This window comes from Macaca thibetana, chromosome X (genome assembly GCF_024542745.1).
Source record: "Macaca thibetana thibetana isolate TM-01 chromosome X, ASM2454274v1, whole genome shotgun sequence".
Classification (NCBI taxonomy): Eukaryota; Metazoa; Chordata; class Mammalia; order Primates; family Cercopithecidae; genus Macaca; species Macaca thibetana.
This window is the reverse complement of record NC_065598.1, coordinates 102,231,568-102,353,463: the sequence shown is the minus strand read 5'-3', so window position 1 is coordinate 102,353,463 and position 121,896 is coordinate 102,231,568. Positions and strand designations below refer to the sequence as shown.

The following is a 121,896-nucleotide window of genomic DNA, read 5'->3' as shown; positions in this document are numbered from 1 at the left end:
CATCCTCACCAGTATTAATTATTGCCTGTCTTTTGGGTAAAAGCCATTTTAACTGCGGTAAGATGATATCTCATTGTAGTTTTGATTTGCATTTCTCTGATGATCAGTGATGTTGATTACATTTATCGTGAATCTGTCATTCATATGTCTTCTTTTGAGAAATCTTTTATCAGATCTTTTGCCCATTTTGATTGGATTATTAGATTTTGTCCTATAAGTTGCTTGTGTTCCTTATATATTTTGGTTATTAATCCCTTGTCAGATGAATAGTTGCAAATATTTTCTCCCATTTTGTGAACTGTCTCTTCACTTTGTTGACTGTTTCCTTTGCTGTGTGGAAGATTTTTAACTTGATGTGAACTCATTTGTCCATTTTTTATTTGATTGCCTGTGCTTGTAGAGTATTACTCAAGAAATCTTTGCCCCGTCCAATGACCTGGAGAGTTTCCCCAATGCTTTCTTGTAGTAGTTTCGGAGTTTAGAAGTCTTAGATTTAAGTCTTCAATTGATTTTGATTTGATTTTTGTATATGGTGAGAGATAGGGTCTAGTTTTATTCCTCTGCATATGGATATACAGTTTTCCCATCACCATTTATTGAAGATGCTGTCCATTCCCCAATATATGTTCTTGGCATATTAGTTGAAAATGAGTTCACTTTAGATGTATGGACTTATTTCTGGTTTCTCTATTCTGTTCCATTGGTCTCTGTGTCTGTTTTCATCCAGTCCCGCATGCTCTTCTGGTTACTATAGATGTGTAGTACAATTTGAAGTCAGGTAATGTGATTCCGCCAGTTTTGTTCTTTTTGTTTAGGATCACTTTGGCTATTCTGAATCTTTTGGGGTTTTTACATAGATATTAGGAATTTTCATTTTCTCTTTGTGAAGAATGTCATTGGTATTTTAGTAGGGATTGTGTTGAATCCCATAGATCATTTTGGGTATTGTGGACATTTTAACAATATTGGTTCTTCCAATCCATAAACATGGACTATCTTTTCTTTTTGTTTTTGTTTTTTTTTTTGGCTTCTTCAATTTCTTAAGTCAATGTTTTATAGTTTTCATTTTAGAGGTATTTTATTTCTTTGATTAAGTTTACTCCTCTGTATTTTATTTTGTTTTTAGCTTTGGTAAGTGCAATTAAGTTTTTGGTCTCCTTTTCAGATTGTTTGCTATCAGCATATAGAAGTGCTACTAACTTTTTTTATGTTGATTTTGTATCCTGCAACTTTACTGAATTTATTTATCTGTTCTAATAGTTTTCGGTGGAATCTTTAGATTTTCCTACTACAAGATCATATCATCAGCAAAGAAGGATAATGTAACTTTTTCCTTGCCAATTTAAATGCCCTTTATTTCTTTCTCTTGTCTGATTGTTCTAGGTAGGATTCTCAGTACAATGTTGAATAATAGTGGTGGAAGTGGGCATCCTTGTCATGTTCCAGATCTTAGAGGAAATACTCTCAGTTTTTTCCCATTCAACATGATACTTGCAATGAGTCTGTTACATATAGCTTTTATTGTGTTGAGGTATGTTCTTTCTATACTCAGTTCTTTGAGGGTTTTTATCATGAAGGGATGTTGAACTCTATCATAATGCGTTTTCAGCATCAGTTGAAATGATCGTTTGGTTTTTGTCCTTTATTCTGTTGATATGATGTAGCACATTGATTGACTTTTGTATGCTGAGTCATCCTTGCATCCTTGGGATAAATCCCACTTACTTATGATGAGTGAACTTTTTAATGTGTTGTTGAATTTGGTTTGCTAGTATTTTGTTGAGGATTTTTGCATCAATGTATATCAGGGATATTGGCCTGTAGTTTTCTTTTTGTTGATTTATCTTTTTCTGGTTTTGGTATCAAGGTAATACTGGCCTCATAGGAGTTTGGAAGTCTTCCCTCCTTCTCTGTTTTATGGAATAGTTTGAGTAGAATTGGTATTAGTTCTTCTTAAATATTTGATAGAACTCAGCAGTGAAACCATTTGGTCTCCTGTTTTCCTTTACTGGGAAACTTTTTATTATGACGTAGATCTTGTTACTTGTTATTGGCCTGTTCAGGTTTTGGATTTCTTCATGGTTCAATCTTGGAAGGTTGTATGAGTCTAGGAATTTATCCATTTCTTCTAAGTTTTTCAATTTATTGACATATAGTTGCTCATAGCAGCCTTAAATGATCCTTCAGATTTCTGTAGTATCAGTTGAAACATCTCCTTTTTCACCTCTGATTTTATTTATTTGTATCTTCCCTCTTTTTTGTTCTTAGCTAGTTTAGCTAAAGGTTTGTCAATTTTATTTATCTTTTGAAAAAAACGAGTTTTTGTTTCATTGATGTTTTGTATTATTTAAAAATTTCAATTTCATTTATTTCTGCTCTGATCTTTATTACTTTTCTTGTACCAATTTCAGATTTTGTTGGCTCTTGCTTTTCTAGTTCTTTAAGATGTGTTGTTAGGTTGTTTATTTGAAGTTTTTCTACTTTTAAAATGTAGGTGCTTATTGCTATAAACTTTCATTTTAGCACTGCTTTTGCTGTATCTGACACATTTTGATATGTTGTATTTCCATTATCATTTGTTTCAATAAATTTTGTAGTTTTGTTCTTAGTTTCTTCATTGACCCACGGGTCATTCAGGGGCATATTATTTAATTTCTATATGATTGTATAGTTTCAAAAATTCCTCTTGTTATTGATATCTAGTTTTATTCCATTGTGGGCAGAAAAGATATTTGATATAATTTCATTATTTTTTGAATTTTAAAAACTTGTTTTGTGGACTAATATATGGTCTATCATTGAGAACGATTCATGTGGTGAGGAGAAGAATGTGTATTCTGCAGCCATTGGATGAAATGTCCTGTGAGTATCTATTAGGTCCATTTGGTCTATAGTACAGATTCAGTTCAATGGTTTTTTGTTGATTTTCTGTCTGGAAGATCTGTCTAATGCTGAATGTAGGGTGTTGAAGCCTCCAGCTCTTATTTTTTTAGGTCTCTCTGTCCATCTTTAGCTCTAATAATATTTACCTTATATATTTAGATACTCCAGTATTGGGTGCATATATGTTTACAATTGTTATATCCTCTTGCTGAATTGACCCCTTTGTCATTATGTAACGATCTCTGTCTCTTCTTTTAACTTTTGTCTTGAAATATATTTTGTCTAATGTGAGGATAGCTACTCCTGCTCTTTTTTGGTTTCCTTTGGCATGGAATATCTTTTTCTATCCCTTTATTTTCAGTCTATATGTGTCTTTATAGGTAAAGTGTGTTTTTCATAGACAGCAGGTAGTTGGGTCTCATTTTTTGTTTAATCCATTCAGCCATTGTCTATCTCTTAATTGGAAAGTTCAGTTCGTTTATATTCAGTCTTATTATTGATAAGTAAGGGCTTACTCTTGACACTTAGTTATTTGTTTTCTGATTGTTTTGTGATTTTCTCTTCCTTATTTCCTTCATTGCTGTCTTCTCTTTAGTAAAGGTTATTTTCTCTGGTGTTATGGTTTCTTGATTTTTATTTTTGTGTGTGTGTATTTGTTGTAGGTTTTTTGATTTGAGGTTCCCACGAGGCTTGCAAATAATATTTTATAACTGATTATTTTAAACTGATAACTACTTAACACTGATTGCATAAATAAACCAGCAAACAAGCAAAGAGAAAACTAATAAAACTCTGTACTTTAACTTCATCCTCCCATGTTTTAACTTTTTGTTTTTTCTATTTATATTTTATTATACTATCTATTTCTTGAAAAGTTGTAGTTTTTATTTTTGATAGGTTCATCTCTTAGTCTTTCTACTTAAGAGATATGTAGTTTAGATACCACAAATACAGTGTTATAATATTTTGTGTTTTTCTGTGTACTTACTATTACCAGTGAGTTTTGTCTCTTCAGATGATTTCTTATGACTCATTAACATCCTTTTCTTTTGGATTGAAGAACTCCCTGTAGCATTTTTCATAGGACAGGTCTGGTGTCGATGAAGTCCCTCAGCTTCTGTTTGTCTGGGAAAGTCTTTATTTCTCCTTCATGTTTTAAGAATATTTTATCTGGATAGTCTATTCTAGGATGAAAGCTTCTTTCCTTCAGTACTTTAAATATGTCATGCTACTCTCTCCTGGCCTGTAAGGTTTCCACTGAAAAGACTGCTGCCAGGCATATTGGAGCTCCTTGGTAAGTTAGTTGTTTATTTTCTCTTGCTGCTTGTAGGATCCTTTCTTTATCCTTGGCCTTTGGAAATTTATTACTTAATGCCTTGAAGTCTTCTTTGGGTTAAATCTGGTTGGTGTTCTATAACTTTCTTGTACTTGAATATTCATATCTTTCTCTAGGTATGGGAAGTTCTCTGTTACTATTCCTTTGAATAAACTTTCTACCCTGATCTCTCTACTTTCTTTTTAAGACCTATAACTCTTAGATTTGCCCTTCTGATGCTATTTTCTAGATCTTGTAGGTGTTTCTCACTCTTTTTTATTCTTTCTTTCTTTTATATTCTCTTTGTATTTTCAAATAGGCTGTCTTCAAGCTCACTAATTCTTTCTTTTGCTTGGTCTTTTTTTGTTGTTGTTGAGAGACTCTGATGCATCCTTCAGTATGTCAGTTGGATTTCTCAGCTCCAGAATTTCAGCTTCTTTTAAAATTATTTCAATCTCTTTGTTAAATTTATCTTATAGGATTCTGAAATCCTTCTCCATGTTACTTTGAATTTCGTTGAGCTTCCTCAAAACAGTTCATTTGAGTTATTTGCTTGAAATATTACATATCTCTGCCTCTTCAGGATTGATCACTGGTGCCTTGTTTAGTTCATTTGGTGAGGTCATGTTTGCTTGGATGGCCTTGATGCTTGTGGACTTTGGACATTGAAGGGATAGGTACTTATTGTAGTCTTCACTGTCTGGGCTTGTTTGTACCCATGCTGCTTAAGGAAGCTTTCCAAGTCTTCGAAGGGACTTAGGTATTGTGGTCTAAGTTTTTGGTCACTACAGCCATATCTCCATTAGGGGACACTCCAAACCCAGTAATTCTGTGTCTCTTGTAGACACACAGAGTAACTGCCTTGGTGGTCTTGGGTAAGATCTAAAAGAATTCCCTGGATTACCAGGCAGAGACTCTTGTTGTCTTCCCTTACTTTCCCCCAAACAAACAGGATCTCTCTCTCTGTGCTGAACTTCCTGGAGCTGAGTGAGGGTTGATGCAAGTACCCCTGTTCCCACCACCATTGCAAGTGTGCTGGTGTTGGGGTCCGCGTGTTTCCTAAACAAAGGAATGAACACACAAGACAACACAAGACAAGACAAACATGGCGGCCGCCCCGAATGGCGCGCTCCGCTTTATTTTATACAGTCGTTTGTGGAATGTTGCCAAGTCACAAGACACATCGTTGTTTTTCTGACCTTTCCCTGACTTTCTGGATTTTCAAGATGTTTACATATAAACAGGCCCCCAACGCCCTGCTTCGTTTGCAAGAGCAGGACTTATTGGGAACGCCCTGCTTCGTTTGCAAGAGCAGGACTTGTCGGAACGCCCTGCTTCGTTTGCGAGAGCAGGACTTATGGGGAACACCCTGTTTGTGAGCACGTAGTCCTCTACATTTTCCCTTTCCTTATTTACAAGTTTGAATTTCTTTTAAAACCATCATTACATGTTGGGCTCGCTGGGATTCGGTGTTTGCCCTTTGGCACCGTCTCCAGCAGACTGTGAAAAATGACAAAGGCAAGAACAACAATCAATACATTACTAGAAACAGAGGTCAGCAAAGTTTTTACAGGACTCATAGGGTTCAAAGACGTCAAACTTTGTGCAATACCAGTCATCAAATCTGCACCAGTCAGCAACGGTAACTAATTGCAAAATGTTTCAGAAATGTTCTGTGTTAATTCTTGTATTTCTAGGGAAAGATTATTATGACCAATTAAAAGTCTCTTTATCTCAGTCCAATTATGTACGGTGCTGTCAAAAGGAACAGGAGTAATACAAAATTGGGTAGTGTTCCAATCACATTTCAACAAAGCTCGGGTATTCAACACTGTTAGCTGATCTCCCAACCAAGAAACCACTTGTTCCAGAGTATCTACTCGTTCAGTCAAATGAGCATCTATGTCTCGTTGCTGCTGCCACAACAAATGTGATTGTTCATGCCATTGTTGCACAAATTCTGCATTTTGTATATTCTGGTGTAGAGCTAATCCAGCAACAGCAGTAGTGGAAGCAATTGCTACAAGTCCTATCACCGCGGTCACGACGATTCCAACCATTCTCCGACTGCGGTGGACAAGATCTTGCATAACCTTATAAATTTGAGTAACCCCAGCAGATTCACTCCAAGTACATGTTAAGTTTACAGGTAGCCAGGTTTTTTTCTGGCTCTTAGTATATATAAATCGGAATGAGACTCATTCCAATTATTATTCCACCAAGTAGTATTTATACAACTTAAGAATGTACAATTGTTTGTGCAGTTAACTACCCCTGTATTATTATCCCATTTAAAAATTCCTGTCAACAACAAGTAAGGCTTTCTTACACATGCAATAACATATCTAGAACTATTTCGATGCAAAGATATATGGAAAGGGTTAGCAATATTAGTAAGATTTAAGGACATGTTTCCCATGAAAGTGAACATTGGTTTACCAGCAGCTAGCAACTTTCAAATATGACCTTGTATTTGTGAGGTATTAGCCAAATGTGGCAAGGGGTGATAGACCACCATCATGCCAAATAATAGTTTCATTGCCATCTGCAGAAATGCTGTGATTACCTTATGCCAACGCAGGTTGACATGGCTGAATTCAGTCTGAAAATCTCCATGTACACTCCAATCTGTAACAAAGTATTTACGACTCTTCCCTTTTACTTCTAACAATAATCGTGGCCCACTACTTCTACATTTAGTTCACTCTAGCTGGGAAACACCTCCGGACACATCAGGGATAGGGCATAAAGATAATGTACTTGGCAGAGTTTCATTAAGTACTACAGTATGATTATACTTGAAACTTTGAGCCACAACAATCATAGTAAAGGCAGAGATATGACTATGGTTATAGCGAACAGCCCAAGCCTCATGAGAAAGATGCAGACAATGCGGACTACCCCCAAGACATATAGGTAACCCTTCAACCCCAAATTGATATGAACTATTTACTGTGCCAGTGTCTAATTCAGGATCCTGGTTTAAAAAAGGTGATGGCATCCAAGCAGTATCATTAGTAAATACTGGGACTTCTCTGTCTCCCCAGGCCACACCTTGATATAAGGGTGCAAAAGGAATATAAGCCCAGTATGTAAATTCTCCAGCTGTTACCTGACAATTTCTTACGGCCAGCATAGCCAGGAATAAAGTCAGTGGGGTTTTGGGCTGCCTAGCTTGTTGAACAACCCCTTTAGCTTCTTAACTGTTTCAGTTGTCCCCATGTCGGGGGCTTCGCACGAGTTCCAAAGGTGAATGTTCTCTGAGCGCTCAGATTTAGCTCCTGGAATTCCTTCAGGAACTGTTTGGATTGGCTCCTCTTCGCCATGGCACTGTTTCAACCGTCGAGATGGAAACCACTCGTTTCCGGCACCTGTACGGACAAGAGCATAGCCTCGGCCCCATTGTAAAACTTTTCCTTTTAAATATTTCCTTTGTAATGAAGGATAATACACCCACAGATTACTGTTTTGCAGCTTTTCTAAAGGCTGTTGAAAATGTTTCACCGCTGCAGACTGCTGTAATTGGCGCCAATGGTTGAGAAAATTTAAAGTAAAAAAGGCTTTCAGAATTTGATGTTTTGGGGAATCTCGCCCATTTTCCCCTTTTTGCTTTAAAAGTTGTAATTTTAAGGTAGCATTGGCTCTTTCAATAATTGCTTGACCTTGACTGTTAAATGGAATACTAGTGGAATGATGAATATGGTATAAAGAGAGGAAGGCAGCCAATTTGCGAGAGCAATAAGCAGGGGCATTATCAGTTTTTAATTCAGCAGGGACTCCCATAACTGCAAAGCAAGTAAGTAAATGAGTAAAAACAGAGTCAGCCTTTTCAGAGGGTAATGGCGTAGCCCATTGGAAATGTGACCACGTATCAATAGTATGATGAACATATTTTAAACGACCAAAGGAAGGAACATAAGTTACATCTATTTGCCAAATGTGATTTTGTTGAATGCCTCGAGGATTAATACTTGGACTTAAAAAAGGTGCAATAATAGGAGCACAAGGTGGGCAGGCTCTGACAATAGCTCGGGCTTGTCGGCGTGTTATAGAAAATCACCGTTGTAATCCTAAACTATTAGTATGATGTAGTTGGTGTTCATCTTGAGCCCGTTGGACACTGCCAATAAGTAAAGAATCAATCTGACTATTGCCAAAAGATAAAGGTCCTGGCAAAGCTGAATGAGAATGAATATGAGTGATAAAAAGGGGGGCAATGCGGGAAGTAAGAGTTACAAATAATAAAGACTGATTCAAATGGATAGTGAGGAATTTTTGAATTGTCTGAAGTCCAGTATCTAGCCTTTTCATTGTTTGAAGCATCAGTAAAAAAGGTGGGACCTTTAACTGGAGTGTAAGAGATAGGATTATATGGCAGTAAAGAATATTGTTGCAGAAAAGCAAACAATTTATTACTAGGATAATGCTGAGAAAAAGAACCAGTATACTCAGCGCAAGCCACTTGCCAATCCTCATGAGTTTTTAGCAGAGATTCAATGTATTGATTAGATAATCGAGTAATAATTTTTACAGGGTCAGCACCAAGCAACTGACGAGCTCGATGTCGTCCTTTAATAATTAATTCAGCCAATTTAACAATATATGGGTGAATTTTCTTAATGGCTTTATTAGCCAAAAACAGCCACTCCAGAATATTATTATCTTGGTGTAAAACGGCCCTTGGCGAATGGGGAGTATGAAAAAGACACAACAAAAGTGGAAGATTGGGTACAATATAATCAAGGTGAGCTTCATTAATTCTATTTTCTACAAATGACAATTCTTCTTCTGCTACAGGGGATAAAGTCCCCATAGGTTGAATACAAGTATTTACAGCTCTAAGATCAGTTAATAAGTGCCATTTTCCTTTTTTTTTTTTGACAAGACAAACACAGGGGAATTCCATGCAGAAGTACTTGGTTCAATATGCCCCTCGGCCAATTGTTCCTTAACTAAATTCTTTAAAGCCTTAAGTCTTTCTTTAGATAATGGCCACTGTTCCACCCAAACAGGAGTTGTAGTTTTCCACTTCAATTGTAAAGCTTGAGGCTTGTGGACAGTGGCTAAGAGTTTAAAGGATTGTAGCCCATTTTGAACATCATATTTTTGGCAGCTGAAGAAATATGAGGAATGCTTAAAAAGGCACCAAATTGTTGTAAAAGATCGCGGCCCCAAATACAATATAAAAGAACACTTTTCTTTGTTGTCCTTCAGGTCCTACACAGCTTAGGGGCTCGACAGTTTGGTAGACTATAGAAGCAGTACCTAGGCCGGATAGAGTAACCGATACTTGTTTCTTTTTCCAATGATCAGGCCATTGAGCCAAACATTATTATATACATCTGCTCCTGTGTCGACTAAGCCCTCAAAAAGTATCCCATTAATTTGCAATGAACATAAAGATTTTTGATCAGAAACTAAAGTTTCCCAGAAAACAGTTTTCCCAGTACTACCGAAACCTCCTTGACGAGACACATTTCCAGATAAGAAAGGAAAAAAAGGCAATAAAAGCAATTATGCAATACGTTCCTCTGCCTCTAGGCGCATAAGTTGTGAGACTTGTACCATAATAAGGATTTCATCAGTAAAATCAGCATCAATTATTCCTGGGACCACCATTAACCCCCGCATAGCGTTGCTACTTTAACCTAGTAAAAGTCCTACATGTCCCTTTGGCAAAGGACCACACACTCCGGTAGCCAACTTATATATTCCTCTATTAGGAGTTAAAGTATAAGGCTGGACAATAGCTAGGTCAGCAGCGGCACTCTGCTTAGTGGCAGCATAAAGCTGAGAAACTGGGGTAGGGTAAGATGTCTTTAAGGAGGACTCGAGGTCATTCCTTGATGTTGTAAGCCACTGCTCACTGGGTACTAGGGTAGGCCTGCATTGTAGTTGTTGGGGCCCCAAGCCTGCGGGCCCCGGCTTCCGTTTCCCGAGAGGGGTGACAGTACATTCCCACTTTTATCAGTTTTTGAACGGCATTCATTGGTCCAATGTTGACCCTTGCCACATCGTTTACACATATTAGATGGTAACCTTTTTTCTTTTAGAGCAGAAAAGCCTAATTTTTTCCGGCATTCCTTTTTAAAATGACCGGGTTTCCCACATTGATAGCATATACCTTGTTTAGAATTGCCTTTTAAAGCCTTAGAAAGTGCCCCAGCAAACAATTGAGCATTGTAAATAGCTCCTCCAACACCTGCACAAGCCCGAATGTATTCATCTAAATTAGCCCCACTAGCTTTCAGAGGACGCAGCAATTTTTGGCACTCAGGATTAGCACTCTCAAAAGCCAGAGTATCCAAAAGAATTTTAGCAGCAGGGCCTGAACCTACAGTCTTTAATACAGCATCTTGAAGATGGGCTACAAAATCTGGATATGGCCCTGTGGCTCCTTGTAGGATCTTTACAAAAGATAAAGAAGTTTTTCCCGGCTATTTCAACCTTAGTCCACGCTTTTAAAAACAAGGCTTTAATCTGAGTGAGAGCAATATCATCTAGGCCTGCCTGAGCATTAAGAGTGGCGTATTGTCCTGAACCCGTAAGCTGCTCTTCAGTAGGTCCTGGGGGATTTCGCATAGCATTTTTTCTAGCTTGTACTCTTGCTTTTTCCCACCACCAACTTTTTAATTGAAGCCATTGAGAACGATCAAGGACAGCCTGTCCCAACGTTTCCCAGTCAATAGGAATCATCATATGTTCTGAAGAGAAGGAATCGAGAAGGCCAAGGACAAACGGTGATTGAGGTCCATAATTAGAAATTGCAGCTTTCATTTCTTTCAAAAATTTAAATTGTAGGGCTGTAAAAGTCACATTCTGGCCACCGTTTGGGAACTGAGCATTGGGGCCGAAAGCAGCCCGTGTTATTGGGAATAAATCTAATTCCTCGAAATCACCCTTTTCCTTCTATTCCTTCTTTTCTCCTACAGGAGGAAGAGGCACAGAGAAAACCTGACCTGACATAGACAAAGAGGTTGGAGGTATAGGCAAAGGGAAATCCTTTTAGCATAAGGGAAGGTAACAGGGAAGGCTCATGGCGGAGAGATAGGAGAAACAGGAGCAGCGGTATCTTGCAATTTTAACAACTGTTGTAACATCTCTAAAATGTGCTGCAAATCAGAATTTCCTTCAGATGAAGGAGGCATTAGCTCTTTTTCCAATTCCTTGTCCTCAATAACCGGGACATAAACATGTTCCTCTCTAAGATCATTCCTCTCTAAACCTTCAGATGCCTCACCTCCTGTGGCAGTATCGCCATGCTCCGAGTCAGTTTCAAGTAACTCTAATGCCTGAGTAATGGAATTACACAAAGTCCACAAAGTCAGAGGCATCGTTTGCCCCCGCTGATGAGCTCGACGCAGGACTTTAACCACTTGTAACCATTCCTTTCGATTTAACTGCACTTTGGTTTGATATTGAAACCAATAACAATGTTGTTCAACATGGGCAAACAATCACTTCAAAGTCTTATGTTCCTTAACTAACTTCTACTCCTATAGACATCAACAGTCCCTGGAGTAACCGCAAATATTCAGAGGCCAGAGAGGTGGAATTCCCCATAATTTTCCCGTGGGTCCCCCTTTCTTTATTTACCTGCCTGGGGTGTTCCCCCTCCGGTTCCTTGCTCTCGTGGAGCCACGGACCCTGCTCGCTGCACCAGATGTTGGGGTCCGCGTGTTTCCTAAACAAAGGAATGAACACACAAGACAACACAAGACAAGACAAACATGGCGGCCGCCCCGAATGGCGCGCTCCGCTTTATTTTATACAGTCGTTTGTGGAATGTTGCCAAGTCACAAGACACATCGTTGTTTTTCTGACCTTTCCCTGACTTTCTGGATTTTCAAGATGTTTACATATAAACAGGCCCCCAACGCCCTGCTTCGTTTGCAAGAGCAGGACTTATTGGGAACGCCCTGCTTCGTTTGCAAGAGCAGGACTTGTCGGAACGCCCTGCTTCGTTTGCGAGAGCAGGACTTATGGGGAACACCCTGTTTGTGAGCACGTAGTCCTCTACATGCTGGGTCAGATCTGAAGCAAACACAGCACTGGGTTTTGCCCAAGACCCATGGTGACCATTCCTGGCAACCACCTATGTTTACTCAAGACCCTAGGGCTTTACAATTAACAAGTGGCAAATGCAGCCAGGCTTATGTCCTTCCCTTCCGGGTGGCAAGTTCTTCACCCAATCCTGGGAGGGTCCAGAGATGCTATCCAGGAACCAAGGGCTGGGGTTGGGACCTTAGGAGTCTACCTGGTGCTCTATTCTACTGAAGCTGATGTGGTACCCAAGTTGCAAGACCAAATATTTTTTACCCTTTCCTCCACTTTTCTCAAACCGAGGAGTCTTTTCCTGTGGCTATCACCACCCCAGGCTGTGGCAAGTACTGCCTGGCTACTGCTGATGTTTAACAGCCAAGGACTCTTCTGTCAGCCTGTGGTAAATACTTCCAGGTCTGGGTCTCTCCCTTAAGGGCACTGGCTCCCCTCTGGTCCAGGGAAGGTCCAGAAATACTGTCCAGGAGCAAAGGCCTGGTATCAGGAACTCTAGGAGCCTGCTTGGTGCTCTACCCCAATGTGACTGAGCTGGTGCCCAAGCTGCAAGACAAAGTCCCTTTACTCTTCCCTCTCCTTTCCTCAAGCAGAGTCTCTCCCTGTAGCCACCACAGCTGGGAATGTGCTGGGTCACACCTGAAGCCAGCATGTCTCTGAGTCTCACCCATGGCACACAGTGAGTACTGCCTGGCTACCACTGCTGATTATTCAGGACCCAAGGCCCCTTTAGTCAGCAGGTGATAAATCCTGCTAGTACAGTGCCTTTCCCTTCTAGGCAGCAGGTTACCTTCTGGCCCAGAGTGTGTCTAGAGATGTTATCTGGTAGCTGAGACCTGGAATGGAAGCCTCAACACTCTGCCCGGTGCCTTATCCTACTTTGACTGAACTAGTATCAAAGTTGCAAGACAAAGTCCTCTTTACTCTCCCCTCTCCTCTCCTTAAGCAGAAGGAAGGGGTCTCTCCTGCAGCTGTAAGCAGCACTGCCTAAGGTTGGGGAAGGGGTGATGCAAGCACTCCCTTGGCTGCCTTTGCCAGTGTCTCACTGCCTGTGAAACCTGCACAGCACTGTTGCTTGCCCAGGAATTGCAGTCCTTGTGGCATAGACTGCCTTTCGTTTATTTAGGACTCCAGAGAACTTCAGCCTGTGGTGGTGGAGCCTGCTGGAACTCAGGGTCTTACCACTGGGATGGAGGATTCACCCTGGCTAGGGCTGTTCTAAATGCTCCCTCTGTGAGCACTGGCTGAATTCTGCCCTGTGTTGCTTTCTTCTGTGACAGGGCAGCACTGAGTTCCGATGCAAAGTCCCACAATCACTGCACTCTCCCTCCCCCATTCACACAGATTCTCTGTCCACACCACGTGGTTGCTGCTGGTGGATGGGTGGTGTAGGCAATTCAAGACTGTCTTTTCTACCCTCTTCAGTGCCTCCTTCCTTAATACGTTAGAATCAGGTACTGTGATCACTTGCCTGATTTTTGGTTCCTATAAAGGTGTTTTTGTGTGGATAGTTGTTCAGTTTTGTGTACTGTTGTGCGTATAACTGGTGGAGTCTTCTTTTTGACCATCTTCCTATGCTTCCCCCTGAAGTACATGATGTTATGGTAACCATCATCATATATGGTGCACACAAGTGCTTTTACATTTTCCTTTTATGGTTTTCAGAGAGAGTCATAACTTGCAAATATAATTTTAAATTGTTTTTAAAAAATTGTGGTTGAGTAGAATTAGTCCTAAAATAATAAACACCCATCAATACAATTTTCTTTCTTTTTTTTAACTCTTAAGGTAATTTGCTGGAAGGAGAATGGTCTAAGTTCTTATTCAGTGTTTTTGGTTTGTCTGTGGAACACTTACATTAGGATCCCTTGGAAGCTCATTAAAATGAAAGTTCTTGGGTCCCACCCTCCATCATCTTGAATCAAAATCTGAGGGGAAACCTAGGAACTTGCTTTTTAAATAAGCTCTCCAGGTAATTTCTATGCACTTTAAGAACTATAGATCATACCACTTCTACATGATGTATAGTAACTGGATCTAGTTCTGGTTTTGACAAATGAGTTGCTGTCATTTCATTTTATTTATTTATTTATTTATTTATGTTTTATTATACTTTATGTTCTAGGGTACATGTGCACAATGTGCAGGTTTGTTACATATGTATACATGTGTCATGTTGGTGTGCTGCACCCGTTAACTCATCATTTACATTAGGTATATCTCCTAATGCTATCCCTCCCCGCTTCTCCCACCCTACAGCAGGCCCCAGTGTGTGATGTTCCCCTTCCTGTGTCCAAGTGTTCTCATTGTTCAATTCCCAGCTATGAGTGAGAACATGCAGTGTTTGGTTTTCTGTTCTTGCGATAGTTTACTGAGAATGATGGTTTCCAGCTGCATCCATGTCCCTACAAAGGACATGAACTCATCCTTGAGCCTCAACTCCCAATCTATAAATGTTTGATGTTTACTTTTACTTTAGGTGGTACTCTGAACATTTATGGAGCATCTCACAACCCAAAACTTTCCACAAGTGCCAACTGTGCAATAACTAGTATCATATCCTTGGGAAAATAAAAATCTCTCTGGGTTGTTTTCTTCATTTGCACAATAAGCAAGGTTAGACTAGGATTTATCTATAATTTTCCAAATGGAACACACTAGAACTCTGTGAAAAAGTTGTTTACAAATTGCCAATTTCTAATGTTTTCCTTCCCAGCAGCACAATTCATAATAAAGCTGCATTAAGAGTACATGAAATTACAGTGCCTAAATAGGAGGTCAGTTCAAAGCATTGTGTGATGCTTGAGCTCTAATAAAACTAACAAATGCTTGAAACGGTGCTATATACCAATGGTTTGCAAAGTTATTTGCACATTAAAATCCATTAAAATCACCTGGGGATCTTTTAACTACTCCAGTGCCCAGGCCACACCCCAATTAGAGGTGCATCTCAGGCACAGTAATTATGAAGTTTTCCAGGTGATACCAATATGAAACTAAGTTTTAGAACCACTACTATATATTGCTGTCAAAATTTAACATTACTAGACTTTTTCAACTACTTGTACTTAATATTATGTACCTTAATGAAAGTACTTATTACTTTTAAAATCTGTATTTTAACTATAACAATAAAATCTGCATTTAATGTTACCTTTAAAATTTATATTGAATATATCTACCTCTCTCAATATTATTTGTTACCTACCTGGTCTCCTTGCTTTCACCTTTGCCTCCTGCATTTGTAGAATACAGGCTTAACTTCTGTTTGGATATTCAAAATAATAGTGCCTTAAAGAAAATAGAAGTTTATTTTTTGTCTCATGTAACAGCCAAAACTGTGCTAAGCAGTGTACAAAGCTGGTATGGCAGCTCCACAATGACAGGGACCTCGGCTCCTAATAGCTGGTTGCTCTGCCATCCCTAGGGTATTGCTCTTCTCTGCATGATCCACAATGTCTCATGATTTTGCTCACTTTATAGCTAGCAGGAAGTAGGGGGCGGACGGAAATAAAGCATTCCCTCTTAACCTTTGAGGAAAAGGTTCCAAAACTGTACATATCACATATGCTCACTCCCATTGGTCAGGACTTGGTCATACGGCCTACTTAGCTACAAAGGAAGCAGAGAAAGGTATTCTTTATTCTAGGTAGCTTTGTTCCCAGATAAATGTTGGGAGATCTAGAAGAAGAGAACAGGTATTAGGGTACATCTATTATAGCAGTCTCTGCCAACCTCCTTATAATCCGTTCTCCTTCCAGCAGACAGTGATCATTCTGAAACAGGAATTGAATCACAGCATATACTAGCCACAAATCTTTCAATGGCTTCCCAGTGCTTTAAAGATACAAACTTAAACTCAAGTCTTTGCCATGGCCTATAAGACGGTATAGTCTGTAAGAGCCCTTGTCTATCTGCTTGTCTCATCTTGTATCTCACTTTCTGCACTCCAGCCACATCAGTCCTTATTCAATTCTCAAACATATCTTTTGCTGCATGTCCTTTATACCTCAAGTTCACTTCCTCAGGAAAAACTTTCCTAGTGCCCCCCACTTTGTTAAAAAGCTCTAATATATATCACATGTTTCTATTGACACATTTGTCTCACTTATTTGTGCAATTATTTGGATGTGTTTCTCCTCCATGAGACTTTCAAGTTCCATGAGAATAGGTGCCTTGTTTATTTTTGCTTGTATTGTATTGTGTTCAGTGCTAGGCATGGAGTGGACACTCAAAGATTTCAATATAAGCTGCAATACTTTAGCTCATTATTTCATGAGCCCCATGGCATAGAATTTATCGTGTAGTGATCTAATATAATAATAGAAATTGTATTATTATTTAAACATTTTACTTTTTCTATTTTCTAGATGCAGGGGTCTTACCATGTTGCCCAGGCTGGTCTCGAACTTCTAAGCTCAAGCAATCCACTCATCTTGGCCTCCCAAAGTGCTGGGATTACAGGCGTGAGCCACCATGCCCAGCCTCAAACATTTTACTTTTTGCTCGAATTAGAATTTAAAGAAATAGACTTTGGAATATAAGCTTGACCTTACCATTAAATTGTCTTTACTAATTTACATTAAGTCATTTAGTCTCTTTCTCTTTCAGTTTCCCATCTACAAAACAGATATTAAAACCTCGTTAGGGGCAACTTCTAGATCTGAAGCTACTAGAAGTCAGGTACAATAACCTTAGAATAACATCAGAGGTACTTGAGTTCTTTTAGGGATATTGCTTGATTTTCAAAAATATGCATATATTTTTTCGAAAAACTAATATAGTTCAGATTTGTTTGACAACAGTCTTTAAATCCATATGAAAGAATCATCTTGGCTCATTTACTAAGTATATATTTTGGCCAAAAATATGAAGGAAACACATCAAATTCATTCAAAATGAGACAGAAGACCAAAAAGTTATTGCATTTTAACTTCTTTAATAATTCACTCAAAACGGTAACACGAGAGGAATCCACTATTTTAATTAACATTTACACAGAATTATAAAGAATAAAAGACTGAACACATTTATGAACAAACTGCAGTATGTCTTTAGGTTCATAGGCTGCCCAACACATTTAAAGCGTATAGCAAATGAAGTCACAGAACTATAGGGCTACAAGGAAATTCCACAAGTTTATAGCTTAACTGGAATCAGATTTATCTTGATACAGAATAATCTATAAACTCATTTAGTGGTCATTTTGTCTCATCTAACAAATCACACAGATGTCAACCACAGGGCCTTGCAAATGCAGAGTGGCCATTTACCTTTAAAATGAAGTATTATAGACAACCAGAATAAAATCAATTCCCATATTTACTATTTTCCATTTTCAATATGAGCAGTTGGAATTTCACTATTTAAACTCACATTACATATACTGAAACTACAAATGAATACAGCAAGAATATAGACATACTGCAGCCTTTGACTTTGACATCAACACGCTGGTTAAAATACTGAGAAATTCGAACCACACAAAGTCACAAAATGAAGTGGAAAAACCTTAAGACCATTTAATTTAGCATGCTTATTTTGCAGCTGAGCAAGCTAAGGACCAGGGGGCAACTAGACCCTAATAATGTGTACTTTTGAAAATGATACAAACTACCTTGGCTGTGAGAAGTGCAGGTTGACCACTTTAGGAGAATAGTCTTCAAACTGACAATTCAAAATTTCCCATTACATGTGAATAAAATTGGAAAGAGGTTAAATCTCCATGGAAAGTTACTCTTGTAAATTAGGATGCCTTATACTGAGGCTTTAGAATGAAGTACACTTCACAGATGGAATAGTGAACATAAATTATTACAAGTCAAGATAATAGTCATATTAGTAAGGTAAGCAAGGTAAATTTCCTTATACACAAAAATTATTTTGATGACCTTTTTCAATAATGAATCTAAAATGAAGTGTTTTAGCCCCCTAAACACAAGACGAACATAAAACTGCTTAATAACTTTAGAGCTCATGTAATATTCTTGCTGAAAACAGTTACTGAAATTACCAGCAAAATGACAGAATATCTTTAAAGCAGTACACTCATATAATCTGTAATAATTCCATTCGCTAACTTTTAAGAAGTATTCTCTGGACTATAAATTTTGTGCAAATAGACTTCCACTTTATTATTACCCAAATTACAGATATCCAAGATACCGACAATATGCACTCTATCCAGTTCAGTTGCCGCTTTTATAATATCACCTAAAAGTAAAAAGCAGATGGTAAGTACTGTAAAGTAGTTAAATATTTACTTGACTTTAGTATCACATAAGCTGTTAATTTTTTCTTATAATATTAACACCGTGCCTCATCCTCTCCCTCTTCCCTCCAATTTATTACATGCATTTACCAAAATTATATGGCAACTTCTGCAGATAAAGGTGAACACATGAAACAGATATACCAACAATTTCAAGGCATGAACTGGTATTCAAAAGCCATATTTAGTTTTTGGGTTTTTGTTTTGTTCTTGGTGAAGCAAAATAAATCCACATATCTTCAAGGTCATTTATAAGGTTCCAAATAAATAGCTTATTGGTATACTTCAAATAAATGCAAAGATAAAGTTTTCTATTTTGAAATTCAATTATCAATATTTTTGTAAATCTATAAGCCATAAAGCAAAACTGTATTTACATTATATATTTTAATTGCATAAATATATGTATACATATGTGTATATGTGTAACTGATGCATCTTTTGAAGTGTATTTCCTTTAAAATGGCTTTATTAATTAAAACTTAGCTTTGGATACTCTTGAGAAACTCTATGTAAAATGGATCAGGTCTCCAGTAAGACAATTTGCTTCTCAGGAAAAAAAAAAAAAAAAAAGGATCAGGTGAGTGACATGGCAGAGTAACGAGTTCCAGGGTTCTGTCCTTCCGTAAAGCATCTTATAAGCTGACAAAAACTCTTAGAATCAATTTTTGCAGAACTCTAGAATCTACACAAAAATTTAGAGCAACTAGGGAAAAATTAATAAAGAAAGAAACTGCTACATGATGGGTAGAGGGTGCTGTGGTGTTTTAAATTGCCTGCCTGCCACTCCTCACTCCGCAGATAAGGGGAAGCCATGAAGATGGCTGCTTGCACTTCTGCTGCAGGTTGCTAGTACCAAAGGGGGCAATGAAGACCTTATTCTCCAAGATGTGGTCATGTGTTCTCATCTTTACAGTAGCTCCCTCAAGGACAGATGCAAGGGTTTACTTTTGTTTTACCCAGTTTGGAGCATTCCCACAGCTGGGATGGCTTTTCTGGTGGTGACATTGCTGAACACATTTAAAGACAAAAATACTAGCCAGTGCAGTTGGGCAGGTTATAAAGTTGGGACAAGCAATAAGCAAACCAAAAAATTCTGGGCAGGAAGAAGCTGAGAAATGATATATATGGTGGAATGTGGGCTTTAAAAGCTTCTGTGTACAACGGAAAATCAAGAAGGCCACATGCATACCCAGGGTAGACATATGGTCAAAAAAAGGCTGAGAATACTCATCATTCATCTGTGGCTGACCTTCATGCTCTGAGCGAGCAGGAAGTGAAGGCTAAGGCAGAATTGTAAAAGGCCTGGCTAAGTGTCGAAGGAGTGCCACCACTCTGGGTCAATCTGCAAAAACTGGGAGAACATATTTTTTCTTTTTCATTTCTTGGCTCCAGGTGTTTAAGGAAACTGTCAAAACACTAGCTGACTACTACTAAGATAATGCGTCACAGACTTTAGTGGCTACACATAAAAATACTTTATTTTCAATGTAAGAAAATGAAAACATTTGGAGGTTAAGTAACAAGCAAAGTCACATGGTGATTCTTATCCAGACAAGCTGGCATGAAGGTATATGCTTTTAACCTTTTATGCTAGAGCTACATCTCTAAAAAACTGTGCTAAAATATAGTAGTAGATCCAGGTTTTGTGAGAACCCAAGGGTATACTATTTGGGGGCGCTTTTTAATGAAAAAATACAAGATATGTAAGAATGCCAAATGGGTTATAGAAGGGATTTGTGCAAATTTAGGCTACATTAGCATCACAGTAAATTCATCTCTGCTAGACTTATCAAAAGATCTAATTAATGATTTAAAATTGTGTAAGTTCACTTAATCATAATGATTACAACTGATAGTACTATATAATTTTCTTTTGCCTTGAATGGGGTGGACTTTAATCCAGATGCTTTGGAAAGATTTCAAGATCTTGAGATCTGATGCTAACAGTAACAACCTAAACCTTGATCATTCTGTTACCATATTTTGACTTTTATGAACAATGACTTACTCCTATCCACAACATGAAATATAAATAAGTCTTCTGTTCAGGTAATTCTGCCTAGTTGTGTATGACAACTTCTAGCTGTGAATGACAACTTCTCTATGCCTCAATTTGCTTATCTAGTACCTACATCATAGGGTGTTTTGAGTATTAAACACACAAAAAGCATTTAGAATGGTAGTTGACACATAGCAAGCATTCAATTAAATATTAGCAGTGATTATTTTTACTTAAGGAAACCTATTATGAAATTAGGATAGTATTTATATCATAAAAATTCTTTAAAAAGGGCTATAGATTTTACCTATAAAACGAGCTTCTCTTCAGTTCATTTTAAATTGCTAGAATTACAAAAACTGTACATTTTAGGAACTTTACAAATGCATAAGGTAAGTGTGACAAAGGCAACACTATGTGTTCTCCACTCCATTTCCTCTCTTTGGTCACAGGAAAAAACAAAGTGTCCTGGCTTCCCTTGTAGCTAGGCTGGGATCATGTAACTTAGTTCTTGCAAATGAGAATGCAAGTAGAAGTAATGTGTCAATTCTGGTCCAGTGTAATTAAAAGCCTTCATCTTCTTCTTCTTCTGCCCTGACAACCCTAGAAACCATTTCTTCCTGCTTGGGCAGCAACAAGATGGAAGCAGACTGGATTCCTGAATTGCTGCTGGGAAGAGAGCTGATGACAGATTGCATCAGACTTGAGCAAGAAATAAACTTCTTGAGTTAAAGTCTCTGTGACTTTAGAGTTGTTTTGTAATTGAGCATAGTCCAATAGATATTGTAATACAGTGTGGTATTCCTGTCTCTGAAACTAATAAGGGAAACCTTGATTACCTAGAGAATAATAAAATTGTTTTCTTTGATGTGTTAAAACACTTCCATATTATGCTGTACTTCTAAAATGATATCCTTGGACTTCAAAGTTAAAGATGACACCAAGTAGGATATCATATCAGTAATCGGTATTCAATAAATGACTTGGGATAAATGGCTATTTGGAAAAAAAAAATATGAAGCTGGATCCCTATCTCACTTTATTTATTTATTTATTTATTTATTTATTTATTTGAGATGGAGTCACGTTCTGTTGCCAGGCTGGAGTGCAGTGGTGAGATCTCGGCTCACTGCAACCTCCACCTCCTGGGTTCAAGCGATTCTCCTGCCTTAGCCTCCCGAGTAGCTGGGACTACAGTCATGCACCCCCACGCCTGGCTAATTTTTGTATTTTTAGTAGAGATGGGGTTTCACCATGTTGGCCAGGATGGTCTCGATCTCTTGACCTTGTGATCCGCCCAACTCGGCCTCCCAAAGTGCTGGGACTACAGGCATGAGCCACCGCACCTGGCCAAGGATCCCTATCTCATTCTTTACACAAAAATAAATTCTAAATGGATTAAAAGTTTAAGTTGTAAAGATGAAGCCATTATCAACAACCCCCAAATTGAATTCAGAAATGGGCAAAGCATTTGAATAGATATTTCTCCAAAGAAGACAAACGAATGACCAATAAGCACATGAAAAGATGCTTAACACATAATTAGTAATTAGGGAAAAACAAATCAAAACCACAATGAGATACCATTTCACATCCATTAGGATCACTGTTGTCAAAACAACAACAACAACAAAACAAACCAAGTGCTGGTGAAGATGTGGAGAAATTGGAATCCTCATGCATTGCTGGTGGGAATGTAAAATAGTGCAGCTGCCATGGGAAAGCTTGGCAGTTCCTCAAAAAGTTAAACATAGAATAACCATTTAATCCAGCAATTCCTCTACTGGGTATGTATCCAAAGGAAATGAAATCAAGTTGAGGGATTGGAGGCAGAGAAGGAGGGTGGAATAGAAGACTCCACCAATTGTCCCCCACCCCTCCCCTGGCAAGGACATTAATTGAACAATTATCTACACACACAAAAAAGCACCTTCATGTGAATCAAAAATCAGGTGAGCACTCACAGTACCTGGTTTTAACTTCATATCACTGAAAGAGGCACTTAAGAGGTAGAAAAAACACTCCTGAATCACCAATACCCACAGCAGAAAGCAAAACTGGACCAAAATCAGCTGATGCCTGCCCATGGATGGAGCATTGAAACCAGCTCTAGCCAGACGGGAATCACTAATCCCAGTGGTCCACAAGCCTCAGCACCACGGGCTAAAGTATTCTGAGGTCCTAAATAAACCGGGAAGGCAGTTTAGGCTACAAGGACTGCAGGTCCTAGGAGAGTCCTAGTGCTGAACTGGGCTCAGAGACAGTGTACCAGGGGTGGGGTGTGTGTGTGTGTGTGTGCGCCGGGGGGTGGAGAGGGGAGACACAACCTACTGAGACATCAGTCAGGGTGGCTAAGGAAGTGCTGGCATCACTCCTCCCTTAGCCCCAGGCTGCACAGCTCATGGCTCCAAAAGAGGCCCCTTCCTTCTGCTTGAGGAGATGAGAGGGAAGAAATGGGCAAAGCATTTGACAGATATTTATCCAAAGAAGACACAGCAAGATAGGGCACAGCAGGATAGGGCACCAGTAAGAGTAGTAAGAGTCGTGAAGACCTCGTTTCAGGCCTTAGCTCCCAGATGTTATTTCTAGACACACTCTAGGCCAGGAGGGAACCCAGTGCCTTGAAAGAAAGGATCCAAACCTGGCAGTATTCATCACCTGCTAACTGAAGAGCCCTTGGGCCCTGAATAACCTGCAGTGATACCTCAGGTACTATGTCAAGGATATTGGGTGAGACTCTGAGACTGGCTGGCTTCAGGTGAGACTCAGCACATTCTCAGTTGTGGTGGCTTTCGGGTGAGACTCCATTTACTCACGAAAAGCAGAGGGAAAAGTAAAGGGGACTTTGTCTTGCATGTTAGATACCAGCGTGGACACAGGGAGGTAGAGTGACAAGTGGGCACTTGGGGTTCCTGATTCCAGGACTTGGCTCTTAGATGGTACTTCTGGACCTGCCCTGGGCCAGAGGGGAGCCCACTGTCCTGAAGGGTGAGTCCCAGGCCAGGCAGCATTCACCGCAAGCTGACTGAAGAGCCTATAGGTCTTAAGCAAACATTGGTGGAGGTCTGGCAGTGCTCCCCATAGGCCTGTGGTGGTGATAGCCATGGACGAGGTACCTCCTGCCTTTGGAAAGGGAAGCGAAGAGTGGGAATGACTGTGTCTTGTTTGAAAGTCAGCTCAGCTACAGTACAATACAATACCATGTAGACGTCTAAGATTTTTGACTCTAGTCACTGGCTCCTGGATGTCACCTCTGGACCTGCTTGTGAACTAGAGGAACTAGCTGCACTGAAGGGATTGTCACAGGCCTATCTGGCTTTGCCACCACCTGACTATAGAGCCCTAGGGCATAAGGCAAACATAGGTGATAGCCAGGGAGTAGTTACAGCGGGCCTTGGGCCAGACCCAGAGTGGTCCTGGCTTCAGGTCTGACCCAGCGCAGTCATAGTGGTGGTGGCTACAGGGCAGCTTGTGTCACTCCAGCCCCAGCTTCAAGTGGCTCAGAAAAGAGAGACTATCTTTGGGAGAAAGTCAGGAAGAAAACAAGAGTTTCTGCATGGCAGTTCAGATAATTCTCCTGGATCTTGTCCAAGACCATCACTCAGCCATAGCCATAAAAAGGAATGAAAAACAGGCAAATTTCTGGAGACAGAAAGTGGAATAGCTGTTACCCAGGGATCAGGAGAGGGGAGAATGAGGAGTTACTGTTTAATGGGTGCAGAGTTTCTGTTTGGGATGATTAAAAAGTTTTGGAAATGAATAGTGGTGATGGTTGCACAACATTGTAAATGTACTTAGTGTCATTGAATAGTAACTATAAAATGGTTCAAATAGTAAATTTTGATCTGTATGTTTTATCACAATAAAAATGTATCAGATAATGGGTGAAGCTCTAAAAGTGATGGAAAAAGACAGTGAATTTAAAAAATGTAGTCTTGACCAGAGTGATGCCTGAGTATGACATAAAACCAGCAGCCACAAGATAAAAAATCTAGTGTATTTGAGTGCATATGAGTAAAATTACTTCAACAACCAAAACATCCCATTGAAACAATGTCAAACTGGGTAAAAGTCTTTGTAACACATGATAAAAGGTTAATTTCTTTAATATGCAAAGAGAAGTTACAAATTATTAAGGAAAAATAGAGACAAATGAAAGGTAAAACTAGCACAGAAAGTATATAGAAAGAAAAAAATATAAATGGCCAACAAATGTATTAAGATTTTAAAGCTCAGAAATGATTGATAAATGCAAATCAAAATAATAATATATATTTTTGCCTATCTATCTGCCATAGATTAGTAAGACCAATATCTAGTTTTTACAAGGGCATTAGTAAAGTGGCACTCTTACTTTTGGTTCTAGTGTAAATTAGTATAACCGCTTTAGAGAATCATTTGACAGTATCTACTAAAATTACATATCTCTTGTATAAGTATGCCCTGTGGAATACTATTTAGCCATAAAAAGAATGAAATTATGTCTTTTTTAGGAACATGGGTGGAACATTATCTTAAGTGAAACAAGTGTAAAGATTTTATTGACACACACACACACACATAATGGATATTCATGCAGTACTGTTTGTTAATAGCAAAAACATTTGGAAACAATCTAAATGTCTACCAGCAGGAGACTGGTCAAATAAATTTTGGCACATCCACACAGTGGAATACTTTGTAGTTATTAAAAAGAACGAGGTAGCTTTCTATATACTAATATGAAATATGTCAAAGATATACTGTCAAAGGGAAAAAGCTGGCTATAGAACCATATGTTTACTAATTCCATTTTTGCGTATTTATTTGAGAAAGAGAGCAATAGAATACATACTTTCACATGCAAAAATCATTTCTTAAAGAGTTCAGATAATACTGGTTATCTCCTGAGAATAGGTGAGTGAGTTGGTGGAAAGGGCTGGACCTGGGAAGGCAAGGAGGGGAGCTTTCATTTTTACCTGGTACCTTTCTGTAGTATTTGAATTTTTAAATTATTAATGTGTATAGCTTTTGTAATAAAAAAGAAACTACTTTATAAAGAATGTTTGAAAGATGACACTAGTATTATACCATGAGACACTGCATTATATCATTTTGTAACTATTTTTATCTTTCAGTTTAGAATAATGAAAGGAAAGAAAAAGTTTGGAATCGGATCAGGTTTCAAAATCTAGCTTACTCATGCTAGTGAATCTCTCTGATTTTCAGTCCAGTTATCTATAAATAGGGGATAATAAGGTTCGCCTTGTGAGATTCTTATTAGGATTAGTTGTACCATATAAAATGCCCAGGCACAGTGCTTGGTACAGAATTTAATGGACACTATTACTATTATTATTATTATTATACATATTATTAATGCTATGTCATGAAAACCGTGGTATTCCTCTCAAAATGAACCACTTTGTTTGTGATTACGAACTAATTTTTCTTCCCTAGTGATTCTTGTCCTTCACATCTCAAATATTACCTGCGTTAGCAGAAGGGTACCAGGTATTTTTCATATGACCATGTTAGTGACTACTGGAAGAATACCGGCACTAGCACCAAGCAGTTAGCTGAGAATGCTGAACTGGCATTTTATATCAATAATAGTGTAGACATATAGCAGAATACATGTGACATAAGTGGATATTATATGAAACATGAGCATACATGAGTGCACAAATATTTAAGTTGCATGTTAGGGCACTAATTAAGAAATGTGAAGTTACTGAAAGTCTAAGGAGCTCCAATGTAGAAAGTAATACTGCAAGTGTACATCATCTCTAAAATGGACTGTGGGAAAAATAAAAAAAAAATCAGCTCTTATAAAATTAGGTACCCAAGTTCAATTTGTAGCAACTGTTACTGCCTCAAATTACTTTGTCATCAGGCACAGCTCATAACACTTGTTCAAAAACAACATACACTCAAGAGTTTCATCAGCTTAGAAAGACCCGCCAGAAAATCCCAAGATAATAAGGCCTTTCTTAAAAGCCATTTTAAATGTAATATCCCGATAAGCTCAATGAAAACTGCTAGAAACTTTACCACATGCTTAGGAATTAGAAATAACAGAAAAACATGAATGGGGTAATTATAACTGGACAGATAATTTTATAGGTACGTAGAAACAATTTAGAGTTCAGTATATTATGCAGCAACCTAAACAATTAGCTGGTTGAAGAGTTTCACTATTGGAAATACATATGCTCCTAGCAGTTCTCAAGAAATTTATTGCATAGCATTGGAATAACTACACATTTATAAGAGGGAACAATTTTACTGTATTATACTATAGAGGTATTGTGATTTCAGGCAATTACAAGGTGAAAGGACAAATCGTGTCACCTGAGAAAAAGGAAGAAAAGAGTAGAATTTGTGCTGTTCCATGTGCATACCACTTATGTCTGATGAAATAATTATACTTGGAATTGTATTATAAGATAATATTCTTAATGCTTGCCTAGAGTCGAAACAGCTATTCAATTTATTTAAAAGACATATTCTCATTTATAAGTCTTGGGGAACATTTACCAAATAACCCTTTAATTAAAACTACATTAAATTTTAAGGCTAGAACTGTTTACATAATAACATCTTAAGGTTAGGGCTGTTTATAATTTTTTTTTTTCTGAATGAAAAGAACACTGAGATTGTTTTACCTGCAACCGCTCTTGGACCTGGCAATCGGTCATTTCCAGTTGTGTCCTGTGGATATGCACAGCTGTAATTCATGGAGGTCAACAGTGTGTCTATTTGAGATGTTCGAATATCTTCTGGACAATACATGGGTAGGAATGCAACATCGATTGCTATCTCATGGTTCAGACCTGTTAAAGAAAATTCATATGTTATTAAAAGTTCAGTGGGTTAGCATGTGGTACTGATGCCAAGTTTGCTGGTTTGATCCCAACATGTTCCAGAGAGCTTTAGATCTGAAAAAAAATGTGTTTGAAAACTGGAGACTAAACTCTTAGTATTGCAATTTATGAATACATGGTATTTGTTGAAAGAGTAGACACTCCAGTGCAACCTTTCACCACTGCTGGAAATAACAGTTCAAAAGGTTTCCCCTACTGATGGAAGATTGGAATCTACTATCCAGAGGACAGCATGGTCACATAAATGACATGTAGAGTGTTTCCTTGGTCATTTAGGACAGGTGCTATTCCGGGGCAGGGGAATTTGGAGATGACTATTGGTTCCCTTATTGCCATTTGGACTCAAGGATATCTGACTAATGCAAGGTCGGGGATGACGTAGTAGCTACATCTCATCTGTCCTCAAATATACAAGACATGGTTCACACACTCACCATTAGGGCCATAAAAGGTTGTGCTAGAAAAAGGGCTAAGGGGGAACAACTAAAGTGAATTCCGACCTTTGACTGTCATCTTTTTATGTGGGTCAATGTCAGTTGGGGTAGATAAAAAAGACTTCCTAGAGGAAGAAAAGAATTCTAGCTACATACTAAAGGATGGATAGCATTTAAATAAACAGAGAAGAGGGCATTTTAAGCATGGCAGGGAATAGCACAAGCCAAAGGTGTAGACCAGAGTAAAAGACCATCTTGGCTAGAGTAAGGGTAAACAATCACACAGAGCACAGCTTTGAAACTGTGAATTCCATTTAGTGACACAAATCAGAAATCTGAGAGTTATCCTTAACTCCTCCTTTTCGGTCTTTCCCAGATATTTAGTCAGCTAGATTATATGACCTTAAAATTTCTCTGATTCATCCCTTATAGTGATTCTTAAGTACTGAGTACAGGCAATGATGGGTAACCAAATCCTTCTTGTTAAGCTGCAAACAAATCCAGAAATGCAAGTTCTTTGCTTTTGATGGGGAGATGACATTAAATCTCATATATTTAACTTAACATACAGCTAAAGGCCACTTAGAGCTTTCTAAGGATTACTAAAATTTGGTAGCCATAAACTGAAATAATCACGTCATCTAGAATTTTCCAAGAATTCTAATTCAGTATTATAAGGAGCATAGCCATGTTACAACTCCTAGCAATGCTGCAAGACTCATATGAATGTGCACATGCTGGTATCTTATATCCTTGATTCTAAGACTAAATTTAACTCATATATATATCATTAATTTTATTTTTTAATAAAAAGAAAACACTGCATTAAATGTACCGTTGACCATTTCAACTTGCAAACAAAAAAGGAAGGATGCCTTAAAACTGAGAAACTGAAGATGGCCGAATAGGAGCAGCTCCAGTCTCCAACTCCCAGCGCGAGCGACACAGAAGACCGGTGATTTCTGCATTTTCAACTGAGGTACTGGGTTCATCTCACTGGGGAGTGCCGGACGATCGGAGCTGGTCAGCTGTTGCAGCCCGACCAGCGAGAGCTGAAGCAGGGCAAGGCATTGCCTCACCTGGGAAGCGCAAGGGGGAAGGGAGTCCCTTTTCCTAGCCAGGGGAACTGAGACACACAACACCTGGAAAATCGGGAAACTCCCACCCCAATACTGCGCTTTAGGAAACAGGCACACCAGGAGATCATATCCCACACCTGGCCAGGAGGGTCCCACACCCACGGAGCCTCCCTCGTTGCTAGCGCAGCAGTCTGTGATCTACCGGCAAGGCAGCAGCGAGGCTGGGGGAGGGGCGCCCGCCATTGCTGAGGCTTAAGTAGGTAAACAAAGCTGCTGGGAAGCTCGAACTGGGTGGAGCTCACAGCAGCTCAAGGAAACCTGCCTGTCTCTGTAGACTCCACCTCTGGGGACAGGGCACAGTAAACTAAGACACACAGACACCTCTGCACAGACGCAGACGACTCTGTCTGACAGTTTTGAAGAGAGCAGTGGATCTCCCAACACGGAGGCTGAGATCTGAGAAGGGACAGACTCCCTGCTCAAGCGGGTCCCTGACCCCTGAGTAGCCTAACTGGGAGACATCCCCCACTAGGGGCAGTCTGACACCCCACACCTCACAGGGAGGAGTACACCCCTGAGAGGAAGCTTCCAAAGCAAGAATCAGACAGGTACACTCGCTGTTCAGAAATATTCTATCTTCTGCAGCCTCTGCTGCTGATACCCAGGCAAACAGGGTCTGGAGTGGACCTCAAGCAATCTCCAACAGACCTACAGCTGAGGGTCCTGACTGTTAGAAGGAAAACTATCAAACAGGAAGGACACCTACACCAAAACCCCATCAGTACATCACCATCATCAAAGACCAGAGGCAGATAAAACCACAAAGATGGGGAAAAAGCAGGGCAGAAAAGCTGGAAATTCAAAAAATAAGAGCGCATCTCCTCCGGCAAAGGAGCGCAGCTCATCGCCAGCAACGGATCAAAGCTGGACGGAGAATGACTTTGACGAGATGAGAGAAGAAGGCTTCAGTCCATCAAATTTCTCAGAGCTAAAGGAGGAATTACGTACCCAGCGCAAAGAAACTAAAAATCTTGAGAAAAAAGTGGAAGAATTGATGGCTAGAGTAATTAATGCAGAGAAGGTCCTAAACGAAATGAAAGAGATGAAAACCATGACACGAGAAATACGTGACAAATGCACAAGCTTCAGTAACCGACTCGATCAACTGGAAGAAAGAGTATCAGCGATTGAGGATCAAATGAATGAAATGAAGCGAGAAGAGAAACCAAAAGAAAAAAGAAGAAAAAGAAACGAACAAAGCCTGCAAGAAGTATGGGATTATGTAAAAAGACCAAATCTACGTCTGATTGGGGTGCCTGAAAGTGAGGGGGAAAATGGAACCAAGTTGGAAAACACTCTTCAGGATATCATCCAGGAGAACTTCCCCAACCTAGTAGGGCAGGCCAACATTCAAATCCAGGAAATGCAGAGAACGCCACAAAGATACTCCTCGAGAAGAGCAACTCCAAGACACATAATTGCCAGATTCACCAAAGTTGAAATGAAGGAAAAAAATCTTAAGGGCAGCCAGAGAGAAAGGTCGGGTTACCCACAAAGGGAAGCCCATCAGACTAACAGCAGATCTCTCAGCAGAAACTCTACAAGCCAGAAGAGAGTGGGGGCCAATATTCAACATTCTTAAAGAAAAGAATTTTAAGCCCAGAATTTCATATCCAGCCAAACTAAGTTTCATAAGTGAAGGAGAAATAAAATCCTTTACAGATAAGCAAATGCTTAGAGATTTTGTCACCACTAGGCCTGCCTTACAAGAGATCCTGAAGGAAGCACTAAACATGGAAAGGAACAACCGGTACCAGCCATTGCAAAAACATGCCAAAATGTAAAGACCATTGAGGCTAGGAAGAAACTGCATCAACTAATGAGCAAAATAACCAGTTAATATCATAATGGCAGGATCAAGTTCACACATAACAATATTAACCTTAAATGTAAATGGACTAAATGCTCCAATTAAAAGACACAGACTGGCAAATTGGATAAAGAGTCAAGACCCATCAGTCTGCTGTATTCAGGAGACCCATCTCACACGCAGAGACATACATAGGCTCAAAATAAAGGGATGGAGGAAGATTTACCAAGCAAATGGAGAACAAAAAAAAGCAGGGGTTGCAATACTAGTCTCTGATAAAACAGACTTTAAACCATCAAAGATCAAAAGAGACAAAGAAGGCCATTACATAATGGTAAAGGGATCAATTCAACAGGAAGAGCTAACTATCCTAAATATATATGCACCCAATACAGGAGCACCCAGATTCATCAAGCAAGTCCTTAGAGACTTACAAAGAGACTTAGACTCCCATACAATAATAATGGGAGACTTCAACACTCCACTGTCAACATTAGACAGATCAACGGGACAGAAAGTTAACAAGGATATCCAGGAATTGAACTCATCTCTGCAGCAAGCAGACCTAATAGACATCTATAGAACTCTCCACCCCAAATCAACAGAATATACATTCTTCTCAGCACCACATCATACTTACTCCAAAATTGACCACGTAATTGGAAGTAAAGCACTCCTCAGCAAATGTACAAGAACAGAAATTATAACAAACTGTCTCTCAGACCACAGTGCAATCAAACTAGAACTCAGGACTAAGAAACTCACTCAAAACCGCTCAACTACATGGAAACTGAACAACCTGCTCCTGAATGACTACTGGGTACATAACGAAATGAAGGCACAGAAATAAAGATGTTCTTTGAAACCAATGAGAACAAAGATACAACATACCAGAATCTCTGGGACACATTTAAAGCAGTGTGAAGAGGGAAATTTATAGCACTGAATGCCCACAAGAGAAAGCAGGAAAGATGTAAAATTGACACTCTAACATCGCAATTAAAAGAACTAGAGAAGCAAGAGCAAACACATTCGAAAGCTAGCAGAAGGCAAGAAATAACTAAGATCAGAGCAGAACTGAAGGAGATAGAGACACAAAAAACCCTCCAAAAAATCAATGAATCCAGGAGTTGGTTTTTTGAAAAGATCAACAAAATTGACAGACGACTAGCCAGACTAATAAAGAAGAAAAGAGAGAAGAATCAAATCGACGCAATAAAAAATGATAAAGGGGATATCACCACCGACCCCACAGAAATACAAACTACCATCAGAGAATACTATAAACACCTCTACGCAAATAAACTAGAAAATCTAGAAGAAATGGATAATTTCCTGGACACTTACACTCTTCCAAGACTAAACCAGGAAGAAGTTGAATCCCTGAATAGACCAATAGCAGGCTCTGAAATTGAGGCAACAATTAATAGCCTACCAACCAAAAAAAGTCCAGGACCAGATGGATTCACAGCTGAATTCTACCAGAGGTACAAAGAGGAGTTGGTACCATTCCTTCTGAAACTATTCCAATCAATAGAAAAAGAGGGAATCCTCCCTAACTCATTTTATGAGGCCAACATCATCCTGATACCAAAGCCTGGCAGAGACACAACAAAAAAAGAAAATTTTAGACCAATATCCCTGATGAACATCGATGCAAAAATCCTCAATAAAATACTGGCAAACCGGATTCAGCAACACATCAAAAAGCTTATCCACCATGATCAAGTGGGCTTCATCCCTGGGATGCAAGGCTGGTTCAACATTCGCAAATCAATAAACATAATCCAGCATATAAAACAGAACCAAAGACAAGAACCACATGATTATCTCAATTGATGCAGAAAAGGCTTTTGACAAAATTCAACAGCCCTTCATGCTAAAAACGCTCAATAAATTCGGTATTGATGGAACGTACCTCAAAATAATAAGAGCTATTTATGACAAACCCACAGCCAATATCATACTGAATGGGCAAAAACTGGAAAAATTCCCTTTGAAAACTGGCACAAGACAGGGATGCCCTCTCTCACCACTCCTATTCAACATAGTGTTGGAAGTTCTGGCTAGGGCAATCAGGCAAGAGAAAGAAATCAAGGGTATTCAGTTAGGAAAAGAAGAAGTCAAATTGTCCCTGTTTGCAGATGACATGATTGTATATTTAGAAAACCCCATCGTCTCAGCCCAAAATCTCCTTAAGCTGATAAGCAACTTCAGCAAAGTCTCAGGATACAAAATTAATGTGCAAAAATCACAAGCATTCTTATACACCAGTAACAGACAAACAGAGAGCCAAATCAGGAATGAACTTCCATTCACAATTGCTTCAAAGAGAATAAAATACCTAGGAATCCAACTTACAAGGGATGTAAAGGACCTCTTCAAGGAGAACTACAAACCACTGCTCAGTGAAATAAAAGAGGACACAAACAAATGGAAGAACATACCATGCTCATGGATAGGAAGAATCAATATTGTGAAAATGGCCATACTGCCCAAGGTAATTTATAGATTCAATGCCATCCCCATCAAGCTACCAATGAGTTTCTTCACAGAATTGGAAAAAAAAAAACGGCTTTAAAGTTCATATGGAACCAAAAAAGAGCCCGCATCTCCAAGACAATCCTAAGTCAAAAGAACAAAGCTGGAGGCATCACGCTACCTGACTTCAAACTATACTACAAGGCTACAGTAACCAAAACAGCATGGTACTGGTACCAAAACAGAGATATAGACCAATGGAACAGAACAGAGTCCTCAGAAATAATACCACACATCTACAGCCATCTGATCTTTGACAAACCTGAGAGAAACAAGAAATGGGGAAAGGATTCCCTATTTAATAAATGGTGCTGGGAAAATTGGCTAGCCATAAGTAGAAAGCTGAAACTGGATCCTTTCCTTACTCCTTATACGAAAATTAATTCAAGATGGATTAGAGACTTAAATGTTAGACCTAATACCATAAAAATCCTAGAGGAAAACCTAGGTAGTACCATTCAGGACATAGGCATGGGCAAAGATTTCATGTCTAAAACACCAAAAGCAACGGCAACAAAAGCCAAAATTGACAAATGGGATCTCATTAAACTAAAGAGCTTCTGCACAGCAAAAGACACTACCATCAGAGTGAACAGGCAACCTACAGAATGGGAGAAAATTTTTGCAATCTACTCATCTGACAAAGGGCTAATATCCAGAACCTACAAAGAACTCAAACAAATTTACAAGAAAAAAACAAACAACCCCATCAAAAAGTGGGCAAAGGACATGAACAGACATTTCTCAAAAGAAGACATTCATACAGCCAACAGACACATGAAAAAATGCTCATCATCACTGGCCATCAGAGAAATGCAAATCAAAACCACAATGAGATACCATCTCATACCAGTTAGAATGGCAATCATTAAAAAGTCAGGAAACAACAGGTGCTGGAGAGGATGTGGAGAAATAGGAACACTTTTACATTGTTGGTGGGATTGTAAACTAGTTCAACCATTATGGAAAACAGTATGGCGATTCCTCAAGGATCTAGAACTAGATGTACCATATGACCCAGCCATCCCATTACTGTGTATATACCCAAAGGATTATAAATTATGCTGCTATAAAGACACATGCACACGTATGTTTATTGCAGCACTATTCACAATAGCAAAGACTTGGAATCAACCCAAATGTCCATCAGTGACAGATTGGATTAAGAAAATGTGGCACATATACACCATGGAATACTATGCAGCCATAAAAAAGGATGAGTTTGAGTCCTTTGTAGGGACTTGGATGCAGCTGGAATCCATCATTCTTAGCAAACTATCACAAGAACAGAAAATCAAAACAGCGCATGTTCTCACTCATAGGTGGGAACTGAACAATGAGATCACTCGGACTCAGGAAGGGGAACATCACACACCGGGGCCTATCATGGGGAGGGGGGAGGGGGGAGGGATTGCACTGGGAGTTATACCTGATGTAAATGACGAGTTGATGGGTGCAACACAGCAACATGGCACAAGTATACATATGTAACAAACCTGCACGTTATGCACATGTACCCTACAACTTAAAGTATAATAATAATAAATAAATTTAAAAAAAAAAAAATAAACACAAAAAAAAAAAAAAAAAAAAATAAAAATAAGTTGAGAAACCCCAAAAAAAAAAAAAAAAAAAAAAAAAAAAAAAAAAAACTGAGAAACTATCAGAATTTGGAAATCTTGATATTTTCAAGAAAGCAGATATATTAGTGTGTTATTGATATTATTTTGAGTTGCTTTCTAAATTATAAAATATTGGGAGTTGAGCTTCAGCATTATCAGTGAATTTTTTACTGAGCTGTTTGATTAAAACTAGAGTTCTGGTCGGGCGTGGTGGCTCATGCCTGTAATTCCAGCACTTTGGGAGGCCGAGGTGAGCGGATTGCTTGAGTCCAGGAGTTCGAGACCAGCCTGGGCAACATGGTGATACCCCGTCTCTACCAAAAATACAATAATAATAATAATAATAATAATAATAAACTGGGTGTGGTGGTGTGCGCCTGTGGTCCCAGCTACTTGGGCAGAGGTTGCAGTGAGCCAAGATTGTACCACTGTACTCCAGCCTGGGCAACAGAGTGATACCCTGTTTCAAAAACAAACAAACTACTAGAGTTCAAAGTACAGACGTTTAAGTCAATAGGCCTCAGGGCTTTTGTGCTTGCTGCCTCTGTGCCTAGAATGTTTTTTCCCCAGATAACTACATCTCCACCAGGTTTCTGAAATGTTCCTTTCTCCAGGAGACCTCTGCTATTTAAAATTTAACCCTTTCCAGGCCGGGCGCGGTGGCTCAAGCCTGTAATCCCAGCACTTTGGGAGGCCGAGGCGGGTGGATCACGAGGTCAGGAGATCGAGACCATCCTGGCTAACATGGTGAAACCCCGTCTCTACTAAAAATACAAAAAACTAGCCGGGCGTGGTGGCGGGCGCCTGTAGTCCCAGCTACTCGGAGGCTGAGGCAGGAGAATGGCGTGAACCTGGGAGGCGGAGCTTGCAGTGAGCCGAGATCGCGCCACTGCACTCCAGCCTGGGTGACACAGCGCGAGACTCCATCTCAATAAAAAAAAAAAAAAAAAAAAAATTTAACCCTTTCCTACTACAACACTCTCCAGCAACTGTTTTTTCTTAGCACTTATCACCATCTCACTCTACTACAAGCTCTCATAGGGCAGGGTTTTTATCTGTTGTGTTCACTAATGTGACTTTAGCACTTAGAAGAGTGCTAGGCACACAGTAGATGCCCAATAAATATTTCTTAAATTGAGTAAATAAATATACATGTGTGCATTTTACCTACAATTTTTCAATAATAGAATTTAAGACATTTGTGCAAGAGTATTCAAATATAAATTCATCCATATTCCCATTACCAATAAATGAACACAAATATCCTGTACAAACCCCAAGAAAAATGGCTATGATGTAAGGAGAGCTGTTAAAATAATCTTTTCTAGATTTTTTTGTCAAAGTATTTTTTGGAAAAATTTGTCACGTGGTTTGTTCTTTTCCTTTACTGTAAAATGCATTTAAAAGATAATTTCAAATTTTAATAACATTAATTGTGACATCAAGGTAATTTAATATACTACAGTTACACTGAAATAATAAGGCTTTACTCATCTTTATATTTTCTTTTATTAAAGCAGCCAAACAGACCAATATAATTTTTTCCCTCCTTGGTATTAGCCTGTGGGCTCAGGATCAATTATTTGTGCCTCTGGGGTATGCCACCTTCCTTGCTGAAAGCCTATTTGAAAGATTAGCTGAGTAGCACTGGGTTCCCTCAATGTTGATTCCCTCACCAATTAATACTATTATTGGGGTTTGTATCTTTTGACTTTTAAAAGACAAATAGGCAGCCTTCAGCAACTTGGAAAGGCTGGCTGGATTATGTTCCTAATTATCTAAGTCAAATGAAAATTGAGGAGATGACTTTTAAACTTTGACTCATCAGATTTCATGGGTAAACAAATTAGTGTTAGTAGAGCCAATGATACACTATAACACCTGTAAGTTCAATTAAAACTTTTGAAAGCTGTGTTCTTATATTTAAGGTGAGAAATAATTCTTAAAATTGATAAAGACTGACCAACATATTTTACATTTTGTACTTGGGCTAAGGGCACTGAAAATCTAGTTCGTTACTTCATCTCAGTATATTCTATTTAAAGTGTGTGATCTTACATGGTAGGCAATGGGCTGAGGTTTTAATGGTTATAATCTATTGATTTGAGACAGGTGAGATGGCCCAGCAAGAATTTAAAGACAAGAACCAGTGCTTCTAGGATAGGTTTCTGACATTGCCATGGTACCAAGCTGGTGGTTGCTGAGAACCATCAGAACTGTGGGAAAGAAGGAAGACTAATAATTCTATTCAATGTTTTCAATAACAATTCACCCTTCCAGTCAGAGGTAATGACCAAGTAACAGGGTTGTGGTCCAAATAACATTTTTGGCTCCAAGAATAAGACACTTCAAAATTACGAGGTCTTCTATAGACTTGCAAGATATTGCAGAGGTATAATAAACCACTAGAATATAGTATCACTGAATGAGACAATCTTCGTGCTTAGAGAACCTTAAACATCATACAGATTTATCTGCCTGGATTGGTTTAGGCAGTCTTAACTGAGACTTAACTAAGGAGTCTAGAACAGGGTAAATTATGACTGGGGGGCGCAAATCCAGCCTGCCCCTGGTTTTGTACATTCCATGAGCTAAGAATAGCTTTCACATTTTTAAATAGTTTAAAAAAAATCAAAAGAACAATATTTTATGATACATGAAAATATGAAATTCAAATTTTAGTGTACATACAGTTTTTTTCAAACAACCATGTGCATTTATTTACATATTGTCAATGGTTGCTTTCACATTAATACAGCAGAGCTGAGTAGTTGCAAAAGAAATTGTATGGCCTGTAAAACCTCAAACATTTACTACTTGGCCCTTTACTGACCAAGCGTGCCGCCTTGTATAAGATACGTTTAAAGTCATCTTTCAGTTTTAGGATTCTACCTTTTAACAAATAGCATGGTAATAACAGATTTATTCCTCTCTTCTGAGTTTATTGCTCATGTCCATGCTAAAATATATACAAACCATTTGTCTGGTCTTATAATACAACTTGGGTTCATACTTTCCTAAAAGATATGACAAATTCAGCACTTTCACATCCGATATTCAGCTCTCATTCTAAGTAGTGCTTGAAGTATAGATGTAGATAGTACTTGAATGAATGAAGATATGAATATAGATAGTACTAGATAGTGCTAGAATATAGACATTGTCTATACTTCAAGTACTACTTAAAGCATAGTAGTTTTCAACCTTTAATTTACTCCTTTATACCTGATGGACAGGATGTGTTCTTGGCAGTGGCATTCTCTCTGTGGCAATAAGTCTCTCTTATGAATGGAGTAGACTGAATGGGCTGCTTCTCTAGTGTGTATCAGAATCCTAAGAAGTATGAATAGGCCTCTTGTAGATAACTTTGATAAGATACCCCCTCCCAACAAGACTGTATGAGAATCACTGGATCCAGTACCTTTTATCCCAGCTCTCTAAGTTTTATCCCTTTATTAAGTTAAACTATTAGAGCGTGAAGTACTTGGATTATATAATAATAAAGTGAAAATATATTCCTTTATAGAAATGCTTTATTAAGATATGACTAATGATTATACTGGTTAGGTATATTAAAATGTTGATGCACGAAGCAACTATCTGAAGATCATTTACATACCTTTTTTTTTTTTTTTTAAAAAGCTACAGTTGAAGATAACCCATTTGTTATCCTGTGCTACTTATACAATAATTTCATAGTTAATTCAGACTTGAATTTTGTTTGAGAAAAAAAAATAGCAGGGTTCCTATATAAATTGTTTTCTCTGCAACAGATGATACATTTAGAGACTCAGGAGATCTGATTTCTAATCATGGTCTGGCTTTTACCTAGCCAAGGGTAAGACTAGAAGATATCCAAGGTTTATTTTGGCTTTAAAATTAAATATATCATCAGAAAAAAGAAATAACTACTAAAAACAAACCCTTCTCCCTTCCTGCCAGAAAGCACAGAAAATTATTGCCAATGGTAGAAATTTGGTTATTTGCAAGTACCTAGTAATACCTACTTTTTGTGCTTCCTTTAAAATGTTCTGTTTTGTTTCATTCATAAATGGTTTATTTTCCACTGTCTTTTAACTATGTAAACCATCCTTGGAAAAATGTAGGATATAAAATTTATATAGAAACAGCATACTTCTAATATGGATTAAAGCTAGTGGGAGGAATGATGACATTTCCTTCTTCACATTTGATTCCTGCTTTTAGCTGACTCATAGCCAAAGCTACACAAGTTTATAATTACATGTAGTACAGCTGAGAAGTCTTAGTCAAACTGTTTTAATAGAGCAGTAACATTTTAAAAGTGAGAAAAAATTCAAGTTCTACTTTCTAGATGAACTCATCATTTCCATGGTTACCTTTTTTAATTTTTAATTTTTGTGGGTATATAGGTGTAGATATTTATGGGGTACATGAGATATTTTGATATAGGCATGCAATATGTGAAAATCACATCAGGGTAAATGGGGTATCCATCCCCTCAAACATTTATCCTTTGAGTTACAAATGATGCAATTATACTCTTTTAGTTATTTTTAAATGTACAATTAAATTATTATTGACCATAGTCACCTTACTGTGCTACCAAATTGTAGGTCTTATGCATTCTTTCTATTTTTTTGTGTCCATTAACCATGATTATTTTTGATGGATGGGAAATTTTGCTATAATTTTTGTTTCCTAGATACAAAACTAAAGTTGATGAACTACCTGAAGAGACCAAGTAATGCAGTCTAGTGAAAAAGCATTTGAAACTTAGGTCTGTGATTTTCTAATGGAGTCAGTGAGAATTCAGACTTTTCATAGATTACATACATACTCACATGTCTGTACATATTTATATGTGAGGAGGTAGGGAAGAGCGGTTGGGAGAGAATAAAAGGGAAAAGAGAATCTTGATAAAGGTCAAGGCAATTCATCCAAGGACTGCAAATGTTAGCACCACGCTCTCACCAACTGAACTAACCGGCCAAGATGTCCAGTACTACAAATGTAAAAATCCATGAACTACATTATTCGGTCATTAAGTTAATTTGCTTATAATTTTTTCCTCATTCCTTCATTTTAGGTAATAAGACCTGGTACTAAGATCTTCCTGTGAAACACAAATGCATTGTCTTCCTTGACTCTGAGTCATTTTAGCTAAGATTTTGTTTTAGAATTTTTTTGTGTGTAATTTTTCATCTTTCAGAAACAAACAAAAAAAATCTAAGTTTTAAAATGTTTTGACTTCTTTAAATTTCTGTAAGTTCCATAGCTACCTCTCAATTTTGAAAAACCTGGGTAAATCAGCTTATTTCCTCTTACCAGACAAGGGAAGTTTTTTCAATAACTTTTTTCCAGTCAACTTTAGTTACTTGATTATTTTATTATCTTGAGGGTCTAAACAGACCTTTTTTTTGTAGGGCTTCTTTTGATTAGTATTCTTTCTTCTCTTTAACTTACACTTTACCCTTCAGTGGTTCCAATGAATGAAGAAGCAGAGAACATAGGCAAGAAAGTGGTGGCTCAGGGAGAACAGAAGCTGCCTTAGAAGTAGTCAGATAGTTAGGAATGAGGAAAATTCCCTTAGTTCTCCCATTCTTCTCTCCCCAGATACTTTCCAAGGACTGCCAATGTTTAGAAGCACACAATTAGAGCTTCATTTATTCCATAATTAGTGCTCCATTCCTTTTGTTTGAGCCAAACAAGAACTTCCCTTGGGCTTAATGTTTTTGTGGGAAGGGCTTAAATTTTTAAAGCAAAATAGTAGGTATATTTAAAATATGTTAAATTAATGATATTCAAAAAGAACAGGGGACTTACCTAGTATGGTTACTTCAAAATGTCCAAGGCTTCGGGCACTCTTAAAATCATCAAGTTTTGGGGGCCTTCCTTCTGGTGGTACATATTTTGCAGGCTGAGAATTATACTGCTCACTAAGAAACTTTCTGTGTTCAAACATAAATTTCCGTGGAATACTTTCAGGATAAACATGGCTGTAGTGCAGGTGATCTATTAAGCCAAACTTTTTCTCCCTCCACAGCTGACTCTCCCACCTATCACTTATGGTTTTTCTGGCTTTCCCTTGCAGACTAGCATTTGTATTTGCTCGACCTGTTAAAGACACAATGAGATAGACACAATTGATCTATAAACTAATCAAATAAAGTCATTCACTGCAAAAAAAAAAAAAAAAAACCACACAGATAAATGAGGAAGAGTTTAAGTAACATTAAAAATCAAACAACCACCTACAAAATATAAAATGAATATACAAAAGAAAATTCTTATTAAAGTGAGGAACTAAATTCACTTTCAAAATAAATTTTTACAGTAAAATACTAAAGTGACATTGTTTTCTTTGTTGTTGGAATTATGTAGATTTGTAGTTACCTTCTTTCTACTTTTTCCAAATGTTCTAAATGCTCTTAAACATATGTTCTTTTTATATTCAGTGACAAATCCAAATTAAATCAAATTCATGATTAGAGATCACTCACTCTTGGTGGAAATTTGAGCCTAAAATAAAATTTTGTTAATCTCTGCTAAAAGTAACCTGAACAAATACAGTCTCCTTCTTCAATACTTCTGTCCTTCAGAGGGGCCATTTAGGGGTTGGGCATGGTGGCTCATGCCTGTAATCTCAGCATTTTTGGAAGCTGAGGCTGGAGGATCACTTGAAGCCAGGAGTTCAAGATCAGCCTAGTTAACATAGAGAGACCTGTCTCTAAAAAAAAATTAAAACAAAACAAAAACCAAAAAACAAAGGGGCCATTTATTTATTATATATGACACTCCTTTCAGATATAAATAAAATATGGAAAACAAAAAGGGAATGAAATTGAGATGAAAGACCCCCCTCAATTTTTGTTGTTCTCTATTATGAAATCAAATTATCATTTATGTATGATTAAAATCTAACAAATTAAGTTTCTAATGCAGAATATAATTTATCCCTTATTGATATAGTTAGGCTTTGTATTCCTACCCAAATCTCATCTTGAGTTGTAATCCGCACGTGTTGAGGGAGAGACCTAGTGAGAGGTGATTGGATCATGGGGGGTGGTTCTCCCATGCTGTTCTCATGATGAGATAGTTCTCACAAGATCTGATGGTTTTATAAGTGTTTGACATTTCTTCCTGCACACACTCTCTCTCTTGCCTGCTGCCATATAAGACGTGCCTGGCATGATTGTAGGTTTCCCAGCCATGTGGAACTGTGAGCCAATTAAACCTCTTTTCTTTATAAATTACCCAGTCTCAGGCAGTCATTTATAGCAGTGTGAGAACAGACAATACACATATAAATTATGACATTCGTTCAGCAAACAATTACAAAGCACCTATTATGTGCCAGACATTGTGTTAAGGAATTTGGTACAAGTAATATTTTGAATAAATAATGTACCACGGTAGAATCAGAAACACAGTAAAATCAGAAAAAAAATTAATTTTGGAACAACATTTCTGCTAGCTGAGACAGGCTGACAGCTTCAGAGTTTACCAAAGTTGCTGACTTGCTTTCTTGCTTATGTCCTGGTATTCTTATCCTAGCATAAAAAACTTTGCTGAGGCAGAAGGTGGCTGCAATAGCAAGGTTTCAGTATGGTTGATATACTACTTCTGATTATCAGACTTTATTACATATTCCCAGAGTACTTGCTTGGTTTCTTAAGCCTAGCTGGAGACTTATTGAAAACTTATTACAAGGTAAAGTATTAGCTTGAGTTGTAAGGGAAAATGAAGAAGTTGAACACATACTTCTTACTCATCAGGAATTTAAAATATTGCAATACTACAAAAGAGTTTTTTAAACTAAAAATTCAGTTGATGAACACACAAATTCCTATAATAATGATTGATAACAAAAGGGCTAAAAAACTTAGTCACACATAAAAAGATCAAAAGGAATAAATCAAAGCTGAGAAAAAGAGTTAGTAGGACTAAATTGATGATTGGGAAATGACTTCATCTTTTGTATCTTCTAGAAGTAAATCTCTTCTCAAACTAATAAAAGTACATAATCAGAACAATGATTAGTAGGTATTACAGTGATCTAACCCATATGAAACATTCCTGCTTGACTTATTTTAGAATACAGCATGCAAAAGAAAAAGTGATATGCTATTCTAATTTTTAAAAATTAAGTACTTACATCTACCTTATAGAAAACAATTATATGATTGACCTGTTCAGAAGAAGTCAGAATATTTTCTATGCATATTTTCTTATTTGAGTGTTAATATTAAGGACTGCCAAGATACAAATGTTTATATGAAAAATTCCTCTAAAGAAACATGTTTTTTTTTTTTATTTTAGTAACTGGGGACTACAATTACCTACCTCAATTATATCTTCATAATTAACTAATACAAATAGGTATGAAATCAATACAGGAGACACTGGCAGGTATTGGTTGTGAATAGTAACAAATCAAAGGCAATAAACAGGAAAGAGACAAAATATATCTAGAGGTCAGGTTTTTCTAAAAATAAGATGGAAAATCATGAACTAGTTTTTTTGAATATTAATAAAATTACTATATGAAACATGTTATATTTTAAACTTAATGCATAGCTAAAATATAGGTTAATTACTTAGCAAAATTATATTTTTATATTTTACAATTATAATTTTCATTCTATTATTTCAATTATCTATTTTACTCATTTCTGGTGAGATTGGTTCAATGTTTTAATGAGGAACATTTACATTTAAGTCATAAGGTTAAAAAAAGAATGCAATTCAAATGTATGTACGTAGGCATGGTGAATTTTTAAAAAAAATCTACTCCAAGCATTTCATTATGTGGATAAGAGTGGTAGGTTGATAGAGGCAGGCTCACACCTGTAATTCCAGCACTTTAGGAGCCTGAGGCAGGAGGACTGCTTGAGGCCCAGAGTTCAAGACCTGCTTAGGCAACATAGGGAGACCCTGTCTGTACAAAATAATAATAATAATAATAATAATAATAATAAGCAGACATTGTGGCACACACCTATGGCCCCATCTACTGGAGTAGCTGAGGTGGGAGGAACACTTGAGCCTGGTAGGTCAAGGCTGCAGTGAGCCATGATCGTGCCATTGCACTCCTGCCTGGGTGACAGAGCAAGACTCTGTCCCCCCCACCAAAAAAAAAGTGATGGGGTGTATGGAGACATGGGGGAGGAAAAGGAGCTATTTTCTCTGCCTCTCCTTCTTGCCTCCACTGATCCCACCCTGATGCAAGATCTACAAGGCTGAAAAATAACAGGGGATTCCAGTCAGTATGTTTAGTAGCAAGCATATAACAGATTTTTAAAGACTAGTGAAAGCCAGAGGCTACCTGTAATGCCTTGTGTTACTGTTAACTTTTCAAATGTATTTCTGAGTTACTAGATATAAGCACAAACCACACAAACATATTAATTGTATATTCACAAAATGAATGACTTTTGAATTTACAAGCACAGAAAAAGCCAAAGCTATCATGAAACTACCTGGGAATACATTAGTGACCATGTTGACACATATAGATCTAATTCATTCATTAAAACTGCAATATAGTATTACAGTATACTAATATGTTATATTTATAATCCTCTGTTAATTAAAATTTAGCTTTCAATATTCCCTATTATAAATAATGTTCCAAAAAACATCTTGGAATATGTCTCCCTATATGGCCAAAGGCATAAATGGAATTTCTAGGTCACAGAGTATAACACATTCCTAACAAATTAGGTATTGTTAAATTATTCTCAAATGGTAGTTTCCTCAAGTCTCCCTACTCCCTAAGACAAAATAATATTGAAATTAGGCCAATTAATAACCTTATAATGTTTTCTAAGTGTTCAAATGAAAGGAGAGTCACACATCTCTCATTTTAAATCAAAAACTAGAAACAATTTAGTTTAGTGAGGAAGGCATGCCAAAAACCAAGATAGGCTGAAAACTAAGGCCTTCTGAGCCAAACAATTAGCCAAGTTGAGAATGCAAAGGAAAAGTTACTGAAGGAAAGTAATGCTATTCTAGTGAACACATGCATGATAACAAGGTGAAACAGCCTTATTGCTGATCTGGAGAAAGTGTTGGTGGTCTGAATAGAAGATCATGCTAGCCACAATATTCCCTAAGGCCAAAGCCTAATTACTAGCAAGGCCCTAACTCTCTTCAATTCTATGAAGGCTAAGAGAAGTGACAAAGCTGGAGAAGAAAAGTTGGAAGCTAGCAGAGATTGGTTCATGAGGTTTAAGAAAGAAGCTATCTCCATAACATAAAAGTGCAAGGTGAAGCAACAAGTTCTGATGTAGAAGCTGCAAGTTATCCAGAAAATCCAGCTAAGATAACTGATGAAGGTGGCTACACTGAACAACAGATTTTCAATGGAGATAAAATAGCTTTGTATTGGAAGAAGATGCCATCTGAGACTTTCATAGTTAGAGAGGAAAAGTTAATGCCTAGCTTTAAATCTTCAAAGGACAGGCTGACTCTCTTCTTAGGGGCTAATGCAACTTTAAGTTGAAACCAATGCTCATTTACCAAAAATCCTAGGGCCCTTAAGAATTATGCTAAATCTACTTTGCCTGTGCTCTAGAAATGGAACAAAGCCTCAATGACAGCACATCTGTCTATGGTATAGTTTACTGAATATTTTAAGCCCACTATGGAGACCTACTGCTCAGATAAAAAGATTCCCCTCAAAATATTACTGCTCACTGACAATGCACCTGGTCACTCAGGAGCTCTGATGGAGATGTACAAAGAGTTCAATGTTGTTTTGGTGCCTGCAAACACAACAACCATTCAGAAGCCCATGGATCAAGGAGTAATTCTGACTTTCAAGTCTTAATTCTTAAGAAATGCATTTCATAAGGCTACAGCTACCATAGTGATTCCTTTGATGTATCTGGGCAAAGGGAAAACTGAAAACCTCCTGGAAATTTGAACACCTTGTGGAAAGGATTCACCATTCTAGATGCCATTTAAAGTTATTTGTGATTTATGGAAGGAGGTCAAAATATCAACATTAACAGGAGTTTAGAAGAAATTGATTCCAACCCCCATAGATGACTTTGAGGGGTTCAACATTTTAGGGTAGGAAGTAACTGCAGAAGTAGTGGAAATGGCAGGAGAACTAGCATTAGAAGTGGAGTCTGAAGATGTTACTAAATTGCTGCAATCTCTTTATAAAACTTGAATGGATGAAGAGTTGCTTCTTACAAATGAACAAAGGTGTTTTTTTTTTTTTTTGAGATTGAATCTATTCCTGGTGAAGATGTTGTGAATATTGTTAAAATGAAAATAATTTAGAATATTACATACGCTTAGCATAATAGATAAAGCAGTGGCAAGGTTTGAAAGCAGTGACTCCAATTTTGAAAGAAGTTCTACTGTGGATAAAATGCTGTCAAACAGCATCACATGCTGAAGAGAAATCTTTCCTGAAAGGAAAAGTCCACTGATGTGGCAAAATTTATTGCTGTCTTATTTTAAGAAACTGCCACAGCCGATTCCTCAAGGCTCTAGAACTAGAAATACCATTTGACCCAGCCATCCCGTTACTGGGTATATACCCAAAGGATTATAAATCAGGCTGCTATAAAGACACATGCACATGTATGTTTATTGTGGTACTATTCACAATAGCAAAGACTTGGAACCAACCCAAATGTACATCAATGATAGACTGGATTAAGAAAATGTGGATCACGAGGTCAGGAGATCGAGACCATCCTGGCTAACACGGTGAAACCCCGTCTCTACTAAAAAATACAAAAAACTAGCCGGGCAATGTGGCGGACGCCTGTAGTCCCAGCTACTCGGGAGGCTGAGGCAGGAGAATGGTGTGAACCCGGGAGGCGGAGCTTGCAGTGAGCTGAGATCCGGCCACTGCACTCCAGCCTGGGCGACAGAGTGAGACTCCGTCTCAAAAAAAAAAAAAAGAAAATGTGGCACATATACACCATGGAATACTATGCAGCCATAAAAAAGGATGAGCTCAAATTAAAAACACATAGTTGGGATAGGCAGGTGCACCCAAGATGGCCAAATAGGAACAACTCCAGCCTGAAGTTCCCAGCGTGAGTGACACAGAAGATGGGTGATTTCTGCATTTTCAACTGAGGTACCGGGTTCATCTCACTGGGGTGTGTCGGACAGTTGGTGCTGGTCCACGGGTGCAGCCTGACCAGCGAGAGCTGAAGCAGGGCAAGGCATCGCCTCACCTGGGAAGTGCAAGGGGGAAGGGAATTCCTTTTCCTAGCCAAAGGAAATTGAGACACAGAACACCTGGAAAATCGGGTAACTCCCACCCTAATGCTGTGCTTTACCAAGGGTTCCAGCAAATGGCACACCAGGAGATTATATCCCACACCTGACCTGGAGGTTCCCACACCCACAGAGCCTCCCTCATTGCTAGCACAGCAGTCTGAGATTCAACTGTAAGGCGGCAGCGAGGCTGGGGGAGGGGCTCCCACCATTGCTGAGGCTTAAGTAGGTAAACAAAGTTGCTGGAAAGTTTGAATTGGGTGGAGCCCACCACAGCTCAAGGAGGCTGGCATGCCTCTGTAGACTCCACCTCTGGGGACAGAGCATAGCTAAACAAAAAGCAGCAGACACCTCGGCAGAGGTAAATATCCCTATCTGACAGCTTTGAAGAGAGCAGTGAACCTCCTAGGACAGAGACTGAGATCTGAGAACGGACAGACTGCCTGCTCAAGTGGGTAAGTGGGTCCCTGACTCCTGAGGAGCCTAACTGGGAGACATCCCCCACTAGGTGCAGACTGACACCTCACACCTCACACAGCTGAGTACACCCCTGAGACGAAGCTTCCAGAGCAAGAATCAGACAGCAACACTTGCTGTTCAGCAAGATTCTATCTTCTGCAGCCTCCGCTGCTAATACCCAGGCAAACAGGGTCTGTAGTGGACCTCAAGCAAACTCCAACAGACCTGCAGCTGAGGGTCCTGACTGTTAGAAGGAAAAGTAACAAACAGAAAGGACACCCACACCAAAACCCCATCACTACGTCACCATCATCAAAGACCAAAGGCAGATAAAACCACAGAGATGGCGAAAAAGCAGGCAGTGCAGAAAAGCTGGACATTCAAAAAATCAGAGCGCATCTCCCCCTCCAAAGGAATGCAGCTCATCACCTGCAATGGAACAAAGCTGGACGGAGAATAACTTTGTTGAGTTGAGAGAAGAAGGCTTCAGTCCATCAAACTTCTCAGAGCTAAAGGAGGAACTATGTAACCAGCGCTAAGAAACTAAAAACCTTGAAAAAAAAGATTTGACGAATGGCTAACTAGAATAACCAATGTAGAGAAGTCCTTAAAAGAACTGATAGAGATGAAAACCATAACACGAGAACTACGTGACAAATGCACAAGCTTCAGTAACCAACTTGATCAACTGGAAGAAAGAGTATCAGTGATTGAAGATCAAATGAATGAAACGAAGCGAGAAGAGAAGTGTAGAGAAAAAAGAATAAAAAGAAATGAACAAAGCCTCCAAGAAATATGGGATTATGTGAAAAGACCAAATCTACGTCTCATTGGTGTGCCTGAAAGTGAGGGGGAAAATGGAACCAAGTTGGAAAACACTTTGCGGGATATCATTCAGAACTTCCCCAACCTAGTAAGGCAGGCCAACATTCAAATTCAGGAAATACAGAGAATGCCACAAAGATAATCCTCGAGAAGAGCAACTCCAAGACACATAATTGTCAGATTCACCAAAGTTGAAATGAAGGAAAAAATGTTAAGGGCAGCCAGAGAGAAAGGTCGGGTTACCCACAAAGGGAAGCCCATCAGACTAACAGCAGATCTCTTGGCAGAAACTCTACAAGCCAGAAGAGGGTGGGGGCCAATATTCAACATTCTTAAAGAAAAGAATTTTCAACCCAGAATTTCATATTCAGCCAAACTAAGTTTCATAAGTGAAGGAGAAATAAAATCCTTTACAGACAAGCAAAAGCTGAGAGATTTTGTCACCACCAGGCCTGCCCTACAAGAGATCCTGAAGGAAGCACATGGAAAGGAAAAACAGGTACCAGCCATTGCAAAAACATGCCAAAATGTAAAGACCTTCGAGGCTAGGAAGAAACTGCATCAACAGGGGGTTTAGCGGGGGTTGCAATACTAGTCTCTGATAAAACAGACTTTAAACCATCAAAGATCAAAAGAGACAAAGAAGGCCATTACATAATGGTAAAGGGATCAATTCAACAGGAAGAGCTAACTATCCTAAATATATATGCACCCAATACAGGAGCACCCAGATTCATAAAGCATGTCCTTAGAGACTTACAAAGAGACTTAGACTCCCATACAATAATAATGGGAGACTTTAACACCCCACTGTCAACATTAGACAGATCAACAAGACAGAAAGTTAACAAGGATATCCAGGAATTGAACTCAACTCTGCACCAAGCGGACCTAATAGACATCTACAGAACTCTCCACCCCAAATCAACAGAATATACATTCTTCTCAGCATCACATCGCACTTATTCCAAAATTGACCACATAGTTGGGAGTAAAGCACTCCTCAGTAAATGTACAAGAACAGAAATTATAACAAACTGTCTCTCAGACCACAGTGCAATCAAACTAGAACTCAGGACTAAGAAACTCAATCAAAAGCGCTCAACTACATGGAAACTGAACAACCTGCTCCTGAATGACTACTGGGTACATAACGAAATGAAGGCAGAAATAAAGATGTTCTTTGAAACCAATGAGAACAAAGATACAACATACCAGAATCTCTGGGACACATTTAAAGCAGTGTGTAGAGGGAAATTTATAGCACTAAATGCCCACAAGAGAAAGCAGGAAAGATCTAAAATTGACACTCTAACATCACAACTAAAAAACTAGAGAAGCAAGAGCAGACACATTCAAAAGCTAGCAGAAGGCAAGAAATAACTAAGATCAGAGCAGAACTGAAGGAGATAGAGACACATAAAACCCTCCAAAACATCAATGAATCCAGGAGCTGGTTTTTTGAAAAGATCAACAAAATTGATAGACCGCTAGCAAGACTAATAAAGAAGAAAAGAGAGAAGAATCAAATAGATGCAGTAAAAAATGATAAAGGGGATATCACCACCGACCTCACAGAAATACAAATTACCATCAGAGAATACTATAAACACCTCTACGCAAATAAACTAGAAAATCTAGAAAAAATGAATAGTTTCCTGGACACTTACACTCTCCCAAGACTAAACCAGGAAGAAGCTGAATCCCCGAATAGACCAATAGCAGGCTCTGAAATTGAGGCAATAATTAATAGCCTACCAACCAAAAAAAGTCCAGGACCAGATGGATTCACAGCCGAATTCTACCAGAGGTACAAGGAGGAGTTGGTACCATTCCTTCTGAAAGTATTCCAATCAACAGAAAAAGAGGAAATCCTCCCTAACTCATTTTACGAGGCCAACATCATCCTAATACCAAAGCCTGGCAGAGATACAACAACAAAAAAATGAGAATTTTAGACCAATATTCCTGATGAACATCGATGCAAAAATCCTCAATAAAATACTGGCAAACTGAATCCAGCAGCACATTGAAAAGCTTATCCACCATGATCAAGTGGGCTTCATCCCTGGGAGGCAAGACTGGTTCAACATATGCAAATCAATAATCATAATCCAGCATATAAACAGAACCAAAGACAAAAACCACATGATTATCTCAGTAGATGCAGAAAAGGCCTTTGACAAAATTCAACAGCCCTTCATGCTAAAAACTCTCAATAAATTCAGTATTGATGGAACGTATCTCAAAATAATAAGAGCTATTTATGAGAAACCCACAGCCAATATCATACTGAATGGGCAAAAACTGGAAGCATTCCCTTTGAAAACTGGCACAAGACAGGGATGCCCTCTCTCACCACTCCTATTCAACATAGTGTTGGAAGTTCTGGCTAGGGCAATCAGGCAAGAGAAAGAAATCAAGGGTATTCAGTTAGGAAAAGAAGAAGTCAAATTGTCCCTGTTTGCAGATGACATGATTGTATATTTAGAAAATCCCACTGTCTCAGCCCAAAATCTCCTTAAGCTGATAAGCAACTTCAGCAAAGTCTCAGGATAAAAAATTAATGTGCCAAAATCACAAGCATTCTTATACACCAGTAAGAGACAAACAAAGAGCCAAATCATGAATGAACTCCCATTCACAATAGCTTCAAAGAGAATAAAATACCTAGGAATCCAACTTACAAGGGATGTAAAAGACCTCTTCAAGGAGAACTACAAACCACTGCTCAGTGAAATAAAAGAGGACACAAACAAATGGAAGAACATACCATGCTCATGGATAGGAAGAATCAATATTGTGAAAATGGCCATACTGCCCAAGGTAATTTATAGATTCAATGCCATCCCCATCAAGCTACCAATGACTTTCTTCACAGAATTGGAAAAAACTGCTTTAAAGTTCATATGGAACCAAAAAAGAGCCTGCATCGCCAAGACAATCCTAAGCCAAAAGAACAAAGCTGGAGGCATCATGCTACCTGACTTCAAACTATACTACAAGGCTACAGTAACCAAAACAGCATGGTACTGGTACCAAAACAGAGATATAGACCAATGGAACAGAACAGAACCCTCAGAAATAATACCACACATCTACAGCCATCTGATCTTTGACAAACATGAGAAAAACAAGAAATGGGGAAAGGATTCTCTATTTAATAAATGGTGCTGGGAAAATTGGCTAGCCATAAGTAGAAAGCTGAAACTGGATTCTTTCCTTACTCCTCATACGAAAATTAATTCAAGATGGATTAGAGACTTAAATGTTAGACCTAAAATCATAGAAACCCTAGAAGAAAACCTAGGTAATACCATTCAGGACATAGGCATGGGCAAGGACTTCATGTCTAAAACACCAAAAGCAATGGCAACAAAAGCCAAAATTGACAAATGGGATCTAATTAAACTAAAGAGCTTCTGCACAGCAAAAGAAACTACCATCAGAGTGAACAGGCAACCTACAGAATGGGAGAACATTTTTGCAATCTACTCATCTGACAAAGGGCTAATATTCAGAACCTACAAGGAACTCAATCAAATTTACAAGACAAAAAACAAACAACCCCATCAAAAAGTGGGCAAAGGATATGAATAGACATTTCTCAAAAGAGGACATTCATACAGCCAACAGACACATGAAAAAATGCTCATCATCACTCACCATCAGAGAAATGCAAGTCAAAACCACAATGAGATACCATCTCACACCAGTTAGAATGGCAATCATTAAAAAATCAGGAAACAACAGGTGCTGGAGAGGATGTGGAGAAATAGGAACACTTTTACACTGTTGGTGGGACTGTAAACTAGTTCAACCATTGTGGAAAACAGTGAGGCAAGTCCTCAAGGATCTAGAACTGGAAATACCATTTGACCCAGCCATCCAATTACTGGGCATGTACCCAAAGGATTATAAGTTATGCTGCTATAAAGACACATGCACACATATGTGTATTGCGGCACTATTTGCAATAGCAAAGATTTGGAATCAACCCAAATGTCCATCAGTGACAGACTGGATTAAGAAAATGTGGCACATATACACCATGGAATACTATGCAGCCATAAAAAAGGATGAGTTCATGTCCTTTGTAGGGACATGGATGCAGCTGGAAACCATCGTTCTCAGCACACTATCGCAAGAACAGAAAACCAAATGCCACGTGCATGTTCTCACTCATGGGTGGGAATTGAACAATGAGATCACTTGGACACAGGCAGGGGAACATTACAGACTGGGTCCTATTGTGGGGAGGGGGTAGAGGGGAGGGATAGCACTAGGAGAAATACCTAATGTAAATGATGAGTTAATAGGTGCAGCACACCAACATGACACATATATATATATGTAACAAACCTGCATGTTGTGCACATGTACCCTAGAACTTAAAGTATAATAATAAAAAAAAACCGGATGAGCTCATGTCCTTTGTAGGGTCATGGATGAAGCTGGAAACCATCATTCTGAGCAAACTATCTCAAGGACAGAAAACCAAACACCGCATGTTCTCACTCATAGCTGGGAATTGAACAATGAGAACACCTGGACACAGGGTGGGGAACATCACACTCCGGGGCCTGTCATGGGCTGGGGAGTGGGGGAGGGATAGCATTAGGAGATATACCTAATGTAAATGATGAGTTAACAGGTGCAGCACACCAACATGGCACATCTATACATTTGTAACAAACCTGCACATTGTGCACATGTACCCTAGAACTTAAAGTATAATAAAAAAAAGAAAATCTGAAAAAAAATGAAACTAGTAACAACTTAAAAAAAAAAAAGAAATTGCCACAGCCATTAACATAAGGCAAGACCCTCCACCAGCAGAAAGACTATGACTCACTGAAGGCTCAGATGATGGTTAACATTTTTTAGCAATACAGTATTTTTAAATTAAGATATGTACATTTTTGGATTTAATGATATTGCATACTTATTAGAATGTAAACATAATTTTACATGTCCTGAAAAACCTAAAAATTTGTGTGATTCGCTCTACTGCAATTTTCACTTTATTCTAATGGTTTGGCACTAAACCCACAGTATCTCTGAGGTATGCGTGCAATTAACCATGGAAGGGCTTAAATTTGCTACTTTTCTATTGTTTCTCCTTGAGTCATCTATTCCTTAGATCGATTTTCTCTTTTCCTGCCTTCTCTTGGATTGAATGTTTAAAAAATAATCCCTTTGTAGATTCTGGATACTAGCCTTTCGTCAGATGGACAGATTGCAAAAATTTTCTCCCATTCTGTAGGTTGCCTGTTCATTCTGGTGATAGTTTCTTTTGCTGTGCAGAAGCTCTTTAGTTTAATTAGATCCCATTTGTCAATTTTGGCTTTTGTTGTCATTGCTTCTGGTGTTTTAGTCATAAAGTCTTTGCCCATGCCTATGTCCTGAGTGATACTGCCTAGGTTTTTTTCTAGGGTTGTTATGGATTTAGGTCTTACGTTTAAGTCTTTAATCCATCTTGAATTAATTTTTGTATAAGGTGTAAGGAAGGGGTCCAGTGTCAGTTTTCTGCATGTGGCTAGTCAGTTTTCCCAACACCATTTATTAAATGGGGAATCCTTTCCCTATTGCTTGTTTTTGTCAGGTTTGTCAAAGATCAGATGGTTGTTGATGTGTGGTGTTATTTCTGAGGCTTCTGTTCTGTTCCATTGGTCACTTAAACAAATTTACAAGAAAAAAAATAAACAACCCCATCAAGAAGTGGGTGAAGGATATGAACAGACACTTCTCTAAAGAAGACATTTATGCATCCAACAAACATATGAAAAAAAGCTCATCATTACTGGTCATTAGAGAAATGCAAATCAAAACCACAATGAGATACCGTCTCACGCCAGTTAGAATGGTGATCATTATAAAGTCAGGAAACAACAGATGCGGGAGAGGATGTGGAGAAAGAGGAATGCATTTACACTGTTGGTGGCAGTGTAAATTAGTTCTACCATTGTGGAAGACAGCGTGGTGATTCCTCAAGGATCTAGAACCAGAAATACCATTTGACCCAGAATCCCATTACTGGGTATATACTAAAAGATTGTAAATTATTCTGCTATAAAGACACATGCACATGTATATTTATTGAGGCACTGTTCACAATAGCAAAGACTTGGAACCATCCCAAATGCCCAACAATGATACACTGAATAAAGAAAATGTGGCACATATACACCATGGAATACTATGCAGCCATAAAAACGGATGAGTTCATGTCCTTTGCAGGGATATGGATGAAGGTGGAAACCATCATTCTCAGCAAATTAACACAAGAACAGAAAACCAAACACCACATGTTCTCACTAATAAGTGGGAGTTGAACAATGAGCACACATGGACACAGGGAGGGGAACATCCCACACCGGGTGCCTGTCAGCAAGTTGGGGGCTAGGAGAGGGATAGCATTAGGAGAAATACCTAATGTAGATGATGGGTTGATGGGTGCAGCAAACCACCATGGCACGTATATACCTATGTAACAAACCTGCACGTTCTGCAAATGTATCCCAGAACTTAAACGTATAATATAATGAAATAAAATAAAATAAAAAATAATCCCATTAAGCCCTGTTATTGATTAGCTACACTTTTTTTTAGTGTTTTCTCTAAGGTCTATAATATACAACATTAACGTACTACAATCTACCTTCAAATGATGCTACATGCATCATTTGCTACATGCATCATTGAACCTTCAAATGAACTACATGCATCTTCATGTATGTAGTGTAAGAATTTTAGAACAGTGTATTTCCATATCCCCTTCAGTCATCATGCTATTTTTTCCATAACACTTTACTTCTATATAAACTATAAACTCCACAATATATTTTCACTATTTCTGATCTAAAAGAAAAATGAGAAAATATATTTTATTTTACCCACCTATTTACTATTTCTAGTGCTTTATCTTCCTTTATTTAGATCAAAATTTCTATCAGGTGTTATACGTTTTCTGCCTGAAGAACTTCCTTTAATATTTTTCATTGTGTAGGTCTGGTGGTGATGAAATCGCTCAGCTTTTGTCTTTATTTCGCCTTTATTTTTAAAAGTTATATTCACTGTGTATAGAATTCTAAGTTTACAGGTTTTTTTTTTTTTTTGACAGAATCTCACTCTCACCCAGGCTGGAGTGCAGTGGTGTAATTTTGGCTCACTGCAACCTCCGCCTCCTGAATTCAAGCAATTCTCCTGCCTCAGCCTCCCAAGTCACTGGTAATACAGGCATGCTCCATGATTATATAATTTCTTAAGAGACATCTGCTGTAATGCTTGTCTTTGCTCCTTTGTGACTTATGTGTATTTTTTTCTTTTCTCTTCCGCTTCTTTTAAGATTTCGTTTATCCTGGTTTTCAGTGGTGTGTGTGTACGTGTGTGTGTGCATTTAATGATGTTTTTGTCTTCTTGTTCTATTATTTTAAGAGGAGTGCATCATGATTGTTATGCGCATCAACTGCTCTTTTAAAATCTACCAGGTTATTTACCTTTTTAATATTATATTATATTATATGCTATATACATTCATGATTGTTATTGTATTCTTAGTGGAATGTCCACTTATCATCCTATATATTCTATATTGTCCCTATTTACCTTTACTTATAGTTTTTACCTTAAATTCTATTTACTTCATATGAATATTGCTATACCACTTTTCTCTTGGTTAGTATATATCAGGTATATATTTTGCCATTCCTTTATTTTTAACCTTTCATATAATTTTGCTTAAGTATGTCCCTCTCTTAAAAAATTTTCTTTGAGATGAGTTCTCACTCTGTTGCCCAGGCTGAAGTGCAGTGGCTATTCACAGACATGATCATAGCACACTACAGTCTCAAACTCCTGGGCTCAAGTGATCCTTCTGCCTCAGCTTCCTGAGTAGCTAGGACTATAGGTGCATGCCACTGCACCAGGCTGAAGTGTGTCTCTTATATGTAGGATGTAACTGGATTAATTTTTAAGATTGAAATATGAAAGTTTAATACATTTACATTTATTGAAATAATTCAGAATTATCTCAGCTATATTATTTTGTGTATTATCTTAAAAAGAAGAGAGAGATGGAGTCCCATTATGTTGCCCAGACTGGTCTTGAACTCCTGACCTCAAGTAATCTTGTGTCTCAGACTCCCCAAGTGCAGGAATCACAGACATAAGCCACCATTCCCAGCCCATGTTTTATCTCAATCAAGCCTTTTCTTTGCTTTTTCTCCTTTTTTCTATTTTACTGCCCTGAAAAATTTTTCATAATTCCTCCTCTTTTTTTCTGTGCTGCTTCAGAAGTTATACATTCTATCCTATTCTTTCAGCTCGATCTTAAATTTTTTAACTCACATGTTTAAATTTACAAAGTCTGCAGTATATAAATCTCTACTATTTTCCATAAAGATACAATGATCTTAGAATGCTTCAATTCTCATCTTTCCATCCATTTGACCTTAAATAGTATTTTCATTCTACTTTGTTTCAAATCCCATGAAATAATGCATTATCATCGTTATTAATTTCTACTGAACATATTTATTTATATTTACCAATATTTTACTAACTTCTTTGCTTACCATTGCTTCTTACATTCTGATACTTCCTTTCGTTTTGCTTTTCCATCTCTCAGAATTCTTTAGTAATTCATTCATTGAGACTCTACAAGTAATAACTCTTTTAGTCTCTGACTATCTGAAAATACCTGTATTTCACCTTCACTCTTGCTTGATTGTTTAGGTAGACATAAAATTCCAGGTTAGGAATTATCTTAACACTTTGAAGACATTTCACTGTCTAAAGCACTATTGTTTTTGGGAAATTTTTCCATCTAATTTTGTTTTCTTTGTTGATGAATCTGTCTTTTATCTCTGCTAGTTTTAAGAATGTTTATCTTTGATGCTCTACGGTTCATTATCATGGTCTGTATCATTTATCACATATTATATGTCTAGATACAGATTATTTTTATTCTACTCAGAATTCACTGTGATCCTTCAATTTAAAAAATTCATATATGTGTATATATAAAAAAATATATATATAATTTTGAAAAAATACCCTCTTCAAATACTGCTTCTTTCTATCTCTGTTCTGTCCTCCTGAACCTTTATTGATAAAAATGGAACTTTCTCATCCTATCCACCATGTCTCTCAACTTATATTTTACCTTTCTAAACTCTTTACCACTCTCTGGTGTGATTTCCTAAGTATCTCCAAACACACTAAATTATTTCTTCATCTGCATTTATCTATTATTCTACTCATTGTCTACTGATAAGTGTGTGCATGGATACCTTTTTCACATATGTCAGCTTTTTCTTCATATTGATCTGTTTCCGACTTACTGATTTTTATTTATTCCTTTAACTTTTAAAATGTGTTTATTTTAGAGCTGGATATAGTGGCTCAAACCTGTAATCCTAGCACTTTGGGAGGCTGAGGCTGGAGGATCAATTGAGGCCAGGAGTTTGAGATCAACCTGGGAAACAGAGTGAGACACTATCTCTATAAAAAAATTATAAAAATAATAAAAATAGGTTTAAAAGCCTCTTTCTGATTGGCCTAGTATTTCTACTTCCTGGGGTATAAATTCTTCCATGTGTTACATCTGATCACATTGCCTTTCAGTAGTAGCTCATTTCCTTTGGAAGTTTGTAATTTTTAACCATGAATCCATTTTCTGTAGACATTGTTTTCCAAGGGAATCCCAAGCACCCTATGTTACAAGAAATCTCTTTTAGGAAGTTTCACAACTGCCTTTGTCTAGACCTTAGGGTCTTGATTTCACTGATTTTGGACCAGATATTAGTGTTAACTCCTTAGTTCAGTAGCCTCACCATTTTAATCATGTGAACTGCAACCACACTTCCATGCTGCACAGGTCTGGGATTCCACTTTCTCTCAGATGACTTTTTCTCACCCATTGCCCAGGAGATACAGAAAGCTCTTTGATACCTCTCCACATTGATGGTCACAATTTTTCTGCCCTTCTGCAAACTTGCAACTTTACATTAGTTTTACTTCTTCACAAGTAGGAGGCCTGTGGTCTGGACTCTCCTTCCCATGTAGTTATTATACCCCAGCCCATGAAAATTAAGGCCTCTATCTAGTTCTGAGATGTCCTTGAACATTTTTAGTTTTGGATCCTACTCACTATTAAATTTAAATTCCTTTTTTGTTTCTGGCACCTGGTGATTTTTCATTCTTGTTTAGAGCTTGATTATACACTTATATTATAATGTTTTTCTTTTGTTTTGGGTTTTCAATTGGCCAGATTTACCATAAGGCAATCCCTCTTTTTGCTACTGGTCTGTCAGGCTAGTCTTGGATTTATTTCTTTCTCTAGCCTAAGACTCAATCAATTATATCTTTCAACTTTAGTTAGCAAGTGAATGATTAACTACATCTAAACAAGAGCTTTCTCCAAAACAGCATGGAATAGGAAGGAAAACATGAGATTAATTTCAAATAACCACTCCCTGTGGGATAAACAAAATGTGCCCATAAAGCCTAGCACAGTGCCTGACACATAAATGCTCAATAAATGGCTGGTACTATTATTATATAATTGTGAGAAGTACCATATTATCTTCTACAGGTAAAAGAGAGGGGATAATCTTAGCAGATGCTAATATAGAAATCTTTATGAAGTTTAATCACCAAGTTGACAAGCTGAAGAATAGAATTTAATTGCTTTCTTGGATATTAAACAGAGAATCACAAAACCTGGGAACAATTATGGTTTTCTCCTTCATTTTTACAATTTAGAGTCCAGGCAAGATCCATTGTCTGAGGAACATTTTTTTATTTCAAATTATGCTTAGCTGGGAAAAAATAATATTTTTCTCCCTAAGTCCCCAAATTACATTTTTTACTGAAATCATCTAAAGTGCTCATTGAAACTTTTGGACAAAGTATTCAGCCTTATAGAGAATAATCAATCTAGAATATGACATGAGAAATGAATAAAAATCTATTATTAACTAACCCACATACATAAATCTAATAGGTAAGCACAGATGGGAATTGTGTTTCTAAAAAGGCTTAAAATGTTTAGAATGGACTTGTTCACAATGCCCCAATTTTATATCATGTAACAATCAACAAAAGTCATATTTAAATACTTTGGAAAAGTTCATTGAGACATCAACTTTAACAAGGTAGTATTCAATAAAACGACAGTATCACTTTTGTCTAGGTGGAGGATGAAAACAAAATAACACCAAAAGCAAAGCAAGGAAATAAGGTGCTAAAAAGTCTAATCCAGAGAGATGATACCTAAGATCTGACTTAAACCAAACCACCCTATGGACACCCCACCAGAAAAAAATTGTATTACGAAATCACCTCGGAAATGAGGCCAAAGTTCAAACCAGTCAACCCAATAGCAAAGAAAGAAGATACAATTTACTTTTAAGAGATATCCATATTTGTTGTCAATTAAAAATAAAATTAAACTTCCTACTTATTCTTCTGTTAAAAATAGTACATTTGAAGAGATATGCTATTACTAATGAAACAAACTGATAAGTATAAGTTTGTTTATAATTACTTTCACTTTTGGGATGATACCAAATTGATCAGTACATTTTTGACAGTGACCTAAGCTAATATTACTACATGCAAAGCATACATTCTAAGCTCGTATTACTTGTGCTTAGTAATTAAATAGTAATCTTCATAGAATAATGTTTCATAAAGTTTTCATAAATAATGGCAACAAACAGTAACATACGGTTGAAGATGCTTGGCATGCCTGGTTTAATTCCCTTTGTTTGTACAGAAGCTCCTGGTTGAGGTACAGCAACTCTATGAAGGATAAGAAGAGTATAACCAATCATTATAAAAAGAGCCTCAAATGAAAAACAAATCAATTGGTTCTATTCAGAATTTATTCTAATTCAATAAATTTAGAAAATATACAGGTAAAGTTTGTTGAATAATACATTTAAATACACTAATAATTATGAAAAATATCCATATATAAAACAACTCAAATACTGCAATAGATTGAAATTTTAAGGATTATTCCATAAAATGGAGCATTAATTTTATTAAATATTAACTGAAGATAATATTTTTATTCTTTATGACAGAAATTTAAAATTTACTGCATGCACGGCAAACAAAATAATCAAAGTGAAGAGACAACCCACAGAATGGGAGAAAATATTTGCAAACTACTCATCTGACAAGGGATTAATAACCAGAATATATAAGGAGCTCAAACAAAACTGTAAAGGAAAAAAGCTAATAATTTGATGAAAAATGGGGAAAAGATTTGACATTTTTATGAGAAATGAAATTTCTCTAATAGACATTTCTCAAAAAAGACAAACAAATGGCAAACAGGTATATGAAAAGGTGCTCAACATCACTGATCATCAGAGAAATCCAAATCAAAACTATAATGAGATATCATCTCATCCCAGTAAAAATGGCTTAAATCCAAAAGACAGGCAAATAACAAATGCTGACAAGAATGTGGAGAAAGGGAAAACCCTGTATAATGTTGGTAGGAATGTAAGTTAGTATACCCACTATGGAGAAAAGTTTGGAGGTTTCTACAAAAATTAAAAATTGAGCTACCATATAATTGAGCATAGATACCCAAAAGAAAGAAAATCAGTATATCAAAGAGATAGCTGTACTTCCATATTTGTTGCAGCAGCTTTTACAATAGCTAAGGTTTGGAAGCAACCTAAGAGTCCATCAACAGATGAATGGACAAAGAAAATGTGGTACATATACACAATGGAGTACTATTAGGCATAAAATGAATAAGATCCTGTCATTTGCAATGACATGGATGGAACTGGAGATCATTGTGTTAAGTGGAAATAAGATAGGCACAGAAACATAAACATTGCATGTTCTCACTTATTTGTGAGAGCTAAAAATTAAAACAGCCCAACTCATGGAGATAGAGAGTAGAAGAAGAATGGTTACCAGAGGCTGGGAAAGGGAGTGGGGGAGTTTGGGAGAGGTATGGATAGTTAATAGGTACAAAAATATAGAAAGATTGAATAAGTCCTACTATTTGATAGCACAACTGGGTGACTATAGTCCATAATAACTTCACTGTACATTTTAAAATAACTAAAAGACTGTGTAATTTGTTTGTAACACAAAGGATAAATGCTTGAGGGGATGGATACCCCATTCTCCATGATGTGATTATTATGCATTGTATGCCTGTATCAAAACATCTCATGTACTTCATGAATATGTGTACCTAACATATACTTACAAAAATTAAAAATAAATAAGTAAAAATAAAATAAATGCAATGGCCTAGTTTTTATGTTTTCTTTGTTCAAAAATTATGGAAAACAATCTGGCCTGCCTTTCCAACTTCGGTTCATAGTTTTTTATTAGCCCCATGGTGCTTTAAACCTTCATGCTTTTCTTTCTGCCTGGAACAATCCTATGTCCCTTTCATTTACCTGGTTAACTCTTACTCATCCTTCAAGATTTAGCTCCAGCATAATTTCCTACAAGAAGCTTCCCCTGATCTCTTGCCAAGGCTAACTGCCCCTTGTATATACTATTATAGTACTGTGAATAAACTTCTATCATGGCATTCACCATATCATACTGAAATTACAGGTTTAAAAGTCTGTCTCTTTCACCAGACTTAGCTCTCTACAAAAGTATGAACTCATCCTTATCAGTTACATCTGCTATGACCCTATTTCCAAATAAGGTCATATTCAGAAGACCTGAGGGTTAGGACTTCATCATATGAATTTTGTGGGGACACGACTCAACCCATAAGTCTGCCCTCTGGTCCCACAAAATTCCTGTCCTTCTCATATGCAAAATAGGTTCACCCCATCACTACATGCCCAAAAGTCTTATCCCATAGCAGCAAAATCCATTGATCTGTTGTTTATAAGAAACATACTTTACCTATAAAGATATATGTAAACTGAAAATAAACGGATGGGAAAAGATATTCCATGTCAAGGGAAACCAAAAAAACCATAGGAGTAGCTATCTTTATATCAGACAAAATCAATTTCGAGACAAAAACAATAAGAAGAGACAAAGAAGGTCACTATATAATGATAAAAGAGTCAATCCAGCAAGACAATATAACAATTTTAAATACGTATGCACTCAACACTAGAGCACCCAGATATATAAACCAAATATTATTAGAGCTAAAGGGACAGATAGGCTGCAGTACAATAATAGCTAGAGACTTCAACACCCCACTTTCAGCACTGGACAAATCTAGATAGAAAATCAACAAAGAAATATTGGACTTAATCTGCACTGTAGATCAAATGGATCTAATAGATATTTACAGAACATGTAATCCAACAGCTGCAGAATACACATGCTTTTCCTCAGCACGTGGATCATTCTGAAGGGTAGATCATACGTTAGGTCACAAAACAAGTCTTAAAACATTCAAATAAACAAATAATATCCAGCATCTTTTGTGTTCACAATGGAAGAAAACTAGAAATTAATAACAAGAATGATTTTTGGAAACTATACAAATACATAGAAATTAAACAGCATGCTCTTCAATTACCAATGTGTCAATGAAGAAATTAAGAAGAAAATTGAAAAATTTCTCGAAGCAAATGAAAATAGAAACAAAACATAACAAAACCTAAGGGATACAGCAAAAGCAGGAGTAAGAGGGACGTTTACAGCTATAAGTGCCTCCAACAAAAAAGAAGAAAAAAGTCAAATAAGCAACCTAATGATGCATCTTAAAGAATTAGAAAGGCAAGAGCAAAACAAACCCAAATTAGTGGAAGAAAACAAGATCAGAGCATAAATAAATAAAATTGAAATGAGAAAATCAATACAAAAGATCAATGAAGCAAAAAGCTGCTTTCTTGAAAAGTTAAACAAAACTTACATTTCACCAGACTATGAAAAAAAGAGAGAAGATCCAAATAAATAAAATTAGAAATGCAAAAGGAGCTTTACAACTGATACTGCAGAAATTCAGAGGTTCATTAGTGGCTACTATGTACAACTATATGCCAACGAAATGGAAAATTTAGAAGAAATGGACAAATTCCTAGACACATACAACCTACCAAGATTGAACCAGGAAGAAATCCAAAACCTGAACAGACCAATAACAAGTAATGAGATGGAAGTTGTAATAAAAAGTCTCCCAGTAAAGAAAAGCCTGGGATCCAATGGCTACATTGATGAATTCTACCAAACATTTAAGGAAGAGCTAATATTAATCCTACTCAAACTATTCAAAAAAATGGAGGAGGAAGGAATACTTCCAAACTCATTCTGCAAGGCCAATATTACCCTTATAACAAAACCAGACAAAGACACATCCATAAAAGAAAACTACAGGTCAATATCTCTGAGGAATTTTGATGCAAAAATCCTCAACAAAATACTAGCAAACCAAATTCAACAATATATTAGAATGATCTCTTATCATGACCAAGTGAGATTTATCCCTGGGATGCCAAGATGGTTCAACATATCAACAGAATAAAGGATCAAAACCATACAATCATTTCAATTGATGCTGAAAAAACATTTGATAAAATTCAATATCCTTTCATGATAAAAACCCTCAAAAAGCTGTGGATAGAAGGAATGTACTTCAACATAATAAAAACCATATACGAAAGACCCACAACTAGCATCATACTGAATGGGGAAAAACTGATAGCCTTTCCTCAGATCTGGAAGACAACAAGGATGCACACTTTCACCCCCGTTATTAAACACAGTACTGGAAGTCCTAGCTAAAGCAATCAGACAAGAGAAAGAAATAAAGGGCATCCAACTTGGAAAGGAAGAAGTCAAATAATCCTTGTTTGCAGAGGATATGATTTTATATTTGGAAAAACTTAAAGACTCCACAAGAAAACTATTAGAACTCGTAAACTCACTAAACTTGCAGGATACAAAATCAACATACAAAAATCAGTAGCATTTCTCTATGCCCAAAATGAAAAATGTGAAAAAGAAATAAAAAAGTAATCCCATTCACAACAGCCACACATAAAATTAAATACCTAGGAATGAACATAACCAAACAAGTGAAAGATGTCTATAATGAAAACTATAAAACACTGATGAAAGAAATTGAAGAGGACATTCAAAAATGGAAAAATACTGTATGATCATGTATTAGAAGAATCAATTTATTACAATGTCTATACTGCTGAAAGCAATCTACATATTCAATGCAATCCCTGTCAAAATACCAATGACATTCTTCACAGAAATAGAAAATACCATCCTAAAATTTAGATGGAACCACAAAAGACCCAGAATAGCCAAAGCTATCCTAATCAACGTATGCAAATCAATGTGATATATCATATCAACAGAATAAAGGATCAAAACCATACAATCATTTCAATTGATCAACACACAAATCCACACACCTAAAGTGAACTAATTTTTAACAAAGGTGTCAAGAACATACACTGGGGTAAAGACAGTCTTTCCAATAAACGGTGCTGGGAAAACTGGATATCCATATTCAGAAGAATGAAACTATACCCCTATCTCTCGCCATATACAAAAATCAACTCAAAATGGATTAAAGACCTAAATCTAATACATCAAGATATGAAACTGCTACAAGAAAACATTGGGGAAAATCTACAGGACATTGGTCTGGGCAAATATTTCTTGAGTAATACCCCGCAAGAACAGGCAACCAAAGCAAAAATGGACAAATAGAATGATATGAAGGTAAAAAGCTTCTGCACAGCAAAGGAAACAATCAACAAAGTGAAGAGACAACCCACAGAATGGGTTGAAATACTTGCAAACTACCCATCTGACAAGGGATTATTAATAACCAGAATATATAAGGAGCTCAAACAACTTTACAGGAATAAATCGAATAATCCAATCAAAAATGGACAAAAGATTTGAATAGACGTTTCTCAAAAGAAGATATACAAATGGCAAACAGGCACATGAAAAGGTGCTCAACATCACTGATCACCAGAGAAATGCAAATGAAAATCACACAAGCATTTCATTTGATGCTGAAAAAGACGTTTAATAAAATTCAACATTCCTTCATGACAAAAACCCTCAAAAAGCTGTGGATAGATACCATTTTACCTCAGTTAAAATGGCTTAAATCCAAAATACAGGCAATAACAAATGCTGGTGATGACGTGGAGAAAAGGAACTCTGTACACTGTTGGTGGGAATGTAAATTAGTACAACCACTATGGAGAACAGTTTGGAGGTTCCTCAAAGAAACTGAAAATTGAAATACAATGTGATCCAGCAATCCCACTGTTGGGTATATACCCAGGAGAAAGGAAATCAGTATACCAAAGAGATATTTGCACTCCTATGTTGTTGCAGCACTGTTTATAATAGCTAAGATTTGGAAGCAACCTACATGTCCATCAACAGATGAATGGATAAAGAAAATGTGATACATATACCCAATGGAGTACTATTTATCCATAACAAATGAGATCCAGTGATTTGCAACAACATGGATGGAACTGGAGATCATTATGTTACGTGAAATGAGCCAAGCATAGAAATATGAACATTCCATGTTCTCACCTATTTGTGGGATCTAAAAATCAAACAATTGAACTCATAAAGGTAGAGTTTAGAAGGACTGTTACCAGAGTCTGGGAAGGGTAGTAGGGGGGTGCGGGGAAGTGAAGATGTTTAATAGGTACAAATAAACAGTTAGAAAGAATGAATAAGACCTACTACTTGATAGCACATCAGAGTGACTATAGTCCATAATAACTTAATTGTACATTTAAATGTAACTAAAAGAGTGTAGTTTGATTGTAATACAAACGATAAATGCTTGATGGGATGGATACCCCATTGTCCATGACATTCTTATTTCAAATTGTATGCCTGTATCAAAACATCTCATGTACCCCATAAATATATATATACTTACTATGCACCCACAAAAATTAAAAGTTAAAAAATTTTTAAAAATAAATTAAAAATTTTACCTATTACTTATTCACAACCAAAAACTGCTGTGCACCTGGGCACACACTAAAAGATTGGAATTTTTAAAATCTTAAAATCCAAAGTGATTCTGCACTCTGCTTTAGGAGTGTTTGGGCTTTCCTGACACTTTAAAGAAACAAAAACTTCCAGTCATGTACAATTCATAATGTATGGATGTTTTGTAGTAAAGACCCATGCTTAAAAAACTGGTGAGCAAATATAAGCTATAATGTTCTTGTTGTTCAAGAAAATGGAAGAATGACCTTGAGAGTGACACTACCTCCTTGGTTTCAGAGGACAAGGGCTCCCTTTTCAATTCCAAAGGGTGGGTTCATTTCCTTGGTTCTAGAGTGTAGGGCCATCACCCAGGGTTGTAGGAGTGGGGATGTTACCCAAGTGGGCCCAGAGGACATAAGACTGTGACAAAGAAAATAATTCTGAAGCCTTAAAAACGAATGCAATTTATTTGCCTTGTTAGATTTTGGAGTTGCTTGTGACCCATGATCCCCCTTTTCCTTCCAATTTCTCCCTTTCAGAATGGGAGTGTCTATCCTATACCTATCTCATCACTGTATTCTGGACAGATAACTTGTTTGATTTTATAGGTATACAGATGAGGAAGAATTTTTGCCCCAGGATAAATCAGCCTGATCATGGATGGATGAATTACATCCATATGAGATTTAGATGAGATTTTGGATTAGAATTGATGCTGCTATGGGATAAGACTTTTGGGAATGTTGTGATGGGGTGAATCTATTTTGCATATGAGAAGGACAGGAATTTTGTGGGACCAGAGGGCAGACTTATGGGTTGAGTCGCGTCCCCACAAAATTCATATGATTAAGTCCTAACCCTCAGGTCTTCTGAATATGACCTTATTTGGAAATAGGGTCATAGCAGATGTTACTGATAAAGATGAGGTCATACTGGATTAGGGTGGTCCCCTAATCCAATATGACTGGTATCCTTATGAAAAAGGCGAAATTTGGACACAGACACTACACAGAGAGAACTCCATGTGAATATGAAGGCAGAGATTGGGGTGATGCTTCTACAAGTCAAGGAATGTCAAAGATTGTCAGCACACTAAGAGGCTAGGAGAGAGGCATTGAACAGATTCTCTCTTGCATCCGTGAGAGCAGCAATGCTGTTGACATCTTGATCTTGAACTCTATCCTCCAGAAATTTTTTTTTTTTCCTTTGAGACGGAGTCTCGCTCTGTCGCCCACGCTGGAGTGCAGTGGCGCGATCTCGGCTCACTGCAAGCTCTGCCTCCCGGGTTCACGCCATTCTCCTGCCTCAGCCCTCCGAGTAGCTGGGACTACAGGCGCCTGCCACCACGCCCGGCTAATTTTTTGCATTTTTAGTAGGGACGGAGTTTCACCGTGTTAGCCAGGATGGTCTTGATCTTCTGACCTCGTGATCCGCCCGCCTTGGCCTCCCAAAGTGCTGGGATTACAGGCGTGAGCCACCGCGCCCGGTGCCTCCAGAACTTTGAGACAACAAATTTCTGTGTTTAAGCCACTCAGTTGTGGTATTTTGTTATAGGGGCCCTAACAAATTAATACAGCTTCTACGATAATTGCTTATTTTACAGGGTAGAGATAAACCAAAAGAAAAAATATACTTTACATATAATTAATACAAATGACTTACGGATTAGCATGTGGGCCTTGAAGAATTCTTATTTTATTGCTGAGGCTCAAATTTGTAGATGTAGTTTGGAAATACTGAGAATTCACAGGCTCATCATCTTGATGCCGTTTACCATTTCTTTCTTGAATTTCTACTCTAGCTGCTTGAGATGTCGAGGGTCTGTTAGCATTCTAAAACCAATAATTTAAAGAAAACATTTTATGCTAATTCACAAGCATTAATCTCATAAAAGACTACAATTTTAGTTTATTCATTTTTCATAATCAAGAGTTCTGGCAAAACTTTTCAATCATAACGGTGCTTTTATAAAAATGATTAAATCTAATCCATCTGCTAATAAAATATTTTTTAAAAGGAAGACAAACATAAGTCCTTCTTATACTACTATCTGAAAAGCTGGATTAAATACTTATTTCCATATAAATAGGAATAGTCCTAGACATAGTTTTTAAAAAGATAAACTCATGGGAAAAGTTAACTTGTTTGTCTTGATTGGGCCAGGATTCCAGAACTGGCGTCTTCTATAATACTAAACTATTTATTCTAGAAGAGTTATAGAACCTGGGTAAGACTACTATGCCAGATATAGAGAAAACTTCCCATGAAAGCTTTCCTGTAGTACTGGCCTGGACAAAAGGTAGGAAATTAATATAGTCATAGATACCACCTAGAAATTTAAAACACCCATGATAGCCTCAAATTACACTGAGTGCAAAAACAGGATACCAAGTTTTGAGGGCCTTGGGAAATGTCAGAGTCTGTAATCATTATTGGCCTAGTCTGCCCCCAAATAAATGACACAAAAAGGAAACAAACAAAAAACTAAAAATATTAGGTTGGTGCAAAAGGAATTGCGGTTTTTGCCATTACTTTTACAGGCAAAAACCACAAATCCTTTTGCACCAACCTAATGTTTTCTCTTAGGCTTACATTATTAAGAGTCAATACACGTGAGTTCTGAATAAAATGTAAAAGGTACCAATTGCAATCATGATCACAGTGCTTTCAGAGAAATACTATTAATTCTCTGGCACCATACCCGAAGTGTTTCTGATGCTGAGGCACTTTCAGTCGCACTGCTATGGGGGATATACTTTATAGCAGTAATTATCCCCTGAATTGCAATGCGCTTTTGTTCCCTATACTGCAAGTCTTCAATCTCCTTCCTGACTTCACTTATAGCTGTCAAGAGCGACTCAACTGCAAAAGAGTAAGTCCAAGAAAATTGTAAGTTTTAAAGAACTGAAATGATAAAAATAAGAATTAGATTTGCAATGTAATTTCACAACACAAAATTATAAACTTACTACATTAACTTAACTGTGAGACACTGTGTTTATATCTGGCATCCTTTTATATAATTTTGTGAAATAGGCAAAATACTTTTATCAGTTAAATTTGAATACAGGCTTCCTCTCTGTACCCTTCATTTGCAAAATAAATTTTGCATATTAAATGCAATTTACATATTATATTTCAAACTATAAAGTGTTGCCTAGTCACTGCATAGAAAAACACATTTTAATTATTTCAAACACTATTACATATTGTTAGCATTATGATGTATAAGAGGATGCCAATATTTAGATGATGATAGGTCAGCATTTTAAAGTTTCTCTTTTTTTCCAAAATCGTGCAATTATCTCATAGCTTTTTTAAAAAGAACATGCTTGTGTTAAACTTTTCAACTGTCATATATTAATTCTACTAAAAAGTATATTAATAGTAGGCTTTTCATCAGTACTTCAATTCCAAATTCAGCATCTCATTTATTTTGGCATCATTTTATATTTAAAGGTAGCACTCAATTTTGTTAAACACAATATATATCATTCCACAGTAGCACAATACAGTTGTCAGTATCTGAATATCAAATTACCCAGTGTCTCCTTTAGATATGTTTAGTCTTTCTGTAGAACATCTTAGTAATTGAGATCTACACCAAGGTCAGATGTGTTCTCAATGACATTAAATCAAGATATTTATAGGCTGATCATCCCTTCTCTGATATACAGGACCAGAATACTTCAGATTTTGATTTTTTTAAAGTTTGGAATATTTGTATTATACTTATCAATTCAGCTTCCCTAATGCAAAATTCCAAAATCTGAACTGCTCCAATGGGTAGTTCTTTAAGTGTCACTTCAGTACTCAAAAAGGTTCAGGTTTCAGAACATTTCAGATTTCGGACTTTTGGATTAGGAATACTCAACCTATATCTCCAGTTGGTTATCTTCTATGTTTTCTCTTTTCTTCCAGTCTGATAAAATCAAAATATTAATCTTTAAACTACCATGCGAGATATAGGGAAAACTATATAGAAAATACGTGACATGTATTTTTAGATCTGCATTAAGACAAAGCTATTATCGGTGAATGTTGTTAAACTTTAGTTCACTCCCATAAAAGAAAAGAATAAAGATGACTAATTGAAATAGCATAAGCCATATGTATAAAATGTAAACACATTTAGAAGGACTGGCAATTACATTAGTACCTTTAATAGAACTACTATACTTGGAAAATGTCTCTGGCACTGGTGGATAGGGGTAATATCCACCAATAACCATATTCTTCTGTTCCCCGGAATCGGACTTTGTTCTAATCCATTGAATAAAGTTTTTTACCTTGGCATCATACGTATACGGCTGGCCTCTATGACCTCCTCGCGGGAAGGGTAAATCATAAAAAATGAGAAATAAAAATGTCACTGTAACAATCTGCATGAATATTTTTGTATAAAAACGGTTTACTATTAAAACAATTCCTCTTTTATTACCAAGAAAAAACAGTCAAGTTCACTTATTCGCTATGTAGCAGATAATTATCCAAAGACAGTAAATAAATCCTAGGAAGGAAATCAGACACACTGTGTATTCGAGTTTAAGTGGACTAAACTGCAGCTAGCTATAGGATGCTAAAAATCACAGGAAGAAGAAAAACTAACAATTTGAATTTCTCTAACTATCCAAATCGTTGACATCTTCTGAAATAATCAATTTTTAAACTACGAATTAACCTGAAATTATGGCATCATGTATGAATGAAACGTCCTATGAATACGGCTCAGCATTTAAATTTATGTTCTTAGAGCATACTTAAAAGTGCCATATTCACATCTGATAGTATTTATAAAATAAGATATGCATTGACAAAGATGTATGTTACACCTTTCCTAGGATTCTTCTTTTAACACATTTCTTAATTACCAACATGGTAACAATCTGGTAAATACCCCATTCCACACTATTTCCTCACTCTCTCATTTGGAAATGTTTTTCTTTAATGTTTTGATCCTATTATTGGAGGAAATAGGGAAAAAATAATATACTTGCAGACAATTAATGAGACCTCTCTTGTTATATAAATAAAACATAAGATCTTGGGGCTGAAAATCGACACTCATTTTTGTTTTCATTTAGAATTTTAAAATATTGTTAACAGAATCCATATTATGAAACCAGGCCTAACCAGGTCTTCAATCTATCAAGCAATTTATGATTATCTACATTCTATGCCAAGCGGTAATTAAAGTTGACTGAAGGATATAAATGCAATTTTCCACTGAGTCACAAAATCATTGCCTCATTCGTAAGTAATCCATAAGCAATGTATTTCACAGGCCAAAAATTCTTTGCTAAAACACTCTTATAGTAATAAAGGAAGTCAAAATAAAACTATCTTGTAGTTGAATGTTATTATGTAAAAGTTAATATGTACTGAAGAATTCTAGGGAAGAGAAAATATATTTCTAATAATATACACAAAGAAATTACTCACCAGTAATAAACACTCCACTCTCATTTGTCGTGGTGAGGTAAAGCAGTTTAGGTACTTGATTGTCATTTCTGACAACTTTCAACTGTGTACACACAAAATATGCCACTAGAAAACAAAAATATTTATGAAATTACTTTTCCATTTCAAATAGGACATAACAAGATCAGGATCTAACACAATGCTTCTCAAACTTTAATGCACAAAGAAATCACATGGTACCATTGTTAAAATGCAAATTCAGATTCAGTAGGTCTAGGGTGGGGCCTGAGATTCTGTATTTCTAATCATCTCCTAGGCAATTATTAGTGCTCCCAGTCCTGGGACCACACCAGGAACAACAAGGATTTAACAGTAGTCTGCTTTTTGTGAGAAGCCCCTTTTTTTCGGAAAGTACAACAGCTGCAAGTAACTAAAGTCATTTGTTTGTTGCACAGATAAAGAGTGCAAGTCATTTTAACTGGGCACACAACTGAGTGTGAACAGCGATTTCCAACAGAGAAAAAAAAAGCTTAGTCTCTCCATGATTAACCCTATCTAACACTAAACTCTGAATTACTCTAACTCCTTCCACCAGATAGGGCTTACATATTATTGATTCATATTTGCTTATGCAAGTGTTTTTTTATCTTTTATGTATTTATCTTAATTAGATTTTAAGGCCAATGGCAGGGCTTACATCATCTGTTTATTTTCCTTTCACCTTGCTATGATTATAGGCTAAAAAGAATATCTAAAAATGAGAGTATAATATCTTCAGATTTCAACTACTTTCAACAGTTATCAATTGTTTTTATCTAACAGGCTATTTAATTATTATAGTTTCATTAATCCAACATTATTTTTCATTTTAACTCATTATATGTCAAAACACTTACGGTTTTACAAACTAGGAAATGAAGAAATAAACGTAAATTGTTATAATCACACAAAAGTAAGTTCTCATGTGAGAATAAAAATTTCTCCAGAACACAACTGTAAATTCATTTGCTACATCTCATATTTACTAAGTTCTTTATTCTGTAGCAATGAAAAGGAAGAAAATCTGTTCAAATGCTAAGAAGTATCTTAATTTATATTAAGAATTATCTTAATTTTTCCTTTATTTCAAAAACTACAAACATATGAATATTAATGGCTAAAGTTGTTGATATAGAAATATTAAAGAAACCTCTAAAATATGTCAAGCCAGTAGATCTCATGTTACGTGTTCTTACAGCAATAAAATAAATTTAGAAAAAAATAAAGAAACCTCTAATTCTAAATTCATGGCCACTGAAAATCTGAGAGTCAGATCTAATGCTTTCTAGCTATACGAAATCCAGGAAATTACTTAACCCCTCGGGATGTTTGCTTTCTCACCTGAAAATTTATAACAACATCAACTCTTCTGAGAGCACAAAATGAGATAATATCTATAAGCATCTGGTACACAGTAAACACACAATATTACTTCCCCTTAGTTCTTCACTTTTCTTATGGAAAAAAAACAGTCATACTACCAAAGAATTTTGGTATTATTCCAGAAGACTCTTAGCCATGCTCTTCTTCATAGGCCTGAAGCCCCCCTAATACTCACCATTAATTTAATGATTTTTTCCATCACTCTTGGTCAAAAGATAAAAATAAATTGTGACTCTTGTCAACTATTATACTAGAATAAATCTCACCAAGATCCGTATATATGTTTCTTAGAAGGATACATTTCACATTATCACAAGAAATAGAATATGTGTGCTTGGCAAAGTTTCTGTGAGAAATCTTTATCCAAAATTCTTGTTAGCTTGTTGTTTAAAGTGGTCACAAACAAACAAAAAGGAAGCTGGCAATAAAACCCACCTAAATTGAGGCAATAGGATTATCACCAGAAGTCATCACTGCCAATTACTTATGCCCTAAAAGAAGTTATATCAGAGTTTATAGCCCACTCACTTTGGAAGTCCATGCCTTGGTTTGGCCAAAGCTCTCTTTCTGTTTCATCCCCCATAAATTGGGGTGAGGTTTGGTTCTATTCAAATATATTTTTAAAATTTAATCTCACAAGCCTAGGGTGGAATCTAACAAAGCAGAGGTGTATAATACTGTTTTGTATAGAGAATAAAGGGGCAACAGAACAGCCCTATATACAATGTCTAGGTCTCTTGGTGTTCCACAATATCTATCTTATTGCTGGTTTAAAAAAGTAGTAATAATAATAGATGTAGGCCAGGTGCGGTGGCTCACGCCTGTAATCCCAGCACTTTGGGAGGCCGAGGTGGGCAGATCATCTGAGGTCGAGTTTGAGACCAGCCCAAAGTGGTGAAATCCCGTCTCTACTGAAAATATAAAAATTAGCTAGGCATGGTGGTGTGCTCTAGCAGTTCCAGGAACTCAGGAGGCTGAGGCAAGAGAATCATTTGAACCTGGGAGGCGGAGGTTGCAGTGAGCCAAGATCGTGCCACTGCACTCTAGCCTGGGCGACAGAGTGAGACTCCATCTCAAAAAATTAAAAAAAAAAAAAAATATATATATATGTGTATATATATATGTAGTAAATATTGGGAGTTTCTTAAATGTTGGCCAAGCATTTAACACTGGTAGCAATTAGTGTTTATTCATGTAATCATTTGGAAAATAATAAAATGTCATACCCTATCTCAAATAGCTTTATATTCTAAATTTAAATAAGGAAATAGTCACTGAAACTATTGAAAAGTATTATACTTTTTTCCTTATCATAATAGATCTGAAGACTAGACTGTTATATGTAATATGTAATAGGACAAACTTAAAATAATTTCAAATAAATAAAACTAGTGGAAAAAATACTTTTATGTCTGAATGAATCCAGGGAAGAAAGTCAATGCCAAAGTAAGCCAAAGTAAAATATTGACCAGCCAGTATAAATAACACCACCAACTTAATATTAACTTAATATTCAACTGGAATCATACTTACAATTGTCATTATGTAATTACATAGTCCACCAATCATCTACCAATTAATGCTATATAAGTCTTCAATGTCTTTAACGGGGTCTACATAATCAATTTCCAAATGTATACAAAGGGAATTGACTGCCTATGTTTTAGTCTCACTGAAATTTAAGGATTTTTTAATGTGTGGAATTTTTACAATGAGAATTGATAAGAGGACCTGTTTTCTGAAAAACTGGTTTCAATCCCAAGTTAATTCTGAATAGACAACCAACGGGTGGTTAATGTCTCTAATACCAAATACGATATTAATATAGAAAAGATTTAAACATGCTGTCAGACTGCTTGAATTTGCCAACCGAATGTCACGCTACTTCTGTAAGTCAGTTTACTCTATTTTTTTTAAAGTTAATTCTCCTACTTCCAAACATAGAATAAAAATATTAAAAATTGCTTACTTGGGTAAATATTTTCAAAGATTTCTGGTTGCGATGTTGAAAACAGTTCCACTATAAATGGTTGCTCTGAAGTACCATCAGCAATGTGAATCCAGCGATATGACCAAAAATCTTCACGGTTTTCTATATGGATAGAATATTAAAATAAATGAAGGTAACTGTTATATACATATGAACACAAAATTATTCACTGAAATACTTTTTATGATTTTCAATTTTAAAAGATTACCTTTCTTTTTTGACCGCTGGACCCTTCCTACAAAAACTAAAAGGCCAATAACATCACAGATGCAATTTTCTGGCATATCATCCAGTTCTGACCTAAAAAAGTAAAATCACTAAATTAATATTTTATTTTTAAACAGTGAAAAAGCATTCTACAATTATTATTTTGAAAATGTATATCTACATAATTGCTATAGCCTAATTCTGGGTACATTTTGAGCACATTATAATGCATTGTTTTTCAGTAACCAAGACTGAAGATTAATATTTAAGACATTTTGCAAGAAACTATTTTACCTTGTGGTAAATCGGTGATTTAACTTTGGCAGTCTCCATTCTGGTTTCACCTGCTTTTCTGGAATGATAATTATATTTGTTGGGGGATCTCGAAGATTCAGGCAGATTTCTGAAAAACAAATATATTACTTTAATATGCTGTTTAATACACACCAAAGAATATACATGTATATATATTAAACAGCAAAATAGTAGACTGAACATTTTGAACTCACCACTAAACTCAAGAACTAGATTATTATCAATGTTCTTCTACCTCCATTATCACATCCCCTTATCTCTCCACCACAGTTTAAAAAGTTTAACCACACTTTGAGAACTTTGTGTTCTATCATTTCTTTAACATAAAAAGGGTTTTATCACTTACGTGTTTTTGCCCGGACAAAATGCTATTTGGCTTTGTTTTTGAACTTTATATGAGTGAAATTATATTTGGTATTTTATGACTACTTTTTTCACTCAGCATTATATTAATAAAATTCATAGCAGTTTTCTTGTCATTTCCACAGCTGAATAATGTTCCAGTGTGATAATATACTACAATTTATTAACTAAAATTTATTTATCCATTATTGTGTTAATGGACATCTGGATTATTTCCAGGTTTTTACTATTATACATAGGGTTGTTAAAAAATTTTTGTATATGCCTCCCTGTGCACACAGGCAAGTATTTTTCTAAGGTATTATATGTAGGTGTAGAAATGCTGGATTATATGATATGTAAATGTTCAGCTTTATAGCATAATCCCTAATCATTTTAAGTAATGAGCCTATTTGTGTTTCTACCAGCAATGTGTAAAAATTCCCACTGATACACATCCTCTCCAAACCTTGGTATTGTCAGCTTTCTTTCTCTTTCTTTTCTTTCTTTCTTTTTTCTTTCTTTTCTTTCTTTCTTTCTCTCTCTCTTTCTTTCTTTCTTTCCTTCTTTCTTTTCTTTTTCTTTCTTTCTCTCGCTCCTTCCTTCCTTCCTTCTCTCTTTCTCTTTCTTTTCCTTCCTTCCTTCCTTCCTTCCTTCCTTCCTTCCTTCCTTCCTTCCTTCCTTCCTTCCTTCCTTCCTTCCTTCCTTTCCTTCCTTCCTTCCTTCCTTCCTTCCTTCCTTCCTTCCTTCCTTCCTTCCTTCCTTCCTTCCTTCCTTCCCTCCCTCCCTCCTTTACTCCATCCCTCCTCCCCTCCCCTCTCCTCCCTTCCCCTCCCCTTTTCTTTCTTTCTTTCTTTCTTTCTTTCTTTCTTTCTTTCTTGCTTGCTTGCTTGCTTGCTTTCTTGCTTTCTTGCTTTCCTTTCTTTCCTTCTTTCTTTTTTTTTTCTTTTTTGACAGGGTCTTACTCTGTTGCCCAGGCTGGAGTGTAGTGGCACAATCATACAATCATGGCTCACTGCAGCCTTGAACTCCTGAGCTCAAGCAATCCTCCTGCCTTAGCCTCCTGAGTAGCTAGAATCATCATGTCCAGCTAATTTTTTAAAAAAAATTTTGGTAGAGATGGAGGGGTCTCATTATGTTGCCCAGGCTGATCTTGAACTCCTGGCCTCAAGGCATCCTCCAGAATCAGTCTCCCAGAGCACTTGGGTCTCAGGTGTGAGCCACTGCACATGGTCAAATTTAGTACTTTTGGTCAATCTAGTGATAGATCACAATTTGTTGTGATCCTATTTTGTACTTCCCTTATTACTAATCATATTGAACAACATTTCATGTACTTACGGTTCATATATGCATTCTCTTCTGTGAAATGCCTTGGTCTTTTGCCCATTGTTCTACTGAATTGTTGAATTGTCTTTTAAAAATTTATTTGCAAGAGTTGTTTATATGTTGGATATTAATTCTTCATTGATTATGTAGTGGCAAATACAATCTTTACCCAGTTTATTTATCTCTACTTACTTATTTAAGGCTTTCTTAATGTCTTCCAATAATGTGTCATAATCATCTTCACACAGGTCTTACACATCTTCTCTTATATTTATTTCTAGACATCTTATAGTTATTGTTGACAATGTCAATGATGTTTTCAAATCACAATTTCTAACTCTTTATTATTGGAGTATATAAAATCAGTTGACTTCTTTTGTAGCTTTGCCAATATTTCATTATTTTTAAAAACTATTATTTTAGGTTCAGGGGCATATGTGCGGGTTTATTATATAGTTAAACTCATGTCACAGGGGTTTGGTGTACAGATTATTTTGTCACCCAGGTACTAAGCCTAGTACTCGATAGTTATTTTTTCTGATCCTCTCCCTCCTCCCACCCTCCACTTTCAAGTAGGACACAGTGTGTGCTGTTCCCCTCTTTGTGTTATCATTTAGCTCCCACTTGTAAGTGAGAACATGTGGTATTTGGTTTTCTGTTCCTGCATTAGTTTGGTAAGGATAATAAATTCTATTATTTTTAATACTTTGTGTTACTTTAGTTTTCTCTGTAGAAAATTTAATTTGCGAGTAATAAGAATCTTGTGTTTTTCTTTAAAACCTTTATACTTTTAATTCATTTTGTCTTCTCACACTGGCTAGGACAGCCAGTACAACATTAAATAGAAATAGTAATAATAGGAGACATCCATTTTCCCCATTTTATAAAGGAATGTATCTAACTTTTCCTCATTAAGAATTGTGTTTGCCGTTTGGTTTTGATTTTGTAAATACCCATTATTAGGTTTTTTTTTTTTTTTTTTTTTTTTTTAATTTTTTTTATAGTATTGCTCTGTCACCCAGGCTGGAATGCAGTGGTAAAATCATGGCTCATTGAAGCCTCAATCCTGGGCTCAAGCAATCCTCTCTCCTCAGCCTCCTGAGTAGCCAGGACTACAGGTGCATGCCACCACACCTGGCTAATTTTTTATTTTTATTTGTAGAGACAGGGTCTCACTATGTTGCACAGGCTGGTCTCAAACTCCTGGCTTCAAGTGATCTTCCTGCCTTGGCCTCCCAAAGTGCTGGAATTACAGGCATGAGCCACCATGCTCAGCGCCCTTACTTAGTTTAAGGAAGGTTGCTTCTCTTGCTATTTTCTTTTTTGAATTAATGAATGGTTGTAAAATTTTAACAAAAGTTTTTTGTGTATCTATTACAATGCTCATTATCTAATTTGTAAAAGTAGTGGGTGACACAGATTTTTATATGTAAAACCAATTTTGCATTGCTGAGGAAAAATGCAACCTAGTCACAGTATGTGAACTTAATTTTTTTAACACTTGATGCAGTTTGCCAATATTCCATTCAGAATATCTCTATATATGTTTATATGTTAGTGGCTGAAGCTGACATATAATTTTTCTCCTTCATACTATTTTTGTTTGGTTTTGATTATCACGGTTATATTGGCAGCAAAAAATGAGTTTGAGAATATACTTTCTAGTCTAGTCTCTGGAATATGTCTAGAATGATATATTCCCTAAATGTTTGGTAGAATTTCTCTATAATATGATGTGTGCCTGGTATTTTCTTTGTGGGAAAATTTTAAACCTCTGATTCAATTCCTTTAATAGTTATAAAGCTATTTGGGCTTTTCTCTTCTTGGTTAGTTACATTTTTCTAAGAACTTTCTGTGTAGCAAACAAAGCTTAAACCAGGATAAAGATATTTGATTTCTATTTCTGCCTATTACTAGTCATGTGAAAGGAAATATTCACTTTACCTTTATAAGTTTCAGTCTATTCATATATAAGCAAGCAAAGTTTGTATTATGTAATATTACCTTGCATCATAGTTTGCATATTCCAAAGTACTTTCATTGTCATAGTATCACTTAATTATATTCAAGGTCCCTTCCAGCTCTAAAATGCTAGGGTTCCTAATTAAAGAAATAGCCCCTGCCCGCCAAAATAAAAAATGCTTGTTGCTATCATCCAACCAATATGCATTGTGTAATACAGTCTGAAAATTTCAAGATTTTAAAGAGTGTATTATTTGTGTATGCCAGCTACATACTATTTTGTAAAAGGTATACAGAATAATACACAAAATGTCAATATACAAAGCCATACATATCCAGCAAATAATATATTCTTTGTTTTGCAATAGAATTTCCATCTTTATAGATTTCCATTTATTCAGTCTTTTAAAAAAATTACATTGGCCAGGTGCAGTGGCTTATGCCTATATTACCAGCACTTTGGGAGACCGAGGCAGGTGCATCACTTGAGGTCAGGAGTTCAAGACCTGTCTGCCTAAATATAAATAAAATATAATATTAAATCATTAATATTCAGTCTTTAATAAAAAAAATTACTGGCCAGGTGCAGTGGCTTATGCTATATTACTGCACTAAAAAAAAAAAAATATAAAAAAAAATAAAAAAAATAAATTTAAAAAGATAATAATATAATATTAAATAAATATAAAAATATAAAAAAAAATCTAAATATAAAAAAAATATGGCAAAACCCTGTCTTTACTAAAAATACACAAATTAGCCTGGCATGGTGGTGGGCGCCTGTAATCCCAGCTACTTGGGCAGGAGAATTACTTGAACCCAGGAGGTGGAGGTTGCAGTGAGCGGAGATTGTGCCATGGCACTCCAGCCTGGGTGACATAGTGAGACTCTGTCTCAAAAAACAAAAACAAAAACGAAAACAAAAAACCACATCTTAGTTCTTCTAACTTGGAACTATGTGTGGGAAATATGAAAAATAAACCAAGATAAATGATCCCAGTAGTTTTCTTCCAACATGAACACCTAGAAGACAGTGACGGTACCACCTTTAGTGACCAACTCTCCTCCCACTATATACTGTTTCTCATTTATAATGCTCAGAACATTTAAACTACACTGGTATTTTTCCTAACCTCTGCTTAACACTTTTCCCATGCAACACATTCTCCTACTTTACACTCCATTCTTTCTTCAATTACATTTTTATTCATTTCCTTATCCTTTTTGTCTATTACATTTTTAATGTCGTTTATGTCATTAGCCTTTCGTTTTACTATAATTTGTTTATCTTAATAGCTATCACCCCATTAGACTAATTTTTAAGGGTAGAACTGTATATTACTTACTTTTGCTTCTCCTGTGCCTAACATGATTTACAGAACTGCTTTTTTTTTCTCTTTAAAAGATAATTAATCACCTCCCGGCCAGGCGTGGTGGCTCACACGTGTAATCCTAGCATTTTGAGAGGCCGAGGTAGGTAGATCACTTGAGGTCAGGAGTTCAAGTCCAGTCTGGCCAACATGGTGAAACCCCATCTCTACCAAAAATACAAAAACTAGCTGGGCTTGATGGCGTGTGCCTGTAATCCCAGCTACCTGAGAGGCTGAGGCAGGAGAATCGCTGGAACTCAGGAGGTGGAGGTTGCAGTGAGCCGAGATTGTGCCACTGCACTCCAGCCTGGGTGACAAAGTGAGACTCTGTCTCAAAACAAACAAACAAACAAACAAACAAAAAACAATAAAAAAGATAGTCACCTTTCTACTCTGTTTCTATGGGATCAGCTTTGCAGATTCCACTTATGAGTTAGATCTTATAGTATTTGTCTTTCTGAGCGTGGCTTTTTTTTTTTTTTTTTTTTTTTTTTGAGATGACAGTCTCGCTCTGTCACCCAGGCTAGAGTGCAGTGGCGTGATCTTGGCTCACTGCAAATTCCGCCTCCCGGGTTCACGCCATTCTCCTGCCTCAGCCTCCTGAGTAGCTGGGACTACAGGCGCCCGCCACCATGCCTGGCTTATTTTTTGTATTTTTTGTAGAGATGGGGTTTCACCGTGTTAGCCAGGATGGTCTCGATCTCCTGACCTTGTGATCTGCCTGCCTCGACCTCCCAAAGTTCTGGGATTATAGGCGTGAGCCACTGCGCCCAGTCTATGCCTGGCTTATTTCAATTAGCATAATGTTCTCCAAGAATCTAAAAAAGTCAATCTCATAGAAACAGAGAGTAGAAAGATGGTTACCAGAGGCTGGGGAGCAAGTGGGGAGGGATAGGGAAAAGCGAGATGTTGATCACAGGGTACAAAATTTCAGTCAGACTGCAGGAATGTCTTAGGGATCTATCGCATTGGATAGTGACTACAGTTAATAATAATGTATTATATATTTCAAAATTGCTAATAGATTTTTAATGTTCTCACCACAAAACAGTGATAATTTGGTAAGGTGATGGATATGTTGATTGAGTCTTTCTACAATGTATATACACAGATCAAAACATCACACTACACCCCCTAAATATATTTAATTATTATTTGTCAATTAAAAATAAAGAAAATGCTAGGATAAAAAGATCATTAGTTAGTTTCATGCAGGTAATTTTTAAAGATCGTAAAGCCGTAGTTCCCAACCTTGACTGTACCTTTGGGATCAGCTGAGGAGATTTAAACCCAGAGCAATGCCATGGTCCCATTCTCAGAGTAATTAAATCAGAATCTCTGAGGATGGGGACCAGTGGCTCTTTAAAGCTCCCCAAGTGATTCCAATATACAGCCAGAGTTGTAATCTACTTATACATGTAGGCTAGGCAAACTACAGGCTGCAGATGGCTGCAAGCTTTTGTAAATAAATATTTATTGGAATATTGCCATATCCATTCCTTTACATACATATGGCTGCCTTCAGTCTACAAAGGCAGAGCTGAGAAGCTGAAACAGAGACCAAATGGCCTGCAAAGCCTAAAATATTTACTACTTGGCGCTTTACAGAAATAGTCTATTGCTTCCTAAAAAAAGAGGGCAAAAGTCCTGTTACTTATCAAAAATATAAGGGAGAAAATAGAGACTGTTGCTAACATTAATAAGAAGTAAAACTGTTTTAAAGACCAAAAGGTACATTTTAAATATATTATCACCAAGGCTAACATTAATTAGAAGTAAAACTGTTTTAAAGACCAAAAGGTACATTTTAAATATATTATCACCAAGGCTATCGTTAAAAAAATAATTTCTGTATCTGCAATCACTTACTTGAAAGCATAGTTTCTCATACCTTAGAGAGTTTCCATTATGAAAATCTGGTCCTATAATTCTATATAGCAGAGGTAGCATGCTGTAAATCAGCGTCCTCTTGCCAACTTTAATTGTGTTTTATTTTTTATTTTTATTTATTTATTTATTAAAAAAAATTTTTTTAATTATTATTATACTTTAAGTTCTAGGGTACATGTGCATAACGTGCAGGTTTGTTACATATGTATACTTGTGCCATGTTGCTGTGCTGCACCCATCAACTCGTCAGCACCCATCAACTCGTCATTTACATCAGGTATAACTCCTGATGCAATCCCTCCCCCCTCCAAACTATACTACAAGGCTACAGTAACCAAAACAGCATGGTACTGGTACCAAAACAGAGATATAGACCAATGGAGCAGAACAGAGTCCTCAGAAATAATACCACACATCTACAGCCATCTGATCTTTGACAAACCTGAGAGAAACAAGAAATGGGGAAAGGATTCCCTATTTAATAAATGGTGCTGGGAAAATTGGCTAGCCATAAGTAGAAAGCTGAAACTGGATCCTTTCCTTACTCCTTATATTGTGTTTTCTTAGTAAGTCACAATATCTCTCTCAGTTTAGTTCCTCACCTTTCTATAGCAAAAATTAATGAGGTAATAGACTATGTGTACCAGACTACCTAGGTAATAACTTCTTCATCTAGCAAGATCTGACCAATGTCTGCAAGATGCTTAAGATTTTAATAAATAATCATATAAGGTTTTTGCAAATAAACACAAGTTTAAGAAAACAATTAACAACTGCTACCTTTACCTGAATATTCTCTAAGTAATTAAGCTTAATGGATTAGCTGGGGAATTCAGAATACACAGAAACTCAGGTTCAGAATAAAGGTATTATAAACCAAAAACAATATTTAATCTACAATTCTTACAAATGAAAGTGAAAAAAATCACAGTCATATCTAAAAACAATTATTTAATACATTAATTTTAATGGTCCAAAAATATTTGTGATGTCAATATATCAATACTAGTTAGGAAAAGCCCTTTCAAGATTGCAGCAATTGGCAAAATTTGAATACTGACTATAGGTTAGATATTAGTATTGTATCAATTTTAAATTTCCTGATTTTGGTAATTATACTCAGATTATGTAATAGAATGCACTTGTTATTAGAAAATACATGCTGAAATACTAGTGAAGTGTTTAGGCTTAAAGGGATATGTATGATGACTGCCACTTTCTCTTACTGGATCACAAGGAATATGTATACATACATACGTGTGTATGTGTGTGTGTGTGTAAAGATATGTATATGTATGAAAAGAGATATATAATGATAAGGCAAAGGTAAATGTTGGTAATTGTTGAATATGGATAAAGGGTATATGGGAGTTCTCTATACCATTCTTTCAACTGTTACGTAAGTCTGAAATTATTTCAAAAAGTTAACAGAAGTCCTTTTTAGATAGCACCTCCCAGTAACTGCAAAATATATTCAACATTAACTTAATATTTTATGATCAAAATTAAAATAAAACAAAATAAGTACAACCCAAGTGGAGCTCATTCTTCAATCAACAATAAATATCTCAGATAATTTCTCTTAATAAATGAAATAATAAATAGGTATATTTATTAGGTTATGTGATTGCTTGAAAATTTTATGGACAAAGAAATGTAAAGGTTTCATAGGTTCTAACAGCTTCAGTAATTTTTATGATCTTTTTTCCTAATACGGTACGTTGCCAATTTATATAAACAAAACAGTGATAAGACAACAAATTCATTGAATACTTAACCCATTGTAGAAATTAGTTTGATCTGTGGATCCACGGGGACAGGCTGTATTCTGAATGGATAACTCTTTTTAACAGAATAGTCTTGAAGCAGAAGAACTAAACCAACCCGCAAACTTTTATACCACTCAGGACACAGGGCATTCCACATAATCACTGACACTGTGCCTGAACTGTCAGCAACTTCCAAAAAGGTCTAGAAAGAAAATGATTAAAGCACATACATATTTGTCACTTTTATCTATACAGATAATACATAACATATTATTTGTGATCATTTAGAGTGATGAAAAAAACATTTAAATTTTAATTGTTTATTAATAATGATTCAGTTGTCAATTCTGTTAATATTGATAATCTAAAGAGAGTGCCACCAGACCAATGGAAGTACTAAATATACTACTAACTTACTGTGAGACTGTAAACTCTGAGGGCACAGGCCAAACCTTATTTATATTTGATTCTTCCATAATATTTAGCATGGTGCCTTACACAGAGTGATCCCACAATACATTTGACAAATGAATGAGACAAAGTTTTACATGAAAATTTTGACATCATTCTTGGTTATCTGAACTGTTGGACGGCCTTGATATTTATATTTGAGAACTTTAGATAGACATATAATTGAGTGGGCACGATGCCATCAATGCCCTGGTTACATTAATTTATTTATAGCAATATCTGAGACTGGAACATAAGACATGGAAATCATTTCTGAGATACTACTTGAGAAATTATGCTAGCAGAAGGGGGAATGTTAAAACAAGTATGCATTCTTGCTGACTCTGAGTATAGTTAAAATAGAGAAATCTATTGAGGTAGAAAGTATTTGATGGAGTATTTCTCAGTATTAAAATACAGTGACAGACAACTTCAGTTCTGCCTAAACGGCAGTCTGTAAAGTGTTTTCTAATTCTTAATTTCTTCTTAAATAATGATGTTATATTCTCAGACCCTTTCTCTAAATGATGAATATACATTTTGGATAATTCATTCCTTTATTCATTAAACATTTACTGAATCCATATTCCAGACATTATGTTAGACTCTGGAATGAAGAGATGAATCAAACACTGCCCCTAATAATAATAGCTAAAATATATATATATATAGGACTTTCTATGTGCCTGGAACATAGGTAAATCCTTTACTTATATTAACTAATTCAATCCTCACATCAACCCTGTAAGGTAAGTACAATTAGTATCCCTATTTTACAGATGAGTAAACTGAGGCTTTAAAAGAATAAATAATTTTCCCTACATTATAAAGGTAAGAAGTGGTAAACAGAGCTGAAACTTGAATTCAGTTCATATGACTACAGGGCATGCACTCTTAAGCACTATTAGATACTTCTTCCCTACAGTCAGGGAGGTCACAGTAGAGTAAGATTAGCAAACAGGTATGTGTAACTGGGTTATGCATGCTCGGATAGACCTATGTAAGGGCATACAGTGGGGTCCTGAGTAGCATGTAGTTGATTCTCCCAGTGACTAGGCATATGGGTATACATGGAAAGACTTAAATCAGAGGTAAGCACTGAACTGAATCTTAAAGATGGCTTTGCCAATCTGACGAGAATTGAGAGGAAGAGGATTCTAGGCAGAAGAAACAACATGCGCAGAGGTATGAAAGGTAGAAAACAATTGGCTACCGTTAGAAAATTCCAGGTAGGGCAGTTTGGTTAGTATGAGGCATAGAGAGCTCAGGAAGAGATGAGACTGGAGAGGCAAGCAAGGACGAAATGATGGAGACACAAGGAGGTAGGAAGGCAACAAACAAGGGAGGAAAGTATTGCAACAATGAGAAGGCAAAAAACTATCAGGGAATTACTGAATAATTTATGATATAATGTGCTAAAAATATATAACTGTAAAATATGAATGAAGAATTTTTAGTGATATGAGAAAATATTTAAGAAAATGTTAAATAATACAAAATTGTATGCACAATACGGTACTCATTTTGTAAGATAATTTAATGTGATATATGACAGTCACATGAAATATATAATATATACACATATGCACATATATGTGATATATATGATTAAATAGAATATAATAGATATGTGTATGTATATATATGATATGCTTATATATGTGTATATATGTGATTTACACACACACAAGAAAGAGAATAAAACACATCATGTTAACAGTGGCTCTCTCTGAGTGGTAAGATCTTCAAACAGCTTTCTACATTTTCCACATTCCCTACAATAAGCATGTATAACTTTTATAATAAAAGTTAAATGAAACATCTAAAATAGTTCTTGATATCATAGGAAAATACAATATAATATTAAGTAAGACAAATATAGAACACAAACATATCAAGAAAGTAGAGCTCATGAGCATTATACGGCACAGAGAGTAAAGACAATAAAGAAGTATCACACAGATTTGACAATTAGAGTTACTAGTGAACGATAAGCTAAGGAAAAAAGCCAAGATAATTGTGTTGAGAAATGGGAGGCAAGATAGTAAAAACATCTAGTGTAGACTACTTCTTCAAGAAGCTTACCTGAAGAGAAAGATAGGGAATAGAAGAGTCATAAGGCCAAGGGAGACTATTTTCTTTTCTTTTTTAAATGGGAGACTAGAGTATGTTTATATGTTGGTGCAGAAAGTATAGGTGAGAAGAAAAAGTTGAAGGAAAATAAAAAGGTGGGAAGGAGACCACCTGGATCAGGGAAATAAAGGGCACCAATACAGAAATAATTTCTTTTTGCACAATAAACTATGCAGAAAAATACTTTATAGTATACATTTATGTACAATTAAAAATTATTATATTGAATTTATGAAATGTTATTTAAATGAGCAGGTTATCATACTATGGAGTTAGGTGTGTAAGTTATAATTTATAACTTTAAATTAGCATATGATATCTTATTACTTGTACCTGATATGGTTCAATCATCTTTTTATCAGGTTTTCCATAGTATCGCAGTTTTGATTTATGTAAGATCCTCACAAGCAATGCAGGAAAATTTCTTCTGTTAGTCCAGGTCATTTCAAGGTGAGAAAGGGAAATTATTTTGGTATCTAGAATATGAAAAAGAGGAAAGAAATCCTGTTTAACATGTAATGGTAACTTCAAAGATCTATTTTAATGGTTAAAAATAATAGGTTGATCATACCTAAAGTGACTCCTTCTTGCCAGCTAAACCTTGCCAGCTAAGTCTATATACCTCTCCCACATAAACTAAATTTGATCCCTAATATTAACAGCTGAAATATATATAGGGCTTACTATGTGCCTGGAACATAGGTAAACACCTATATTAACCAACACATTGTTCCACCTAGAATGCCCTCCATGTTACCAAACCATTTAATAACTTTCTGGAAAACCTGGATCTAAATTCACCTCTCTGAAGATATTTTGTGAAAAAAAAAAAAAAAAAAAAAAAACAAAAAACTCAATGTCATGGAATATGTTTCCCATTATTAAGCACTTATATATTTAATATATAGAAATGGGCCAGGTGTAGTGGCTAATGCCTATAATCTCAGCACTTCGGGAGGCCGAGACCAGCAGCTTGCTTGAGCCCAGGAGTTCGAGACCAGCCTGAGCAACATGGCGAAATCCCCCATGTCTCTCCAAAAAGAGAAAAATTTGCTGGGCATGGTGGCATGCCTAAAGCTCTAGCTACTCAAGAGGCTGAAGTGGGAGGATCACCTGAGCCCAGGCAGCTGAGCTCACTGCAGCCAGGCTGCAGTGAACCATGATCATACCACTGCATTCCAGCCTGAGCAATTGAGAACCCATCTCAAAATAATAATAATAATAATAATAATAATTGTTTTATTACACATTTTTGTATTGCCTTCATCTCAGTTTCATATGTATAAATTCTATCTCCCCCAAACATGACAGACATGGCCCTGTATCAGAACCTTTGCAATTGCTGTCTTCCCTTTAGATATCCAAGTGTCTTTCTCTCTCCTCTCTTCAAGCTTTGCTCAAATATCACCTTCTCAGTGATATTATCCCTAACCATCCTATTAAAAACTGACTGTTTTACTTATCCTCCATTCCACTTTATTTTTCTACATTGCACTTACTATCTTCTCATATGCCATACAATTTACTTAGAAACGTTTTTATCTGCAAGCTTGCTGGCAAGTTCAAAAACTGCTTAAAAGCTATTCATCATCTTAAAGAATTAATTTGTCATACTGATGTATTCTTCCTTGGATTAAGAGAGGTTCCATCTGCAGTTGTCTCCACAATTTTCTCTCTCACAGCCCACAGTCCCAACTATTAAGACCTGAATTTGCATTAGTACCAGTATTTCTTTTGCTAAGGCTCCCTTCATTTCTAGCTTTGTTTACATAATGTTTTACCTAGTCAACGTTTTTGACACAAAAATCACACTTGTAATTTCTTTTTAATAAGGGATTAAGTGGTATTATATAATTACGCCTATACTATAAAACACACACACAATTTTTAGTATTAGGATACTCTGTAATTTTCCTTCCAGATTCTCCCAATAGATTACTATCCTAGGATCACAGGTCCTAACATTTGATCTGATAGAATTGAGTGATTTCATTTTAACGTCAGATGAATCTCGGATCAGTTTTGAATTGTCTGGGATGTACGTGGAATACTCTTGATCAATGAAGGCACATACAGCTCCTTTACTGTCTGGAATAAATTCAAGAGCTACCTAGTTGCGTAAAACCAGAGTTCTAAGAGCCTCTGTTTCTGTTATAATTAGGTCCAGAGAGTTAGCTGTAATCAGACATCTTTCTGGTTAACATTTTTCCCAGTTTGGGTTTTTAACTCACAAACTTCATAGAATACACATTTTATCTCTCAAATCTAAAAAAGAATTAGAGGTTGTTTTTAGACAATGAAGAATTTGTGTAAATTCATAGCAATAAATGTGTTCATTATCAAAAAATGATGAAAATAAACTGGTTATTCAATATGCAATAGAACAGTGGTTCTCAAAACGTTTTGGTCTCAGGATCCCTATACATTCTTAAAAAATATTGAAGATCTTGAATAGCTATTTTTTTTCTTTTGTTGAGATGCAGTCTCACTCTGTTGCCCAGACTGGAGTGCTGTAGTGTGATCTCGGCTCACTGCAAACTCCACCTCCCGGGTTCAAGCGATTCTCCTGCCTCAGCCTCCTGAGTAGCTGGGACTACAAGTGTGCACCACAATGCCTAGCTAACTTTTGTATTTTTTAGTAGAGACGAGGTTTCACCATATTGGCCAGGCTGGTCTCCAACTCTCGACCTCAAATGATCTGCCCACCTCAGCCTCCCAAAGTGCTGAGATTACAGGCGTGAGCCACTGTGCCCATCCTGAAGAGATTTTTACTGTACTATAAAGTAGACTAAGAATTTTTAAATGATCAATTCATTAAAAATAACAATAATAAACTAATATGTATAATTACAAATAACATATTTTTTTGAAAAATGACTGTATTTTCCAAAACCAAAAACAATGTAGTGAGAAGTGTGGCATTGATTTGCATTTCTGCAAATCTTGTTAGAATCTAGCTTAATAAATGACAGGTGGATATTCATATCTTCTTTGATATTCAGTTTGCTTTTATGTCACATGTCATTTAGCCTCTGGAAAACTACACCGTACACTTGCGAGAGCATCAGAGTGAAAAAAGGTAAGTAAAGCCTTAGTATTGTGAAAATAGCTTTGACCTCATGAATCCTCTGAAAATGTCTTGGGGCACCACTAGAGGTCCCTGGACCATACTGTAAAAATCATAGCAGAAGAATAAATCTAAGGAATGTAGAAGGAATAAAAATTAAAGCTAAAAATAATGAATCGGAAAACACTATACCACAATAAAAAATAGAATTGATAAATTCAATTCTCTAGAAAAATTAATGAAAATGTAAATCTTTGGCAAGTCTAATCATGAAAAAGAAAACAAAAATGTAATACTCAGAATGTAAACAACTATACACACAAAGAAAAATTGTTAAAAGATTATGATGTATGATTTTATATCAATAAATTTGAAAAGATCAGTGAAGTGGGTAATTTCTTAGAAAAATATGAATTACCACTATTGCGATAAGAAGTAAAAGAAAACCAAACTAGGTCTTTACCCATGGAATAAAATGAAAAAAGTTTATGAATGATGGCTTCCAAAACCGGCAGCAGGTTCACATGGTTTTACAAGAAAATTCTAACAAATTTCAAAGAACAGCTCTTTCCTTGAGCTATAAATTGTCCCAAAGCCTAATAAAATATAGAAATTGTACCACTTCACTTTATAAACTTAGAATAATCCTGAAAAATTCCAACAGAAATAGTACAAGAAAGAAAACTATAAATCAAAAATCAGTTATGATGGCTAAAATCCTAAATACGATACTTATTTAGAAGCATGCACAAAGACAACTGTGCCATGATCAAGTGGAGTTCTAAATATCTTCTCTTATTCAGTAGGGGTATATTATATATTTTGAATAATTCTGGAGACTGAAACAGAGATGTAAGTTTAAATAATTTTGTTAAAACATTAATACATGTACTATATATATATATATATATTTATACACAAACATACCTACTATGTACCCATAAAATTTTTTAAAAAACATTGAGTAACAACTAGGAGACTAGAAGAATACAAATATAATGTATAATTTCCAAACTACCAGAAGAAAATTTTAATCCTGCAAAAGTAAAAAAAAAATAAGGTGGCATATGGTAAACATAAAGTAGAATTTCAAGAACAGGTACAAACATCATTATTCACATTAAATTTAGATAAATTAAATTGATCTCTTAAAAGAAAAATAATTGGTTTGGGTCAAAAGGCAGTCTTAGCTATATACTTTTTAAAAAAGACAACCCTAAAACGAAATGGAAATAAAGGGATGGAGAAGCATACACTAAGGCCAGTGGTTCTCTTTCTTTATTTTTTGAGACAGTGTCTCACTCTTTTGGTCCAGGCTGAAGTGCAGTGGCACAATCAAGGCTCACTGCAGTCTCAACTTCCTGGACTCAGGCTCCCCCCACGACACCCCCGCACCAAGTAGATGGGATTACAGACACAAATCACCACGCCCGGGCTAAGGTATTTTTATTAAAGACGGGTTTCACCGTGTTGCCTCGGCTGGTCTAGGCTGGTCTGGACCTAGGCTGTTCTCAGCATGGACTCTGAACTCAAGCAATCCGCTCGCCTGGATCTCCCAAAATGCTAGGATTACAGGCATGAGCCACCGCGACCCGCTTGCCAGTGGTTCTCAAAGTGTGGTCTCTGTACCAACAGCATTGTTACCAGCAGTGAACATGTTAGAAATGTATAAATTCTAGGGCCCTACCTCAGACCTAATGAATCATACACTGGGAACGGTGGTCAGCAATCTGTATTTTATCTTGTTTTATTTTTGTATTTTTACATTACTGAATTACTGTAGTCATTTTTGAAATAATTACACTTCAGCATAACGGCCTTTCTTTGGTGTTTTCCATCTTTCAAATCCATTAAAAATATGACAAAACTGATTTTAAAAAATCATGTTGGAAACTAGATGTTGTGATAACTTATTGTGCATAAATTCATTTTGATTACATAATTTCATGTATTCTGTTTAGCTTTTTGGGGTCTTCTCTGCCATTTCAAGTGAGAATTTTACTGAGACGGTAATATCTTTAAACCCTTCTCTTTTATTTTCATGGCATGCAATTGGCATTTCTTTTTTGCTTCGACATTTGAAACATACTGCCTTAATAATTTCTTTAAGTTTTGGTGTATTCTTTATCTTTGCAACCTTTTCCAAATCTTTTTTTCTGCTTAAATGTTTTTTCTCTGATTTTTGTAAGTGTAATTTGAACTTGTCAGTACCTGGATGCTTATTTGTCTCCAATTCCCATTGCTCATTTTTGCATTTTTGCCCCATCCATTTTTTGCAGTGTTTCTTGATATTATTTGTGAATTTGTAAAGTTAAGAATCACTTAAGTTATTTTTCTGACTGGCACTCTTGAGGTGATATGCATGCCTACTCACATTTGGGTATCATTGTCCTAATATGCTACCAAAAAGACTGTGGAAGTGGCAAACATTACTATCAGGAAAAATAGAACTCAAGGCAAAAGGGAAAAAGAGGCAAATTCCACATTGATAAAGTGTAAAACTCAACAATAATATATTAATCAGTTACGAAATTGCACACGTTATAGTAACATCTAAAGCAAAACCTTTTAGAAATATAAGGAGAAATAAATGCAGCTATCCTCATAGAGAGAAGCCAATATTCCTCTGAGAAACGGGCAAATAAAGTAGATTAAAAATAAGGATATGGAATATGTGAATTACATTTTTAAAAACCTGGTATAATAATAAACTTTAAACCTAATAAACAAGCTTTTTCTGAACTTTCAGAGATTAAAGAAGCAAAAAAGAGCCGGGCACATTTGCTCACGGCTGTAATCCCAGCACTTTGGAAAGCTGAGGTGGGTGGATCAACTGAGGTCAGGAGTTCGAGACCAGCCTGGTCAACATGGTGAAACCCCCTTCTCTACTGAAAATACAAAAATTAGCCGGGTGTGGTGGTGTGTGCCTGTAGTCCCAGCTACTCAGGTGGCTGAAGCAGGAGAATCGCTGCTGGAGAACCCGGGAGGCGAAGGTTGCAGTGAGCCGAGATCACGCCAGTGATCCAGCCTGGGCAACACAATGAGACTGCCAAAAAAAAAAAAAAAAAAAAAAAAACAAACAAACCAAAAAAGAAACAATAACAACAAAAAAAAAAAAAAAAAAGAAAAGAAAAGAAAAAAGAAAAACGGAAATGCCAATTGCATGCCAAGAAAATAAAAGAGAGGGGTTTAAAGATATTACTGTCTCTGTAAAATTATCACTTGAAATTGCAGAGAAGACCCCCAAAATTGGAAAATATCAGTGAAATTTAGACTCCAAAAGGCTAAACAGAATACAGGAAGGTAATGAAAGTATATAATCAAAATGAATTGATGCACATTAAGTTATCACAACATCTAGTTTCCAACATTGTTTAAATCAGTTTTGTCATTTTTTTAAATGGATTTGAAAGATGGAAAACACTAAAGAAAAACCATTGGGCTGGAGTGTAATTATTTCAGAAATGACTACAATAATTCAATAATTCAAAAATACAAAAATAAAACAAGATAAAATAAGAAAATATAAATAACGAGTAACAATAAAATCTCTATACTTCCAAATCTGGGGGATGCAGCCTAAGCAATATCCATGGGAAATTTCAGAATTTTAAATGCTTTTGGAAGAAATAAACAAGCAAATATATGAACCAAGCATTTAACTCAAGAAAGTAGTACAAGAAAAATATGAACAAAGGAAGTATGTAAAAGAAATTAAAGATGATAGCAGAAATTAAGTAGAAAATACCTCCTCACTATAGATTTTGTTATTAGTAAAACCAAGTGTCTTAAAAGAAAGATCAACAATAAGACTGATAAACTTCTGGCAAGGCTCACCATAAGAAAAGGTGAACACACAAACATGAGGATTGTGAAAAGAGTCGTAATTGACAAGATAGGTCAAAAAACATTGATTACTACGTATAACTTTCAGATCTAGGTGAAATGAGATTTCCTAGTGAATTATCAACTCTAAAAAATGGGCTCTTGAAAAACCATTATTGGTTTAATCATTTTATCTAAAAGAAATTGAAAAAGAGGCATCCCCCCACAACCCCCAATCCTGGTCCAAGACAACAGGTTCAGATAGTTTTAGAGAGGAATTTTACTAAACCTTTAAGGAACATATAATTTCTGTAAGCACAGAAAGACGGACAAGCTTTCCAGCTCATTCTACTAGGCTAATATTAACTCCATATAAAAATTGCATTGAAAAAGTACTCTCCCTGCAAAAAACAAAAACAAAAACCAAACCTATAGACCAAATTCACTTAAATAAGCAGATGTAAAAATAATCATGACCAAGTGGGAAATCAAAAGTGGCTCAACATTAGTAAAACCATCAATTTATTTCATTCATTCCTTTATTCAACAAATACTGAATGCCTACTATGTGCCAGACATTGTTCTAGCTATAAGATACGGCCCACAGAAATGAAAAAAAAAAAAAAAAAGAGTCGTGGATCTTATAAAAATGTAAGGGGGGAAAGAAAAACAGCTAAAGAAAATAATTTCAGAATGCTATGATTCTAGGAAGACCATTTGCAGGGTGGTATAATAAGAATAAATGGGGAAGGAAATATTTATTTAAAAAGCTCTTTTAATATGTTTGTATTTGAGTTGAAACTGGAAGGTGGGAAGAAACTTTCCAGAAAGAGGAAAAAGCAGGTGCAGGAAAAAGACTGGAGGTTTGAGGATCAAAAAGAAGGCTGGTTGCTAGAACAAAATGGTGGAGGAGAGGGGTTAGAGATTAGAGAGGTGAGTAAGGGATTCTGTAGGGCAGGAGTCAGCAAACTATACAGCCCACAAGCCAAATCCTGCCTGTTGCTTGTTTTTGTAAATGAAGTTCTATTGCAACACGGCCAGACCCATTTATTTACATACTGCTTGTGACTGCTTTCCATATACAATGGCAAAAGTGAATGGTTGTGACAGAGATCATGTCTCGGAAAGACAAAAAGATTTACTGTTTGGCTCTTTACGTAAAGTTCGCCATCCTCTGGAGTACGGCCTGCCTTCCAGACCCCAGTAGAGTTTGGGTTGCTGCCTAAATGCAGTGGGGAGCCATCTGAGAGATTTAGGCAGGAGGGTGTGGCACAGGCTAACTTCTATTTTTAAAAGCTATCTTTGAGGTCACAATATGTGCTACCTTTCAGATAGGCTACTGACCAGGAGGAGGCATGAGGGAGACTTTTGGGGTAACAAGATACAGAAATGTTCTATATCTTGAAGGAAGGGAGGTGATGGTTACACAGGTACATATATATGAAAATTTATCAAGCTGTATTTTTAAAACTTTTTTTTTTACTGTGTACAAGGTAAACTGTAATGAAAAGTTTCAAAAGCACAAACGTGTGCCATAAACAAAGTTAAGAGAAAAAGAACAGAATGCAAAAAAATAATTTGCAGTATATAGCAGACAAAATTGTAATACCCATTAGCAAAGGAATCTTATAAATTAATTAGAAAAATATCAAAAGATATATTTGAAAATAGTAAGATATGGGGAAATGGGCATTCTCATATGTATGTTGGTGAATGTAAATTAGTACAACCTTTTCAGAAGATGATCTGTCTATATCCACAAAATTTTAAAAAAAATTAAATACCTTTTAAGCCAGCAGTTTCGCCAGAGGAAGCCGTTCAACAGCAATACTTGAACATAGTAAACAAAAATATGTGTGCATTCTAATGATGCTTAGCATTGTATTTAATACTAAAACAGTAATAAGTGCCTAAAACTATAAATTACCTATTCACATGGGCATGATTATAGAAATTACAGCACACCCATGCTATGGTATATTGTATGTACAGATGTACATGAAAGATGCCTGAAGTATGTTTAGTGGAAATAGCAAATCACACAATGTGACATTGATTTCTTAAAAAAAAAAAAAAAAAAAAAAGAGAGAGAGAGATACACAACAAACTGCTGACAGTTTGAGATTTTTAGAAGAAAGGTGAAGGCACCAGGGAAGGTGAAAGAGGTCTTTCACTTCTCCCTAATATTTTATCATTAACAATTTGAAACATACAGCAAAACTGAACAAATTTTACAATGAACATCAATATGCCCACTTCCTAGATTTTATCACTAACATTTTACTATACTTGGGTGGTATATTTCTAACACAACATACTTTTAAATATACAGATTGGGTTTTATTTTGGCATACATACATTGCCTTTTGTATTATAAATATGGTTTTAATGAATGAATAGATATTATGACAAAATACATTTTACAAAGTATTAATCCCCTCAACTTTTCTTGTAGGGCACCAGTTTTTCATTTACATATTCAATTCTAAAAATTAAAGTGATCAACATTTAGAGTAGTAATGCACTAGTGCCTTATTTCACGCTTGAGATAAAATAACTCCATTTTTTCATACCAGAAATAAATAGCTATCTTGCTTTCTAAAATTTAGTTATTTAAAACTTCCTTGCCTACACATTTCTATAACATATTTTTTCCTTACAACTGGATGTGACTATAATTGCATGGTTTTTGAGCCAGTTATCCTTTTACTTTCAAGTTTGTTGCTCTTACACGTCACAGTAAGATTATCCGTGATTTAGCATTGTGACAACAACATTGCAAAAGGGACTGAAAAGCAGTAATGTAGAAAATTACAGTCTTTCTCCTTCCAGTACTTTCTCTTATTTTGTTTTTTGCATTTTATTTCTTTCTCCATTTCAAGCGTGTTCATGCCTACGGTACTATCATTCCCCTTAATTTCATCTGTTAGAGAAAAAAAACGTATTTTAGAGCGGTTGTTGATGGCAAGCTAGTGTTTTCAAGCTAACTTCCTAATTCTGATACAGAAAAATTGAAGTTCCCAGATCAGTACTCTTTGTGGTGAGTAATAAGAAACAAGAAAATGAGAATGTCAAGCCTTCCATAAAAATCACACAGTTAAAAGGTGGTATTTACATAACTGTTACACGGCCTTTCAATCAATGTAAAGTATTAAGGCATACATCACGAAACATCCTTTTTGAATGAAGATTAAAACATGCAAACCCGCAAATTTTTACAACCTTTATGCTAACTTCAAATCTATAAGCTCTTCAACCACAACGTACTATTTCCACAACTGGATTGGGGGTAAAACTAAGATTAATTCCACCACAATCAAACATGTAACGAACGTATGAGGAATACTGACTCCCACATCAGTACATTTGCCAGACTGAATTTTAAGATGTAGTCAGACACACTTCCTGAATTGGCCACTTTTGCAATCAAACAAACAGACAAACAAACACCAACAAAAACCATGGGCTGTGCAAATTTCATTGAGCATTCCTTGGTCATTTAAGAAAATTTGTCTACCTACCACTCCTGGCTTGCAATTAACAACACAAAAGCATTTTCATTTCCTTTCCCGTTCACTCAAGCTGCTGAAAACTATTTTTTAAAACCCTCTGCCATTCTTTCCACACACTTACCGCTAAAGTTGTGTTCCTCAGGTTGCTTGTCTGTTAACCAGATATCACCATAGGGATCTTCGTTATTCCACAGCGCCAGGTAATGACTCTTCCCGCCTCTTAAAGGCCTCTCTGGTTTCTCCTGGTGCGCTCTATTTCTGAAGGGAGTTTCTAAAGAAATACTGTCTGAAGTCTCCCCACAGTGGACGTTATCTATGCACAGGATCCCCTGGCCTATCCTTTTCTCATTGTAAAGACACGAGACTCTGGAAATTCTCATTTGTATGCCAACTTTAAGAATATTTTGATATACGAGAGAGTTCAAGCTGGGGTCCAGGTAGCACTTCTCCTGGTACACCCCGTCTGAGATCGTCACATCATAGCAATAAAGGGGAGGCTTGGGCACCGTGTCCCGTGGCTCATCCTCTAACAGGTACCTTTGGACGGCCAACACAGTTACAGGCACCACCTCCGAGGGGGTGACACACTGGCGAGGTGAGTCCATAATCTGCTCAAGAACCTTTTGGATCCAGGACCTGGGCCCTTGGGCACCAGCTCTTCGGATCACCCCTCCAGGGACCCCAGCCCGATTCCTCTCAGGGTTCGGCCAATCTAGCCCTGCATGTGAGGGACCAGCCTCAGGCTGTCCTGACTCACCAGACATTGTTGGATAACTGCGTACCCGCTTCACTCCCAAAAGCTAGTTTGCCCCTTCCAAAGCGGAGAGTAATAAAACCGCGCGTTTTCGCGACGATCGCTACTCTGCCCCTGCTGACAGGCAAGGCTCCGCCCCGTAGCGAGGCTGCAAAGACTTTACGCTTGCGCCCGCCAGCTCTCCCACCCCGCCCCTCGCTCAGTGCGCTTCCGACTCGAGACACTGTTACTAGGCAGTCACACGCGCGAGTTACGTAGCAGGTCGTCGGACCCTGTGCCCGCCGGGTTGCCGTCTGGGGGAGGGATGACAGGGGACCGGGAGGGGGAATCGGTGGTTGTCATGGTTCTCAAAGAGGGAAGGGGAGGAGCGCTTGTGGCTACCCTGGAAAGGAGGATGCCTAGAGGCAAGGGAAAACAGAAAGTGGCAAGAATCAGGGTGCAGAGTCAAAGCTCAGGGTTTTAGGGGTTTGGGCTTTGGGCCAGGAACAGAAAGTAATTTAGAGTTGGTTAATATACATTAATGTAATAACATGGGTTTCCTGTAGTATGAACAAAACCAGATAATTTATGCACAGCCTCCAGGACAGGCCGTAGCACAAAAAGTCCTCAATAAACATTAGCAGCTATTGCGATTAGCATTAGCATAATTATCTGTAGTGGCTCCCTGAGTGTAGGGTGGGTGAATTAGTGTTTAAGTGCAAATGAAAATAGAAAACTAGAACCGGCTTGTAAAGGACTGCCTTTAGATTAGACTTCTTAAAATGCACGTAGTTTTAATATAATACGTGGCCGAATATACATCTAGGGTATAGATTTCAGAAACTTCGTTTGTTTAATTCAAGGCATATATCAGGAATGAATGTAAAGTGAAAAAGCTGATAAGAATAGTAAAAATTAAGGATAAAATATTTACCAGATGTACTTAGATGTACCAATATACACAGAGGTAGTAATTGTTCTAAGAATACTTTTTAAAATGGTTATGAGCTAATTTTGTTTATATTAATTTCCTTTGACTCTCTATTTTATCATTCTTTATTCACTATTTATGAAGCCTCTATATGAGGTAGGCACTGTTTTAGGCCACTGGTGATAACTGTAGTCAGGGTCCTTCCCTCAAGTTTCTTCTCATTGCTTGGGCTAAAGAACCCTGCCGTTATTAATACTTAACTAATTTACTCATTCTATACAGATTTCTTGAGTGTCTGGTCTCGGCCAGTTATAGCCTTGCTAGGGAGACCAGAAAATACAGTAAGGGGAAAGAAGTGGAGGGAACAGGAGTTAATATTTTATAAAAAGTATGATTACAGAAAGACTCGCTAGTAAGAGACTGAACAGAACAGAGATGTGCAGGAAGTGAGGAAGTGAGCTATGTGGATATCTAGGGGAATGGCACTTGAATCAGAGAAAACAAGAAGACTAAATTCCATGAGACAGAAGCATACTTGATATTTTTAAGGAAATGCCTAAGCCAGTCAGCTGCAGGGGAAGGGCGAGGGGGAGAGTGGTAGGAGGTGAGATCGGAGAGGTAGCAGAATTTCTTCTGTTACTTAGTCTTGAATCTCACTTCCTTCATGATGCCTCCCCTGACCAATTCAGTCTAGGATAACCTTTCTCTTCTCTGTATCACCTTGTATCACTCATTTGACATTTATCATCTAATACTTGCAGTTAAAAAAGAAACTTAATGTATGCATAACTCAGAGTTTCTCAGCATGGGCACTCTTGATTCTTTGGGCCAGAAAGTTTTTTGTTGCGGGCTGTCTTGTGCACTGTAGGATGCTTAGCAGCAACTCTGGCCTCTACCCGTTAGATGCCTGTAGCACCTCCCTCTCCAGTTGTGAGAATCAGAAATATCTCCAGACATTGCCAAATGTCCCCTGGGGTGGCAGAGTCGCTCCAAGTTGCAACATCCGATTGCAATCTGCATTAACTAGATCTTAAACTTTTCGAAAGCAGAAACTGATTTGTTCTTTTCTGCTTCCTGTAGTTCTTTCACTACTGTTATGCATAAAAAGACACTCAAATATTTTAAATAAGTAAAACATATAATTCCCAGTGCCTCTCTACCGAAGGGAATATACAAGTGTGGCTTTCCATAAACAAACAAATGCAATATACAAAAATCCAAACTTACCAAACATAAAATAAGTTGCCTGAGTGTAGGTACTTTGTTATGTTAACTGCAGAATCTCCAGGTGCAAAATCAGTATCTAGCATATAGTAGGTACTCAATAGTATTGTTGAATGAATAAATGAAATTGTGGATTTGTATTACATTTACTGTAGGGGTCATTAAATGTCAACTATCTCTGTTGTTTATCAAAGGAGAATGTGTTTGAAATATTTCAAATCTATTCCATCAGCAGCCCCTAAACTATATATCCTCAGTGAAATTTATGAATAATAGTATTGTCTCATCACATTCTGGGTCCTTCCAGCTAATTCATGAAAGATGGATATTGGCAGTGGTGCTTAGTATTTGGATAATCACTGGAATTGGGAAGAAATAGCACTAATGTTTAGTTTTACACTACTACTAACAAAGATGTATGGTGACTGTGGGCACACATTTGGAGACTTATATTGCTCTACTGACAATCTGCTGATAGTGTGCATCTCCCCAATAATTAACGTGCCTACTTGAGTAGTAGTCACACCTATGAAAGTATGAATGCTCTCTGATTTGGCATTACTAAGTACCTGTTTTAGGATCGATTTCACAATAATAGAAAAAGTAAAGGATATGACCTTCAAAGCCAGTAATGAGTATTATTAAGGTTATTGATCTTTTTCTCCTCTCAGATCTGGAAGGTTTATTACAGTGCCTTCCAGAGTTTAAAATGGTAAAAATAGGCAAGACAAAATTTTATAAAATGGAATGTTCTAAGGTATTCAAAACACCTTAAATATGTTATGAAATTTATTTTGGTTGTCCACTAAATTTGGTGCAGCTATAAGCCACATTGATGTTCTTCATCTTTAAAATTGAACCAATAAAAGTAGTCATAGTTGTTGAAAAATTAAGTTAGTTCATATGGGCAAAGTGCTTAAAACAATGCCTGGCACATAGTAAAAGCTCAATAATTGCTATCTATTTTTACTATTATTCTAAAAGGAAGATAAAGGCATAACATAAAATCATAGAATTCTAGAACTATAGGGAGCCATTAGATGCCCACAGTTCAGTGTTCTTCAGACTGTGGATTGTGAAACATTAATGAGGCTATGAAGTCAATTTATTGGGTCACAAACAGCAATTAAAAATATATGAAAATAACGGCACAGAAAATATCAGGGTACATCACACATAGTAAGGGTAAGAATTGCTTTGTAAAATTTTTGTGTTAGATTTGATGTATGTATATGTGTATACTGGGTTGTGATGTAAAATGTATTTCTTACTATAGTTTTGGCCAAAATGTTTAAAAACAACTTCTATAGTTCAACTATATTTTATTATAAATGAAGAACTCAGGCCTAGAAAGGGGGACAAACATGAACAAGAAAACAGTGTGATAAGTGGCAGAGCATAAGAACTGCTAGCCAAGACTTCTGATCACCAACCCTTAAAAAAAGGCTTTCCATGATGCTAGGTAGGACAGATCCTGCATTATCTTCCAAACATAATCAATTTTTTTGTGTGTGAAGAACCTTGTTTTTTTCTATCCTCACATTCATTTAACAATCCTTTCATTCATTTGCCTGGATAGGCAAATTAGCATTATTCTCCAGCCTTGGACATTGGAGGTGCACATATAGGTTCATCAAATTCATAAGATTATGAGAGTGTGGGTGGAGTTGTGGGGGAGGAAGAAAAAGAAGTGGCATGACTAGTTGGTGCTAAAAGGATGTGGAGAGTTCGGCTGCTATCTCAAAGAGTAGGTAAGCTCTCCAAACATCACCACGGTAACAAGAGAGGGCCTGAGGGTGGCTGCCTGGCAACGAGAGCACTACAACCTCCAGCGCAGTGCTGCCCTTTTCCAACATCTTTCCCTTTTAAGGCTGCTCTTGATGATTTTATTAACTAAATTGCCGGTATATACAAGGATAGATCTGTATAGCCTGTAATACCCCATAGCTCATCGGAATCAGGGTTGCTCCTATGTTATCTTTCTATCAGATGTTGAATGAGGTTTGATTGATATATTTGAAGCACGTAAACAGAAGTCTTTAACACAGATTTACCATTAAAGTGGTTCTGGACTCTTTTGCCCTTCAGTATCTCAAGCAAATATTCATATTTTTTCCCTGCCTTTGCTCAACCTGAGCACATATTAAACATACTATGAATGGTGATTGATGTTGTTCCCCCTTCCTTTCTTCCATCCAAATCCTACTTCTATTTTTAGTAAAGACCTAAGCATGTTAGATTTTCTTCTGAGTCTTAATATTATATCTCTGTAAGAGACTTGGATTTTAGAGTGTAGATTTGCTGTTTTCAATTTATTAATCTTTCTTTTCTCTGACTGTTAGAGAAAGTGGGATTGCCAGTGAACTCCTGGGATTCTACAGATTAACTTAGTCCTTCTTATACTCACTTATCATTTTCCTTTGTCATGATGTGTCTAACACCCTTCAGTGCTTATATTGTTGCTTTCAAGATTTTGTTTGTTAAAATGTGTGGCTAAAATTTGATAACATTTTGGAAATCTGAACTCCAGTGTCTACCCTGGGTTGCTGTACTTGAAATAGAACTGGACTGGTAGTTGGTTCAAAATAGGCTATTTCTCTGAAGATGTCTTTGTTAGTTTTTGTTTTGTTTTGTTTTTATACAACAGCCTTATTAAAATATAATTCACAGACCATACAATTTACCCATTTGAAGTGGAAAATTCAGTTGTTTGTAGTATAAAGACTTGTGCAACCATCACCACAATCTAATTTTAGAATATTTTATTATCCTATAAAAGAACCCTATGCACATTAGCAGCCATTTCCAATTCCAACTGGCCACTGGCAACTGCTAATCCAATTTCTGTCACCATGGATCTGCCTATTTCAGACATTTCATATAAATGGAAACATACATTGTACTTGACTTCTTTCACTTAGCGTAATAATTTTAAGGTTCATCCGTGTTGTAGTATACTTCATTCCTTTTTATGACTGAATAATATTTCATTGTATGGATACACCATATTATGTTTATCCATTCGTCAGCTAATGGACATTTGGGTTGTTTCCACTTTTGACTATTATGAATAAAGCTGCTATGAATATTAGTGTATAAGATTTTGTGTGGACATATGTTTTCTAATCTCTTTGATAGTTACCTAAGAGTGAAATTGCTGGCTCATACGACAAGCCTATGTTTAACTTTTTGAGGGACTGCCAAACTGTATGACAAAGGGTTGCATCATTTTACATTCCTACTGGCAATGTATAATTTCTACTTTCCCACATTCTTGCCAACACTTGTTATTTTTCCTTTTTTATTATTTTTTATTATTATGTGTGTGAAGTGGAATATTTTGTAAAATATTGCAAATATATTCTCCTAGTCTGTAGCTTGTCTTTTTATCCTCTTAACAGTGTCTTTCACAGAGCAAAAGTTTTTCAGTTTTTAATTTTGATGAAGTCCAATTTATTAATATATATTTTTAATTTTTTAATTTTTGTGGGTACATAGTAGGTGTATATATTTATGCAGTACATAAGATGTTTTGATACAGGTATGGAATACGTAATAATCACATCAGGGTAAATGTGGTGTCCATCACCTCAAGCATTTTTCCTTTGTATTACAAATAATCCAATTATGCTCTTTTAGTTATTTTAAGATATACAATTAAATTATTATTGACTATATTCACTCTGTTGTGCTATCAAATACTAGCTCTTATTATTATTATTATTATTATTTTTTTCTTTTTTTGAGACAAGTTCTCACTGTGTCGCCTAGTCTGGAATGCAGTGGAGTGATCTGGGCTCACTGCAACCTTCACCTCCGGGGCTCAATCTCTCCGCCTGCCTCAGCCTCCTGAGTAGCTGGGATTAAAGGTTCATGCTGCTGTGCCTAGCTAATCTTGTATTTTTAGTAGAAACTGGATTTTGCCATGTTGCCCAGGCTGGTCTTGAACTCCTAGGCTCAAATGATCTGCCCACCTTGGCCTCCCAAAGAGCTAGGATTACAGGCGTGAGCCACCGTGCCTGGCCCATTCTTTCTAACTGTATTTTTGGTATGCATTAATCATCACCAATTCCTCCTAACCCCTTATTAGGGGATCTAATATTTCCTTTTAGTATGAAGTCTGGGAACCCTTTGCCTTGCACTAGATTTCAAAAATAATCTTTTTTTTTTTTTTCTAGAAGTTGTATCCTTTTACATTTTATATTTTAGTCCATGGTCCATTTTGAGTTTGTTTTTGTATAAGATGGGAGACTTAGGTCAAGATTCATTTTCTCACCCATGGATATCCAATTATTCCAGCACCATTTGTTGAAGACCAACCTTCCACCACTGAATTGCACCTTGGTCAAAAAATCAGTGGCCCGTTCTTGTGTGAGGGTATTTCCAGGTTCTCAATTTTATTCCATTGATGTATGTGCATATTCCTCCAGAAATACCACACAGTCTTTATTATTGTAGGTAGTCAAGTCTTGAAATTAGATTTCTCCTTCCTCCTTTTATCAAATTTATTTTAGCTATTCAAATTTATTTACCTTTCCGTAGAAATTATAGACATATTTTGTCCATATCCACAAAAATCTTGGTAGGATTTTGATAGTAATGGCTTTAAACCTGTATATAAATTTGGGGAGATTGACAATTTTACTACATTGAGCCTTTCAATGTATGAACTCTGTTTACTTTGATTTTCTTATCAGCATGTCATAGTTTTTAACATGTAAGTTTTGTGCGTGTATTGTGAGATTTACACCTATTTCAGTTTTTGAGCAATTGTAAATGATACTGTGTTTTAAATTTCAGTGTCCGTGTCTTCATTGTTAATATGTAGAAATAAATTGATTTTTGTATGTCGAAATTGTATCTTGCAAACCTGCTGAACTCATGTATTAGTTCTAGAATTTTTTGGTACCTGCTTTGGCATATTTTACGTAGACCACCATGTAATATGCAAATAGGGAAAATTTTATTTATTCCTTTCTGAGTTGTATAACTCTTATTTATTTTCTTGTTGTGATAGTTAGGATCTCCAATATAATGTTGAATAGCAGTACTGAGAGTGGACATATTTACCTTGTTCCCAATCTTGGGAAGAAAGCATTCAGTCTTTCACCATTAAGCATGATGTTAACTTTACGGTTTTTGTAGATACCCATTATTGAATCGAGATAGTTACCTTCTATTTTTATTTTGCTGTAATTTTATAAAGCATCCTGAATGGATTTTAGATTTCACCAAATGCATTTTCTGCATCAATTGGTATGGTCATGTGATTTTTCTTATTTAGCTCATTGATATGGTGGATAACATTGGGTGACTTCTGAATATTGAACAAGTCTTGCATACCTAGAACAAATTTTGCTTGGTCATGATGTATAATTATTTTTATACATTGCTGAACTTGCTTGGCTAATATTTTGTTGAGAAGATTTATGTCTACATTTATGAAGAAAATTGGTCTGTAATTTTCTTTCTTTCTTTTCTTTTCTTTTCTTTTTCTTTCTTTCTTTCTTTCTTTCTTTTTTTTTTGACAGAGTTTCGCTCTTGTTGCTCAGGCTGGAGTGCAATGGCGCGATCTCAGCTCACTGCAACCTCCACCTCTCAGGTTCAAGGGATTCTCCTGCTTCAGCCTCCCAAGTAGCTGGGATTACAGGTGCCTGCCACCACGTCCAGCTAATTTTTTGTAGTTTTGGTAGAGACAGGGTTTCACCATGTTGGCCAGACTGGTCTTAAACTCCTGACCACAGGTGATCCGCCCGCCTCGGCCTCATTGTAAGCTGGGATTACAGGCTTGAGCCACCATGCCTGGCCAATTTTCTTTTTTTTGTACTGTCTGTCTGGTGTTGGCATTAGAGTGACAGTGCCTTCATGAACCGAATTAAGCAATTTCACTCTTTTATTTTCTGGAAGAGACTGTGTAGAATTGTTATCTAAAAAAAAGTTGGTAGAGGTCTCCAGTGAAACCGTTGGAGCCTGGAGATTTCTCTTTCAGGACCTTTTAAAAATTAGAAATTCAACTTTCTCAGTAGATTTAACAGACAAATAGTGTAGTTGGTATACATGAATTGAACCCAATGTACCTCCTAACTTACATTTTACCTCACAAGAGCAGAGTTTGTCCCACCAGTTTCAGCATGTAGTTGAAAGAATAGAGCAGAATATACCATTGGCAGCAGGCAGAGATCACAGAAACCAGACGATGAGGCTAAGCTGTATGTTCTGAGATCATTATCCCAAAGTCATCCGTTTCATTATTCCTCCTGTGGGGAGGAGCAATTAAGGGATGGGAGGAGAGGTCAAGAGTGTTAATCTAATGCGGAGGGGGGGGGGCTCTTCAGTCGAAAATATTAATTTAAGAGAAAGATGAGATACTCCCCAAATAGCTACATGACATCAAGATGTCAGAACCAAAATATCTTACAATAAGTGAACATACTTTAGAGAATTTTCTGCAACCGACATGTAACAGAAAAGGATATTATTACATTTCTTTAAAAAACAAAATTATTTTAAGTCCATTTTTAAAATTAAAAAGCCATAACTCTAGCAAGAAAAAAATGTTCTAAGTGAAATAGTAGAGGTATTTAGACTATTTTCAATATAGATTAGCCTTAAGGATGCATACACCCTGATTACTGTGGATTGCATTCTCTTGGTTTGGATCCTGTTTGGTTATCCTCCTCCTACTTCTCCTCTTCTTAATTCTTAATTTGACTCATCTGGTTCTTTGCCATCTTCATTAGGATCTTGAACTTCTTCATCAGAGGCATCATTATCTTCTGTGACACCTCTTGAGTGATGTCATATTGATCCTGGGAGTCATGGAAAAAGTATTCCACTTTATCTGCAGCAAGGATTGTTTCAGCAGCATCATCTAGAGATCATCCCCCAAGAACTTCAAGGGGACAAAAGCAATTAAATAAAGAATCATTATATACCTGTTAGATTGGCAATAAAAAGGGCATGAACCAATAAACAGCTAGTGGGAATGTAAATTGTTTCAACTAATTGTTAAATGGAACACATGCATACACTATGATCCACAAATTTTGTGTGTGCGTGTGTGTGTATCTCCAAGAATAGTGTTTTTCAAAGTGGAGGGTGATACTAACATTTCATGGGGAAATGATTTTTCCTTGTGCTGGAAAGTACCAGACATTTTAGGGTGTTTAACATCCCTGGTCCTAACCCTCTGAATGGCAGTTTTACTCCCCAATCACTGTGAAAAATCAACCCTTCCCAGGTGAGACCTATTGGCCTAAAGAAACCCAAATAGCTGCACTAATAGATGTGTAAAAGAATGTTCACAATAGCTCTTAAGTGGAAGTAGCCCAAATGTCCATAATGGAAGACTGAATAAGTAAATTGTGATGTAATCACACAATGGAATAACTTGATGCCTTCATGGTATCAGCATACCAGCCCTCACTTGCCTATGGTCAGTCTTTATAATGTAAGAGCAAAATAATCTGTCTTATTTAGCTACTTTTCCAGCCTGTAAAAAAAAAAAAATACTAGTTTTAAAATTACTGTGATTTGGAAATGAGCTCTGTCCTTTAGTAGGCACCCTGCCAAAAAAAAATGTGGTATTGTAATGAGATTTTGCCCCTTTAATCACCACACCAGATTATCCCCTAAAATGTGTGAAACCCATAGGGCTTAGATCTAATGCTGGTTGATGCAAGTTGATTATGATACAACATTCTGAATTGAGGCACCGATAGTTTTGAAATGAAAGCATGTGGTTGGCTTTTAGCTATATGATTTTTAAGGCCGACTACTATGCCTGAGCAACCCAGTCTCTGAATGTCTGACCACCTTTGATGTAATTAAGGTTCATCAGACTCTGGATATCTGGTGGTCCTCCATGTGATTGGATAGCTTAAATCTTGAATGTTTGCTAATTTTCATAAAAGTCAGTACTTAGATGGCTTCATAAGATAGAAGGCCTAAGGTTTTAATTTTTTAAACAGCCTGGAAACAATTCATATCACTAGTTTGTGTTGGTGTTATTATAACCTCTGACACATACTTTAAAATGTACTATTCCTTCTTTGACTAGACACAATTTTCTGGATGGCTAGGTTTCTTTGGGGGTACCCTTAGGCTCTTGAAATAATTTTTTCCATCCTTCTCCTCTATCAGTGTACTTTATACTCTGAGGAATGTTGAGACATTTTAACTCATAATTTCTCTTTAGTTGAGAATCTTCCACTTTATTCCTCACTGGATCACAGGAGACAGACATTGGCAACAACATATTTGCGTGTTTTATCCACAGTTTGCTTCTATTTTCACTACGAGAACTGGATAGCCTAACTTTTAATTCAACTAGTACAAATATGAATTCTTATTATTCCACGTACTAGTTGTTTGACCTTGTGTAAGTTACCTAAACTCTCTAGGCCTGTTTCCTCCTTTTTAAAGTGGAGTGGATCACCTACCTCACAAGGTTGTTATGAGATTTGAATTATGCTGTAACTAGAAGGTCTAGAACCGGGCCTGTTTGAAAGTTAACACTATTTACAGGGTTAAAAAAGCAATTCCTAAAGAGCAGTAGTCAGTAAAAAGATGTTTCATAATGTAAGATATAGTATATAAGTCAGAGACGTGGTAAGAAATACATGACTTTGAATTTTGTGTGTGTATGAAATCCAAATGGCCAATAAACATAGGAAAAGTATCCTAACCTCTTTAGTAGTCAGGTAAATGCCATTTAAAATTGTATACCAATTTATGCTGCTATAAAGACACATGCACACGTATGTTTATTGCAGCACTATTCACAATAGCAAAGACTTGGAATCAACCCAAATGTCCATCAGTGACAGATTGGATTAAGAAAATGTGGCACATATACACCATGGAATACTATGCAGCCATAAAAAAGGATGAGTTTGAGTCCTTTGTAGGGACTTGGATGCAGCTGGAATCCATCATTCTTAGCAAACTATCACAAGAACAGAAAACCAAACACCGCATGTTCTCACTCATAGGTGGGAACTGAACAATGAGATCACTCGGACTCAGGAAGGGGAACATCACCCACCGGGGCCTATCATGGGGAGGGGGGAGGGGGGAGGGATTGCATTGGGAGATATACCTGATGTAAATGACGAGTTGATGGGTGCAGCACAGCAACATGGCACAAGTATACATATGTAACAAACCTGCACGTTATGCACATGTACCCTACAACTTAAAGTATAATAATAATAAATAAATTAAAAAAAAAAAAGAAATATAAAAAAAAATAAAAAAAAAATAATAAAATTGTATACCAAATTGGCCAGGTGCGGTGGCTCACGCCTGTAATCCCAGCATTTTGGGAGGCCAAGGTGGGCAGATCTCGAGGTCAGGAGATCGAGACCATCCTGGCTAACACGGTGAAATCCTGTCTCTACTAAAAATACGAAAACAAAAAATTAGGCGGGCGTGGTGGTGGGCGCCTGTAGTTCCAGCTACTTGGAAGGCTGAGGCAGGAGAATGGCGTGAACCCGTGAACCTGGGAGGTAGAGCTTGCAGTGAGCTGAGATCGCGCCACTGCACTCCAGCCTGGGCGACAGAATGAGACTCCGTCTCAAAAATAAAATAAAATAAAATAAAATAAAATAAAATAAAATAATAAAAACAAAATTACATACCAAATTGCCAGAAAATTTTAGAAGAGTGATAATGGGTCATTGTGAAGTAGCCATTTTGTCTCATCTCCAAGTGGTTGGACCTTAGTGAGGTGAGAGTAACAAGGAGAAGAAGGACTTGTTAACCAAACTGTAGGGAAGGCACTTGGGCTGCTTATGGATCTTTCATGCTTTTTCTCCTTTCATACTATGGACTGATCCAAACTCTAGACATCACGTTAAGGCCAGAAGCCATCTCTTTTCTTCCCTGCCGAGGTGCCTCTAAGGCAGAGATATATTTTAGAATATAAAAATTATAGCTTGAAAATTATGCATTGGGCTTTTACTTTCAGCTAGGATGGAGCAGCTAATATCAAACTAGCTCAACTATTGACAATAATTACAAATGCTTGACAAATATTTTACAAAGCTGTTTGAAGACACTAGAGACCAACCAAGGCAGATAGGACATGACAGGATAGGTTATAGTGAAGGGAAAAACATTGAGATGAGTTTTGTATTTGCTGCTGCTTTCTCCCCTGAAAGAATTGTCCAATTCACAGAGTGTTTGATATAAAGGCCAAACAGAAAGCAGCAATTAGAGATTATAGCACTCTTACTGGGCCAGGAAGACCAAAACCGAAGGTCACACCTACCAAGTGGCTGGGACTTGAATGTCCAAGGTCCCCAGGGGAAAAAGAGAGGCTGTTATGGACTGAATGTTTATGTTGCTCCAAAATTCATATATTGAAATCCTAACCCCTAAAAAGATAATATTAGAAGACAGAGTGTTTGGCAGGTCATTAGTTCATGAAGGTGGAACCCTCACGAATGGAAATGGTGGATTTGTAAGAGACATAAGAGAGATACTCTCTCTCTCCACTATGTGGAGATCTAAGAAGATGGCTGCCTGTAAACCAGAAAGAGGACCTCCACTAGGACCTGACCATACTGGCACCTTGATTTTCTACTTCCCAGCCTCTAGCTCTTTGAGAAATAAATTTCTTTTTAAAGTCATCCAGCCTATAATAATTTGTCATAGCAGTCTGAGCAGATTAAGACACAGCTACAGAGAAGTGTGATCAACATTCTGCATGAAATTTCTTCTTGACTAGATCAGTAGAGAAAAAAATGGAAGGATACAGAAAAGAGAATAAGAAACATCGATAACATGATGAAAATGATAAAGAAAAGAGAGTAAGAAACATAGACAACATGATAAAAAGGTATGACATATGTGGAATTGGAATCTGGTAAGAGAACAGAGAGAAAAGAGGGCAAAAGCAATATATATGTATATATTTTTTTCTTTTGAATTTTTAAAAACATTATTTTATTTTTTATTTTTATTTGTTTTGTAAGTTCTGGGGTACATGTGCAGGATGTGAAGGTTTGTTACACAGGTAAACTCTTCACCTAGGTATTAAGCCCAGCATGCATTAGCTCTTTTCCCTAATGCTCTCCCCCTACTGTCCTCCCCCGACAGGCTCCAATGAGTGTTGTTCCCCTCCCTGTGTCCATGTGTTCTCATTGTTCAGATCACACTCATAAGTGAAAACATGCAGTGTTTGGTTTTCTGTTCTTGCATTAGTTTGCTGAGGATAATGGCAAAAGCAATATTTAAACAAATACTTGCTGAGGATTTTCCACAAATTGAAGGAAGGCATCAAGCTACATGTTCAAAAGGCTATGTAACTATGAAGGAGCGTAATGACCCTAATTCGAAGAATTTGTGAATATGTTATGTTACATAGCAAAGGGAATTTAAGGTTTCAGATGGAATTAAGTTTGTTAATTAGATGACTTTCAGATAAGGAGATTATCTTGGATTAGTTAAGATGTGCTCTTAAACATGGACAAGGAAGGTAGCAGTATTGGTTAGGGAAAGACGTCGCATGAGAAGAATTTGATCAACCATTGCTGGCTTTAAAGAAGGAAGAAGGGGGCCATGAGTCAGGGAATGCAGGTGACCTCTGGAAGAAGGAAATGCTGATACTTATACCCAGCAAGAAAACTGGGAATTCAGTCATACAAGTGCAAAGAACTGAGTTCTGTTAGCAATCTGAATAAGCAAGGAAATGAATTTTCCCTTAGAGCCTACGGAAAGGAACTTATCCCTGCTGATACCTTAATTTTAGCCCAGTAGGACATTTTCTGGACTTCTGGCCTATGAAATAGTAAGACAACACATTTGCATTGTTTTAAGTCACTAAATTTGTAGAAACTTGTTATGACCATAGAAAACTAATGTAGTGAGAAAGAAAACCAGACTTGGGTACATCAAAGTGAAGATGATGCATATCAGAAACAAAGATAAAATCTTAAGAGTAAGTAGACAACATAGGTCCATTATCCTTAAAGGGGCAACAGTAAGCTTGACAAATAAATTTTTCAACAGAAATAGTGAAAGAAGTCAAAGTTGTGACATCTTCAAGTGCTGGAAAAAAATTAATGCCAACCTAGTAAACATTCTTTCAAAATGAAAGTGAATCAAATGTGTTTTAAGATAAACAAAAATTGAGAGAATTTATAAGATGTGCACTAAAAGAAATACTAAAGGGAGTTATTTAGGCAAAAGGGAAGTGATTGTAGATGGAAGCAAAGCAATTCAAGAAGGAATAAAGAACACTAGAAAGGATTAATATGAGTAAATCTATATTAATATTAGCTATTTAAAACAACAGCAATAATATCTTTTGGGATTTAAAATATATGTGCAATTAAAATACATGATTACGGCACAAAAGGTAGGAGACTATAAATGGAGTTGAAGTGTTTTAAGGTTCTTACCCAATATGGGAAGTAGTAAAAGCACTATCTTAAGGTAGGTTTTATTTTTATTTATTTTTTAGTTGAAATGTGAACATTTATTTTTGATTTTTAAAAATTTTAACTTTTAGTTTAGATACATGGGGTACATAGTTTGTTACATGGGAATACTGTGTGATGCTGAGGTTTGAGGTATGGATCCCATCACCCAGATAGTGAGCATAGTAACTGGTAGGTAGTTTTTCAGCCCATCCCCACTCTGCCCCCTAATAATCCGGTGTCTGTTGTTCCCATATTTATGTCCATGTGTGTTTGATATTTAACTCCCATTTTTGTTTTCTGTTCCTGCATTAATTCACTTAGGATTATGGCTTCCAGCTCCAGCCATGTTGCTGCCAAGGACATGCTTTCATTCTTTTATGGCTGTGTAGTATTCCATGGTGTATATGTACCACATTTTCTTTTTCCAGTCTACCATTGATGGGCACCTGGGTTGTTTCTATGTCTTTGCTCTTGTGAATACTGCAATGATGAACATATGAGTACATATGTATTTTTGATAGAATTATTTATTTTCCTTTGGGTATATACCCAGTAGGACTGCTGAGTCGAATGGTAGTTCTATTTTAAGTTCTTTGAGAAATCGCCAGACTGCTGTCCGCAGTGACTGAACTAATTTACATTCCTACTAATGGTACATAAGTGTTCCCTTTTCTCTGTAGCCTCAACATAGATTTTCATAAGCCAAGAAGGAATGGTGTAATCATGGTAACTAAACTATTAATAAACAATATATCACAGACAAGGTATAGGAGTGTTAAAATGAAATGAAAAACAACTTGATCAATTAAAAAGAAGGCAGTAAAGTTAAAAAAGGAATAAAGAAGAGAGAGCAAATGGAAAGCAAATAGTAAAATTGTAGATGGAAGCAAAGCAATTCAAGGAATCACATTAAATATGAATAGATTAAGTACTCTAACTAAAAAATGAAGATTGTCAGACTGGATAAAAATACTAATTACAACTATGTGCTGCTTATAAGAGACATACTTTAAATAAAACAGAATATTTGAAAGTAAACGTAATAAAAAAAGATATACCATACAAACATGAACCAAAGTAAAGCTGCTGTAGTTATAGTGATATCAGACAAATCAGACTTCAAGACAGGAAGCATTGTGAGACATACTAGCGAGACGTTTCACAATGATTAAAGGATCAATTTAACAAGTTTTTTTTAAAAAATCTTAATTGGTATGCGTATATGAAGTAGATCAAAAATACAAAAAGTGAAAACTAACAGAACTCTAAATATAAATAGATAAACCTACAAGTATGGTAGAAAATTTTGGCACATCTCCTCCAGTAACTGGTAAAAGAATCAGATAAAGAAAAGTGTGAATGTGGAAGAATGAATAAGAAGACTAACAGGTAGGTCCTAGCTAACATATTTAGAACACTGCATGCAATAAATGTAGAATGCACATTCAAGTGTACGCAAGTTATTTATCAAAACTGACCATGTGTTGGGCCACAAAGCAAGTCTCAATAAATTTTGATTGGCTGAATTCACAGAATATGTTCTTTGACTACAGTGGAATTAAGTCAGAAATAATACCAAAAAGATAGAAATCCCCAAATATTGGAAAATTAAGCAATATATTTCTAAATAAACCAAGTCAAAGAAGGACTCAAAATGGAAGTTATAAAATATTTTGTGCTGAATTACAATAAAAGTATGACATCACAACTTGTGTTTAGAGCTTTAAACCTTATATGCATACATTAGAAAAGAAGAAATGCAAAATTATGTAAACACTCACACCAAAAGGGTTAAACAGACAACCAGTTAAATTCCAAGAAAGAAGAGAAATAGTAAGAGCTGAAACCAAAGAAGTACAACAGAGACAATAAAGAAGATCAACAAAGCCAAAAGTTGTTTTTTTGAGAAGAATAATTAAATTGATAAATCTGTATTAATATCAATGAAGAAAAACTGAAGGCATAAATTGTAAGTATCAATAATGGAAAAGGGACATCAGTACAGAATCTATAAATATTGAAAAGATGAGAAGGTATAATGAACAACAAATCTGATAATTTGCATAAAATGCACACATTACTTGAAATACATTTTACCAAAACTGATTTCAAGAAGATATACAAAATCCAAATAATCTCATAAACATTAATGAAATAGATTCCATAGTAAATATCATTCTGCAAAGAAAATACTGAATCCAGGTGCTGTCATAGTGAATCTCCCTAATATTTACAGGAAAAAAAATAATACCAATCTTACATGAACTCTTCCAGAAACTAGAAAAAGAGGGAGCGACACATTTCCATACTTGTTTTGTGATGCTATTATAACTTTGATACTAAAAATCTATGAAGCACCTTATAAGAAAGGAAAACCGTAGACCAATATCTCTTGTGAATATAGATGCAAAAATCTTACATAAAATATTAATAAATTTAATCCAGGGGTTTATAAGGTTAATACATCACAACCAAGTTGAATTTATTCCAGGAATGAAAGAACGGTTTAACATTTATAAAGCAATAACATAATTCATCACATTAACAGAAAAAAGAATATATGATTATTACAATAGAGGCAAAAAAGCCTTTGATAAAACTCAACACTCGTTCATATGAAACAATTTTAGAAAACTAGGAATAGAAGAAAAGTTTCTTAATTTGATAAAGAGAATCTTCAAAAACTACAATACATCAATACATGGCATATTAATGGTGAAATACTGAAAGCTTTCCTCCTGAGATCAGAAATAGACCTGCTTTGTCTGTATCACCATTTCTAATCACTGCATATTTTAGCCGGTAAAACAAGGTAAGAAAGATGAATCAACTTTACAAAGACTGGAAAAGAAGTAAATCCTTCATTATTCACAGATGACATAATTACGTTTAGAAATTTCAAAAGTATTTACAAATAACTTAGAAATAATAAGTAAATTTTTCAAGTTTGCCAGATATAAGGTCAGTATACAAAAATTAATTGTATTTCTATATATTAGTAGAAAGCAGAAAGTGCAATTAAAAGCAATACCATTTGCATTAGTTTCAGAATAATCAAATATTGAGGATTAAAATTAGCAAAAAATGTCCAAGATCTTTACACAGAAAACTTCAAAACATCGAAAGTAATTAACACAGACTTAAATAGAGAATTATATATTGATTGTGAATTGGAAGACTTCATATTTTAAAGATATTATTTTTTCCTAATTTGATCTCTGATTCAAAATAATAATTCCAGTAGGCTTATTTTTCAAGGACATTGGCAAATGAATTCTAAATCTTAAATAGAATTGCAAATGTTAAGAGTAGCATTGAAAATATTGAAGAAAAACAAAGTTTAATGATTTACAGAAATCAAGATATTTTACAAAGCCACAATAGTTAAACCAATATATTGTTGTTATGAATATAGAAAAATGACACAATGGACTAGAATAGTCTAAAAAGAGAACTATACATATTCTCTTTATGACAAAGAATTTGTAACAATGCAGTGGGGAAAAGAACGGTCATTTTAATAAGTAGATCTTGATCAAGTGGGTATCCAAATGGATCCAAATGAACCTTTGCACCTATTTAAAAGTGCATACGACATTTAATTCCAAATGAATTGTAGAGTAAATGTCAAAGGTGAAACAAATAAAAGTTACTGGAGATAACATAGGAAAATGCCTTAATGGTCTTGATGTAGTCAAGCATTCTTTTAAAAAGACATAAAAAGCACTAACTCTAAACAAAAATAAAATAAATTCGACTTCATTAAAATTAATACACTACTAAGGGAGTTAAAAGACAAGTCACAGAGTGGGAGAAAATATTTGCAATACCTATATCTGAGAAATGACTTGTATTCAGAATACACGAAGAACTATAAATCAATAAATAAAAACCCAATTGTTGTTTTAAAATGACAAGTCTTGAACAGCCAGATCAAAAACAGGATATCCAAATGGTCAATGGAACAATAAAAAGGTGCTCAATTTTATTAGTTGAGTAAATATAAATTAAAATCAGTATCTGGTAATACTATATATTCATCACAAATGCTAATTAAAAAAAAAGCAAGCAGACAGGTGTCATCAATGATGTGGAATGTAAGAATTCTAATACATTGTTGGAGGGCATGTTAATTGTTACAACTACTTTGGAAAATTATGGGCTGTATATCTTAGAGCTTTTGGTGTTACCCAGCAATTCTAAGCATATAAGTACAATAGAAATGCCTATACATGTGTACCAAGAGAAATGCATGAGAACATTGATAGCAACATTATTGTAATAGACAAAACCAGTAAATAACCCAAATGTCCATCAACAACAGAATGAATAAATTGTGTTATATTCATACAATGGGATTTTAGCAACAATGGAAAAGAGTAAACCACAATTAAAAATAACAAGGATACATTTCACAAAAAGAATATTGAGCAAAAGAAGCTAGATACAAAGAATATGCACATATTATTCCATTTATACAACATTTAAAAATAGTCAAAACTCATCTATGGTAATAAAAGTCAGAATAGTGGTTTATATCATGATGCCGATGACTGAGCAGTGTGGAGGAGGCTTCTGGGATGGGGATGATGTTATAGATCTAGATCTGGATGTTGGTTCCATAGGTGTGCTCATTTTGTAGAAAAAAAATGCCATCAAGCTGTTGGAAATAGATACTCTTGCACATTTTTTACTAAAATTTGACTATATTCCTTTGGAATACTGAAAATTGTACTTATGAAAAATTAAAATATACTTGTCATTTACCAAACAATTACACTTCTGGGAATCTATCTGTGGTAGTCAATATTGTTTGCGTAATATTTCTGGTTTCTACTCTAGGTGTGTGGTAGGCTAGCTCTTCCCAGCTCCCTTGGATTTGGGTATTGCCGTGGACTAGCTTTGGCCAATAAAATTTGAGTGGAAGTGACATATCCACAAACAAAATAGAAATGACCAATGACTAGGTAAACAAACAATAAACAAAACAATTAAGTAAATTCAAATATAAATAGTACTGAGAATTGATTTTTTGCCCATTTGCATATAAAAATTAGAAAAAGACCAAACACCATGTTGACAGTAGGAAAAGGAAACGGGCATTTTTGGGCCCCAAGTCACACATCTGGGAAGTGGGAAAGCTTAAATCAGAATGCAGGACTGTCTATATCCATAGCTCTCTCGTTGGAAAGCATAGACATACCAGTATCAGCTGCTGACTAGAGTTAGTCATCGATACAGGTAGATGACAAGGAAAATACACCCAGGGTATTTGGGCAAGTAGAGATAGTGGATTTATGGGCTGCACTGTTTAGCCAGGGAAAATTCCATTCTTAACTAAAGACAAGGATGTATGTGTATGTGTTCATATGTGACAGGTTGTGATGTGTAACACAATGAGATATGTCATTTTAAGCTTATTTTTTCTCTGATTATACTGTTACCCAAAAAGTGAGATGAAAAGAGAAACACACTCTAAGCAAGTCAGGCAACTCTCTACATCAAGTACATATGCAGGACTCTACTCTCCAGCTCCATGGAGAATTCCATTCTCACTGAAAGATAAGTCACGTGTGCGTATTTAACAAAATAGGATAGGTCAGTTTCCACTTCAATTTTTATTCTGATTTTATAAATGTCCTTTAAAAATCTAATAAGATGCTGAAAATTATAAAGGAGGACCTATATATTATCAGTAATTTCTTCACCCAGAAATATTTGTTATTAACATTTAGGTCTGTAAACTTTCAGACTTTTATCCTGCTTGTTGTGAGTTGAATGTGTCCCCACAAATGATATGTTGAAATCCTAATCTCTGTTACCTATGAATGTGATCTTATGTGAAAATCAGGTATTTGCAGATGTAATCAAACTTAAGATGAGATCACACTGAATTAGGGTGGGCCTAATCCAATACTGGAAGAAGAGACAGAGAGAAACAGAGAAGAATGCCATGGGAAGACACAGACGTATGAGGAGATGGCCATGTGAAGACTGAGGCAGGATTTGGAGTCATGTATCTGCCAGCCAAGGACCAGCAACCACTAGAAGCCAGAAGAGGCAAGAATTCTCCCCCTAGAGCCTTCAGAGAGAGCATGGACCTGCCAAAACCTTGATTTTTGACTTCTAGCTTTCATAATTGTGAGAAAATAAATTTATCTTGTTTTAAGCTACTTAGTTTGTGTTATTTTGTTATGGCACCCCTAGGAAACTGATTCCTAAGGGTCCCCTATTCATACAATTTAAATAAACTATTTGAAAATCATTTAACAAAAAACAACAGCATGTTTGACAACCTTCATTGTCCATACTATCTACATCATTAGTAGATGTGAATCACTTGCAGAAGGAATAATTTCTTCATAGCTTCAAAATCGTTTACTTCTTTTACTTTTCTGACTATAAGGATAGCATATGTTTTAGATAAACAAATGATAGGGAAAATCTGTAAAGTAAGATTTAATTGCCCTATGACCTCACACCTAGGCTCCTTTCCAAGATATTCTCTATAAGCAGGTTTCTAAATTACATTATTCCAGATTTGGTACCAAGAGAAATGGAACTGTCTTTTACTTTCGCTTACTCTCTCAATGAGAACTGCATATGTTTTATTGATGTACTCTATTAGCATAAGAATGCTTATCTGAAGAATTGTCTATAATGGCAAAATACTGGAAACTAATTGTATGTACACCAATAGCTGGATGCTTGAATAACTTGTGCTACATTCATAATAGACTATTTTATTCAGCAATTAGAGAAAGAATGAGTTACAGCTATATTAATTACTAGAAGGATATTCATGATGTATTGGTAAATGAAATGTACACACACTCAATGAATATTGAGAAAAGTGTACGATAACACAGAGTAGATTATCTGGAGTTGGAGCTGAGGAAGGACAAGGTTTATGTGTATGTGAAATTTTATTTCTTTTTTGAGAAGATCATTATATTATTCCATTCCATTGCTTGCAGTGAATGCATATTAATTTTATAATTCTGGAAGAACATTCGATTACAGAATGAAAAAATGTACAAATTTGAAAACCTTTTGTTTAATACGGATATATCAGTTGAAGAATACATTTCAAACATTATCATTTATTATGTTTTAAACTTAAACACATTACATAAAAGTAGAAAAAATAACACATTGCATAAGCCCTTGGTATTTAGGGTCATAAACATAATAAATACATTTAATTTAGGAGTTCTCTTACAAAAACTTACTTGTAACACACACTTCCTTCATCAAAAGGGCCTAATCATCATTCAATAACATAAATTATAAAATTTTATTTATTCAAAAATCCTCATTGATGACAGATAAAGATAGGGTAAAATTACTTATCAGGAGGTTTTGTAATAGCTTAGGGTACAATTACTTATCAGGAGATTTTGTAATAGCATTTGCAGAAACCAAATAAAAGGATGTTACACAGAGCTCTTTTGAGAGGCCCTTCAGGGTCATTTACTTGTTCTTCCTGTGTGTTTCCTTTTCAGATTTCTATTTCAGCATGTAATTTTGAAGTAAGTCCTGATTATAGAAAATGGTCATTGTTCCACAAAATTTATGACATTTTAGCAAATAAAATAGCCTCTGTCACAGTAATTTTCTTCCTGTCAACACATTGCTATCATCACAGTCTTCACTTTAATTTACCATGGAGACTATAACAGTGTCAATATTTTTCCAGTCTGTTAAAGACTTAGTAAATGATTGAGAACTGTCATAATGTATATGTTACAAGTGGTGCTGCCATGATGTCCATAAGATTGTCTGAAGTAGCTTTCTCACTGGTCATGATCACAGCTTAGCGAGTCGCAATGTTTTTCTGTACCACACATCATTTCAAATAATTAAGTGCTTCTTGTGTGCCAGGAACTGTGTTAAGCATTTTACAAGCATATTATTACTCACACTTTAAACCATGGCTCAGGGTTTAAACCATTTGTCAGGTAGCAAATGGAAGAGCTAGGGCTAAAATTTAGTTTGTGACTCCAGGTGTACTCTTTAACTACAAGCTATACTACATCCAGTAGTATCTGAGGTATAAACACTGGAGTTCAACAAGTATCTGGTTCTCCTCCATTTAACGGGTACCGGAAAGCTATAATTCCTAGGCCTTTTGTAATTAGTCAGAGTCATATAACTGGTTCTGGCCAAAGGTCTGTGAACAGAAATGATGTATTTAGTTTCCAGGTTGCAACATTTAATTGATAATGTGAAACTCTCTTAGCATCTCTCTTTCCTAGTTGCAGCTGCCGAGAAGGCCCTGTGTTGAGATGCTGGAGCTTTAAATTTGAAGTAGCCTTATTATTTAGTCACCATCTAGGGGGCAGACACTCAGGAGAGTTGCCTGAATCCACAGTGTAATTCGTATGAGTCAGAAACATGCTTTTGTTGTGTTAAACCACTGAGATTACAGGACTGTTTGTTACCATAGGGTAGCTTAGCCTATTCTGATGAATTCAGAAATTGATACTGAAAGTGGAGTATTTTAACAAAACCCTGAAATGCGACATTGGCTAAGTGGTTTTGTGGCAGGATTTTGCAGTGGCAAAAATTTGGTATAACAGTCATCTGCAATGAACTCAACACATAAAATTAAGAACTTCTAACTCTAGAAGAAAAAATTGTGAAAAAAGTGTTAATAGAAAAGAGCCTGGAAAACAAAATGTTAGTAGTGTTAATAGGAGTGATAGTAGTTCTTGTTGATTGCTGCTGGCTTTGATTGGCAAGACAGTACAAGAATGAGGTGAGATCAGAAAGAATTAGCTGGTTTGCATACATAAATAAAGGGGAATAGAGAATACAGAAATTTCAGACCTTGTGTGTTTGAGAAAACCAACTGAGTTTCAACTTCAAACTGCAAAAAAAAAAAAAAAAAAAAAAAAAAAAGATTTAGAGAGCTTTCAGGAAAAAATTAGACTAATGGTGTGACACCCTGTAAAACCTTTTAGTTAAATAAAATTACTCCAGGCAAAGATTATCTTAAGGGTATAGTCTTCCCATAGAAGACTAACAGTCTCAGGTTAATCCACATTGAAGGTACAGGAAGATATGGGGGGGCAAGAAAGCAAACAAATGAAAAAACGGGCTACAAATCTGAGAGTTTTGCCTGTAAAGAATTCTTGGTGTGGTTATTCGCACATG

The 121,896-nt window shown here is 36.3% G+C and overlaps 1 protein-coding gene across 2 annotated transcripts; it reads right to left on the bottom strand.

Moving 5' to 3' along the window:
• Positions 1-17,172: 17,172 nt before the first annotated feature.
• On the bottom strand, positions 17,173-98,330 carry RADX (RPA1 related single stranded DNA binding protein, X-linked). 2 transcript variants are annotated; one of them, XM_050775917.1, is made up of 14 exons: positions 97,543-98,330; positions 87,351-87,493; positions 84,444-84,636; positions 75,752-75,860; positions 75,459-75,550; positions 75,230-75,352; positions 71,860-71,964; positions 70,577-70,741; positions 69,119-69,279; positions 68,080-68,249; positions 60,188-60,261; positions 40,744-41,034; positions 27,174-27,341; positions 17,173-18,466 (listed from the first exon to the last, which is right to left on the bottom strand). In XM_050775917.1, the coding sequence occupies exons 1-14, from the start codon at positions 98,183-98,185 to the stop codon at positions 18,336-18,338; spliced, it is 2,568 nt and encodes an 855-aa protein (XP_050631874.1). In that variant the 5' UTR covers positions 98,186-98,330; the 3' UTR covers positions 17,173-18,335. The 2 variants fall into 2 exon arrangements, with proteins under 2 accessions (XP_050631874.1, XP_050631875.1); XM_050775918.1 differs by lacking the exon at positions 69,119-69,279 and having other exon boundaries at positions 70,707-70,741.
• Between the last annotated feature and the right edge of the window lie 23,566 nt (positions 98,331-121,896).

Excerpts from the sequence above, each read along its gene's own strand:
- RADX (XM_050775917.1), bottom strand. The coding sequence starts at position 98,185 with ATGTCTGGTGAGTCAGGACAGCCTGAGGCTGGTCCCTCACATGCAGGG. Across the intron at positions 87,494-97,542 it reads TGAGGAACACAACTTTAGCG|ATACCAAAATAATTTCCCTT; the intron begins GTAAGTGTGTGG and ends TTCATATTCTAG. Across the intron at positions 75,861-84,443 it reads CAAACTAATTTCTACAATGG|AAATCTGCCTGAATCTTCGA; the intron begins GTTAAGTATTCA and ends TTTGTTTTTCAG.